This window comes from Sorex fumeus, unplaced genomic scaffold (assembly GCF_029834395.1).
Source record: "Sorex fumeus unplaced genomic scaffold, SorFum_2.1 ptg000008l, whole genome shotgun sequence".
Classification (NCBI taxonomy): domain Eukaryota; kingdom Metazoa; phylum Chordata; class Mammalia; order Eulipotyphla; family Soricidae; genus Sorex; species Sorex fumeus.
Window position 1 is genome coordinate 62,030,575 of NW_026606065.1, and position 132,415 is coordinate 62,162,989.

Below are 132,415 nucleotides of genomic sequence, written 5' to 3' on the forward strand. Positions count from 1 at the left end.
CTGGTGGATGATGGTTGAGCTTCCGGTGTTATTGTTTTTACTCAATTTGCTTGATTGACTTCTATGCAACTTTCCTATCAGATTTTCTGTTTTCCTACTAAGCTGTTTGTAGTTTGAAATTTGGAGGTGACGCACAACCATAGGTGAGGAAATATTTTACAGAATCTGTGGATTGGGGATGATATTTTTGGCTTGGTGGCATGAAGAAATTCAGTTGTGGAGCTGGGTCATTCATATGCCAGAGGGTGTTGGGTGTCTGTAGTTGCTACTGGGCCCCTGTCAGGGAGGGGCATCTGCCTGACCCCGTTACAGAAGGACATGGAGTTCTCTGCCCAGAGATGGATCTACCTGGGAGGATTCAGCAATTCGGCATATTTTTGACATGCAAATTTTAAATACCAGCTGTTATTTTGATGTATGAAATATAAAATAGATATAGCACTGTATAGCACTGTCCTTCCTTCTTCATTGATTTGCTTGAGTGGGCACAAGTAACGTCTCCATTGTGAGACTTGTTACTGTTTTTGGCATATTGAATATGTCACGGTTAGCTTGCCAGGATTTTTCGCGAGCGCAATACTCTCGGTAGCTTGCCGGACTCTCCAAGAGAGGCAGAGGAGTCAAACCAGGGTCGGCTGCATGCAAGGCAAGCACCTTGCCACTGTGCTATCGCTCGAAAGGAAATTTATAGTTTTAAGTATTATCGTCTTTGAACACATGTCAAATATATCACCTTTTTTTTAATTATACTTTTGATTAAGGTCTTGAATACACCTTAAAAACTCAAAACAGGAAAAAAATTTAAAAAAGAAACACTCAAAACAGGGCTGGAGCGATAGCACAGCAGGTAGGGCATTTGTCTTGCACGCAACTAACCCAGGTTCAATTTCCAGCATCCCATTTGATCCCCCAAGCACCTCCAGGAGTAATTACTGAGTGCAGAGCCAGGAGTACCTCTGTGCATTTCTGGGTGTGACCCAAAAAGCAAAAAAACCCCAAAAAACTCAAAACAGTGTCAGATATATATATATATATATATATATATATATTAGGATATAAACAAAGATCTATATAGTTACATATATAGACATACACACTGTTAAACACATACATTCAATATTTTCTTATTTTTTAATGAATAGCATTTATTTTTTGTTTTTGATATTTTCAGTGCACAAATTTGGACTCTTGGTGAAATTAAGCATATTTTATTCTGTTTGGTGCTAAGAAATCTAGCAGTAATAACACAGAGTAGTTTGCTATCAAAAACAATTTTATGAAAGCCAATTCAATAATTTTGCATATTATATCCATATGGATGGATGTGGATTGGATTTGGATCCATTTGCAATACAACTGGGTGGTTACAAATTATTTTAATCCTGGCAATAAAATTCCATTCTCTTTCATTCCACTTTTTAAAATCTTTGCATATGGATACTATACATATGGTTGGCAGAATTTCTTATTGTTCTGCTCTACTGCCAACATTAATCAGGGACTACCATATTCAGGAATATCTGTACAAAGGATAACATAATAACTTGGTGAGAATCCTTGGCATAAATAAGCTTTTTTATTTAAAAAAAAAACAATATGAATCTATGTCTACAGGCACAACTAAGTTGTTGAGTACAATTTAGGAAGTGATCCTCTTCTAGTTACTGTTTTATACTATAACTGAAATAGAAAAAAATACAACATAGAATCTTACTCTGTAGCCTAAGATCAGAGTGACTCAGTTTTTGATAGACTAGATAAAATGAAATTAGAAGGGATATCTGGAAAGACAGTAGAGCAGATAAGATAACTGACTTTCATTCAGCTGACTCAAGTTCTCCCTCTGCACTGCCTATAGTTTTCCTAAATCCTTCTAGGAGTGATTCCTGAATATATCCAGAGATTAACCTTGAGCACAGCCATTTGTGAACCAAAAGCTAATACAAAAACAAAATTATAAATGTGAGGGGACTGAGAAATAATATAGGGTGCTAAGTTGTTTGCCTTGCGTTTACTTGACCGTCTTTTGAATCTTGGCACCACATACTGTTCCCAGAGCACTAAGCACCATTGGGATTAAGCACAAAATCAGGAAGAAGCCCTGAGCATTACCAGGTCAGGTCCAAAAGCCAACAAACCAAAAGAGAAGAGAGATAAAAATTATTGTAATCATTGTTTTCAAGTAGAAACATTTATATTTGTTTATTCTACTATGATGTAAATCTATATACATGAAAACATTATTCTATCACAACTATTTTTTGATTCCAAGAAAAACATATACCATAATCAAAGTCAATATATTTCAGGATTCTCAATTATATTGAGATAATAATATTAATGGTCTTCAGAATGATATTGATTAGTGCTTTAAAGTGCTTTAAAGCTCTGCATGCTGTATCCATGCTTGTATAAATGTTTCTCTTGAAAATCATATAAGGATTGAGACTTAAAATATTTTTGGAAAATTATATTCTATGCTAATGTTATCATTATTGCTCTGAAAATGATTGACTTTAAACTGGGCTTTACTATAACAGAGATATACCATCATTTTCTTTAAAATACGTGTACTTTTTAAAAAGATTTTCAACAATGATTTGGACATTTTCAACTGATCCTTGAAAATTAATTTATTCCACAAAACAAAGAGTACAAAATTATTTGAAATTTCCATAATATGTTACAGTATAATTTAATGAATGTTTAGGATACTTGGTTTGAAAGTTTCCTCATTGTCTAGTTTGGTTTATTATATAGTATTTGGTGATATATTTATCGGAATTGCTTTCTATAAGGAATGAAACATAAATTTTGTTTTGTTATTTTATTTTACTTTGAGTAAGAAAAATAATGTTTAGTGTTTAGTTCGTGATATCATAGGATATTTGCAGATGAAAGAAGCAGATGGAGAAAAAAATCATCTAGAGTATATAGCTATTACTATTGTTTTTCCTTCAGAAATGCTTCACTAAAATAGCAAAAAATAAATTGCAAGGATTCCAAGAATTCCCTATAAATGCTTATTGCAACAGCTAGTAAATCCATTGAAACTCTTTCCCTCTTGACACAGAAGTAATATTAATTTGAAACAACATAAATTTGAAAATATTTCAACAATTTATCCTGTCATATTGATAAATCACATATAAATTCCTGTTGCTATGCCTTATTTTTCTGTTTTATACATTGTGTTTATTAATAGTCACATCTTTATATCCACCTTGAAAAAGAAGTTATTAATGTAATATTTAATATAGAATGATACACTCTTGTTAAAAGCATATATTTTTAAGGTAAATGTGAAGAGAGTATTTGATCACTATTTCTGATCAAGTTAAAAAATAACATAAGTAGATGCATACTTATATTGCTTATATTGTATACTTAAGACATATATATGTACAGGCATGTATATGTACAGGCAATTTTATTGCCATATAGGTAAGCTAAAATGTAACTGGAACAATTAAAATACATTTAAAATAGAATGGCATATGACAAAATATAAAGAAAAGACAATGATTAAAATACCAATCTAATAATAAGCTTCATGTTGGTATTTTACAGATTTGAATATTGGCCAATCATTTTCAAATGGTAAGTAATCAGAAGTACTACCCACAATTACAAAAGCAAATAATATAAAAGAAAATCAATGAGAATAGCAAAGATAACATGATGCTAAAGATATATATTAAAACATTATTTGAGTATAAAAACACTTATTTCATCTTATTAAGTAACCATATTCTAAAGTTTCCTATGGGAATATGTAATTTGCAAAAATTTAGGTATATAAGCATTTTCAATAATTTTAAATAAATTATATAATAAAATACTAATTCAAATAAATTTAGCAACCTATAATTATATTTTAATTAATTTTATTAAAACAACTTGATTTACAAAGTTGTTCACTACCAGTGTGACCTTCATTCTGACAGTATCCCCAGTTTCCCTCTCAATCCCAACCTGCGTCCTTAAGTGTATAAAAAAATTTTCATATTGAAGTTATCTGTAATGTTATTTACATTCACTATCATTATTTTTTCTCAATTGAATTTTTTTCAAATTTAGTATTTATTTTATGAGATATTTGGAATTATAAATGAATATGTGTGTGATTTAAAATGTATGCATTATTTCTGCTTTTAATAATATCTATAAACTTCAAATTATTTTTATATATTTACCAGTGTTCCAAATCAGAAAATTTTAATCATTGTGACTTACAACTCTTTTCAGAAAAAAAAATTACTAACCCTACTGTCTCCTGTATATCTTCAAGTTCATTTAAAAAAAATTGTGGCACACCTCTAACTTCAGAATGCTTGGCAATGTTTACAGTTTACTCCTTGTTCTGTGTTGAAGGGTTACTCTTGGCAGGCTCAGTCCTAAGCTATTCAAGATACCAACAGGCATGCCAGGAATTGAACCTCCAGGTACAGACAAAGCTATCCTTAACTATCCTCACCTTCAACATTTGAGAACCCCTCCAGGAAACAGCCTCCTCCACTTTGGGAAACAAAGAAAGATTATTGGAATTTGATTTTAAATTATGGTATAAATATTTTCACTATTTTAAGGAAATATTTTCAAAGGAAAATTGTTTCAACATTTCCTAGGTTAGTGTTTGATTTCATGCAACATATTTTCTTTCACTCATTGAATGGTGCATGCTTACTGAACTAGGAAAAATGTTAGTATTTGAGAAGTAGTAAAATTGGCATTTTAAAAAACTCATTTTAAAATGAAAAAACACTTCATTTTGAACTGTTTTAATTTTTATTAAAATATTTTAAGTGTTGAAACAAAATATTAATTTGTGTCTAGGTTAAGTCAAAATGTCCGTGAATTTATCTGTTCCTATTTATGCAACTTTTGGAAAATGGGATTAAAATAATTACACAGAAAAGAATGCGTATTTTTAAATTTTCATTTCTTGTGTGATTGAAGCTGTTACTATAGTTACAAAGTGTTTTGTTTTCCACATAAGTTTAGCTTTGACCTTAAGGTTAACCTAAGATTCTGACATTATCCGGGTGCACTAAAGAGCATCATCCCATTTTTTTTCCTCATTTTGAATGAAGAGAGGCTGCTCTTAAAGATAACATGCATATATGAAGAATATATGGTGCTGCTTTTTTTGACATTTTTCATAAACCTAAAAGTTAAAAACTATGCATATAAAGTATATTTTTGACCATAAGACTACTTGCTTTCATAGAATTTATTTCTTGAAATAATTTATCTTACAGAAAAACTTCTAGAATAATTATATGTTTTCAGAATATGCAGTTGTAATCCTCCACTTAAATTTTTCCTAGTCTGGATGAATTTCACTGTATAACACTGTATCAATGATAATTCAGTTCTGCTTTTATGTAGGACACAATTTGTTATGGTGTGAAACTTTTGCTTTGGTAAGTCTCTTATAATTTGGTTATAATTTCTTATTATAAGGTAAAGGTAAAGGTAAAGGCCCTCCCGTTGATCATTGATTTGCTCGAGCGGGCCCAGTAACGTCTCCATTGGAGACTTTGTTGTTACTGTGTCTGGCATATCGAATACTCTCGGTAGCTTGCCGGGCTCTCCGAGAGGGGCGGAGGAATCGAACTCGGGTCGGCCATGTTGGCTGCGTGCAAGGCAAATGCCCTACCCTCTGTGCTATCGCTCCAGCCCAACTCACAGAAAAATGGCACTCAGACAATTAATTTTTATAATTCAATTATGTTTATGCATATATTTATATATATTTGCATACATTAATATATATTTTTTGATGCACACTCAATAATGCTGAGCGCTTACTCCTGCCTCTGTGCTCAGGGATTACTTATTGGTGTAGCTTTGCAGCAATCATATGTGGTGCTGGAGACTACATGAAGGTACATTGAATGCAAGGACAGCAAATTAAACCTTGTACTGTTTTAGGATATAATTTTGATATTTTAATATTTCTTTGTTGCATAATATACAACTGCTCTGAAATAAGAAGTGGTATTGATTAGAATAAAATGAGAAAAAAATTTAAGCAATGTTACTGAGGTTGGGTATAGTATTAGAAAATTTTAAACAGTTATGCCAGGTAATGTTTGAATTTATATTCATGTTATATAAAATCAGTGACAAAAATCATGATAAAATCATGGAAAAAAATCATGATAACATATTTTTAGAGACTAACATAAATTTTGTTCCTCAGACTAGAGCAATAGTACAGGTGGCAGGCCACTTGCCTTAGTCATCGCACACCCAGGTTAGATCCCCAGCACTACCTACGGTCCCCAGGGCCTCACCAGAAGTAATCTCTGAGCTCAAACCCAGGGCCTCAGTGACTCTTCCCTCCAAAAATAAAAAGATATTTCTACTGTCGTATTGGGATTTTTTTTGTATAAAACTCTATTTATTAAATTGAAAAGTGAAAGAAAAAATGATGGCAAATATAAGGATAAATACATAAGATATTTCATAAATATCTATTCATCAATAAATTGTTGAGACAGCTTAATTGTTGTAGGATTGTTATAATTTAGAAGTGAAACATGTGAGTAAGAACACAAAAGGCAACAGTGGACAAAAAACAATAAACACTTGCCAAACATTAGCATTATTTAGGGTATAATTATTTGAAAAAGAATGATTTAAATATTTTCTATAGCAATAGCTAACATATAATGAGACAAAATATCTGATAAATTAATGTTATATTAATTAAGATAGTTAAAAATAATTGTTTCACTGGAAAGTAAAATAGGAATTAAAAACAGAGAATCATTAACCAATAGGGACAAATAATGGGAAGGCAGATTTTAAACTGACTCATCGTTACCAAGCACTAAATAATGAAAAAGAAGAAACTGAAGTTAAAGAAAACAACTTTTAAAATCATATGCTATTTCCAAAGATTTAACTATTAAGAGAAACAAATGGGAAATAGGAATAATGCATAACATTGTGGAACCTACCTTACGTCAGACTCCGTGTTTCTAAAGTGAAATGTTGAGATTTCTATAGGAAAGACAACTCAATAGCATTCTAGCCTGATTCCCTACTTGAAACTACAAAAATTGTCACTCAGAGATATTCATATGTTCATTCATTTTATTTTCCGGCTACTCCCGGTGGTGCTCAGTGCTTACTCTGACTCTGTGCTCAGGAATCACTTCTGGATGGCTTGGGAGATCCTACCTTGTGCTCAAGTTCAAACACAGGCTGGCCACTTGAAGGGCAAATGTCCTCTGGGCTGTACAATTATTCTTGCCTGAGTGATTTCTCTTTATTGATGGCTGCAGAAGTAGAAGATTTTCTCTTTGATATTTAGGAAAATTGCAGGAAGTCATCTGCTGGTAGTTATAAAAGATTATCGGTCTGAAGTTTCTTTCAACCAATTTTACTTTTTCTTCTGGATATCCCTATTTTCCATAGAAAAGGTAAAAGTACTGTACCTCGTGGTGTTTCACTAATAAAAAAAAAGTAGTATTTCCATATTTGAATTGTATTTTTGGCTTTATTTACCAACTGGCTGCTATGAATTACATGTATTATTAAAATTTGTTCTTTTTTTAAGTATTGACCTTATTCTGTCAGTATAGATAAATCTAATTCAGAGCCCAGCAAGCTACCAAGAGTATCTCGCCCGCAAGGCAAAGGCTGGCAAGCTCCTTGCGACGTATTCAATATGCCAAACACAGTAGCAACAAGTCTCAAAACAGAGACGTTACTAGGCCCGCTCAAGCAAATCGATGAACAACGGGAGGTGTTCATGTGTTTGTGTGTTTTAATATACCGCAGCCCCCAATATAGTCTTAAATAAATAACTCCGAATATTCTGATATTACTTGACCTAGTCATTTGTTTGTACCTTATCTGATATTTCTACTATGATAAAGTAAAATAGACCTCTATATCTTTTCTCATTTTACTGTTTTTTACATTGTCTATTGTTTATAGAAATAATATCAATTGCTATATTTGTTTTGATATATAGGACAAACTGTTCTTTTGGTATGCATTCACCAACTAATAACCAATATGCTTCATAATAAAACTTTGGTTTGTTCACTGCTATTTTTTTAAAAGTCACAAGCACCCATTTACTTTTGTAGGGATACAATAAAACAGCAAAATATGAGCGGATTTAAACAACTTCCAAATATTTTAAAATCAAACATTGATATCACATGATGTTCTTCTCATTTAAGATGACATATTCAGTTCAAATTGAAAGTAAGGGAATATCAATGAATTGAGTCATATATATATATATATATATATATATATATATACAAAATTAAAATCAGATACTTTCTCCTGTTTGATTTGCTATAATTTATAGTGATCACCTCTATAAACTTTTGCAAGACAATGGACTTAGGTATGTATTCAAGATCTTATTAAATAACATACAAAAGCTCAATTAATGATGTATCTTAAAGTTTTAATTTTTGCTTTGGGGTGTATAGTAGAGATGTACTCAGTGCTTACTCCTGGCTCAATGTTCAAGGTCCACTCCTGATGGGGTCTGGAAGACCAAATGGGTTTCTGGGGATTGAACACTGGTCAGAAGGAAAAATTGTATGAAGAGACATTTTAAATATACACAAGAGTATATGGAATAATACCAAGATTAGTAATTCAGTGTAATAGTAAATAGTTTTGCTTCAGCAGGGTTATCACTGTTGCACAGATGAGTATGCCCAAAACAGGAAAAAAGAGAGATAGACTGGTTACAGTGGATAGCAGAAGTCAAGAGATTCAGGTGCATCAGACGGGTAAAGGAGGGATATGGCTAAATATTCAATCCACAGACAACAATAAGGAACACACCAGATCTGAACATTAACAACCAAACTTAAAAAATTTGCTTGTCAAGGTGGCAGGCTTGGGTGCGGGTGGGGTAAGTTTAGGTAGATAGTATCTGGGAAACCTGATGGAGGAAGTTTAATACTGGGGTAAGGTTGGTGCTGGACATTGTATGTCTGAACTCCAACTATGAATCACTTTGTAAATCATGTTACTTTAATAAAATAAAAATTGTTTAAAAGTATTCATGGAAATTTAAATGTGATTTTTCATATTTCATTGAAAAATTATACATTATTCTATTCCCATGTCTTCCTTTTAAATTTCAGATCTTTTATTTTCACTTAATGACTTCCAGTTGATGAAGTGTCCTTCTCCAGGGGGTTTTGAATTTTAATCGAGATCAAAGCCTAGAGATAAAAGGATTAACCTGAAAAGTAAAACTTCCTTTGGACTTCTCTAAATTAACATTAAATGTTTATCCATTCTAACTGTGCATAAACCTGATTTCAGATGTGGTACTTAAATGACATTTATTAGTTCTATCAAAAACAAAAACAAAAATATCTATTAATTCAAAACAGAATAAAGTGCAATACATAAATGTGTAAAACTGATTTGTCTTTTAGGTATGCAACACTAATATAATTCAGATATATTGTGAACAATTAACCACTCTTACTGTGCAAACAGACTTTTCAATTTCTTTTATATTATCTAAGATAGCATGATTTTTTGCATATAAGATGCATTAGTTAGGGAGATAAAAGATATGTCAGTGGTATTGTTTTGTTTTGTAAATTCTTCCAGAGATTTAAGTAGATTAGAAGATTAATATTCCAGTATTTGAATTTTTAAATTTTACCAAATATTTATGCAAATTTTATAAAATTTAAGAAAGTAAAATTTAAGAGTTATTTATCAAAACTAGTTTATAAATAAAACTATAATAAAATTTTAAAGAGAATTTAGAGATAATTCATGAAGTGTAACATGATGCCCACAGATGTCATTACCAATCTCTATATACAACACAAAGTAAATGGAGTAAATTAATAATTTTCTAAAACATGTAAGTGAACATGACAGATGTTTATTTTTGCTCCACTTGGACCATATATACACACATCTTTTTTCACAGGCTACACAAATAAATTTCTACTTTTTAGCTTTCTTAATCCAATACACTTCCTATATTTATCACATTAGCAGATATCCTATTATATGTATATATGTATGTATAAATATAATGTACATATTTGCAATATTGTAGACGGACATTTGGGAGATTTAACTCACCTAAAACATTTTATAAAATATAAATGACTATCAATTTCATAAAATACTTTCAAGTAAATGATAATAGAATGTGGGATAAATTATATGGTCTTATGGATAGATGAGAAAGGTAAAGATAATGTTCATTCAAATGGACTGAATAATATATCATAAAATTTCAGAATTGATTTTATGAAAGACTCTTGACAGAACTTTTATTTAAAATTTATGCATGTCAAGCGGTACTACATGGAAAGTATAATGTTAAGCGAAATGAGTCAGAAAGGGAGGGATAAACATAGAAAGATTGCAATCATCTGGGGAACATAAAGTAACAAAACAGGAGACTAACACCCAAGAGTGGCCGAGATTAGTACCAGGAGTTTTGCTCCATGGCTTGGAGTCCAGTCACATACGCTAGGGGAAATGGGAGCTCAGATAGAGAAGGGAGCACCAAAGAAAAGGTGTTGGGAGGATCCTCCCAGGATGGGAGAAGTGTGCTTAGAGTAGTGCCGAACATGATTGCCAATCAATGTCTCTTTTGGAAACAACAACACCCAAAAGGAGAGCGAGAACAAAAGGGAATGACCTGCCACAGAGGCAGAGTGGGATGGTGGGGAATGGGGGGGATGGGGGAGCATGGGATTTGTGGTGGTGGAAAATGGGCACTGGTGGAGGGATGGGTACTTGATCATTGTATAATTGAAACCCAAGCACAAAAATTTGTAAGTCTGCAACTGTACTTCATGGTGTTTCACTAATAAAAATTAAATAAAAAAAAAAAAGCATGAGATAAATTCAACTTTCAATTGTGGAAAACTAAAAAAAAAACAAATGGTCCCATTTAATCCCATTTAATATTTGAAAAAAATCAGTAACAAATATATTTTGATTGTTGTCTACAAAATAAAATACATTTATGAAAATAAATAAAATTTATGTATGTATCCGATTAAGCAATTACTATTTTATTTTCTTTTTACCTTTTTCATTTGACATATACTAATTCTAATTTTAAAAAGCATCTTTTTCAAGGCCCTAGTGCTAGTATAGCGGGTAGATTGTTTGCCAGCATCTGGCTGACCTGCATTGAATCCCTAGCACCTCATCTGGCTCCCTGAGCACCATGAGGAGTGATCCCTAAGTACAGAGTCAGTGTAAGACCTTATCACTTCTGGTGTGGCCTAGAAACCAAACAGAAGAAAATAAAACAAACATCATTGTTTCTTTTTAAAAAGCTGTTTATTTTTAATCCTGACGAAACTTTTCTGGAAATATTGACAGGTAAAACTTGTATGACCATGGCTTGTAATATAGCTTATTGATGAGTGCATGTGTCACATATGGAAAGCCCTGGGTTCATATGTCACCTTTAAGAAACAAAACTGTACCACTGTTGCACTGTCCTCCCGTTGTTCAGTGATTTGCTTGAGCGGGCACCAGTAACATCTCACAACAAATTGTGAAGTTGTTGTTACTGTTTTTGGAATATTGAATACGCCATGGGGAGTTTCCCAGGCTTTGCCATGCGGGCAAGATTCTCTCGGTAGCTTGCCGGGCTCTCCGAGAGGGTGGAGGAATTGAACCCAGGTCGGCCGCGTGCAAGGCAAATTCCTTACCCGCTGTGCTATCACTCCAGCCCATAAACACAAGTAAAGCAAACATTTCAGATTTTGAAAACTCACTAATAATGGTAATCTAGGGAAAGAGGAAAAGTTCATCCAACCACAGTTACTAAAAACAAATCTTACATAAAAATAAGATGTTTTATGTTTCATTAAAGGTAAAGGTAAAGGCCCTCCCGTTGATCATCGATTTGCTCGAGCGGGCCCAGTAACGTCTCCATTGGAGACTTTGTTGTTACTGTGTCTGGCATATCGAATACTCTCAGTAGCTTGCCGGGCTCTCCAAGAGGGGCGGAGGAATCGAACTCGGGTCGGCCATGTTGGCCGCGTGTAAGGCGAACGCCCTACCGCTGTGCTATCACCCGGGAGTGATAGCACAGCGGGTAGGGCATTCGCCTTACAAGCGGCCAACATGGCTGACCCGAGTTCGATATGTTTCATTAAAATGAAATATTCTTTTTAAAATAATACCTAGATATTATGGCTTACAGAAATATCCTTCAATGTAATGCCCCATGTATTTTATATAAAATATAATTTAAATATAATATATATGCATATATACATACACAAAACAGCTCATTTTATTCTACAAATGACTATTTTATAATATGTTCTACCTGTTTCAGAAATCTTAAAATCTTTACCATTAATACAGATTTTCTCTTATAGATTATTGAATTAGCTATTTTCTTTGCTGGGGTCACATTCAGAGATGCTCAGTTTTACTCCTGGCTTTGAGTTCAGGTATCACTTCTTGAAGTGCTCTGGGGAACATAAGTGGTGTCTGGAAGTATTCAAAGTGGGCAAGGGAAGTATGTTGACCCAAATATGATCTTTTTTTCCATGGGGTTACTATTTTTATTATAAATCAAATAATCTAATATGTTTTTATTGGTTTGTAAGAGGGTGAAAAGTTTACATGAGCAACAGTATCAAGTGGACTCCTGTTTTAGTGTATTTCAGTGAAAGAGCCAAGAGCATCTCCTAGTTCTGAAAAGGTAACATTTTGAAGAATGGGAGTAATCAAAGAACAATGAGTAAATCATTAAAAAAGCATCTGTCACAAAATATATATTTAAATAATGTGTAGGGCTAAGCATTGTATATTACGGAATCATATCAAAGTCCCAAATGTCTATTCAAATGTTGCTACATATATTTTAATAAATAGAAATTTACATAATTATTTTCAGTATTTGGTATTTTGGCTATACTCAGAAATGCTCATGTCTTACTCCTAACCTTGAAATTAGTGATCACTCTTGGCAAGGGATTTTTGAGTGTTGCCAGGAATCAAAACATGGTTGGCCATGTGCAAGACAAATTCTCCAGCACCTGACAGTTAAATATCTCTAACAATTACGTTCTTAGCTAAAGAGTAACACCAAATATAGAATAACATATATATGTTGTGTGTGTTTCAGTGTTTATAATTATTGAAAATATTAAGAGTATTATTTTAAAACTTGAGCAACACATAATGTGTTTAGAGAAGCATCATTAAAGTATGCCTCAAAACAATTAAAAATGTAACTCACGCATAGTTCTGTTGAGTTTGGAAAAAGCCAGGCAAAAGGGCAAACTTACCATGTTATATTTCTCAGTCAAGGATTTGCAATACAGATTTTAAGTGGCAGTGTTACAAATGACAAGATGCTAAATTATATTCTCTGTCAAGCTTTGCATTATATGTTGTTTTGAGATTGTAAGCATTACTTAATTTATAATAGGACATTTTTTGAAAATGGCAATATGAAAAGAAAACTGTAATCACACTGAAAATAACTATTGTTTCTCTATATTTTCCTGTATATTTTTTCTGAGTGTCTATAGTAACTCCCCCATTCCTTGGTGGAGGGGTGGAACTAGTTTTAAATGTGCACTATTGTACTTAGATTTGATGAAATGTCATTCTCTGTAAACTTAGAAATAAGATGGTTCTTGACATTGGAGTTTGTCATTGATTAAATTGTCATAGCCTATTTGAAACCTAAATGCTGCCTTTGGTCATTGTTCTTTTTCTTCTTTTAGAAAGTGACCTTTGTGAATAATTGCATGCCCTAAATGTGTCAAAATGAAGAGAAAGCAGCATTTCTAACTATGTCCATTTTATAAACTATTTCTCTCCACTCTCTAAGCAGTTTTATGAAATAAACTGTTTTAAATTTATATAGCAGTCAAAACGTTTTAACATTCTTATGTATGAAGCTAATTTAGTGTAAATATCTAGAATAATTGTATTCCTCATTCTTTCATCAACATGCTTTCCTTATACAACAATGCAAAGAAAAATATATCACTTTGCTCGAAACATATAGACATTATGGATTCTATAATGTAAATAGTTAAACATACATTTATTTTAACCAGATTTTCATTCACCATTAAAATCTTAAACTGAACAAAAATTGCCCTGTTTTTCTTAAAGAGTCTGTATTAATTTTTTTAGTGCATTATATTGCATATCATGTTAAAATGTTATTTATTTGATGATCAAGTTAAGAATATAAAATATGAAGCATAAATAAGATATTTTCAAGCAAAATATTCATGGTACAAGATGTAAAGAAGGTAAAAATATAATTATGTAGGACAACATGAAGAAGAGTTTTAATAGAGATATTGGAGATTAACTGAATTATGTAGGGATCGACTGGGAGCAAAAAGTTTTAAATTTTGAATCCAGTTTATTGACACACTTATTTAGAGAGTAAAATGAGTAAGTTCTAATGTTGCTAAGAAAGTAGAAAATTATTTTTAAAATGAGGCAAATTTTTTAACTTGTCATAGAAGTTTGGTCCAGGAAAGGTGAGAGAGAGAAAGACAGACAGAGACAGAGACACACACACACAGAGAGAGAGAGAGAGAGAGAGAGAGAGAGAAAATAGTACATATTATAAGTTACGGTGTATACGTGTGTTTATATGAATGATAAAAAATACCTTTGGAGATTAAGATTGGCAATTGTTGATAAGTGGAAGTAGAATGGATATAGTAACCGAGTTGGAAATATTTAGTTATTTAATAGTGAATTGAGGAATTGGAGTGAGTTATGGGGGGAAAAAATGTAGAAAAATTCTGAAAGATATTGTGAAAAATATACTAAAACAACATGTGAAATATTGAAAAAGAAAGAATGTTTATTTCAAGATAAATTCAGACCAGTGTTTTGTTTGTTTTAGCTCCACAACCAGCAGTTCTCAGGGTTTACTCCTGACTTTGCACTGGAAAAACCACTGGCAGAGTCGGGGAACTTTATAGGGAGCAGGAAATTGGAGATAGGTCAGTCTACTATACTGTCTGGCCCTGACTTCAGATTTGTGGGTTATGAAAATATAAGTAAAAGGAAAAGAAAAATATGTAAAAAAGAACAGATTTTTAAAGAATGCTTATTGTTTTGCCTGAAAAGGAGAAGTCTTTGATCTAAAGCATGCCATGTTTTATGTGTAGTAAGTTTGGATGTGGTTATAACAGATCAAAATTGAGTATGTGTTTTCAGTATAAATGTAACAGTATACAAGCCTGGGCTGGAGCAATATCACAGCTGGTAGAGCGTTTGCCTTGCACGCAGCCAACATGGCCGACCCAAGTTCGATTCCTCTGCCCCTCTCAGAGAGCCCAGCAAGCTACTGAGAGTATCTCGCCCGCATGGCAAAGCCTGGCAAGTTAGCCATGCCGTATTCGATATGCCAAACACAGTAACAACAAAGTCTCACAACGGAGACGTTTCTGGGCCTGCTCGAGCAAATTGATGAACAACAGGAGGACTGTAACAGTGATACAAGCCTGGGTAATTTTATTGAGGCTAACAAAGTAGGAAGGAAGAGAAAAATAAAGGCTGTATGTAGGACTAAGCAACAGGTTAAAATTGATATATAGCTCTGAGTGGTAAAAAAGAAAAAGAAAATTTCCAGGGGGACTAAGAGAACAGTAGCACTGTCCTCCCATTGTTCATCCATATGCTTGAGTGGGCATCAGTAACATCTCCATTGTGAGACTTGTTACTGTTTTGGGCTTATCAAATATGCCACGGGGAGCTTGCCAGTTTCTGCCATGCAGGTGGGATGCTCTCGGTAGCTTGCCAGATTCTCAGAGAGGGACAGAGGAGGAATCGAACCTGGGTCGGCCACGTGCAAGGCAGCCACCCTACCTGCTGTGCTCCAGCCCAAGACATAGAACAGTAAAGGAACACAAATGTAGGACACTGTAATTAAGGCAACAAAAAGTTCAATATTAAAAAAAAATCTTGAGCACAATTTATTTTCTACAGATTGATTACAATAGATTATATAATCATATTACTTAGGTATGCACATCTAAATATGATCTTAAGTAGAAGTCAAATGAAGTCATAAGCGTTCACTAACTGGGACATACTCCTCTTCTTGGAGCTCTGTGACTGATAAATCTACTGCTATGCAGGTACACAACTTAAAAGGTTAAGCAAGAAATCAAGAACTATACTCCTTTTCTCGAACAAATAGAAAAGTACAGAAGAAAACACAGAAATCAATATTCTTTTTAGAGATTGTGATATGTTATTAACACATTCCAAAGTTTTAACCAATACGATACACTGATCTGGTAAAGACACTTTAATCAGGGAAAAATATGGATATCTTCCATTAACTGAGATCTGAAAATTCAAAAAAGGACAAGTTGTTAAAGAAGTCATTTTATAGTTAGTGGTCATTAGGAATGCAATGCGCTAGAGGAGGATAACTAATATACAAAAACCTAATGGAAACAGATGATACTAAATCATAGAAAAATGGAGGAGATAAAAATAGTATAAGATCTTTACCTATCTCAGGCTCAGACCCAGAGAAGGCTTGACACCGCTATGAGAAAACCTCCAGCAAGTACAAAGGCAGGTGGGGCTGGAGCAATAGCACAGCAGGTAAGGCTTTGCACGCAGCCCACCCAGGTTCGATTCCCAGCCCTCCCATATGGTCCCCCAAGCACCGCCAGGAGTGATTCCTGAGTGCATGAACCAGGAATAACTCCTGTGCATCGCCAGTTGTGATCCAAAAAAGCAAAAAAAAAAAAGGGGGGGGGCAGGAAAGTAATATCAAAGAAGATCATGAATTACTCCCAACTCTACCCCTTGGCAACTTCCCTAGCTTGGATTTTACCTAGGAAGAAAACCCCACAAGGGGCAGCTTGGGAGACTTATGTAAACCAGCTTGAGCAAGGTAAGTGCATCCATATGCTTCCTGGGCCCATGGGCTGCCTGTAACACATGTTGCTGTCAAACACATGTGCTGTCTAGACACTTGTGTCACCCACACCCCCCTCTTGAGATATCTACTTTAATACTTTCACATCTAATGATGGGATGTGTACTGGTCGCCCAAAGTGTGTGTGTTTTCTTTTGAGTTTGTTTCTTCACCACCACCACCTCTCTCTCTCTCTCTCTCTCTCTCTCTCTCTCTCTCTCTCTCTCTCTCTCTCTCTCTCTCTCTCTCTCTCTCTCTCTCTCTCTCTCTCTCCCCCCATGTGTCTCTCTTTCTCTCTGCCCACTCCTAGTTCTTTTCTCAGAACCTCCAGATAAAACCTGATTTCACTTTAAAACAAAGTATAAATTTAATTTTCAGAGAAGCAGACATGTAACATGGGAACAAAAGAAATGACCAGTTATTTCATTCTTATATAAAGGTAATGGGTAGCTTAAGTTACATTGAATAATTTAAAATAGAAAGAATGCGTTCTCTTTGAAATACCATTCTGACTATAATGCAGATCAATCTTTGGACATTACAAAAATGGAAGCAGGATAGTAGTTAAAGGTAACTTATTGATTGTGTAGGATATACTTGGCTAACTTGGTGTCAGTGGGTATTTACAATGTATTTTTAAGTTGATACCAAGGATAGTATGAAGGGTAAGGTCAGCTACATAAAATTAACTGGAAATTTTTTGCATTTTATGCATAATATAAAATAAAAAGCATTATTCTACAAGTATGTGTCTTTATCTATCTATTAATATTTTTACACAGATATTCACAATTATCTGCTATTTACTTTTCTGTTTAGGAAAGAAACAACTATAGTAACTTTCTTATTAAGCAGACATTCCTATGTATTACAAACTTGTAATATTTCTCACTGCCCTATGTTTATGATTATCTAAGTCCAAACAAATAAACTTCTTTTACTCTCATGAAAAGAATTTCTGAGCAGAGAAACCATTCAAAAAAGTTTTCTTTTATATTTCCCAGAGAAGCAAAAATGTAGTCGAAGTGACATCTGCACTTGTTTGTTCATTGCAGCACTCTTTAAAATAGCCAGAATCTGGAAGAACCTGAGTGCCCGAGAACAGATGACTGGTTAAAGAAACGGTGGCACATTTACATAATAGAGTACTATATAGCAGTTAGAAAAGATGAAGTCATGAAATTTACATACAAGTGGTACTACATGGAAAGTATCATGCTAAGCGAAATGACTCAGAAAGAGAGGGATGGACATAGAAAGATTGCATTCATCTGGGGCACATAAAGTAACAAAATAGGAGACTAACACCCAAAATAGCAGAGATAAGTACCAGGAAATTCACTCCATGGCTTGGAGGCCAGGCACACATGCTAGGGGAAAAGGCAGCTCAGATAGAGATCACGAACACAACCATCTTGTTGTTCATCGATTGCCTCAAGCAGGCCCCAGTAACGTCTCCTTCATCCTAGCCCTGAGATTTTTTTTAAAGTGCCATAGTCAAGACTCTTTCAGGGTTAGGAGACTGAGACCCATCATTGTTACTAGTATTTGGCATATTGGGTACACCACGGGGAGTTTGCCAGACTCTGCTGTGTGGGCAGGTTACATTCGGTAGCCTGCCAGTTTGTCCAAAGTAGGAATGAAATAATAAGATAAGATGTTGCGGCCACGCGCTTCCGGGAGCTGGGTTTTGTAGTCTCTGAGTCTTGGCCGCTGATGGGATTACACGGCGCCGGGGGGCCAGTTGGTGGTTGTGACCCCTGCCTACTGGAATTTGGAGGATCTGGGTGAAGGATGCTCAGCCCCGATCCGAGCAGGCTTGGAGATCTCATCCCCGGGACCCGCATGCATTTGTTCCTCTGCCAGTACCTCCATATGTGTGGAGAGTGGTCTCAGCATGATGGTGGCTGGTTCTGGAGGTCTTCGGCTGCCAGAGCCCTGGTCGTGGTGGGGAGGGAAACCCAACCCGCTCCCCTCCAAGGGGCCCCGACGAGGACAGCCAGGCGCTGGGGCAGGAGACTCTGTGCTGTTCTCTTCCGGGAGCTGGGTTTTATATACTTACGTTGCAGGGAAGACACCATGATCAGATAGAGAAGAGAGAACCAAATAAAGTGTGTTGGGAGGATCCTCCCAGGATGGGAGAAGCACGCTGAAAGTAGACTATAGACCAAACATGACTGCCACTCAATGCCTCTTTTTCAAGCCACAAGACACAAAAGTAGAGAGAGAACAGAGGGGAATGCCTTGCCATAGAGGCAGGGGTGGGATGGGGGGTGGTAGGGATACTGGGATCAGTGGTGGTGGAAAATGGACACTGGGGGAGGGATGGGTATTTGATCATTGTATAATTGAAACCCAAGCACAAAATTTGTAAGTCTACAACTGTACCTCATGGTGTCTCACTAATAAAAATTTTTAAAAAAAGTTTTCTTTGTGGATTAAAATAGGGAGAATTTGATTATTCCTATGAGAAGTATTCTAGTCAGTTGTTGTGTTATTAAATGAGTAGTTTTAGCATATATCGTGGATTAATGAAGAGATTGATAGATTTATATTTTGATCATATTTTACCATAATCTTACAGGGACAAATATCCATGCAAGGAATACACCTGCAGAAATGTGTGTCTATTTCATATTATCTTGTGATTGTTGGGAAGGCCTAAAAAGGAATGAGAACAGAAATGTGTTTATGGTACAAGTAATTGTTAACAAAATTTAATTTTTTTACTTGAAAGAGGAGCCGAAGCCATAGCACAGAGGGTAGAGCGTTTGCTTTGCATGCAGCCGACCCGGGTTCGATTCCACCATCCCTCTTGGAGAGCCTGGCAAGCTACTGAAAGTATCCCGCCTGCAAGGCAGAGCCTGGCAAGCTCCCTGTGGCATATTAGATATGCCAAACACAGTAAGAACAAGCTCACAATGGAGACGTTACTGGTGCCCACTTGATAAAATTGATGAACAATGGGAGGACAGTGCTACAGTGCTACTTTAAAGAGAGAAGATTTACATCGCAAATTATTGGTGTATCTTGCTCTGATTACCACAGTTATCTTCCTTATTCTGATCATTAATTTTACAGGAGGAAAATCTATGAGATAAGCTTGAAGATATTATTTAAAATCCATAGTAGGTGTATAATAAATATTTCAGTGATTTAGCAACTTGAAATCATGTAGTCATTTTTACAAAGATAGTTATGCCTTTTCAAGTGGTAAACTAATCTTGAAATATGTAAAATATAAAATCAAACTCTATAATAATGCAAATCATGTCTTAAAATGTTAGTTTAAGTATAAAGTTAATACTAAATTAAGTTACAGGTAATTTTTGTTTTGTCCTCATTTTTTATGTGTTTTTCTTCTTAACCTCAAGTATGTATAAAATAGCATTTAGTCCTTTTTTTTTTTCAATTCCAACACTACAACTTTCTTCTGGTGGGGAAAAAAAAATCACAAAAGCCAAATTGTGAAAAATTCTGATGATTTTAGAGGTTCATGCCAAAAGCTAATCATTTTAGATTAAAAGAGAAAAGGCAGCCAAGTGGTAAAATTTTCTTGAGTTATCAGAGAATGCTAACAAAAGGTCACTCAGTCTAATTCAACTATGATCTATATAATCTAATTATGCTCATTTCTAAAGTAAATGTGTTATTTGCTCTGCATTGGTATGCAGATTACAAAGTGTTATTATAGGATTATAAATGGAATGCTGGTTTGCACTTTGTATGAAAAAGACCTGTAAATACTATTTAGCTCTACTTTTATGCAGCAAGGATTTAGGGCACACTAAAAGGCTTAGCTGGTATAATATTAGAGCTCCAGATAGTGAAGTCAGCTAACTGTGCAACAACCCTAAATAAGAAGCTGGGTTAGTGCAGTTTCAGCCTCATCTCTTCATTTATTATATTCCCTATCATTCATCACAGATATGAAGTTAATAAATCCCACTTTTTCCCTCTAAAATCAAAAAAAGAACTTTTGTTTTTACCATTATAATGTGAATTATTTTATAAAACATTTTTGTTACTAAGAGACTTTTTTGCCTCCTATATTTTCATGTTATATTTACACATGAGTTTGTGACTCTGATGTCTTTAAGATTCTTTAAGTTATTGTGTAAAACATAGTTCAGGGACTCTGGCATGTTGAAAAATATTTTTCTCTGCAGTTAGTACCATTGCGGGTTAGCAGCTGCATTAACAAAGTTGCTTTGAAATGATATTCAAGTAATTCATTACTTCCTTTTCTCATGCATTAAATTTAATATTGCTTGCAGGTTCTAATTCATCTTCATGCATACTAATAAATAGAGCACTGAAAATAAATTCCACATTAGTTTTAAAGTAATTTCACTTCATCTATATATCAAATAAGATGTTATTGGTTGGTTTGTGTGAACTGCAAGCATGTCCAGAAAGATGTTACCTATGAGGTTACCAGATCAATGTCTATAATCACCCAACTTTATGGAGATAAAATACAGCTTCTTAGAGTATTTTGAAAGAAAGATTGTGTGTGTGTTTACCTTCGAAGGTGGTAAAACTCCTGAGAGCACCACTCCAGAATAGGAACAAATCTAATGAAAACTTATTAAAATTCATCTGCTTTACCACAATTATTCTCTCCTCCATATATAGACATATATATAGATATATATAGAGAGAGATAGATATAGATATAGATATAGATATAGATATAGATATAGATATAGATATAGATATAGATATAGATATAGATGGGCTTTATAACTAGAACTGCACTGGAAAGTAAATCTTCTGTCCTCTCAGTCCTCTATAGTTGCAAATTTTTTGAGTACCAGCAATTTTTGTAGCTACTGAGTGATGTTGTTACTTAAGCCTCCCTCCCTCCCTCCCTCCCTCCCTCCCTCCCTCCCTCCCTCCCTTCCTCCCTTCCTTCCTTCCTTCCTTCCTTCCTTCCTTCCTTCCTTCCTTCCTTCCTTCCTTCTCTTTCTCATCTTTTGGTCAACAAGTGATGATTCTCAGGACCTATTCCTAGCTTGATCTTCAAGATGATATTGCTCCTGCCAGTACTTTGAGAATCATGTCATAATAGAGATCAAATCAAGTCCTCCAGAATGCAAAATAATGCTCCTATTATTGGCACCTAATTCCCAATATTTTTAAAGTGGGAATATTTACCAACAAGTATCTTAGGAACTTCTAATCACACGCTATATTATTTTGATCTATAATTACAATGCTATGTATAGATACCCTTTACCTATTTTATTTTTTCTTTCAAGTTAATATCTTTAACATGTTAAATTCCCCAAAATTCTATGAATTGCAAAATGCTATTCTATCATACTATAGAGTTCTTTACAGATCACTGTATCACTGTATCACTGTTATCCCGTTGTTCATCAAGTTCCTCGAGCAGGCACCAGGAACGTCTCCATTTGTCCTAGCCCTGAGATTTTAGCAAGTGCCACATTGGAGTCTCTTTCAGGGTTAGAGGAATGAGACCCATCATTGTTACTGGGTTTTGGCATATCGAATACGCCATGGGGAGTTTGCTAGACTCTACTGTGCGGGCAGAATATTCTCAGTAACCTGTTGGGTTCTCGGAGAGTGAGAACTAGACAAGAGGTCACACGGCTGTGAATGCAGTCGTGTTTCCTGGAGCTTGGTTTTATAGTCTCTGGGTGTTGGTGGTTGATGGGATTACATGGCACCAGGGGCAGTTGGTGGGCATAATGCCTAGCTAATGGAAGATGGGGGATCTGGGTGGAGGAGGCCCAGTCCCGATCCCAATCTGAACAGCTTGGAGATCTCAACCTCGGGTCCTGTGCACCTAGGTTCCTCTGCCGGTTCCTTCATGCATGAGGCTTGTCTGAGCGTGTGGAGAGTGGTCTTAAGCATGGCTATGGCTGGTTCCAGAGGTCTTCAGTTGCTGGGGTTCTGCGTGGGGCTGGGAGGGAAACTTAACCTTGCAGATACCATATATATTCCTTAAATATACATATAACGTATATAACATATATATTCTTTACAGACACCATATATAATTGAAGAAGTCATGCAGTATTTGTCTTCTGCCAGACTTAATTAACAGAGTGTCCTAAGAATATTGCATAGTATTACAAATGGAATGATTTTTCTTTCTCTTGTGTAAGAAGTCTTCTGTATGTGTGAAAATAAACGTGCATGTGCATTTATCTGTATGGGCATCTATCCATATATGTGTTTTGATATAAAATATCCATACACTTAATGACACCACATATTATTTTTCCATTCACTTTTGAGGGGTCTATACTTGTGGTACACAAAGTTTATTCCTGAGTTTGTGCTCAGGGATAATTCCTGACAAGGCAGAGGAACCATAGAAGATGATGGAGGAATTGAACATGAGTCTTTTGCATGCACGGAAAGAACCTCTCTCCTGTATTATTTCCCTAGCCCTTACGCAATTACTTCTATTTAGTATTTAAGCTACTTTCACAATTAGCTGTGGAATATAGTATTATAATAAACAGGAGTACAGATTTCTTCTGTTCATCCTATTTTGTTTTCCATTATATACACTTTCAGAGGTAGATGACAGATAATTGTAATTTTAGGTTTTTGAGAGCTGGATCTGTTGATAACCATAATTTCATTCAAAATGAAATCTAAAATGTGTGTTTTTTAATGTAATTTGCAATTAGCCGTCATCGTTATAATTTACAATCATATTTAAATTGAGTAATTAGGAAAAACAATTATTTTCCCGTGATATCACACTTCATCCTTTGCATCTGTCTGTTTATCTCACATGGAATGACCATGTAGCCAGAGTCCTGATCTATTCCCCTGTGAGGTTTCTGAGGAAGATTTTAGACATAACTGTTTTAAATGAAAATTTGGCAGAATTTCTTCTGATGAAACCTTTCTACTCAAAGTGTGGTCTATAAAGCAACAGCATTAACATCTCCTGGGAGTTTGCTAGAAATGCAGAATAACATCAGCCTTACTCTAAATATCTACTGAATGCAATTCTGCATGTAAGCAAGGTTCCAGTTTCAAGTTTGAAAACACTTTTCAGCAGCAACAAAATAGACTAAGCAAAGAAGACAGTTTGAATAAAACAAAAAACTGGTGGAGGGATGGGCACTTGATCATTGTATAACTGAAACCCAAGCACAAAATTTGTAAGCCTATAACTGTACCTCATGGTTTTTCACTAATAAAAAAATAAAATAAAATAAAATAAAATGACAAAAAACAAAACTCAGGTAGCATTCAAGTGAATTTTGTATATATGTGTATTTGTATGTGTGTATAATCACTCATTTTCTCGTAGAATTAATAAAGCACTAAACTATCTGTACCTTCTCTACCTACACATTATTAGCTGTATTTTTGAGCTAGGAATAGTAAAATGTATTAGTGATGGGGACAATCCTGTGTATCTAGAGAAGTTCGTGTTTTATGGGAAATAGGCAACGAAATTAAAGTTTGAATAGGGCATATACTTATGAAATATTTGTATAAACACATTGCTTCACCAATTTTAATAATATACCTTTAGAAATAGATAATAAATGTACACATTATAGTCTGTTTCCTGACTTTGTACAAAGAAATGACTCATTTAACATGAAGTTGTTTCAGTGTTTCTTAGCTAACTAAACTAAATGAATTTTTTGTAATCAAAATACAATAATTTTAAGACAGCATACCTTATGGATATATATGTACTTATAAAAAGCACATATATATTCATTATTAATGAAGAAAAGTATCAGGAATCTTACTCTTAATATGAATCTCTAATTTATATCTAAGTCATGTATGTCTAATTATTAGCTTTTAGTGAAAGTACTCAATTATCATAGAACAAGTTTCTTGAAAGCACTTAATTAAAAGCATAACACTAGATTGAGGGCATAATGCACATTATATATGATGATTTATTTTGGAGGATTTCTTTATTAATAGTGTCTATGTGGAGGTAGTAGCACTATAGCACTGTCCTCCCATTGTTAATTGATTTTCTTGAGCAGGAACCAGTAGCATCTCCATTGTGGAGCTTGTTGTAATTTTTTTTTTGGCATAGCAAATCTGCCACGGGGAGCTTGTCAGGCTCTGCCATGTGGGCAGAATACTGTCAGTAGCTTACCATTCTCTCTGAGAGGGACAGAGGAATCAAAACCTGGTCAGCCGCATGCAAGGCAAACGCCCTACCTGCTGTGCTATCTCTCCAGCACATTGGAGGTAGTAGGATATTACTTAGTGAAAAACTGTGTTATTTACATTTGACTAATAAAGATCAAGAGATATGAATAGCAAGATGATAGATAAATATAAAATATCCAGTGTGTACACACACAGACACGCACACATACACATTTTTATAAACATGTATATATTTTAACTGATGCTTAGTTCAATTTGAATTCAACTATTAACTCTTTATTTTCAGTTGAACTCTAGACTTTATCAGATCATATAAAATCATCAGGTTTTTATACCCGTATAACTGACATACGATAAAACTTGAGGTGTTTATCTAGAAATTCTATTCAGTATAAAAGAATAGTGGGAAAGTTATTTAAAATGATGAATATAAATTATCACTACATCAACTGAGAAATGTAATTTCAGAAGCTAACCTACTCTGTTAAGTAGAATTTTTTATCAAAACCTTCATGGTTTAAAATCCAGATAACCAGTGAATAAAAGCAGCACCCTATTTTCAAGGAAAATATTTTGTTGCTCTAGCTTGCTGAAAAGTATATATCATTACATGTTTCAGTACAATGACTTTTAACATATTTGTAGAAGTGGAGACAAATTTGTTTTATTTTGAGCCTTACAGTGTTATTATCTCAAAGACAACTAGTTCAAAAGTCCCTTTCAAATATTCAGAAACACATTTTGTTAAAAAAATATATAGCAATGTAGAAATTGAGATTCATATAAATCTATCTCTCAAATCAATAAAACAAAGCTTCTCAAAATTGAATGTGTATGTAGTTCCTAAGGAAATCATGCTATAAATCTGAAAAAGACTCTAGCACACTCCTAAGAAACGTTACAATGGCTTCATTACAAGCCACATTTTTAGTACCCAGACTCTAGAGAACATGTTCAGTTTCCTGAATAATGAGAAAAAGCAATAGTTCTTACTGCCTTGTATTTTTTTTTTATGTAGGAGTACTGCTATTTATTCAGCCACTGATTAGGCTTATTGAATTGGGCATGAACTCCACCTTACTTTTTTTTTCATTTTTTATAATTTTATTTATTGAATCACCATGAAAACAGTTACAAAGTTTTCGGGTTTAAGTCCCAGTCATACGATGAAACACCTGTACCTACACCAGTGCCCATTCTCCACCACCAAAAACCCCAGCATACTCCCATCCCACACCCTCCCCCTACCTGTGGGGCAGATGATTTCCACATTACTCTCTCTCTACTTTGATTACATTCAACATTTCTACACCAGACCCACCATTATTATTTGGTATTTTACCCCAACACCTTTCCCTCCCTGGGGTGGTCCGGTGTTGCTAGTCCATTGGGGGACCAGACGCATCTCTGGCAAAAGTTGCTGGTTTTTGAGATTTGTTTCAGAGTCTCTGGGATCATGGCCATTAAGCAGTTCAATCAGGAACCAGAGAGGCGTGTCTCCCATTATATAGCTGAGCCTGAAGTGGTTTGTGGGTGTGTCTCCCACATACCTAACTTTTGACCATTTACTTTCTTGGTAAACTTTGCCCCAAGTTGTGGTCTGCCCAAAGGCACAGCAGCAATTTTGGGGTATCTGCAAGTCTGAAGGCGCCATCAGGCTGCTGATGCACTCGCCTCACAGGTATAGATTGACCTGCTGGCAGCACCATACCCCTAACCACCTTGGAATTTTAATCTGAAAGTGGAAAAATTATTGTCGTGATGATAATACCTTCATATATGTTTCATATGTGCCTTACTATAAACAGAAATATCTATTTGTTACATTAAATTGATCACTGAAAGTTTAATTATTCCACACAAGTAAGCTCTTTTGTCCACTTCTCCCTAAAACTCCCCATGCATTTTATAATCATTATCGGATATATCAGGTTTTTGTAATTACTAGCATATAACTTCATTGTTTTCTTGTAACTTTAAAACTCTAACATTACGAACATGTGAATCAGGGTTCAAAGTTTCTTTTCCCTGTGCTTGGATTGTTTCTGAGCTCTTCAAGACACACCCTTTTAGGCTTTTACTCAGATTTTGTTTCTCTTTAGGAAGAACCCAGTATCCTATTCTGACTATAGCGTTTATACACTTTTTTTTACTTATTATTAAAAAATTCATATGTACCATACATAACATATTTCATTTGTTTTGAGTGATCCTTATATTTTACAGTTTAAATTTATTTTTGTCTCAGTTAAAACATACATGTTGGAGTCCTAATCCACAGCACATTAGAATGATTTTGCAAAATGAAGATGTAACAGGAGATGAAGCAATGCTTAAATGGTGTGACCATTAATTCCAGTTTGTCAGTATTATTATGACAAGATGATCTTACAAAGACAGAAATGCCAAAGAGAACACTGTGTAATAAGAAAGCCAGAGAATGGAATAATGCAACTGAAAGTTAAAGAGTGTTGGAAGAATGCAGAAATTAGGAGACAAGGCTTTGTAGGCAAGAAAAGAATGCCACACATGCCCTTACTCCATAAATACCAGATAAACTCATTCTATTTCCAAGATACTGTGTTTTCCTCTTTAAAACTTATACGCTTTTGATTTTATTTATATCAAAGTAATGAAAGTTTTATTCTAAAATATTTGAGTACCTGTGGGAAAGTACAACAGGTAAGGCACTTCTCTCACACAACTACTAACCCAGGTAAGAACACCAAGACTATATTTAATCTCTAAGTACAGCCACGAGTGACCCCTGAGCACAGAACTGGTACAATGTTCTGAGAACATCTAGGTATTGTCCCCCAAACAAAAACTGATATTTTTCACTTGGGATTCCACCAGATATGTTGTTTTTCCCCTTCTTTTTTGTATGATAAACTATGAATTTTCTCAATTGTGAAAGAAATCTAAAAAACTGAAAAGACATAAGATAAAGTAGAAAATTTTTATTTTTGAAAAATAAAAGGAAATATATTAATAAATTTAATATTTTCTATGACAACACAAAGCAAATGACAGTCATTTTAACATGAAGCAAGTGTCTATTGCAAATATCTAGAGATATTAAGTAATTTACATTAACCATAAATATATTTAATTTACTAAATGCCAAATGTTGTAAAAACAAATTATAATCTTTCAGTACATGACATATTTGAAAGGTACTTCTCATTGTGAAGCTGGAGTTGTTTGTCATTGTGACTGAAGTTGTGTAATTCATTTTGAATCATAAATTTATGTTGCAAAAGTTTTGGTGCTTTATATATTGGCAGAATGGATCAAAACTACATCTAAATAATTACTTCCATTTAATCCAAGTGCACAGATTATCTCAGCAGGCCACAAAATAAGATATGAGAACCACAAGAATGTATGATACAAGTATCATTTAAAAATAATTCAATGTCATTTTACTACACCTACTCTACAAGTCGAGTGATTTATTTTTGTTGCAACTTAAAATAATTGCTCTTAGATGGAAACTTAAAAAATGGAATTTATAATTTTAACAAAAAATTAAACCATTAATTTAGAAATTGAAAACTATTCTTACATAAAAGTCTCTGGTTAATTATAAATTATCTGTACATAATATTAAATTATGTGAACTTATGAAAAATATCATATATTCATTTCTGGGCCATAACTGGAGCTTATTGTTGGCTCTGTGTTTAGGGATTGTTCCTGGTGCTGCTTGTGACAATATGTGATATTCGGGATAAAACCTAGGTTGGTCATTAACAAGGCAAGAACTCTATCCACCCTACTACATCTTTGACCCTCATATGTATTATTTATTAACAATACCACTTAATGTATTTTTTATCAGTAAAGAGAGTTTGTGGACAGATAAACCTTTAAAACCAGAATTCATCTAATTTTTCAATATGATAATTATTATGTATTACTAATAAAATAGAATATTTCTAATAAAGTAGTCTATGAAAATAACAGTAATAAATATAGTGTAATAATTTTTATTTATATATTTGCATGGGCTGGAGTGATAGCCCAGCAGTAGAGCGTTTACCTTGCACGCAGCCAGCCTGGCCAAGCCAGGTTCAATTCCTCTGCCCCTCTCGGAGAGCCCGGCAAGCTACCGAGAGTATCTCGCCCGCACGGCAGAGCCTGGCAAGCTCCCTGTGACGTATTTGTTACGCCACACAGTAACAAGTCTCACGATGGAGACATTACTGGGACCGCTTGAGCAAAATCAATGAACAACGGGAGGACATATTTGCATTTATCTAATACTGGAGCGATAGCACAGCGGGTAGGGCGTTCGCCTTACACGCGGCCAACATGGCCGACCCGAGTTCGATTCCTCCGCCCCTCTCGGAGAGCCCGGCAAGCTACCGAGAGTATTCGATATGCGAGACACAGTAACAACAAAGTCTCCAATGGAGACGTTACTGGGCCCGCTCGAGCAAATCGACGATCAACGGGAGGGCCTTTACCTTTAATACTGTATTGAATCTGAAAACTCAAAACCTCTTATTTATATTAATTTACTTCAGAAAAATAATGTATTCCTGTATTCAAGCAGTAGTCGAATGTTCAAAAGAAATGGTAGACTTCTTACTCATGCTCACTGTGATCACTGAAATACTTTTGTAATTGAATCTTTTTAATGAAGGCAAAAGTTATTCTTTAGAGTCTTTTGACTTGACTTACATTCTTAAAGAAATCATCTAAGTTCATCACCTTCATTATTTTTAATATATCCATGAAATGTAATGTTTAGGGAATAAATCATCATCACTGTCATCCCAGTGATTGTCGAATTACTCGAGCGGACACCAGTAACATCTCTATTCCTCTCAGCCCTGAGTTTTTAGCAGCCTCTTCTTACTCGTCTTTTCCCAATGATTGGAGGCTCTTTTGGGCTCAGGGGAATGAGACCTGTTGTCATTACTGTATTTGGCATATTGAGTACGCCAGGGGGAGCTTGCCAGACTCTGCCCATGCGGGCAGGATACACTTGGTAGCTTGCCAAGCTCTCCGAGAGGCATATAATTTATATATTTTCTTCTATTATTTATTGCCTACTGTCTGAACCCCATCAGATAAGCTGTAATAATAGTAGAAAATGGGTAGGAAGTGTGGTGAGGTTCTGAAAGAGGCCTGGAGAGTGGAGGTGGTTGGGTAGTGGAGGTCAGCTGCTGAGACTGAGTCCCTTGGGGCGGGGAGGGCTCTCACCACCCCACAGCCTGGCGTGGAGTCTGGCCGCATGGTTCTGAGAGCCTCATTTTATACTCCCATCTTGGAGGAGCATTGTGAGTTCTGAAGGGTGGCCAATGAGGAGATTATCTGGTGACAGCAGGGTTGGCTTATGGGTGTGATCCCTGAGTCACCAGAGGCAGAGGAATAAATATGTTATATATTATATGCGAATACATTCTGGATAATATGAAAATATAAAATTTGAACTCTAAGTTTAAAAAATGTAGAGTAAAATAAAAATACTCTACTATTAGCAAAACATTGTAGTTTCAATGTAACCCTATACCTCCCTTGCTTTCAAAACAGTCTAGTATAGATATAGATACAGGCATAGATATAGATATATATATATTTGGGAGGTCATACTTGGTGGAGCTCAGGGTTTACTCCTGGCTCTGTGTTCAGGTATTATTTCTTCTAGGGCTATGGGCATCAGGTATGGTACCAGGGGCTGAATCCCAGTGAGCTACATGCAAGACAAATACGCTACCCAATATACCATCTCTCTGACCCCTAAATCAAAAAATGTTTATAATTAAATCATGTTTGAGTGCTTTTCATTTTGATTTTAATCTTTTGAAAATATGTATCCTATCCAAAATAAACTGCATTAAGTGTGTTCCTCTCTAGAGTAACCTGCATTGCTAGATGTGCAGTATCACTTCCTTTCTTTCTAGGGTTCTCTTTTTGTCACTCTCACTGACAAATCAACATTCTCTTTGGAATTCATATTCTCCCTCAGTTAAGCTATCTACTTCACAAAAACAAAAATAAATAAATTATATAATTTGTACCATAGGGGCTGGAGCAGTAGCACAGCGGGTAGGGTGTTTGCCTTGTATGTGCCTCACCCGGGTTCGATTTCTAGAATCCCATATGTTACCCTGAGCACCTCCAGGAGTAATCCCTGAGTGCATGAGCCAGGAGTAACCCCTGTGTATCTCCAGGTGTGACCCAAAAGTTAAATTAAAAAAGAAATAATTTGTACCATAAATATGCTAGAATAACTATCAAAGACAATTAAAAATTAAGCTATTTACTTTAATCATATTTTTTAAATATGATTTTATGTTTCCTTAACAACTCAAAAATTCATATGTTTTAAGTGTCAGAGAGATAGCACAGTGGTTAAGTACTTTTTTCGAATATGGGAAATTCTATTTACATCCCTGACATCAAGACATCATGTTCACACCCCTAAAACTGCCAGAAGTAATCCTGGTGCAAAGAAGAGGAGTACGCCTTGACCACTGTCAATTATGTCCCCCAAAACAAAATTTTAAAAAAGTATCTATTATAAACATGTAACACATAATATAGATATCATCATGTTCTTTGAAACAAAATGCAGAACTTGCACTGTGGTTCAGAAGGCTCAGAAATTTTAGAGTATAAAATTTCAGGGAGGATCATTTTAAAACTTTCTTCAATTCTAGACTATACTTATAAATTGTCTATGAAAGAAAAATACTTTCTGAAGTTGTTTTAAGATTGAACTATCCACTTTGCAGTTTTTTAAAGGTTTCCAACAATTGTTATAGAATTTTGCCCACTTTAAATATACTTGGATAATGACTCAAACTCAAAAGGAATAGAATTGCTTGAGACAATGAGATCTCGTTTGATCAACAGGCTGGTAGATGTCACAGATAACGCCACTGAATATTTTCATAATTCTAATAACATATATTTCTAGGAAGCTTTCCCAACTGAATAGTAAATGTTAAAAAGTCTCTTTCTAATAGACTATTTTGATAGTTTTAATATAGTGAAAAATTCTTGTTCTCAGTCGCAGTTGTTTGTAGAACAATATATGTGGTTTGGCTGGAGCGATAGCACAGCGGTAGGGCATTTGCCTTGTGCACAGCCAGCCCGGCCGAGCTGGGTTCTATTCCTCCACCCCTCTTGGAGAGCCCGGCAAGCTACAGAGAGTAGCTTGCTGGCAGGGCAAAGCCTGGCAAGCTACCCATGATGTATTCAATTTACCAAATACAGTAACAACAAGTCTCAAAATGGAGATGTTATTGGGTCTGCTCAAGCAAATTGATGAACAATGGGAGGACAGTGATACAGTGATATGTGGTTCATTGATAGTCTTTATGGAGTAAACTAGAATTATGAAAGAATGTCAGGTTTCATATTTTATTTCACAAGAGTATTAGAATTTAGCCTATAATTTGTAAAGCTTAAATTTCTGCAGGATTTGCTTAATTTATATATATGTACATATACATATATAATTGCACTATATTTTATGTAATAGGCATGATAACAATTATTCTCTCCTATGTCTTCCACACTGCAATAAAACTCAGTTGAGAATGAATGATGCTTTCTAAGATAAAAATTATGTTCAGATAGTGATGAAAATAACTTCTTAAGCAAATATGACTGATATTCATGATGTACAAATAATTAGTAGACTATAAGAAACAAAAAGCATAACCGTAACTTTTCTTATTATATATCATTTTTTGTAGAGATATAGTGTACCTATAACAATATTATTCTCTTTTTTATTGGAATGTTTAATTTACCATGAATTTTAACTTTATTTAATTTTATTTTTAAATCTTTTTTGCTTTTTAATTTCTTGATTTCAAATTAGTAATCTGTGATTTACAAAGCTGTTCAAAATAGAATTGTTTAGGCATACAATGTTGTAACACCCTTCCCTCCATCAGTGTCCTTCCAGTCCCTGCCATCACCTAACTGCCCCCTTAGCAAGAATATAACTAATTTATTTCTTATTGCTTACCTCAACAAAACTTAAAGAAACAGGAAACTAAATTATCTGAAGATAAATCAACAAAAGTCAATTTTAGTGATTAATTATTATATGATTTTAGCCTAAGTAAATAATGAAACTCAAATCATTTAATATTGCTTATTTTCAATTACATAACTAATTTTCAACTCTGGCAACTGAAACATAGTGAACTAATTTTTTTAATTTGAACCTTATTGAGGTAATTATCATATATTTTTCATGTCATAGATGAGGCTTCTCACCCCCATCCCCCTTGGCAGGCATATAGAAATTTATTTCATATACTTGGTGCAAAATCTTAAAATATTGACAAATAGAATCATTAGAAAATAAAACAATAAAACTCAATTTGTGATAATTAATTGCTATATAATTGTAACATTTTCTAATCTAGTAGAGGAAAAACATATAAAATATTAATGTGTTCCATCTTCAATACCACATTGGAAGTTTCTCCTATCCTTTAAAGGAGCACTTTTAACCCTTCTTGCAAAACTGATTTAAGTCTCTGAATTCCCTGAGCTGTTGTGTATCTGTTCTTTCATTGATTGCCTCGACCAGGCCCCAGTAACGTCTCCTTCATTCTGCGCTGAGATTTTTAAGAAAGTGCTATATTCAAGACTCTTTCAGGGTTAGGAGAACGAGACCCATCATTGTTACTGGTATTTGGCATATTGGGCACGCCACGGGGAGTTTGCCAGACTCTGCCATGTGGGCAGGTTACATTCAGTAGCCTGCCAGGTTGTCCAAAGTAAGAACGAGATAATAAGATGCCACACAGGCGCACTTCCAGGAGCTGGGTTTTATAGTTTCTGGGTCTTGGCCGTTGATGGGATTGCATGGTGCCAGGTGACAAGTTGGTGGGTGTGACCCCTACCTACTGGAATTTGGAGGATCTGACTGGAGGATGCTCAGCCCCAATCCGAGCAGGCTTGGAGATCTCAGCCCCAGGACCCGCATGCCTTTGTTCCTCTGCCAGTACCTTCATGCATGTGGAGAGTGGTCTCAGCATGGTGGTGGCTGGTTCTTGAGGTCTTCGGCTGCCAGAGTATATCTGTGTATCTGTTAAGTGCTGTATATGTCCTTCAAATTTATTTATTTATTTAATTTATTTTTTAAATTTTTATTAGTGAAACACCTTGAGGTACAGTTGTAGACTTACAAATTTTTGTGTTTGGGTTTCAATTATACAATGATCAAGTACCCCTCCCTTCACTAATGCCCATTTTCCACCATCACTGATTCCAGTACCCCTCCCACCTAACATCCCTCCCATGTCACACTGCCTTTGTGGCAGGGCATTTGTTTTTCTTCTTTCTCTCTCCTTTTGGGTGCTATGGTTTGCAAAAGAGGGATTGAGTGGCAAACATGTTCAGCCTATAGTCTGCTTTCAGCATGCATCTCCCATACTGGGAGTATCCTCCAAGTACCCTTTATTTGGTGCTTCCTTCTCTATATGAGCTGCCTTTTCCCCTAGCATGTGTGCCTGGCCTCCAAGTCATGGAGTGAACTACCTGATACTTATCTCGGCTATTCATGGGTGTTAGTCTCCTATTTTTTTACTTTATGTACCCCAGATGAATGCAATCTTTCTATGTCTATCCCTTTCTTTCTGAGTCATTTCGCTTAACATGATACTTTCCATGTAGTACCACTGGTATGTAAATTTCATGACTTCATCTTTTCTAACAGCTACATAGTACTCCATTGTACAGATGTACCAAAGTTTCTTTAACCAGTTATCTGTTCTCAGGCACTCAGGTTTTTTCCAAATTCTGGCTATTGTAAAGAGTGCTGAAATGAACAAACAAGTCTAGATGTCAATTTGACTATACATTTTTGCCTCCCTGAGTTATATTCCTAGGAGTGGTATTGCTGGGTTAAACAGGAACCCAATTTCTAATTTTTTTGAGAAATGTGCATACTGTTTTCCAAAAGTGGTGAACCAGTCAGCATTCCACCAGCAGTGAAAGAGGGTCCCTTTCTTGCCACTACTGCACCAACAATGGCTACTTTTGTTCTTTTGGATGTGGGCCAGTCTCTGTAGTGTGAAATGATACCTCACTGTTGTTTTGATCTGCATCTCCCTGATTATTAATGATGTAGAGAATTTTCTCTTGTGCCTTTTTTCCATTTGGGTTTCTTCTTTGAGAAAGTGTCTGTTCATTTTGTTGCCCCATTTTTTGATAGGGTTGAATGTTTTCTTCTTGTGGCATTCTACCAGTACTTTTTATATCCTTGATATCAACCACTTGTCGGACGGGTATTGGGTGAATATCCTTTCCCATTGGGTAGATTGCCTTTGTATTTTGGTCACTGTTTCTTTGGAGGTGCAGCAGCTTCTTAGTTTAAGATAGTCCCATTTGTCTATCTATGTTTTCACTTGCTCGGTCAGTGCTGTGACATCTTTGAAGATACCATTAGCTTCAATGTCATGGAGGGTTTTGCCAACTTTGTTTTCAATGTACCTTATGGATTCTGGTCTGATGTTGATGTCTCTAACCCATTTTGATCTTACTTTTGTATGTGGTGTTAGGCAGAGATCTGAGCCCAGTTTTTTGCACATAGCTGTCCAGTTTTTCCAGCACAATATGAAAAGAGGCTTTCCTTGCTCCACTTCACATTTCTTGCTGACTTATCAAAGATTAGATGATCATATGCTTGTGCGGAGATGTCAGTATATTCAACCCTGTTACATTCGTCTGTAGCTCTGCCTTAGTTCCAGTACCATGCTGCTCTAATTATCACTGCTTTGTTGTAGAGTTTGAAGTTAGGGAGGTTGATCCCTCCTATATTTTCCCCAATAATTGCTTTAGCTGTTTGTGGAGGCTTTTTGTTCCATATGAATTTTGCTCCATTTCATTGAAGAATGTCATGGGTACCGTTATAGGGATCACATTGAATTTGTACAATACTTTGTGAAGTATTGCGATTTTGACAACATTAATTCTCCCGATCCATGAGGTGGAATATATTTCCATTTTTTTCGTGTCTTCTATTATTTCCTGAAGTAGCATTTTGTAGCTTTTTTTGTACAGGTCCTTTACTTTTTTAGTTAAGCTGATTGGTAGGTACTTGATTTTATGGGGCAAAATAGTGAACGGGATTTTTTTTTCATGTCACTTTCTTCTCTCTCACTATTTGCTTATAGGAAAGCCATGGACTTTTGGGTATTGATTTTACAGCCTACAACTTTACTACACGATTCTATTGTTTCTAGGAGTTTCTTGGTAGAGGTTTTATTGTACTCTAAGTATAGTATCACATCATCTGCGAATAGTGAGAGCTTGATTTCTTCCTTTAATACATGAATGCCCTTAATATCTTTTTTCTTGCCTAACCGCTATTGCAAGTACTTCAAGTACTATATTGAACAGCAGTTGAGAGAGTGGTCATTCTTGTCTCGTCCATGGTCTTATAGGGAAGCCTCTCAGTTTTTCCCCCTTGAGGATGATGCTTGCTGAAGGTTTGTGGTAGATGGCTTTAACTATATTGAGGAAAGTTCCCTCTATACCCATTTTGATGAGGGTTTTCATCATGATCTTGTCAAATGCTTTCTATCCGTATGATCATATGGTTTTTATCTTTTATTTTGTTGATATTATGGATTATGTTGATTGATTTACAAATGATAAAGCAACTTTGCACCCCCGGGATGAATGCCATTTGGTCATGGTGTATGATCTTTTTGATGAGGTATTGAATTCTATTTGCTAGTATTTTGTTGAGATTCTTTTTATTTGTGTTCATCAGGGACATCAGTCAGTAGATTTATTTTCATGTGTTTTTGTTTCCTTTTGGTATTAGAGAGATATGCGCTTCATAGAAACTGTTTGGGAGAGTTTCTGTTTCTTCAATTTCCTGGAAAAGCTTGAGAAGAATTGGCAATAGGTCCCATTTAAATGTTTTAAAAATTCGCTAGTGAGTCCATATAGACCTGGGCTTTTGTTTTTGGGAAGATTTTTGATTACAGTTTCAATTTTCTTAATATTAATAGGTCTATTCAGGTATTCCAGATATTCTTGGTTCAACTTTAGGAGATTATAGGAATCCAGGAATTCATCCATTTCTTCTAGGTTCTCTTGTTTTGTGGCACACAGACTTTCAAAGTAGTCTCTGATGATCTTCTGAATTTCTTTGTTTTCGGTTGTGATATCCCCCTTCTCATTTCTGATTTTATTTTTTAGGGTTCTCTCTCTCTCTTTCTTTGTGAGTCTTGCGAGTGGTTTATATATCTTGTCTATTTTCTCAAAGAACCAGCTCTTGGTTTCATTGATCTCTCAAATTTTTGTTTTGTTTTGTTTTCCATGTCCTTGATTTCTGCTCTATGGTTTATGATCTCTTTCCTTCTGCCTTGTTTGGGCTCCTTTTGTTGGTCCTTTTCTAAGATCTTGAGCTGTGAGGTCAAGTTGTTTATGTGGGCCCTTTCTTCCTTCGTAAGAAATGCTTGCAGAACAATAAATCCTCCCATTAACATAGCTTTAGCTGCATCCCAAGTTTCTTGTAGCTTGCGTCTTCATTCTCATTTGTTTCAAGGTATCTTTTGATTTTGTCCTTGACTTCCTTCCTGACCCATTCATCGTTCAATATTGAATTGTTTAATTTCCTGGTGTTTTATTTGGTTCTCCATGTCTGTGTGTGATTCACTTCTATTTTCAGTGTATCATGGTCTGTAAAGATTGTTGATACTATTTCTATCTTCCTGATTCTATTGAGGTATGAGTTGTGGCCTAGCACATGGTCTATTTTGAATAATGTTCCGTGTTCACTAGAGAAGAATGTGCATTCTTTCTTTTTGAGGTGTAAAGCCCTGTATAGGTCTATACACCCTCGCTCTTGTTTTTCCTTCAAAGCCAATGTTTCCTTGCTGAGTTTTGTTGTTGTTGATCTATCCAAAGTTGATAAGGCGATGTTGAAGTCTTCGGCTACTATTGTGTTCCTAGCAACGTTCTCCTTAAAATCTGTTAGCAGTTGTCTTAAATATTTAGCTGTTTCCTCATTAGGTGCATATACATTTAAGTGTGTGATTTCTTTCTGTTGTGCATATCCCTTGATGAATAGAAAATGCCCTGCGCTGTTCCTTCTAATCTTTTTCAACCTGAAATTGATGTTGTTGGATACTAGTATGGCAACCCCAGCTTATTTGAAGGAGCTGTTTACTTGCAGGATTGTTTTTCATCATTTAACATTGAGTCTGTGTTTTTCTGACTGTTCAGATGAGTTTCTTGTAGGCAGCAGAATGTTGCATTCTGTCTCTGAATTCATTTTGCCACTCTGTGTCTCTTAATTGGTGAATTTAGACTGTTGACTGTAGAAAATATTGTTATCCATCATTCTAACCATGATATGTCTTGGAGTGTTTTTGTTATGGTCTCTTTGAGCTCGCACCCTTCGAGCCCCTTGAATCTGAATGGATGCACTGTCCACCTCTGGAAATTTTTCAGCAATGATTTGTTTAATCGTGGCTTTTTCATTAGGATTGTTTCCCTGACGTTCTGGTAGTCCAATGATTCTAATGCTGTTCCTCTAGGAATCATCTCCTAGGCTCTGATTCACTCTCGAGCTATTTTGAGGTCTCCTGCCATTGTTTGTTGTTACCTGTTAGCTTTGTGCAGCTGATCTTCCAGTTCACTGATTCTGTCTACTTCTGTGGGCATTATACTGTTGAGGGCACAGACTGAGTTTTTTTTATTTTATCTATGAAATCTTTTATTTGTGACATATCTGTGTTTAGCTTTCCAATTTCTGCTCTCATTTCCTCCCATAATTTCTCCATTGTTTCTGCCATGTTGCTGGATATCTGTCTGACTGTTTCATTGAGTTCATTGAACAATTGCTTTACTTCATATATGAATTCTTTCTCAGAGAGGTCTTTTAGGTTAGTAGCACCTACTGAGGCTTCTGGACTCTTTAAAATGTCCTCCTCACGTGGTGGAATTTGCATTGTTTCTTCATGTTGGTGTGGAGGTATGGGGACTGAAATAATACACTAGATTTCTTGGTATGACTAAACTACCTGTGGATGAGTGAGCGATTGCCTACCTAAACTTAGGCCATGCTCACTCCTACCAAAGCCCCGCCCACTTCTGAAGTGGCCATGTCCCCACAGGTACCTAGTGGGGGATACCAGCTGGAAGAGGAAGAAGACTGATGCAGCATTGGGGACAAACAGGAAGAGGCTCAGGACTGGTGGGTGACCCAGAGTTCTAGAGGATGCCCAGGACACTTGCACGAAGAAAGCCAATACCCAGGTTTGAGTATTGGCAGTTTAACTGACCTGAGAGGGGATGCAGACCAGCATTTAAATTTGAACCTCCTTCAAATTTAAATGATAAGATAGTTGAATATAGTAATCTTGGTAAGATGTTCATTCCATTGAGTTTCTGTACTAAATCTTTCCATATTCTTCTGGCTTCTAGAATCTCTTTTGATAGAGCTGTTGTACATCTTATGGGCTTTCCTTTTTAGGTAAATTTTTTTATTGATCTTGCTCTTTTGAATATTTTGTCTTAATATGTAGATTTTGTCATTTTGAGTATAATGTCTCTTGCAGTTCCCATAATTGCATCTATTTTCACTAAAACCCTTATTTCACTTGGATATTGGTGCCGCAGAATCTTCAACTTTTCTATGGGAATTTCGTCTCAAAGGTTTCTTTAACTTCACATTTACATTCCTGTTCTTCAGGGACTGTAATGATTCTTATAGTGTTTGCCATTAACTAATTCCATAGTTCTCTTGTATGCTTTTGTTTCTTTTTCACTTTATACTGTTTCCTAAGGGTTTCCTCCTTCTCATCTTAGAGCTCTTTAATATTTTGCTCAGCTTCGGTTATTCTGCTATCCACAGCTTCTGTTGACTTTATTTTATATTACCTATCATGTTCTTCATTTCTGTTATTTCTGAATGCAATGACTTTTTTGTTTTGATTTCATTTCATATTTTCTTATGCTTTGCTTATTTCCTGTGCTATCACTTCTTTGAAATAATTGAACTTCCTCATCATAACACTGTAGCACTGTTCTTCTATTGTTCATCAATTTGCTCAGGCAGTCACTAGTAATGTCTCCATTGTGAGACTTGTTGTAACTGTTTTTGGCATATTGGATGTGCCACAGTAGCTTGCCAGGCTCTGCCATGCAGACGTTATACTCTCGGTAGTTTGCTGGGCTCTCTGAGAGACACCAAGGAATCAAAACCAGGTCTGCCACATACAAGGCAAAATGCGCAACCCACTGTGCTATCACTCCAGTCCTTCCTCATCATAGTATCATTAAAAACACTGTTTAAGATTTACTGGTGTTTATGTCTTCAGTGGTATTGTTTTCAGTGATTTTGGGTTTTCTACACATTTTCCCCACTATTGTTCTATTGTTCCTGTTGGTCTGAGGGTTTGTTTTTCTATATAACCCTCTAGGAAGGTGATGAGGGATTTGCCAGTGGTTGCTCTCTGCCTTCCCTCCTTGTCTTCACAGAATGACAGGTAAAAATAATTATGAGAACATTTCATTTCTTGACTAGATCTATTAAGGGGCCACTTGTGTGCTTCAGGATCCGTGGCATGGTGCCTTAATATGACATAAGTCATAGTAGTGTGTGGAGGCTGTGAATGTTCACTCGGAAGGAGGGGCTCTTCCTCCACTGGAGCTTTTCTTCCATTTTGGAATGGGTTCAGTGACATCAGATATGATAGCCAGAGGGATCTCACCTAAGCTGGTGGAGCAGCAGCATAAAGTTTGTTTTATTTCTCTCTTTTCAACCTCAAATCTTCTGTTGAGCATATTGATCCTTTTTTTTTTTCCTTTTTGGGTCAAAGCCGGCAATGCACAGGTGTTACTCCTGGATTATGCACTCAGAAATTACTCCTGATGGTGCTCAGCGAACCATATGGGATGATGGGAATCGAACCTGGGTCAGCTGCATGGAAGGCAAATGCCCTACTTGCTGTGCTATAGCTTCAGCACCAAGCATATTGATTCATAACATAATTTTAGTAGACACATAGAGACATGATTTAATGAACGGTATGGTATTTTTACCATATGTCTGGTTCTTTTACCACTGTAATAAAAGTACATCAAATCATGATAGGCAATTTGACATTTCAAGCCATTTTTATAGGGCCAGAGTGCAAGTAAAATGATTGAAGTATTTCTCTCAAAAGCACCTTATTCGGTTTTGCTTCTCAGCAGCATAGAAGGTCCCAGGAGTACTAAAAGAGTGATCCCCCGCCCGCCCTGTGCAAAGACAGGAGTAAGCACTGATCACCACTCAGTGTGCACCCCACCCAAAAATCTATTATTACTATTATTACCATCATGTACTTTGCTTGTCTTATAATAAACCCCAGTGGTGAATATAATGATTGGAATTGTTGAAATTCCCATCTCTTTTCAAAAATTAACTAGAATCACATTATGGAGAATAAGTAGATATTACCTTCTCAAATATTGTTGTAACAAGTGAGTCAGCTACATCTTTTAATTTGGCAGAGACTCAACTTTAGGAATGTGAACAACCTTGTTACAAATGAGTGTCATTAAGCGTGCTTTGGTTGGAGGGTATTGACATGAAGGTGCTAAATTAAGACAAAGAAACCAGGCACTTTATGTGTTAGTTTGGGAAATATGTTTGACTTTATCTGCTTTGTACTGTGTTAAAGTAAAGGCAAATAAAAGGGCAATTGGTAGGTTGTTATCAGATCTGATTTTGTTTGGCCAATTGTTTCAAAGGTTAAATTTAGTGCTCAGAAAACTCTGCTGAATGCTGTGGGTGAGACTTTTATTCTCATATATAGTCTAACCAGTATCCTTTAATGTACTCCTTCTCACAACTTGTTCTTTAGTACAGCATAAATATTTCTCAAAATTTTTGAGGGGCCTTGTACCCAGCCAGTGCATGTTCAATCCCCAGAACCATATATGTTTTCTGGGTACTGCCAGGAATACACAGAGTCAGGGATAAACACTGAGCACAGCTACGTATGGCATAATATATAAAAATGTGAGTGGCAAATTTTTACATTAGTTCAATTAAGTATATTTTTAATTCATCCTCAGTTCTAAATAATACTATCAATATCTATATCTATATCTATCTCTCTCTCTATATATATCTATTGCATGTTTTGTTTTAATGTATCTGTGGGAGGGGGCAGTTTTCAGGCCACAACTATCTATGAGCAGATTTTGAGTGAATTAGTAGCTTCTGGCAATGCTCAGTGAATCATGGAGTTTCCAAGTAAACCAGAAAAATAAAAAATATGTTTATAAATATTATATTTTTTAGAATATATTTCCTTCCTCTCATAAATAGCTGATTATTTAGAATAGATTGTTGATATTTCATCTTTTCGGTAGATGATCGTTAATGAGTGTATGAAATGTTGGTCTCTCATTAGGTTATATTAATATTTTATAACATTTATTAAACTTAAAAATTATATTCAAGTTGTTTTCTCTTCATATTTTTATGAATTTAGCTACTTTATTCTTATTGTTTTTATTAACATATCGATAGCTATGATAAGAAGATTTTTGCAGTTATTATAATCTTATGTTCCTGTATCTTACTTGGAGGGGATGTGTCATCTATATAAACTTTCATACCAAAAGCAACAGAAAAATATGAGTTTCAAATTAAAAGAATGTATTATTTTTGTAGCAAACAAATCTTATATTTAAATTAGTCTATCAGAAATTTGAGAAAGTTACAAAGAAATTTGGGGAATAAAAGATAATAATTTATTGAATACAATATATTATAGGCTAGAATAATTTCATATATTAACTATTTCAAGAGCATCAACATTTTTATTATGAGATGTTAGGAGAATTTTTAAATGTGTATAAGTAATTGACATCTTGGTATTTGCAGACACAGATCCAGTATAAATACACACAAAGTGGCAGCTGAGATAAGATGCATTCATTCAAAAAAGTCACTTTTCTTTCCCCAAGTAGGGCATGAAGAGAAAGACATAAAAAATAAGTCACCTTACAAAAGAGTTGTAATAGATCACCTCTTGTCAGTTTCAGCACAAGCAAAAGCTTTAGAAAATAAGAATGCTTTATACTTTGAGAAGACATAACAAAAATAGTCCAAGTCTTTTTTACCCTTGAGGAATGTCTCTTAGCCGACTTTATAGTTCTGGATACCTCATTTTAAGGTGGATATCTACAAACAAATTGAATCTAGACACTACAAAAATAGGGAATAAAGTTGTCATGAGAAATGATGCAATGAAGAAGAGAACTTTAGCTTTAAAAAGTTATTAAAAATATCCAACTATGTGGGCGGAGTGACAGTGCAGAAGATGGGGCATTTTCCTTGCACACAACTGACCTGTATTGAATCCTCAGTACCATATATGGTCCCCTAGTATTGTATATGTTCCCCTAGGTGAACCCTGAGCAGAAAAACAGGAGTAAGTCCTGGGTATCATGAGGTGTGGCACCCAAACAAACAAAAATATCAAACTGTACCCAAACATATGCACATATAACAAGTATGTTATTTCATAAAATGGAAATTGGGGGCTTGAGAGATAGTATGAATATAGTGTTAAGGCTTTTTGTCTTGCAAAATTGCAACTCCTGTACGCAGTCCCTTAAGCACTTCCAGGAGACATCTCTAGTCATATGATGAAGACAAAACATGTTTCCTCAAAAACCCTGAGAACTGTCAGGCAGGGTCTGAAAAACAAAAAGAAAAAGCAGACAAAAATTGCAAATTTGACACATAACATCATTACAGAATCCTTAAATGTAATCTACAGAAAAATGTGCTTTAAATAAAATGTTTTCAAAAACAGGGAAAAATATGAGAACATATTGTCAAATGAGAAAGATTAATAATAAAATGAATTAATTTGATAAGGTAGTAAGAAGACTAAGAAGTTTCATATATTCAAATATACAATGGAGGGCTGGAGGGATTACGCAGTGGTAAGGTTCTTGCGTTGCACAGAGCTGACCCAGATTTGATCTCTGACATCACATATGGGCCCGTGAGAACCTCCAGGAGTGATACCTGTGATCTTAGACAGATGATGCCAGGAGCAGAGCTGTGTGGCCCAAACCACAAAAAGATCAAAAGAAAAAATAATTGCCTTCCAAGAAATGAAAATGAGTGTACATAAAATAATTTGTTTGTATTTCAATGATTAGATTTTCCACTATAAGAAGAAATTCCTTATTTACTAGTCATTATAAGACATTGATGACTCCTTTAAATGTAATTGGTGATTTTGGAAAGGCAAAAAATAATAATAGTAATAGCATAATCTTGAACAGAAAATTTTTGTTCACAAATTCCTATATATAAAAACAAATCATTACTGTCCTATTCATTAATTCCACAGATTTTAGCTATTCCAATCTCAAATTTCTTTTTGGTTCAGAGAAAAAAATGATCAAAATGTATTTGTTTTCCACAATGCTGGTTAGAATCATTCTTCATTCTCTTTTTGTTTTAGGATATTGTTTGTATAGGATAAAACCATGAGGCACAATGCAAAGGGCAATGACAATCTTGGGAAAAAAGGCATATCATAAACCCAATGGAGAAAAGTTAGAATTTCTTGAATTACAGGAAAAAATTATCTTTGACAAATAAGAGGGTAGCAGATTTAGACTTTTTGAAACTGAAGAAAAATAGTGGTAAGGATAATGATGTTTTAAAGAATGATCTGAATATGAAAGAATTGAGAGAGTTTCCTAGGAAAACTTGATGAAGACATAACATGTTTCCTCAAAAAATGACCTTCTTACTGACCTCTGAAATAATCACAGAGTAAGTTTTTACTAAATTTTAGCCAAAACAAGAAACTCATATTAATTCAAATGTGGTAATTAGCCCAGTGCATTATCCAATATTTAGAGAATTGTACACAATTCCCGAAAATCGATTTCATTTATAAAGAAAATATTTTTTCTAAGTACACTATTTAGATAAAACAGGAATACATCTTTCTTTAGCCACTTAAGACAATCTTTTGATTAATTTATAGCTAGTTTTCTTAAAACATATTGTTTATATAATAGTGACCTCATGTTTATCTTTCAGCAAGTCTTACAGGATGTCACTTTTATGCTTAAAGCATATGAGTACTAAAATAATTTGTGAGTTAAAAGTGGTTGAAAAAGACTGTCACTATTTTTAAAAGCTATTTCATCAGTAATGTATGATCACTATAAATTATAGTAGAGAGATAGCCACACAACATCTATATCATTTTTAGAAACTTTAACAATATTCCACTTATATTGCCAACATTATACATTTCCAGAAAATACTGATTTTACATAAAATATTAATTTGGAAAAATATTGAAATGACACATTCTTCTTAAAAGGGATTTTAGAACTGGTATCACACATAGATAAAAATAAATTGACATAATATCCTTTGGGTAAACCTTCGGTCATTTAAGAACTGGCGAAAAAATTGTAAATATAACTTACAGAGGGAAAAAGTAATTAACATTGAGTCACTGTGTTTGGCAAGATTATATTCTGCATGTATTAGGATTTGTGCATCTGTGACACAGCAGGTTGTTAAATTGCTCAGCTATCAGATATAGCATCTGCCATTTGTTCAAATGAGGTAGCTTGTTCAAAACTACATGAAGCTCTGCAAAAAGAGATTATCAATATTTGTGCTTTAAACTTTTATCTTGAATGTGTAATAATTATTAATAACTATTTATTTCAACATATAAAGGGCTATGCAATTTTGAAGGTATTTCTCATACTTTATAAACTCGTTAGTTTATAATTCTTTTTAATTATACATGGGCATGTATAATTTTTGTGTTATTTGAATTAGTTGTTTGTTATATTTTTGTTTTTTATATTGTTTGAATTGTTATTTGAGGGCTGGAGCGATGGCACAGTGGTAGGGTGTTTACCTTGTGCGCAGCCAGCCCAGCCGAGCCGGGTTTGATTCCTCCACCCTCTCGGAGAGCCCGGCAAGCTACCAAGAGTATCTTCCCCACATGGCAAAGCCTGGCAAGCTACCCATTGACTTATTCAATATGCCAAACACAGTAACAACAAGTCTCAAAATGGAGACATTACTGAGCCCGCTCGAGCAAAGCGATGAACAACACGAGGACAGTGTTTGTTTGCTTGTTATTTGAATCCCCTCATATTATTTCATATTTAGAAAAAGCACGCATACACACAAATTAAAGGTTTATATAATGGATTTTATGTGCATGGGAAGGGATATATTTCAATTCTTATTCACTGTCACTGTCACTGTCCTGTCCTGTTGTTCATCGATTTGCTTGAGCGGGCCCAGTAACGTTCTAACCTGAGGTTTTCTGGTTTCTGGATCAAATCTTAGTAAAACTAGAAAAAGGGATGTATCTCAACTGAAAGAGCTCATTCCTTGAATGTTCAAGGAACTGGGTTAAATCTCTAACTAGATGATTCCCATGTGAGTATCACTATATATAGCTGTCACTGTCACTGTCCTCCCGTTGTTCATCGATTTGCTCGAGCGGGCCCAGTAACGTCTCCATTGGAGACTTTGTTGTGACTGTATTTGGCATATCGAATACATCACGGGGAGCTTGCCAGGCTCTGCCGTGTGGGCGAGATACTCTCGGTAGCTTGCCGGGCTCTCAGAGAGGGGCGGAGGAATCGAACTCAGGTTGACCATGTTGGCTGCGTGCAAGGCAAAAGCCCTACCCGCAGTGCTATCGCTCCAGCCCTCAAATGACAATTCAAACAATATAAAAAACAAAAATATACCAAACAAATAATTCAAATAACACAAAAATTATGCATGTCCATGTATAACTAAATGTTCCAGCCAAATGTTCCAAGTCAGTGGAGAGTAGTGAGGCTGATATTGAGCCCGTGGTGGACGATGAGGACACATTTCCACCGTACTTGCTGAGGCCAGACGGACCCCAGGTCACCATCAACATGGCCATCGGACACATCAATAGATACTGTGCGAGGTTACCCAGCGACCCGTTTACTCATCTAGCTCCAAAATGTAGAACCCAGAATTTGCCCAATGGTACATTTTATTCAACTCTTTACCTGCCAGTTAACTCGCCTTTTCGAGAGTCCATTGTTGGCCTGCCCATAGATTGTGTCCGACGGGTTGAGAGAGCCGTGGCACTCATCTGCTGTGAAAAACTGCACAAAATCAGCGAACTGGATGACCAATTCTTATTATTGGTTAAAAATTTTAAGGGGCTGAAATTTTCAGAAAGTGAACTTAATTATTGTATTTTATTCATTTATTAATGATCGGCTTTTACTAGCCTGTAATGTCTCTCTCTTTCTCTTTCTCACACAAACTTTACCCATGTAACTTTTTATTTATTTATTTATTTTGAAAAGTTCTATGGCACTAAATCCATTATAACCTGGGCTTTAAGATAAACAATTTGAGTTAGCAACCAAGACCCTGTGGTGATTCCCAGAGTCAGGTGACCATACTCTCCCAATTTGGAGGTGTATGGTCTCCTGAGCTCTGTGCAAATTCATGAACCGAAGTTCTACACTGGGAACTCTGAAGACCGTCACTGCACAGTTGAAAGCAATGGGAATAGGGCAAATAAAAACATCTCAAAGCTTTTATACTATTATTAAGTTGTCCAGGTTTCTCTTGATTCAGCATATAGCTTTCTTGGTATAACCTTTTAAATTCCCCATACCTCAGACAAATTTGATGATAAATTCTACTAGTATTTCAATTTCATTATAAAAGAACAAAACTTGGAACTGCAAATATGCTATTTTTGCTGATACCTTAATGGGTATTTTTCTAAACATAGAAAGTTAACTGTTTATTACCTAAATATATTTAAGTTATTATGACCGCTTTATGTTTATAAATTTTGTTTTTTGTTGTTAATTCTATAATAAACATAAAGAACAAAACAGAATGGCAAATGGTGTGTTATAAACAATCTATTTATTATGGAAAGCAGCTAGATTTGTTTCAAAACTCTTTAGAAACATCCAAATATTTCTTTGTCTAACACTGAAAGTAGAATAATGGCCAAATTTATATCATTGTTTTTCCCAAAAATGTTGAATATGTGGGAATATTTGATAGAACAGGGCATACAAATATATTTGTTAGGATTCAGATTAAATAGGGCAATTAGTTGAATACAAGTTAAAATACTTTTCAGTCGTGGTCACCCTACAATATCATCATGGAGTACCTCGATGTTTATTCTTAGCTGCAGTTATTCTGTTGCCTAGATACTCTATTGAGTTTTTTGTTTGTTTGTTTCACTAACCATAATATTCATTTCTGTCATTTTTACTGTATTTTTCTCATTTTGATTCCTACTTTCTTTCTTGTGCTTTGTTGGCTACCTCTGCCATAGTTTCTTTGAGCTCATTAAACATCCTCACCTTGGTGTCACAGAAGTCATTCTCTGAGAATTTACAGAGCTGTTTGGTGCTGCTTGAGTCTTTCATGTTATGGTTTTCACTCATTGAAAATGGTGGGTTTTTCTGGTTCTTCCTCATTGGGTTTGCTTTGTTCTTGCGGTATTGAGAGTAATCCTTAACAGTTAGTCCCCAATAAGACTAAGTAATTAGTTTTCAGATTTCTTTTTTTTTCCCTGCTAGTCTTCAACTAGTATCAGGAAATATCAACATATAACCATGAGCAATGTGAAACTTGATGAATAGAGCTGTCATTTTAGGAAATGTGGTTCTGGTCCATTTATATGGTGGAAGTCAGTCTTGGAGGCTGCTGTGATCTTGCTGAAAAGAAGGGAACCCTGTATCATTTCAAAAAAAAGCCTCAGTGATGTCAGCAGGGAGATTATTCTCTGAAGGAATGGTGGGATCTAAAGCAGAGGGTCATAAGATATGGAGCAGTTGATAGGGAGGAAGTCAGGTGTCAAGGCTGCCAGGCTCGCGCAATATTTCTTAAAAGTTAACAGTTTCTTTATGATATAGTATTTTTTTCCAGTTTATGGAATTTAATTAGTAAGTTTATGCTGTGATAGTAGTAGTTATCACCGATGTAAAAATCAGAGTATGTCCATTTATGGCGAGGGGTGTATATACACCCTTTTGGGTGAATTGGTGTGTATAGCATACTAAGGGATGATAAGAGAAATCAGTGAATTTTTGACATTTCTCTTCTTTCCTCAGCGTTAGAAAAGAACTATGACATATTTTATACATTGCATTTCATAACAATAAAAGAGAGGGATTACAGGAATAATTAACAAAAACAAAAGTAAATTTGAAGCTAGAAGTAGACAACTTGTTTTGATTCCTAAAAACCATTTTGTTTTATTTCCTTGATTCAAACATGCAGGATATTTTTTGTTTTCTTTTTCATTTGTCCTCATTTTTTCTTCACTTAAGGAACATGATAAGTAGAACATAAGCTGTTGAGTAGTTTAAATTAATCTTGAAAACTGCATTTCTTCATTTCTACACATTCAATTTACATTTTATATTAACTAGAGTAATCAATGTGTATCCTTAAACTAGAGTTTTTCTATTATACTTGATTTCCTTTTATTTCCTTATCTCTATTTGTGTAATATTTAATTCTGAACTACTCCTAAATAATATTTATGCAAGTGAAAAGTACAATCTTGACACACTCCAGAAAAAACTAAGATAAATTTAACTTCCATAGATAACACAAAGAATAAATTCAGTTCATAATAGTTCAGTATTTGCAATACTTGGAAGAGTGATGCTTAATTTATTGTAATTCTACAGATACATTGTTACTTGGCAGGTGGTCCTTTTAATAGTCCGAAGAATTATAGTGAAAAATTGAATTGAACTACTTAGAGGCAAGGGTATTGCTGCTGCACAGAGAAGAGGGAATAAAAGTTTCGCCAACTCCAAATACATAATGAGCATCTATATGTGCAAGACACTGTAAAGAGGGAAGATCATTTTATTTCCTTGGAGTTTAGTTTGGTGCCAGAAAAGGAATTTTATGTGCTGAGTTGACTAGTACTATCTTTCAGGTATGGTACTTTCTGCATGCTATAGAAAACAACAGACTATTTATTTTCAGGAAGACTTCCAATTGCTGCAGCATTAGCAAAGATTGAACAAGGGACAGTGTGATCTTAAGTAAATCTTCCATCTCTCTAAAGATGTTTGAGTTGAAAGAAATTGTCTTTGAAACTGTTTGCTTGGAAATATTCTGGCACAATTATTAGACAAAGTGGCACTGCACACTTGCTAAAACATAAAAACTGCTAAAAGCTAACAGTGAAGACAGATTGTTGAGGTGACTGCTTAATTGTTATCAGAAAACTTATGAGCTTATGTTAGGAGTATTATGTAATTTGACATGATTATCTATTCTGACAACATGCATTATGATAGAAAAATACTAAGTAATTTAACAAGGAAGAAAAACATAAAAAATAAGATAAATAAGATAGCCCCTATGGAAGGCTTAAGATATTTTAGATGATAATTTTAAAGCACTCTTATTGATGCAAAAGAAAAGTGCATTCAGGTCTTTATTGTTTTAGGGCTGTAAAAAGTACGTTTTCCCTCTTATGTACTTAGCTTACTAATGAATAAAGTTAGAGGCAGCTATGTTCTGTTATTAAAAATTCAGACTTTAATTTGGAACTTTGGAGCTCTTGGCATATTTTAATTAGTTAGAAGAGGAACATAGTAAAAGAACGAATGACCTGAGGTTATTTTCTATTTAGTATAAGTACCTTAATGACATGACATTGTTTTTATAGTAGTTAGTGCTATTGGATCTAATTAATATTAAATATGGAAAACAAACAAAATTCATGTCAGACCCTCCTAAATGAAGGATATTTTTCATTTTGTCAACTAATAAGTGAATTTATTAGTTTATTTTTTAAATTATAATGCCAAGATTATAGTTTGAGAAAGTAATTAAGACAAAAACTCAGTCAAAATACTTATTAAAGGTCAATCAGTAAAATTGTGAGTGACAGAATTTAGAATAAAAACGAGCAGTCGAACTTGTAGCAAGCAATTAATTTTTAAATATCCAGAACAAAACCATTCATCATTATTACATGTATTATTTGCCAGTTTCTATATAAAAGTTTCAGTGAACAGAAGCATTTTTTAGTTCACCTGGCACAGTTACTATTTTGGAAAATTGCAACTCTGTTTTTCTTGTTCTAATTAGTGTTCTTGTATGAGTCATTCAGCAAAAATTTTAATAACCTGTTCTCTGAATATTTAAACACAGTTATCCACAAAATGGAAAACTATCATTAAAGCACAATTAGAGAAGGAGAATAAGGTTTAGCGAAGCCACTGTCTGATATGTTTTAGCAGCCTTTCTTTTTCTTTAGACAGATAAAATTATGTGATTAGCAAAACAATGCTAGAGAAACAATACTAGCTTTATGAGAATTCTGTAAAATAAGAAACTTTTAAGATTGGCTACTTATATTAGGTTATTAGTACTAGTCTAAGGCTTTGTAGAGATGCTGGAAAATAATTTGCATAAGACAGGAGACATGTATTCTTTCACATGAAGAAATATTAAACATAAGAAATCTGATCAAATTTTTGTTTGCAAGTAACCTACTGCAACCTTTTCATAGTATACTTTCCATTAGTCTAAACTCGAGATTCTTTTCTTTCCTTTTTCTTAAAATTAATTTTTATTAGTGAAACAGCATGAGGTACAGTTGTAGACTTACAAATTTTTGTGCTTGGGTTTCGATTATACAATGATCAAATACCCATCCCTCCACCAGTGCCCATTTTCCACCACCATGGATCCCAGTATCCCTCCCACCCCCATTCCCCCCATCCCACCCTGCCTGTGTGGCAGGGCATTCACTTTTGTTCTCTCTCTCCTTTTGTGGTCCGCAAAATAGGCATTGAGTGGCAATCATGTTCGGTCCATAGTCTACTTTTAACATGCATGTCCCATCCTGGGAGGATCCTCCAAACACCCTTTATTTGGTGCTCCCTTCTCTATCTGAGCTGCCCTTTCCCCTGGAATGCCCGGCTGGCCTCTAAGCCATGGAGTAATCCTCCTGGTATTGATCACGGCTATTCTTGGGTATTAATCTCCTGTTTTGTTACTTTATGTCCCCCAGATGAATTCAATCTTTTTATGTCTATCCCTCTCTGACTCATTTCGCTTAGCATGATACTTTCCATGTAGTACCACTTGTATGTAAATTTCATGACTTCATCTTTTCTAATAGCTACATAGTACTCCATTGTGTAAATGTACCAAAGTTTCTTTAACCAGTCATCTGTTCTCGGGCACTCAGGTTTTTTCCAGATTCTGGCTATTGTAAAGAGTGCTGCAATGAACAAACTAATACAGATGTCACTTCGACTATACATTTTTGCCTCTCTGGGATATATTCCCAGGAGTGGTAATGCTGGGTCAAATGGGAGCTCAATTTCTAATTTTTTAAGAATCATCCATACTGTTTTCCAAAAGGAAAACTGAACCAGTCTGCATTCCCACCAACAGTGAAGGAGTGTCCCTTTCTCACCACATCCGTGCCAGCATTGGTTGCTTCTGTTCTTTTGGATGTGGGCCAGTCTCTGAGGTGTGAGATGGTATCTCATTGTGGTTTTGACCTGCATCTCCCTGATGATTAATGATGTGGAACATTTTCTCATGTGCTTTTTTGCCATTCGGATTTCTTCTTTGAGAAAGTTTCTGTTCATTTCATTACCCCATTTTTTATGGGGTTGGATGTTTTCTTCTTGTGGAGTTCAACCAGTACTTTATATATCCTTGATATCAACCCCTTGTCAGATGTGTATTCGGGGAATATCCTTTCCCATTCTGTAGACTATCTTTGTATTTTGGTCACTGTTTCTTTGGAGGTGCAGAAGCTTCTTAGTTTAAGATAGTTCCATTTATCTATCTCTGTTTTCACTTGCTTGCCAGTGGCGTGACATCTTTGAAGATACCATTAGCTTCAATGTCATGGAGGGTTTGCCAACTTTGTCTTCAATGTACCTTATGGTTTCCGGTCTGATCTTGAGGTCTTTAATCCATTTTGATCTTACTTTTGTACATGGTGTTAGGCAGAGTCCATTTTCTTTGCATGTATCCGTCCAGTTTTGCCAGCACAATTCGTTAAAGAGCCTTTCCTTACTCCACTTCACATTTCTTGCACCTTTATCAAAGATTAGATGATCATATGATTGAGGGGAGATGTCAGTGTATTCAATCCTGTTCCATTGGTCTGAAGCTCTGCCTTTGTTCCAGTACCATGCTGTTTTAATTATTACTGCTTTGTAGTAGAGTTTGAAGTTAGGGAGGTTTATTCCTCCGATTTTCTTTTTGCCCAAAAATTGCTTTAGCTATTCGTGGGGGCTTATTATTCCATATAAATTTCAGGAGTGTTTGCTCCATTTCTTTGAAGAATGTCATGGGTATCCTTATAGGGATTGCATTGAATTTATACAATACTTTTGGTAGTATTGCCATTTTGCAATGTTAAGTCTCCCAACCCATGAGCAGGGAATATCTTTCCATTTCCTCATGTCCTCTTTTATTTCCTGAAGTAGCGTTTTGTAGTTTTCTTTGTAAAGATCCTTTACTTCCTTAGTTAAGCTGATTTTTAGGTACTTGATTTTCTGGGACCCAATTGTGAATGGGATTATTTTTTTTTTTAATGTCACTTTCTTCTCTCTCACTGTTTCCATATAGGAAAGCCATGGACCTTTGGGTATCGATTTTATAGCCTGAAACTTTACTATACAAGTCTCTTGTTTCTAGGAGTTTCTTGTTGGAGGTTATAGGGTTCTCTAAGTATAGTATCATATCATCTGCGAATAGTGAGAGCTTGATTTTTTCCTTTCCTACCTGAATGCCCTTAATATCTTTTTCTTGCCTAATTGCTATTGCAAGTACTTCTGGTACTATATTAAACTCCAGACTCTTTTCTATCACAACTATGCTATTTAGAATTTCTGGATGCCAGTAAAAGTGTGAATGGTAGTGTGTGTTAGTTTCAGCTAATGGGCATATCATGGTGTAATAACTTCTCTCTCTAAAAATGAATTTAGTTTCAGAGATTATCTATGATGGTTTAATGGAGGAGTACTAATTATTCACCTTCATTTTTAAAATATTATTTTGAATTCTGGCTTTCAAGTGCAAAATTAAAATCCTTTCTCAAAGAATTCTCCAAATATTGAAAGTGCTGCATCCAAGTTCTGAATGTTCTAACTCATGAAATTATAATAATACAAACAATTTCTCCTGTACTTACAGTACTAAGAATGAGCATATTTTCTATTTTATTTGATATTTGTTATCTTTCTTGTCAATTCTAATGATCATTATTTTGCAGTAGGAGATCATTATACATCAAATTGTACAGGTACAGGCAGCTGTGTTACCCTGAAATTCATGCTGTGATAACAAAGAGAAGATCAGGTTAGCAAAATTATTTACAATATCACACAATTGTTGTTGCACGGGATATAGCACAGGGGGAAAACCTTGATTTCATCCCTAACACCACGTGGTCACTTTTCACAAGCATTGTGGAGAGGGGCGGAGAAATTAAACCCAGGTCAGCCGGGTCGGCTGTGTGCAAGGCAAATGCCCTACTGCTGTGCTATCGCTCCAGTCCACCATATTACTAAAACATGTTATTTGTAGGATGACTTCCATTTTGCCAACTTTCCACTTAATTTGAAGTATTGTGTGTATAGTGTGAACAAGATCAAGTATCAGGATTTGTTTTTTATTGTTATTGTTTAAATAATGTCATTACAATAGTACTAACTTTTGTGGTTTTGATGTACAGTTACTGTACCTTGTCCCTCGTCCCCACCGAAGAGACTACAATCCTCCACCATTGCCTTCATTTCTTCTAGTCTACCTCTTCTTTCTCTACCCTACTTCCCTCACTAGGTGTTAACCTGTTTTTTTTAATCTAAAATTTAGAAGTCTGCCATCCTTCAGTACTTTTCCCCTTGTTCTTTTACTGTAAATACTGAAGGAGGAGTGAGATCATCTATTATTTGCAATTTTCCCTCTTACTTTTATTTGCTTAAAAACGATACACTTCAATTTCAACCAACTTTAACTTCAGGTTCAACTCATCAGTAAACTGTGTGATTTTATCTTTTTCTTATACCTGTATAGTATTCCATTGTCTGCATAAACAACAACTTCTTTATCCTGTTTTTGTTAGGTAGGGACTCTGATTTTCTCATAGCATTTTAAGCAATGTAATAAGTTTCTATATTTTTAACTCAGCAACTTGAGTATTCTCTTCTATGATGTCCAAACCATGTAAGAGTGGACTTAATCACTTAATCACTTAACTTCCCGTTAGTCGTCGATTTGCTCGAGCAGGCGCCAGTAACGTCTCCATTTGTCCCTGTCGCGTGCTAGTGTAGCCCAATGGCATCTCTTCGCTCCGGGAACATGGAGGGCCTCAAACCGATCGTTCATGACCTTGACAAAGAAGTCTGACCATCTGGTAGGTGGGCGGCCACACGGTCTCTTGACATCCCGTGGAATCCAATCAGTAACAGCTCTAGTCCAACGGTCGTCTTTAAATCTCATTATGTGACCAGCCCATCTGATTTTCGACACCTTGGCAAATGAGACAGCGTCCCTGATCCTTGATCGTCGACGGATGTCAGAACTCCGGATTCGTTCTCTCATTTGAGTGAAACGTGATATTCCAAGCATAGCTCTTTCTATTCTTCTTTGGGAGACCTGAATGGCGTTCTCATCTTGTTTGCGTAGGGCCCAGGTCTCTGAGGCATACGTTAATGCAGGAAGAACAGTGGAATCAAAGAGATGTGCCCGGAGCCGGAGGTTCTTCGTCCTCTTAGCTATTTCTTCGACGTTCTTGAAGGCGTTCCAAGCCGCTCTCTTCCTCCTGCGCAGCTCGGGTGCCAGGTCATTTGTCATGTTGACCTCTCGACCTAGGTAGACATAGCTGTTGCATTCGGAGATGGTCGTTCCATTGAGAGCGAATGGGGCGTCAGGAACAAGGCTGTTTCTCATAAACATTGTCTTCGTAAGATTCAGCTGTAGTCCTACCTTTCCACACTCACGGTCAAAGTCGGCCAGCATTTGTGCCGCTTGGCTGATGTTTGGTGTTATTAAAACAATGTCATCAGCAAAGCGGAGGTGGTGTAGTTGCCAACCAAGAGTGGACTTAGCTCCATATAATATTACAATTTCCTTCAGAATTTGCTGATCACAAAAAATGATTTAAATTTTCTTTCAGTAATTTATGAAAACTTGAATTATTCAATATACTTATACTATTAGATTTCTAAATGTTTTGGTGGGGGGTGGTGTACCATATCTGGTGGTCCTCAGACCTTAATCCTGGCTCTGCAATGAGGGATCACTTATCTTGGGTCTCACATGATCATATGGGGTACTAGGAATCTAATTCAGATCAGGCATCAGTAAGGCAAGCACCTTAATCTCTGATGGATCACTTCAGACTCTCTCTGAAGTGTTTATTGTCTCTAAAAAAATTAATCTGAATCCCAATTTAAATTTGTTTTCCACTATTACTTGTTATTAATATTTTACAAACCATGAATAAAAAACAAATAATATATAAATTAATGAAAATATTTAATAATAGTATTGAAATAGTTGAACTGGAGAGATAGCACAGCAGGTAGGATATTTGCCTTGCACACAGCTGACCTGGGTTCGGTTCCTCCATCCCTCTTGGAAAACCCGGCAAGCTATGGAGAGTATCACGCCTGCATGGCAGAGCCTGACAAGCTCCTTGTGGTTTATTTGATATGCAAAAATAGTAACAAGAAGTCTCATAATGGAGACATTACTGGTGCCCACTTGAGCAAATCAATAAACAATGGGACTACAGTGCTAGAGTACTACAGTGTATTGAACTTGTTTCTGGTAAAGAAATACAAGAGTTGTAGTTCATATGTATTATAATAATACAATAATGCTAGTAGATTCTATTCATCTTAAACTCAGGCAACTTTTCTGAGTTTGTCTTTGTTGTATTCTTTCTAATTAAAAATAGTATGCAAACACTATACTTTCAGGGATCATTTCTATAGTGTGTTACTAGAGAAGTTTCTCTGATCGTGTAGAGCACCGGGAACCTTGAAGAGGAGGCAGAGCATCCTTCCCCGAGTGTGAAGCCAGGTTCTAGTGTTGCTTCTGCAACTGCCTTTTACCATTCATGATCAAGTTCTTCTCCTCCCTCGGAAGAGTGAGAGGCTGAGGAGGGCAGCCTGAGTTGCTAAAAAAAAATCAGTATATAGCATTGATTAAAATTTATAAATATAAATATGCACAGACCGTAAAAAAATTCATAGTGAATTCAATGGAAAAACAATTTATAATAACTTTAGGAGAACTCTCATAAAGAATGATATTTTTCCATTTCCATTCCATAAATGGTATTCATATCAGAACAATGACAAAAATATTTATTCTGTGTTTAGTTAGCAAATCTTATACAGAATTTAAATTTTCTATGATTTCTGACTGTGCACACTTTCTAGAGCACAAAGCTGGTTCCTAGAGCACAAACCCACAAAAAATTTAGCAGTTATGTGTTTAGTTTTTAATTTATTGTCTTGTGCTTAATTTTTAATTTTAATTTATTGTTGTTTCTATTATTATTATTATTATTATTATTATTATTGTGGTTGTTGTTGTTGCTATTCAAGGACTGGAGCGATAGCATAGTGGGTAGTGTGTTTGCTTTGCATGCAGCCAACATGGCTGACCCGAGTTCGATTCTTCTGCCCCTCTTAGAGAGCTGAGCAAGCTACCAAGATTATCTTGCCCACACAGCAGAGCCTGGCAAGCTACCTGTGTCATATTCAATATACCAAACACAGTAACAGCAAGTCTCACAATGTTACCGGGGCCTCTCAAGCAAATTGATGAACAACAGGAGAACAGTGACAGTGACGGTTACTATTCAAGCAACATCTTATGGTTCTAGGAACCACTAGTTTTGTGCATGGCATGACTGAGTATCTATACAGTTCTGAGTAATGAACTCAGAGTTTCATATATGCAGATAATGTGGTTTTAACTCTATCTATCTCCCTGGCCTCTAGTTTGTCTCTCTTTAAATCAAAAGAAAATATACAAATATATACTCATAAAAGAAATGAACTTCACAGCACAGCGAAATATCCTTCACAAAATATCCTCAGATTGCTAAAAAGTTTTGCTACCTCCTGTAAGTCAGCACTAATGCTCAGATTTTATGTTTCTAGTAAATATTTATGTTGTTCATTGGATACCGAAATATTCAGATTCTTCTTTAAAGACTTCACACTTCATATCCCTGGTTGTTAAAAAGTTCTCAGCTGAATTCCTCTCTAATAGTGACCATTTACTGAATAAAACTCATCTCACCCAAATTTGTCTCATCTGAGGACACTCTATATAAATACCTATTTTATGTAAAAGTATAAAATTGTTGTGATTTTGCCGCATTTGGAATGCCTTTAAAGCACATTCCTAAAATATATCTGGGATTTGTCTAAACTTTCTCTCAAAACTGCTACGGTTTAATTTATTCCTCTGCCAATTCTGTTGCACTTACTCACATACATTGAACTTGAAGACTTCTTTTTTAAAAAACAAAATTTATTCTCTAAAATTCTATTTCTGGGATTGGAGAGATAGTACAGCAGATAGGGTACTTTTCTTTCATAAAGTCAATCTGGATTGGATTCTGGCATTCTACATGGTTTGCCAAGCCTTGCCAAGAGTTATACCTGAGCACAAGGTCAGGAGTAAACCCTAAGCACAGTTTAGAATGCCCTGAAAACAAAATATTAAAAAAATAATGAAATATAATAAGAATTGACTTCTGTGTTTCCAAAGGAAAAACATCTGGATAGACATAAGTCTACCTCCCCACAAAAAAGAAAGCAAACATTTACAAATTATTTTGTGAATTATTACAAAATTTTACTATAATGAATTTAAAAAAAGCAGAAATATAAAATAGAAATTGACAACAAATCATGTACAGATTAACTGGTAATCCGTCTCATATTATTTAATTCTGAAATTATCATTTGCAGAGAAATGGAATAGAGGTGGTTTGCTGTTGAACATAAAAACTCTATCATCTAAGCAGTATAATAAAAATGCAGGAGATTATGAGATTTTTTTAATTTAAAATAAAAATCAGAGAACAAAAATAATATTAAGGGCTGTTAGTTTCCAATTAAAAGCTGCGATTGAATTTGACAAAACATTTCTGTTTGTAAAGAATAATTTTTCATTTCCTCTAGTCTGACAGTTGGAGGAAGATTATTGTACATAGGAATCGCATAATTACATAACTCTAAAAAGCTTTAACTTTTCTCTTCCCATGTTCTTTCTTCTGAGCTTTCTAATCACTGAGGTATTACTTTAAATTTTCAATTGTCATTCTTTCAATCTCTCTTCTGATTTACAAAGGTCAGGAGGATGTTAACTTGTCAGTTGGAATGTTAGCCACTCTTTGTGAAGACATCAAGACAGAAACTTTCAAATGGGAAATCCTCTCTAACACTATCCTCTCAGTTTGACATCCTTCTAAAATATGTGTTTTTTTTAAATAATCCAGTGGTTATGGTTGCATTAAGGTAGGTTTTGTTTATACTTTTTACAATTTATGGTTACTCCAGGAGTGCTTATGCAATTTAAACTTATTCAGTATCACACAGATCACAGTCCTCCCGTTGTTCATCGATTTGCTCAAGCGGTCCCAGTAACATCTCCATTGGAGACTTTGTTGTTACTGTGTGTGGCATATCGAATACGTCACGGGTAGCTTGCCAGGCTTTGCCGTGCAGGCTAGATACTCTCGGTAGCTTGCCGGGCTCTCTGAGAGGGGTGGAGGAATCAAACTCGGGTCAGCCATATTGGCTGCATGCAAGGCAAACGCCCTACCACTGTGCTATAGCTCCAGCTCCAGTGCATGTGTATATATATATATATATATTAGATTTGCCTCTAAGATTGGTCGCCTCCTACTTTGAACCCCATCAAATGTGGTGCCTGACTCTTGGAGTATGAGTGGTTGAGGTATGAGATATCCAGGAATAGGTTCACTTGTGGGTGAGGCTCAGCATCAGTGTGTGGAGAGCTGCGGAAAGCATGGCACCAGTTCAGTTCTGGAGGTTTTCGGCTGCTGGGGCTGGGTCCCTTGGGGTGGGGAGAGGACTCACCCACCCCCTCCCAGGCACCCTGAGTGAAACAGTCTGGCCTGGGGTCCAGCAGCATGGTTATGGTCAGCGGCATAATATGCTCCTTTCTGGGAGAGAAGGACATGTCGTCTCCCATCCGTTTTATTGGGGGAATTATCATGCCTTATATTTATAATTCCAACTTTTTATAGAATTTATTGTTTGTTACATAAAAGTATCATTATATATGGTAAAGATAAAAATATAAAAAAGGTCTTTAAAATGTTTGTTTCTCATTTCTTCCATGTGATTTTTATCTACTGATGGATTTTTATAATTTTATATATTTTCTCATTATTAACTGAAAATGAGACAAGCTCTAATAGTAGCTTAGATATAGCATGCATTGTATTTTTTCACAATAACAAAAGTTTTTATAAATATTAAATTAAAATGCTTTTTTATCTATAACATTTAAACTTTTTGCGTCTATTTATTTGTTTATTTATTTATTTTGGGGGGGATCGAGACTCTGCCATGCTCAGGGTTTAATCTTGAATCTGTGTTCAGGGATCACTCCTGGTATATTTAAAGACACTATATTTAGTACAAGGAATTGAATCTAGTCCACTATCTCTCCATTCTCAATCATGCTGTTTCTCAATAAAATATGCAATGGGTGTTGAAGTTTACAAAATGATTTTTCAATATCTATTGAAATTATTGAAAGTGTTTCCTTTAAATCCATTATCTCTTTTTTACAATAGGTTTCCAGTGAAAAACCAACTTTATTGGGCACCAGTAATGTCTCCATTGTGAGACTTGATGTTTTTTACATATTGAACACACCCCGATAGCTTGCCATAAACACATTCATTATTTATTTCATTATATTGCTATATTTAAAACCTTCATGTTACAACTTATAATAAGGCTCAGTGGTAGAACAGATGCATATAATGTGTGAGAGTCTGGTCAATTTTTGGCACAAAATTATATATAATTACAAGTGAGCTAGTTTTGAGAGTACACATTTTAATGAGTATGTTATTATATGTTATTTTGGTTTGAGTTCATTAATCTCAGAAATATACTTATTATTATTATTTTGCTCTAATAGAACATTTTTGCCCTATGATCTGATATTGAGTGGGTGGGATTCCACTGGCCTTGTACTCAGGGATTATTCCTGTCTCTGTACTCAGGGGTCACTCTTGGTGATGTTCAAGGGACCACAAGTGGTATTGTGAATTGAACTGGGGCCAGCTACCTAGAAAGACAAATATCTCAACCTCCACACTTTCTAATCCATTCCAATGTGTTTATTTCATCTTTTTAAGTTTGAATGAAGCATTCCTAAAACTGAAAAGGAGAAACCTAATGAGATCCCATTATATTTAGAAAGAAAGTGACCAGAGATACTCCGGATTACTCTGCGAAGAGGTTGAATTAAGTGTTTAGTCATTTTATATATTACTTAACATTGCATAGAATTACCAAGATAGCCATTATATAGATTCATTTGTCAGTTCATTTTCATTTACAGAGAACGTTCATTTGTTCACTATGGCCTTTAAAAACATATATAATAAGGATCTCAAGTGAATTCTAGAAGAATAGATCTTTTTCTTGCTGAAAATATCCCTCCTCGCAAAAAAAAAATAAAATGGAGGAAAAAGCTGAACAGACACTTTCTCAATAAGACAGATGAGTAATGGGTATATGAAAAAAGTGACTTTCATAACTTTGTAATCAGAGAAATTCAAATTAAAGCAACAATGTAATATAATACCACCTGAGTGAGATTGACTTGCATCAAAGAACCAGTACTAATGGGAATGTGAGAAAAAAAAAGGAACTTTCATGTGCTAAGTTTTATTGATGAAAATGTCTTCTGGTTCAATCTTTATGGAAAATTGTATGTAGATTAGTAAAAAAGTAAGAATTGACCTACTATATGACCTAGCAATCCCACCCCTTGGCATCTACACCAAGTTGTAGTGTATTAAATTTATTCTGTGGTGTATATAAATATCAAAGTGATATTTGAACTCCAGTGCTCACTGTATCACTGTGCACTATGGCCAAGATCTAGAAACAAAATTCCCCAAAGCAGATTATTGGATAAAAAAATTGTAACACACATATCTATCTACCTATCTATCTATCTATCCATCCATCTATCTATGTGTATATTTATTTATATACATACATATATATATAGGGTGGATGGCAATGGGAAGGACATTGGTGGAGGGATGCTGAAAGCCGGTTGTAAGTAATCTAGTGTTGAAATATTGCATATCCAAAACTTTATTATTAGCAAAATATTGAATATTATTTCAATATAAACACATTTAAAACATATTTACACATATTTAAAATAAACATATAGAGATCAAATAATAATATTTAAATTATGGTATCTAGATAAAGACTGAAAAAGAAGTGAAAAATTCATTCAATGTTTATTCTTAAAACAAAAAGAAGAGAGTTATCTATTTCTGCAAGTTCCCCAAAGTAACCCTGAGATATAATTATGAAGGATTAAAACTTGGAAATTAGTCTGCATGTAGGTTTTTGTTTTGTTTTGTTTTATCATTTTTATGATTATAATGTTGTTCACAATAATTTTAGAATTATTAGAATTCAATATTCTAACATCAATCCCACCACCATTATACCTTACAACGACATTTTTTTTCTAAATTTCCCACCACCACCCAAGCCTGCCCCAATGGCAGATCCTAAATAATTTATTTTGTATTGTTTGTTGAATAATCTGCTAAAAAATGTTCCATAAAGCTGTCCTTAGGGGAAAGTGTATGAAGATCACCTTGGAGTCATTAAGTCCTTGTATAAAGGAATACTAAAATGCTGTTATACATTGAGTCTTTTGCACATATGTATATATATTTGATGGAGATCAGTTGCCTTCTATTTTACACACACTCATATGTGGTGTGCACTCTTGGTACACCAGTGGTGTAGAATATGAGATGCTCCAGGAATTCTAAAATTTTAGATAGACGGAGACAGCTGGAGTTAGATTTTTAAACTGTATGACTTTGAGGTCTGGAGGCATCTTTGCAGCTTGTTATTCTTTTTCAGATTTATGTATTTATTTGTGAGATTCTGTATCATTGTTATTAATGAGCTTCTATGGTGCCCAGAGGCAGTTTGTGGGAGTAATTGTCAGGATCCCAGTAGAACAGGGAGATGAGTCTTGGGGTGGGGTAGGGGTGGGGGTGCAGGGATCAGCATTCCCTACTCCATGCAAGCCTGGAGATTTCTTTCACTAAACCTGAGTTTTTCAGCTGATTCATTCTCATGCGTGAGTGTATTTAGTTTTGTGCACATAAAATACTAAAACTCAAAAGATGCTTTTTGTGCTGTGTCCATCTCTTCAGAGTGGCATACTTTCTTAAGACTTCATGTACCCAAGCTATGAAGATATTGCCATAATCTCTGCCTACAAGATAATATGTTCTGTATTTAAATGTCTAAGAATAAAAAGCATTTTTTTACAACTGCTCAGTAATTTGGCCTATAAAGATTAAAAGTATTTTCTTTAGAACTTAAAATGTGACCATTATTTATATCCATCATTTTCTAGAAATTCAAAGACTGATTACGTATTCTGTATTGTGCATTTTTTATTAACTCACTCCCATCCCAAATTTTCAAGACTAATTTTAGTTTAATTTTCAAAGATTTCATTCATTTTAAGGTAGGAACTTCATCTTTAAAAACATCTTTTTTGTTCTTGTTTTATTTTCCTCTCTATTTTCACTTGTACTAATGGCTGTTATGTAGTCTAACTAGTTGCTATAGTTGTCATTTTATTTCTGATTTTCAATTTATTGTGTTTCTGATCTGTGTTCTATGAAATAGTGCCAAAGTTAATATCTAACACAGAAACTGAATTAAATTATATCTTAACGTTTGAAACATTCTCAAGAGAAATTTGTTATTCTGTTAGTCCCTAGCAGTTTGACAGAGGTAAATTTGTTTTTCATATTTGGATTTTTTTATGTTTTTATTTCTGAGTTTTGCTATATGATCTATTTCAGTGTGTAATTCTTTAATTGAATGCTTTTATTGATATGCAGATTAAATTTTAAATTTATTTTTGTTTTTAATGAATATTTGGCTTTCAACTATTTTAACAAAATGATGAAGAATTATTGAAATACGTGTATGCCTGAAATGTTTTTGGATTTAACTATAAAACTCATTTTTAAATTTGATTTCAATCACTGAGGCTTGATATGGTTGTAAGGATTTCTGCACACAATGTTTCAACATCACACCCTTTATCAGAGTGTCTACCTCCTTGCACCAATGTCTCAGGTTCTCCTCTCAACCCACTGCTTTGTTGTCTCTTTGCCATGGCAAGGTCAGTTCTGTAGATGACTTCTTAGTTGTTTTTTGTTTTTTCCTTTGTCCACTGTTATTCCCTTACTAACCTACATCATAATCCATATAGAGAAAGATAGATCTTTTTCTATCTCATTCTCTTCTTCTGACTATCTTCACTCAGCATAATGTTCTTTAATTCTGTCCATCACTGTATCACTGTCACTGTCATCCTGTTGGTCGTTGAATTACTCGAGTGGGTGCCATAATGTCTCTAATTCATTCCAGCCTTGATATTTTAGCAGCCTCTTCTTACTCGTCTTTTTCCAATGATTGGAGGCTCTTTCAGGGTCAGGGGACTGAGACCTATTGTCATTACTGTATTTGGCTTGTCAAATCTCCATGGGGAGCTTGCCAGGCTCTGCCCATGCAGGAGGGATACTCTAGGTAGCTTGCTGGACTCTCCAAGAGGCATAAGTGGGTAGGAAATGTCTTGTAATGTGTCGTGCAGTCACAAAGGTCTGTCCATATAGTACCAAATTGCATGATTTTGTCTTTAAGTTAAGTAGTAGTCCATTATGTATATGTACTACAGGTTCTTTGGCTCAAGGAACAGATGCCCAGAGTTGGAATTGCTTGGTCAATTTTTCATTTCGTGAGAAGTGTCTTCAGTGCTTTCCAAGTTTGCATCAGTTAACCAGCAGTGGGTGACAGTTATCTTTTCTCCTTCATCCATGATAACATTCACTGCTTTTGTTCATTTTAATGTACATTTGTCTCACTGGTTAAAAGTGATATCTCATTTTTTAAATTCATTATTCTTATATGTGATGTAGAGCATTATTTTCCTTCATATAACTATTAGCTCTTGTGTATGTCTTCTTTGAGACAATTTCTTTACATAATCTCTTCTTTCCCAACCTGCTGCCCACCCCCGCCTCCACCTTTTTTTGTTTGTTTTAGTTTGTTTTAGAGACAGAGCTGGCTGTGCTTAAGAATTACTCCTGGCTCTGCACCCAATCATCATACCTGCTGCGCTTGGGAGATCTTATAGATATTCTCGGAATGAACTGGGGTCAGTTGCATGCAAGGCAAGCACCTTACCCTTTCAACTATCTCTTCTGCATTCTCCCAATTTTTTCATAGGGTTTATAATTGTTGTTGCCTTGTTAAGTTTTATTAGTGCCTCACAATCTTGGATATTAACCTATATTATTATTCAAGATTTTATAGTTTCTGTATCTTGGCCATTGATGGGGTTACACGGCAGTTGGTGGGTGTAAGTGTCTAGCTACTATAAGATGGGGGATCTGGGTGGAGGAGGCCCAGTCCCAATCCGAGCAGGCTTGGAGATCTCAGCCCCAGATCCCTCAAACCTGGGTTCCTCTGTCAGTTCCTTCACACGTGAGGCTCATCCTAGCATGTGGAGAGTTGTCTCAGCATGGCTGTGGCTGGGTCCCAGAGGTCTTCAGCTGCCGGGGTTCTGATCAGGGTGGAGAGGGAAACTCAACCTGCCCCCCTCCAAGGGGCCCTGGTGAGGACAGCCAGGCGTGGGGGCAGGAGACTATGTTGTTCTTTTCCGGGAGCTTGGTTTTATAGTCTCTGGATCTTGGCCATTGATGGGGTTAAATGGCAATTGGTGAGTGTAACTGTCTAGCTACTCGAATATGGGTGATCTGGGTGAAGGAGGCCCAGTCCCAATCTGAGCAAGCTTGGAGATCTCAGCCCCGGGTCCTGCACACCTGGGTTCCTCTGCCAGTTCCTTCATGCGTGAGGCTCATCCTAGCATGTGGAGAGTACTCTCAGCATGGCTATGGCTGGATCCCAGAAGTCTTCAGCCTCTAGTGCTTTGCTCAGGGCACAGAGGGAAACTCAACCCACCTCCCTCCAAGGGACCCTGGTGAGGACAGTGACCTCTTATTGTCTAATTCTCGCTCTCAGAGAACGTGGCAAGCTACCCAGAGTATCTTGCCTGCATATATGCCTGACTGGGAAAACCTGTAAAGGTGATTAGAGGCTGCCCTAAAAGACTCCATCCCTCTTGGAGAGCCTGGTAAGCTACCGAGAGTATCCTGCCCAAAAGGCAGAACCTGGCAAGCTACCTGTGGCGTACTCGATATGCCAAAAACAGTAAGAATGATTTGGTCCTTGTTCCCCTGACCCTGAAAGAGCCTCCAATATGCCATCGGGCTGCACTAGCACATGACAGGAATGAATGGAGATGTTACTGGTGCCCTCTCGAGCAAATCAATGAACAACGAGCTGATATTTATAGTGATACTGACTATTCAAAATATTTTTCCCGTAAGGGCAATATTCCTTCCTAATCTGTGAGGTGTATTTTTTAAATATATTTATTTATATTTGGGTTTTGGTCTGCACCTAGAGATGATAAGGGGTAACTCCTGGCTCTGCACCCAGGAATCACTTCTACCAATATTTGGGAGGCCATATGGAATGTCAGGAGTCAAACCTGAATTTTCAGCATGCAAGGCAAGTGCCTTGTCCTCTATTCTATCTCTCTCACCCAGAGGTCAGCTTTGATTCTGGTTATCCTTTATTTTATAGTTCAGAAGTTCTCCATTTGATTTAATTTGGCCTCATTTGATTTTCAAAGATAAACTAGTTGTTTATCTTTGCTTCCATTTGCTTGGCCAATGGCATTGGATCATTGAAGATGCCTCTAGAATATTTTTCTAGTACACTATAATCTTTGAACAAACTGAAATAAACTTTTAATATCTAAGAATAAATCTATGAAAAATAAAACTTCTGTAGGACATCTCTTATAGAAGAAAAAAATTTAATGTGTGAAAATCCTCATTGATATAGTATAAAATTGAGAAAATTACAATTGTTTAAGTACTCTACAATAAAATATCAGTAATCATCTTTTATTTTCAATTTTTGCGTTTATTACCATTAGGGAAAAATGCATACAATTAATAAATTTTATAACTCCACATATATTTGCGCTTACTAAAATGTTGCATTTTATTTATATAATTAATCTTGTGACCTCATAAACAAGATTTAAATAAATTTAATTTTTTATAATTTTTGCTTTTGATCACAACTCTAATTGTTTCTGGCTTACTCCTTCCTTTGCTCTCAATGATCATTCCTGAAGAGTTCAGGAAACCATATGGAGTGCCAAAGATTATACTTATGTAGACTGCATAAAAAGTAAGCTTCTTACCTATTATATTATCTTCCAAACCCATAAATATATTATAAAATTTATAAACACTTTCAAATGACTTACAGAACTTAATTCAAATAAACAAATTAAAATTTAAATGAATGTCAGAAAATATATCTACTAAGCACAGACTAAGATTAGATTGCATATGTTAAAATAATATTTAATATTTATCGTTTATTATTTCAACAAGCTGTAGAGTAAGGAAATTTAGAATTATTGAAAAATTGGCTGAGAGTTCTATTTAATATACTTAGTAGGTCATATTCCATTACTAATTAAGGGGATATTTATGTAAGCACTAGAGAAGACCATCACTAATACTATAGAAATATATGTGAAATAAATACATGCATATGTATGTAATGTTTTTCAATTTGTATTCTTAATGTATTTTTTATTACTCACTTTTCCTAAATTAATAAAGCAGTGCACACAATCTCACTTCTTGCTGCAATATTAGCAAATTGCAGGGCAAGGAAAACTAAAAATGAAGGTACATGCCAAAATCAGTGCATTAATGTATCTTACTCAAATTTAGAAAACTAGTCCTCTGTGAATAATTCAGTTTTAATATAATTTTATGCATATTTGCTAAACATGCTTACTATTAAAACCATCTATTGAATGCTGTTCATAGTCACTAATGTGGTACAATTTTATTGAACATTACACACATTTTTCTAATAGTGCTTAGATGTGGAAAATCTGTAAATTTAATCTCAGGAAAGGCAAAAAAGAAAAAATAACAAAAAATTCTATTCTCATATATTTAGACAGTGTTCTTTAAAGAGGTGAAAAAAATCATCTACTGACTTTTTTTAGTTCCACTTGTACTGTACGACTTTATTAATATTTATAAGTTGGATTAGTTCTCTTTTTCTAATAAAACAGTGAAAGAGCTCTGAAAACCTATATTGAACCCAGTGTTTCACAATAAATCTTTCTAAGGCTAGGCAAAGTTAGTGATAGTTTTTTATGCAAATACTTAAATGAATTGTATATTTTGTTTCATAAGATATTTTCTTGTAATTCATAGAATCAAATGAAAATACAAAAAAAGGTGCATGTTACTTCAAAAAGCTATATCATCTATTTTGTTATTAGATGAAGATCTGTAATTTTTATTTTCACTGAAAAATGCTTTAAAATGTTAACATGAGTCTTAGGAAAGTGAACATGATACAATATTTTTGTTGTGTATGTACAATTAAATTCAATGTGTACTAAAATGTTTAGATCAATAGTTATATATGTACAGGAATGGATAAAAAGAATGATAATTCCAATTTAATGTAAATAAATAATAAAATACGATAAACCTATACCTGTATTATACATCTCTTTTACAGAGAATAGACAAACTTTCTGATACAAGTCATACCATGATAGCCAGACAAGAATGCTAGAATGAAGGAGCAATACCACAGAGGGTAGGGGGTTTGCCTTGCATGTGGCTGACCCGGGTTTGATTTCCTCTGCCCCTCTCGAAGAACCAGGCAAGGTACAGAGAGTATCCCACCTGCACAGCAGAGCCTGACAAGCTCCTCATGGCGTATTCTATATGCCAAAAACAGTAACAAGTCTCACAGTGGAGATGTTACTTGTGCCCGCTCTAGCAAATCGATGAACAAAGGAAGCACAGTGCTACAGTGCTATATTTACATTTGGCTGTCATGGCTATTATTCCTGGATCCACATAGATCCCCTGAGTACTGCAAGGAATGATCCCTGAGCACAGAACCAGGAGTTAGTCCTGAGTACCAATAGGTATGGACCAAGTCTGGTACAACTCCCTTCTCCCACACCCACCTACATAAAAAATAATGTTACTTTCAAACTTCTCTGTGGGGCTTCTTAAGTTCACAATGAAAAAACCTAGTTTTACAAACAAAACCTCCTTGTAACAAAATAGTTCAAATAGCTCAACGTTAAATAAATATCATTAAAAACTAAAAAAATCTAAATTAGCCAAGGAATTATGTTGGATGCACTAATCAGAACTTATAATACCTTACAATATATATAGAAAAAAGTAAAGTTTTTAAAAATGATCTTATTCATAAATTGCATAGTATATCATACATTAAAACAATCATGGAATAGCTAATTATCCTTCATGAAATTCTAGCATTAAATACTTTTGATCCTTCATGAAACTCTAGTGTTAAACACTTCTGATTCCCTTAAGTTGAATAAATGCATTTTGGATAGATAGATAAAAGATAGATAAGTACAAATGCACATTGAAAAGTTAAGAAGTAAATGGTTAGCCTTGTAGTATGCTTACATTATACCATTAATTTTCCTAACTTGATCAAAATACTTTAAAATTTGAGCTGAAAATGAAAAAACACGTTTTTCATAAATTACAGATAAATGATTTCTTCTTGACAGAAACTGCCTAGCTATTTATTTTATCTGACAATATCTGTGATAATTATCTAAGAATTGAGTTAGAGTAGTATTCATCATAGGAATACCCAAAATTATGTCAAAACATATTTTAAATATATAATCAATTTAGTAACTACAAAATTAAATTCAAGAACAGATCACTAAGGAAGATGTAATGTTTTCAATTCTATTACTGAACATTTTAATCTAGAGATGATTCACTTTATTTATGTCTTTAGAAAATGTATGGTCAATACTTCAGTAACATTTTATATATATCTTTTTTGAATTTCATAAGAACTAAAAATTGTCAGAGGAAATTTTTGCATTCTACTTATCTCTTTTTAATTGAGAATATAATGTAAAAATATGCCATTTCATAATAACTTGAATTAACTTTACTAATTATTACATGTATTAATATTGCCTACAAAAATGTTCTTTTTTTATTATTCTAAGGTAAAGGTAAAGGTAAAGGCCCTCCCGTTGATCGTCGATTTGCTCGAGCGGGCCCAGTAACGTCTCCATTGGAGACTTTTGTTGTTACTGTGTCTGGCATATCCAATACTCTCGGTAGCTTGCCAGGCTCTCCGAGAGGGGCGGAGGAATCGAACTCGAGTCGGCCATGTTGGCCGCTTGTAAGGCGAACGCCCTACCCACTGTGCTATCACTCCAGCCCTTTATTATTCTAGAACATCATTATCTCTTCTATAAATTTTGTTAAAGTTTTTTGAAAGATGGTCATGAAAACACTTCCAATATTGGATGAGTCTTATTTTGTTTAATTTTATGTTTTGTAGACACTAAACTATATGTTTTAAACTATGATTCTCACAGTTGCAAGTCATATGCTGTACCACTGAGCCACAATAAAAGGAGATATAATGATTTTATACCACTGACTAAAAGAAAGTCAAAGTTCTTTTCCTTTTTCACACAAGAAAATAGTCTTAAGTAATTGAGGCATATTTACATAATATGCTCTATCATTTAACAAGAGTATGATTCATTTTCATTTGTTATGCTAAATATAGAAAATATAGTGAACTTTTACCAAATTGAGATAGTGTTACATATTAACTACACATCAAATCTAAATTACCTAACTTTTATTGAGTTTTAAAGTTCATAAGAAAGCTTCAGATAGCAACTCTTTTTCTTTACTGGGGAAACAAAATTAACAAAAAGAAAAGAAAATTGATTTGCTATTTTATGCTGTCATATTTAATATTTTGGAAACTGCTTAGTAACCCTTCAATTCTGACAAAATTACTGGTTCAGTTGGCAGTATGCTTCATAAAATAATAAAATGTAGATGGAGTAATATTTAAGTATCTGTGTCTATTATGGGAAATTGCCTTCTGGAGTCATGCATTATTAAAAGTTTCTAACAAGTTATAATGGATCTAAGATAATAGAATATCATGTATAATGAGTGATTTAAAAGATCATCTTACTGTGCTTGTCAATGGTTTAAAATTTAGATAATAGAGAAGTATAAAATATATTCAGTGAAAGTTTCTCATATCCCTAAGATATTATTTTTCCCTCAAGTATCTTTTCAAAAGATGATATTTTAAAAATAATTAATAAGTATTTTACATATTTTATATCACTGAGAAAATCACCACGCTATCCCTATAATTTACTTTTTTATATTTAGTATATAAATTTAATAAACATATGAAGGTATATATGAATTAAATATAATATTTACAGACAAATAAACATACAAATGAAAAGATGTCCAATTATGTAATGTAAGTTACAGTGACCACGTTGCTTTATAATGCTTCAAAATAAATGTTATGTTCTTAGACAATCTGATACTCCTAGTGAAAAGGTGTATTTATATAGACACTAATAATTTTAGGAAAAATGCTGGCAACTGATTAAATTTTTAGTTCTTGTAATTTGTCATGCATAAGATAACCACACTCCAAATGTAGAAGTGAATTTATACCATACCTTTCCAACAAACTTTATGCTTCATACCATCATAGAGTGACCAGCTTACTCTAAATCACCTATCACAGTGATCTCAATTGTATTTGACATTGTCTATCTTTATAATAATACCAATTCTACTATGAAGAACTTTCAAGATTTCTTTTCTTGTACTCTACCTCTCCCACTGATTGAATCTTTGCCTTTATTCTAGACTAGGCATGAAGCTAGTTATTTATTTCTTTGCCAAGAAAGAACTTTACCTGCTTTTCTTCAATATAAAATTCATATTTTAAAAGATCTGACCCTCACTCTAATGGAAAGGTTTCAGCAATGGTTTAATCCAATCACATTTATCCAAAGCATGATGTTATTGGAGGGTATCCCCAGAACAAAACACACACACACAGACACACAGACACACACACACACACACACACACACACACACACACACACTTCAACTACTGTAAAAAAGATGAAAGTATCATTCATGAAGCTGCTAGCCTTTGGTTTTTGTGGATGGCATGTAAAATTATCATGGAATACGCCAGTTGTCTTTAGTGTTTTAGCTCTTATTTAGCAGCTTTTTTATTTCACAGCTCACAGGGGCATCTCTTTGTGCTTCAGCAACACCAGAAGTAGGAACCTTCACATCCTAGACAGCAAACTCCAAGCCTCTTTTCATTTCTTGTTGCGCCCAGCTCTTTGGTGCTTGGTTCTCCCTCATTCTCTCTACTCTCCCCAGACTCCTCTGTCTGCCGATGCACACCATTTCCATGGTCTGCTCTTCCTCTCAATTGTCTCTGTAGACTATTAATCTGAGCTGTTTTCTTTTTTCATGGGGCTTTGTTGTCTCCCTGCCTAACACGTACACATGTTTTGTTTTGTTTTTTCCCAATATGCTCTCTTATGGCCTGAACTTATAACTATTTTATATACCTCCACCTGAGCAGTTGCTACTATAGCATTGACTACACCACATGTAAGTTCAGTTTCAAAATGACTAATCACATTGTCTAGATTATCTGATCACCTCTTCTCTTCACCCACCACAGAAGGATATAAACTACTTGGTCCTTATCAGAAAACTGATATGTAGATGGGCAGCCTTGATCCAGAGAATCCCTAACATTGTTTGTAGTTGTCAGGGACTTTGCCCAGAGTGAAAGTCACAGTACTTTCTGCTAAATCCTGGAAAATGCAATCAGAAGCGTGATTATAGAATCCAGATGTGATTTTCAAATATAGGTGCTACTTTTGTACCAATAATCATTCCATATTATTGGAACTGCTTATTAATTTAGGTGGGGACTCTTGGCACAGTCACATTTTTAACGTGTTCTTTTCCTTTTTACCAATCTCCCTAGAAACATGTGGCTGTGCCATTTTAACATTTATAAGTAACTATCTCAATTGTTCCCAACTTCCAACAAAGCAGTCTCTCTCTTTCTCTTTCTTCTCTCTCTCTCCCACCCCCTTCTTTCTCTCTCTTACACACACACATACACACAATCTCAGATTTATTCTTTTTCTGCAAAAAACTGTGTAAAAGTAAGCCAAAGTAAAGGGCTACCATTATGCTTAGTCCAGGTTTTTGGCCTGTCAGTATAAGCTAGGTGCACAAAAAGGAGCCTCAGATGGCCCAGATTCTCTTGTCTGGAATAAATTTCCAAAATGTGGAGCTGTGGGAATGGGAAGAGCTGGCTTCTTTCCATGTTTGCAGAGATAAATCAACTCTTGTTTGGTATTTAGGGCAAGAGAGAGCATTGTGTTCATGAATGTTCCTCTATAGGACTGCAGTCTGCATTATAATGAGATGATAGGAGAAGTGAGTGGACTGTAGTTCAGATGTTTTACATATTTTCTAGTCTTAGTGAGATTTAAGAGATTTCATTGAATGAAAGATTATTCTTTTTCCATATTGTTAGCAAAGTTCCTAGAGATCTTAAGTGTTAGTAATTTTTTTAACAACATATATAACATTTTGAACTGGTAAGCTAGTTGGCTGTAGAGAATATATATCACTCCTAATACCACTATTATGATACACTTTTCCTCTTGTTATAATGTTGTTCTTCTTTACATTTTCTCCAGGATTTATGATTATTGACTGTTTTCTCATGCTTAATTCCTCCCACTTTGACTGAAATGCAATTTATAGCCAACTATGTAAGAATTGTCACAATTTTCCCACTAAATCAACAAGCAATGCCTCACAGATGCAAATGTTCAGCAACATGAAATATTTGCCTAGTGGATGCACTTAATCTAACATATTTGACTCATCTTTCAACTTTAAATGGTTTAACCACTTTAAAAATATTATTATTACCAGATTCTCATAACTTACAATCAGTTCTCTCTATTTGGGATCGTTTTTCTTTTTTTTTAATCTAACTTTTGAAAAATATACTCAATGAACGTAGTCTTCTTAGTCTACGTTTTTCTATTTTAAATATTTTTCCTAGTAAGATATCACCTAAAATTTAAGAAAGAAAGAAGAAGAAAATTATTTCTTTCCTGGATTCTCCATTTTTGAGGGTCTGGGAAGTGCCTCAGATTGAAACTGGTCAGTTGTCTGTCTACAAGAAAAGTGTCTTACCACATACTCTCTCTCTCTCTCTCTCTGCCCTTTCTTTCTCTCTCTTTCTCTGACTTCCTCCTCCAAATTCTCTTAACAACCAATGTAAATATGTCCAACTCTAATTTAATATTATGTTTAAATGATAATATATATTTGCTTATAAATGAGAACAAAGTGTGGTTTTATGTTTGGAGGAAACTGAGAAAAGTATATGCAATAGCATGTGAGATATTTTTAAAATATATTTGTATAAGATGAGAATTATTTTCATTTTATGCTTAAGATAATAGAAATTCATAAAATTGCACCCTATACTTTTTAGTCAGATATAAGGTGAACGTACAATGTCTAATGCATTAGTGCAGCATATCAGGAATAATTGCATCCCCAGAAATGCCTTCTAGATAGTTTTCCTACATAGCTCAGAAGTGTACAACAATCTTCATTTTTTTATATTTTAAATTTTCTTCTATAATTTTATAAAATAAGTCTATAAAGATTAAGAAAGAGAATAAATAAAAAGCAACAGAAAAAATTAAGATGAGAACATTTATCAGAAGTAAAAAGGTAAAAAGGTAAAGGGCTAGAGCGATAGCACAGCGGTAGGGCGTTTGCCTTGCACGCAGCCAACATGGCCGACCCGAGTTCGATTCCTCCGCCCCTCTCGGAGAGCCCAGCAAGCTACTGAGAGTATCTCGCCCACACGGCAGAGCCTGGCAAGCCACCTTTGATGTATTCGATATGCCAAACACAGTAACAACAAAATCTCCAATGGAGACGTTATAAGAAGTATAACATAAATTTTTTCACTATTCTTAGCACTCAAGTACTTCAAGTAATTTTCCTAATTTGTTTAAAATGTACTGATCCGGGGGTATGGTGCCGCCAGCAGGTCAATCTATACCTGTGAGGGAAGTGCATCAGCAGCCTGATGGCACCTTCAGACTTCTAGATATCCCAAAATTGCTGCTGTGCCTTTCGCCAGACCCCAACAACTTGGGACAAAGTTTACCAAGAAAGTAAATGACCAAAAGTTAGGTATGTGGGAGACACACCCACAAACCACCTCTGTCTCAGCTATATAATTGGAGGCATGGTCTCTCTGGTTCCTAATTGCAGTCCTTAACGGCCATGATCCCAGAGACTCAGAAACAAATCTCGAAACCCAACAACTTTTGGCAGAGATGCTTCTAGTCCCTGCAATGGTTTACCGGCATCAGACCACCCTGGAGGGAAAAGGTCTTGTCCCTCTGCCTGCTCCCCCTTGGTGGCTCAGTGGCCACCATCCTCCAGAGGCCACTGGACAGTCAGGTTTGGGCCTGCAGTGATGAGGCACATGGGGCCTCATGGGGTGTGATTAGAGTGGGACCTTTCCTCCCCGCCCCAATGAGACCTCGAGTCGCCGACGAAATGGCCTCTCTGGCTCCTGATCAAGCAGCTTAATGGCCATGATCCCAGAGGCTCAGAAACAGATCTCAAAACCCAGCGTCTTTTGGCAGAAATGCATCTGGTCTCTGCAGTAGGTTACCAGCAGCAGGCCACCCTAGGTGGGAATATGTTTCGTGCCTTGACATGTTTTCCTGGTGGGCCGTTGGCCACCATCCTCCAGAGGCCACTGGGAAGTCAGGTTTGAGTCCTCAGTGATGAGACACGCAGGGCCTCATGGGATGGGGATGGAGCCTGCCCTTTCCTCCCTGCCCCAATGAGACCCTGAGTCGCCACCCATGAACATCCTCTCTGGCTCCTGATCAAGCTGCTTAACTATCATGATTCAAGAGACTCAGGAACAGATCTTCGAACCCAGCAGGTTTTGGCAGAAATCCCTCCAGATTTCATTTTTAAAATTTCGGAATTTCAAAATCTTGCGGCCCCTACTGCATTGGCACTTCAACATAAGCTATTTATAACCACCAATAGAAAACAAATTTTCTACTGTTGCCTTTTCAGCAGATCTGAGTTTTAAGGTAAAATCCCAAATAATAATGGTGAGTCTGGTGTCGAAATATTGAATGTGATCAAAGTAGAGAGGGAGTATGTGGAAATCATTCGCCCCACACTTAGGGGGAGGGTGTGAGATGGGAGTATACTGGGGTTTTCGATGGTGGAGAATGGGCACTGGTGAAGGTATGGGTGTTTCATTATATGACTGAGACTTAAACCCGAAAGCTTTGTAACTACTCTCACAGTGATTTAATAAATAAAATTATAAAAATTGAAAAATAAATAGTAAGGTGGAGTTACGCCCAATTCAATTAGCCTAATCAGTGGCTGAATAAATAGCAGTACTCCTACATTAAAAAAGTGCTCTTTCTTGAATAAATTTTTATAATAATTGAACATATGGCCTAAATAATTTATTTAAATTGCTAATACCAGTTTGGAAAGTCTCCATTGTATGGGTATATTAAATTTGTTGTTCTTAGACTGTAGCACTATAGCACTGTCCTCCCGTTGTTCATCTATTTTCTTGAACGGGCACCAGTAATGTCTCCACTGTGAGACTTGTTTTTACTGTTTTTTTCATATCGAACATTTCATGGGTAGCTTGCCAGGCTTTGCCATGTGGGTGGAATACTCTCGGTAGCTTGCCGGGATCTCCGAAAGGGGCAGAAGAATAGAACCCAGGTCAGCCGTGTGCAAGGCAGACACCTTACCCACTATGCTATCACTCTGTCCAGTTCTTAGACTGGACAGAAATATAAAATAATAACTAAAGTCACTTTTTTTCTAATAAAATTTTTAATTGTTGCAGTTATACTTTTGCTTTAAAGCACATTTTCTTATAAAATTATTTTGTAAATTTAAAAGTATATACAACATAAAAATCATTCAGAACATCAAAAACAAATTAGAAGCGGTCAAGAGATGATAGTACATAGGGTAAGGTACTTGCTTTGCATACAAGCAACTGGGTTTAAAAAACTGTTTGACTCTCAGAACCCCGTCAGGAGTGATTTCAGAGACTATAGCCATGAGTTACCCCTGAGAACTGTTGAGTATGTCACCAAAATATAAATAAGGTCCTCCCGTTGATTGTAAATTTGCTCGAGCGGGCCTAGTAACGTCTCCATTGGAGACTTTGTTGTTACTGTGTCTGGCATATCGAATACTCTCGGTAGCTTGCCAGGCTCTCCGAGAGGGGCGGAGGAATCGAACTTGGGTCGGCCATGTTGGCTGCGTGCAAGGCAGACGCCCTACCCGCTGTGCTATCGCTCATATGCCTGTCTTGTGTGTTTGTAAACCTAAAGGTGCATATCAGAGAAAATAAATTATTTAGTTGAAGTTTAAGCATAAGTAAATTTAACTGAAAATATCCACATGGTGTTACTGGGGTTTGTTTTTGCTTATAAGTAAAAAGAGCTTTACAGTATAATGGCATGCATTGATTTTTTTAAGACAATGGTTCTAAATAATTAGCAAACTATATCACCTTTCAAAATAAACAAAATTTTAACTCCTGTGATCACATAAAATTAGTCAATTAATAATTAGAATCTTAAAATAAATGTGCTCTAAAGTTCACATGTTATTATTGGAAGATAATTTTTCTAAACATAAGAACTACATTTTTAGTGTTTATTGCATTTTAACAATGGCATTTTATTTTTTTTAGTGGGGCCTAAGCCTGGAGGTACTGGCCTAGTGAACTAGGGCCTGACATTTTAGGCTTGACAATTTGATGTGTAGGCTCAGAAGTACTGAATACCACCAGTTCAAATTGTGGCGATGTTCAGACGCCATGATGATTTCAACATCAAAATCAAGATTTAGACATATTGACCACCCTAAGCCTCTGTTTAGCTCCAGTGATGGTTTTATAGATAAAGATAATACTTCTACATTATGTTTATTGATTATGTCAAAAAGGTTCTCTTCAAAAGCAATAGAAAAGCACATTCCATGGCAAATGTTCTAGCAAATTAAAACTTATTAAAATAGTTTCAACTTACAATATCTTACGCTATTTGTCAGATTAAAACTTGTATATTAAAATGGTGTGTGTGTGTGTGTGTGTGTGTGTGTGTGTGTGTGTGTGTGTGTGTTTGATTATACCTGCACGTCCTTAGAGCAATCCTGACTCTGTCTCAGAGATCACTCCAGACAGTGCTAAGAAAATACATATGGTGCCAGGGATCAAAGGATTAATCTGGTCTTGGGTACATATGTTTTAAGTAACTTAATTCCTATAGTATGTCTACAGTCAAGTTCCATAAATGAAAATATCCTTAAATGGGTATAACAGAAATCATAACAGTTGTCAGAAGCATTTACCTTGCATCTAGAAATATTGACAGTATTCAGGAAATAAAGAGTTCCCATGAGGTTTGTATATTCCCATGAGGCTAGTATTTCCATATAATATAGGAATTCTTATTGAAAGAAATCAAACTTCAAAGTCAACTACAAACATTCTATGGTATCTCATAATATCTTAAATATTTATTTGTACGTTATCTATACAACTCCACCAACACCTGTACTTGATATGTGCTTTATTTCTGTCTTAACAAAATTATTTATAATTCTATGATGTGTAGAATTAAATTTTAAAAATCTGATTTACTGCTCAATGCAATTGAACAGTAATTAGATTTCCTAAAACACTAATATCTAACACTTGTTTTGGGGCAAGGGTAATACATTCAAATTCCCTAGAGAAACAGAACATGTAGGAATTTCCCCTTTGCAATTACCCTTCTCACACTCTCTCCCTCTCATCTCTCTTTATTATACCCACATGCCTTAAGAGGTTGTGGAGTCTGAGAAACTCCATGACCAGCTGTCTGTCAGCTGGAAGCTCAGAAAAGTGGATGATGTAATTCTAAAACCTGACACTCAGAGAGTCAATGTCACAGATTCTAATCCAAGTCTGAAGAGTTAAGAACCAGGACTGCCTAGGTCAAGAAAAGATTGATGTTCCAGCTCAGCAGCCAGACAGAGCAAATAAAATTCCCTAAACCTTTTTGTTCTGTTCAGGCCCAATGAGGCTTATATAATGCTGCTCCACATTGTGAAGGTTCATCTACCTTTCTCAGTTCACCAATTCAATGCCAATCTCTCACAGACACTTAGAAATAATGTTAAACCAGAGTATTTGAGTATACTGGGACCCAGACAACTTGACATATAAAATTAAACAATCACAGAAATAAAGAATAGGGAGCATTTCAAAGGCATTAATAGCTGCAGATTTTCTTCAGATATGTAGTTTAGACCAACACCACTCAGATAATTTTGAGTCTATTGTCTAGCCTGAGTGTTTTCTTTATCACTATTTTTAAAATTTAAGTTCCAGCTATGTTTTTCCATATGCTAAGGACACAAAACTGGTGTCTTAGACATTGGTAGATCTTCAGGAATTTCTTAACTGAACAGAGAAGATACATATGTATACATATTTACACACAATATACACACATTCAGAGAAATGAAGCGTCATTAATCTCCATACAAATATTTCATAATTACAATTACATATGCCTGTGTGCTTTATAAACAAGCCACTGGTTTGTTTTTAGTAAAATATATTTGCTTATTTTTAGTTCCCAAATTCCTGGGTTACGAAGTGAATTACTTAAAAACATATATATCTGTGGAGGGTAGGGACACTCCTGTACTTAGAGTTTCCTTCTGGCTTTATGCTCTGGGGTTGCTCCTGGCTGTGCTCAGGAGACCCTATGTTGTGCTGTAGAATAAATCTGCATCAGTTATCTCAAGACAAATACCTTACAGTATTTTCTGTCTAGATAGAGTGAAGTAAACTACTAATGTGACCTGTTATTGTCACAGGTGACTGGGATACCCTGGTGTATTCAGGACTGATGACCGTGTATCCCCCCCGTCCCCGCCACCATGGCTAATGGATTAAGGAATGGAACCACGGGCATATATTTAGTGCATATTCAGTGGAAATTTATTCAAATCAATCAGGATTGTTATAGAGAAATCATTAAGAGTTAAGGGGACAGCAATTACACATAGGTGTGGTTGAGCATTAATATAAAAAATGAACAGATATAAAGCCCCTCTTCAGGGCAAATTCTTCTAGGAGATCCACCCATGGACAGACCGTCTAGGGACTTCAGCACTCTAGATTATTTCTAGGAGGTCTGCCCACGGGGTGAATTTCATCTAAGAGCATATTCTTTTCTCCTTTCCTTTAATGGTAATTAATTTAAACAATCATATGAAATTTACTTCTGAATAATATTTCTGCTCATTTTTTATGAACATAGTAAGAAATATAGACTTTTATCTTTACTCTAGAATACATCGAATTGTTCTTTCTGGACCCATGGTAAAGGATTTTTTTTACGGGGTCATCTTGCTACATTTTCAAAACTATAGTGTTCAGGCCAAGTTAGTTTTTCCTAATTACAACATAGTCCTTATTCAATTACTTCTTTTTGGATCTTGACGGAATTTGTTCCATGACCCTGCTCTTTAATTATTATACTTCTTATGGAACTCAGGCTATCCCATGTTGAAGTCAAGGTAGCTAATGGCTTGCCCTGGGTCCATTCAAGTTCCTTGGTGTGATACAACTTTTGGGCGGTTAGGAATTATGGTCAATCTAAGGGTAATCAAGGCATAAGTCAAGTAAATATGATGGATATCCAGGAGTAAATATTATTTGGAGTAAAATAACTCCCATATTATCATGGGAATTTGGCATAATCTTCTCTATTGCTCTTCTGGAATATGTGATAGATCCATCAGGATGTCGGAGGGCAGTCATCTTGGTCTTGGAGTTGGTGAAGGACAGGTGGGCCTTGCGAATGCTTTTCCTGGCTCCTGCCGCATCTGCCAGCACTGCTACTCTTCTCTCTTTGAGGTCTTCCTTTATCGTTTCTCTGCATTGTGAGCTTGGGTGTTTGCTTGGAGTTGCCTGAGGCTTGTGCTTCAACCTCAAATTATGAATTAATACAAAAATTTTCTGCGGGCTTCACCTTAGATTGTCTGTATTATTCAGTTCTAACATATATTCACAAAAATCACATGTATCTTAACCTTGGACCAAAATTAATTTAATAGTAAACTCTTGGGTTCTTGACACACCCAGAAATGTTCAGGGCTTATTCCTATCTGTTCTCAGCTCTTACCCCTAAGCTTGCTTGACAGACTCTCTGCATAGAAATAGAACCAGGACAGGCTGTGTCAAAGGCATGAATCTCAACCAAGAGTTATAAACAATTTTAAGTAACACCAGAAAAAATTGTTTTGAAAACTTTTACATAATGGATAATTTGCCCATTTTAACAAAAGCTTGACACTAGCATGATCACGATCATCCTGTTTTTCGTTGATTTCCTCGAACAGGCACCAGTAACGTCTCCTTCATTCTAGTACTGAGATTTTAAAAAGTGCCATATTCAAGCCTCTTTCAGGGTTAGGAGAATGAGACCCATCATTTTTACTGGTATTTGGCATATTGGGTATGCCACAGGGAGTTTTCCAGACTCTACCATGAGGGCAGGTTACATTCGGTAGCCTGCCAGGATGTCCAAAGTAAGAATGAGATAATAAATGAGATAATAAGATGTTTTCCCGGCAGCTGGGTTTTATAGTCTCTGGGTCTTGGCTGTTGATGGTATTACACAGTGCCAGGGGGCCAGTTGGTGGGTGTGACCCCTGCCTACTGGAAGATGGAGGATCTGGGTGGAGGATACTCAGCCCCAATCCAAGCAGGCTTGGAGATCTCAGTCCCGGGACCTGCATGCCTTTGTTCCTCTGCTGGTATCTTCATGCATGTTTGTTCCTCTACTGGTTCCTTCATGCGTGAGGCTCGTCCGAGTGAGGATATGAAACCAATTCAAATGTCCAATGACACTAGCAAAAATGTGAAAATGATTTGTGGCAATTATGCTGAGAAATCACGGTACTCCCGTTGTTCATCAATTTGCTTGAGCGGGCCCAGTAACATTGTAAGATTTGTTACTGTGTTTGGCATATAGAATACATCACGCGGAGCTTGACAGGCTTTGCTGTACAAGTGAGATACTCTCAGTAGCTCGCCGGGCTCTCCGAGAGGGGTGAAGGAATCAAACTCAGGACAGCCATGTTAGCTGCGTGTAAGGTAAACGCCTTACCCGCTGTGCTATTGCTCCAGCCCATGCTGAGAAATATAGTATTTTATATCTATTCAGAAAATTCTGAATAAACATTATGGAATTTATACATAGATAAAGCTAATTTATAAAACTAATTCCTTTTGATTTTATTTGAGGGATGTATCTAAGAGTGTTCAGGAATATTTCTGGCTCCTTTCTCTGAAGTGGCCCCTTGAAGTGCTCAGGTGACCATGCATGGTGGTGGAACTCAAACCAGGATTCTGCTAAACTACAGAAAATATCTATTTTTTATTTTAGGTGGGGCTTTTTCGGTCAAATCTGGTGATGTTCAGGTGTTATTCCTGACTCTGTACTCAGGAATCATTCCTGACAGTGTTCGGGGGACCATATTGGATGCTGAGGACTAAATGTGTAAATTTATATTGTTTATATTCTGTATAAAATAAATGAATATGATATTACCAGAAACTTGGTTCAAAGAATGTGATTGTAATAAATGCTACATTTTAACTTCAAAGAATATGTTGAAACAGTATTGAAATTATGTTGAAATAGTATAGAAACAAATAAGAAAACTGGAAAATATTGTTACTGAGAAAAAAAGATATATGACCAGTACTAATTTGTTAAATCCTAATTAGTATTGAGAATATCTGTCCCAAAGCAACACTTAGTACAATGGTAAAGATCACTATCACTATCACTATCACCCCATTGTTCATTGATTTGCTTGAGTGGGCTCCAGTAACCTCTCCATTCGTCCCTGTCATGTGCCCAATGGCTTATCAGGGGCTCTTTCAGGGTCAAGGGAATAAAGACCATCATTGTTACTGTTTTTGGCATATCGAGTATGTCCCGGGTAGCTTTGCAGGCTCTGCTGTGAGGGTGGGATACTCTCTGTAGCTTGCAGAGCTCTCCGGGAGCTTGGTTTTTGTAGTCTCTGGATCATGTCCATTGATAGAGTTACACAGCAGTTAGTGGGTGTAACTGTCTTGCTACTGGAAGATGAGAGATCTGGGTGGAGGAGGCCCCTGAACTGAATAGGCTTGGAGATCTCAGCGCTGGGTCCCGCACACCTGGGTTCCTCTGTCGGTTCATTCATGCATGAGGCTCAATGGAGTGAGGATATGGAACCAATTCAAAGGTCCAATGACAGATGACTAGATAAAGAATTTTCAATATACATACTGAAGTTCTATGCAGTTTTGAGAAAAGATGAAATTTTTCAAATTATGCTGTTCACTGAAAAGTAGAGTGAATTGGATTGCATCACACTGAGCTAAGTAAACAGGAGGAGGAATAGCCAGTAAATGATTCGATATATATGTACCTCAAAAATTAGAGAGAATAAGGAATATCAATTAAACTAAATTTCTATAAAAATAAAAATTTAGAGTATCAGATTAGGAAGCAAGTAGACAGAGTGGAAATGACTAAGGTGCTTCAGTGGGGAGTAAGAGATAATTTGGTGGTTGTGAGGTAAGGTAACTGTGTATATCAGGACCATAACTGTCAGCATTATGCAGACATATTACCAAAACTGTAATTCAACTCAAACAAAAAATGAAAGATCACAGCTGGAAAGATAATACAAGTGGTAAGGTACTTACATGCAATTGGCAGACAAAATTTAATCCCTGGAATCACAGGATCATCACCAGAATGAGTCCTGAGCACAGAGGAGGGAATAAATCATGCTGGAACAAAAGAAAGGAAGATGGAAATACAGAGATAAAACTATGCTACTATCAGAATTACGTTTCGCTTAATTAGACAATTTAGCAAAAAAAAATCAGCAGAAATAGTTTCCAAGTGTATTTAGATCTCTTTTTTATATAATTTTTAATTTTATTTATTTTTTATTTTTATTAGTGAAACACCATGAGGTACAGTTGTAGATTTACAAATTTTTGTGCTTGGGCTTCAGTTATACAATGATCGAACACCCATCCCTCCACCAGTGCCCATTCTCCACCACCACTGATACCAGTATTCCTCCCACCCCCCATCAAAAATTCACAGGTCAGAGTGATACAACTGAGCTGATTGGGTTCATATTCTGGTACCCATGTGGAATAATTACTGAATGCAGAAGCAAGATTAAGCCCTGAGTTCTAGATGTCATCCTATTACCAGAAATTAGTAAACTAATTTAAACTAAAATAACATTTGTTCTTTTCTACTATGTGGCCATTATGGTAGGCATTAATCCCAATATCTGAAAAAATATACATTTTTGTATGTTTTCTTTAATAACTTTCTTTTTCTCTTCCACATATTTTATTTGATATAACTCACTGCCACCATCACTTTAACTTACTTAGCTTGTTACTATTATAAAGTTTGATTTATATTTTTTATTAATTTGTCCGTTTCATACTATAGAATATAAGGAATTTATTGCATTCTGTTCAGTAACCATTATGCTACTTTACTTTCTGTATATCAATTGTATTTTGTCATGTTTGAGAATAGAAGTCAGAGTCCACACATGAAAGGCATGCACAATGCTATATATCCTTCTCCCATGTGTAGGTCAGTTAAATATATTCTCTATTAATTACCATAACATAAAATGTTGAATAATTTCAAAAATTAACAAAAAGAATTATACTTACTTTTATTATTTTAATTTTTTAAATTAAATTACATGTCCAGTGGTTTTATTTATTTATTTATTTATTTATTTATTATATATTTTTAAATTTTTATTAGTGAGACACCATAAGGTATAGTTGTAGACGTACAAATTTTTGTGCTTGGGTTTCACTTATACAATGACCGAGTACCCATCCATCCACCAGTGCCAATTTTCCACCACCAATGATCCCAGTATCCCTCCCATCCCCTCCATCTCCCTTCCCATCCCACCCTGCCTCTGTGGCAAGGCATTCCTCTTTCGTTCTCTCTCTCCTTTTTGATACTGATGTTTGCAAAAGAGGCATTGAATGGCAATCATGTTCAGTCAATAGTCTACTTTCAGCATGAATCCCCAATCCTGGGAGGATCCTTCCAACACCCTTTACTTGGTACTCCCTTCTTTATCTGAGCTGCCTTTTCCCCTAGCATGTGCAGCTGGTCCATGAGCCATGGAGTGAACCTCCTGGTACTGATCTCAGCTATTCGTGGGTGTTAGTCTCTTATTATGTTACTTTATATTCCCCAGATGAATGCAATTTTTCTATGCCCGTCCCTCTCTTTCTGACTCATTTCACTTAACATGATACTTTCCATGTAGTATCACTTGTATGTAAATTTCATGACTTCATCTTTTCTAACAGCTACATGATACTCCATTGTGTAAATGTACCAAAGTTTCTAAAACCAGTCATCTTTTCTAGGGCATTCGGGTGTTTTCCAGATTTTGGCTATTGTGAAGAGTGCAGCAATGAACATAGAAGGACAGATGTCATTTCGACTGTACTTTTTTGATTCTCCGGAATATATTCCCAGGAGTGGTATTGCTGTGTCAGATGGGAGCTCAATTTCTAATTTTTGGGGAACTGTCCATACTGTTTTCCAAAGGGGCTGAAGCAGTCGGCATTCCCACTAGCAGAGAAGGAGGTTTACTTTCTTGCCACATCCGCATCAACACTGGTTGCTTTTGTTCTTTTGGGTGTGGGCCAGCCTCTGTGGTGTGAGATGATATATCATTGTTGTGTTGCTTTGATCTGCATCTCCCTGATGATTAATGATGTAGAGCATTTTCTCATGTGCCTTTTGCCATTCGAATTTCTTCTTGCAGAACTATAAATCCTCCCCTTAACACAGCTTTCGCTGCATCCTATAGTTTCTGTAGGTTGTGTCTTCATTCTCATTTGTTTCAAGGTATCTTTTGATTTTGTCCTTGACTTACTTCCTGACCCACTCATTGTTCAATATTGAGTTGGTTAACTTCCAGGTGTTTGATTTGGTTCTCTGTGTCTGTGTGTAATTCACTGCTATCTTCAGTGTATCATGCTCTGAAAATATTGTTGATAGTATTTCTATCTTCCTGAATCTATTGAGGTATGTTTTGTGGCCTAGAACATGGTCTATTTTGAAAAATGTTCCATGTGCACTGTAGAAGAATGTGTATTATTTCTTTTTGAGGTGTAAAGCCCTGTATAGGTCTCTACACCATCTCTCTTCTTTTTCCTTCAAAGCCAATGTTTCCTTGCTGAGTATTGTTCTTGTTGATCTATACAGAGGTGATAAGGCGATGTTGAAGTCTTCGGCTACTATTGTGTTGGTAGCAATGTCCTCCTTAAAATCTGTTAGCATTTGTTTTAAATACTTAGCTCTTCCCTCATTAGGTGTGTGTATACATTTAAGCTTGTGATTTCTTCCTGTGGTACGTATCCCTTGGTGAATAGAAAATGGCCTTAGCTATCCCTGCTAATCTTTTTCTACCTGAAATTTATGTTGTCGGATACTAGTATGGCCACCCCAGCCTTTTTGAGGGAGTTGTTTACTTGCAGGATTGTTTTCCATCCTTTAACTTTGAGTCTGTGTTTGCTCAGACTGTTCAGATGAGTTTCTTTTAGGCAGCAGAATGTTGCATTCTGTCTCTGAATCCATTTTGCCACTCTGTGTCTCTTAATTGGTAAATTTGACCATTGACGTTGATAGAGATTATTGTTATGGGGTTTTGCATCATGTTCTTTCAGGGTCTGTTGTACTTGTAGGGTTTGTCTTGTCTTATGTAGCCCCTTTAGCCCTACTTTTAGGTTTGGTCTTTAGTCTATGAAGTTCCTTAGCTGCTGTTTATCCAGAAAATAGAGTACCATTCCTTCGAGTTTGAGTGAGAGTTTAGCCAGATAGAGTATTCTTGGTGAAGCGTTCATTTCATTGAGTTTTTTCACTATATCCTACAACTGCCTTCGGGCTTGGAGGGTTTCTTCTTATAGGTCTGCTGTGAGTCTAAGGGGTACTCCTTTGTATGTGATTTCCTTCTTGATCTTGCTGTTTGCAGTATTGTGTTTCTCTCAGCGGCATCCATCATTCTAACTATGGTATGTCTTGGAGTGTTTTTGTTAGGGTATCTCTTAGCTGGCACCCTTTGGGTTCCTTGAATCTGAACTGCTACATTGTCCAGCTCTGGCAACTTTTCAGCTATGATTTGTTTAACTGGGCCTTTTTCATTGGGATTGTTTCCCTGACCTTCTGGTAGTCCAATGATTCTAACGTTGTTCCTCTTGGAATCATCTCCTATGACCCTGATTCGCTCTAGAACTATTTTGAGATCTCTTGACTTTGTTTGTTTTTGCCTGTAAGCTTTGTGCCACTGATCTTCCAGTTCACTGATTCTGTTTTCAGCTGTGGCCATTGTACTGTTGAGGGCACAGACTGAGTTTTTTATTTCATCTATCGAATCATTTATTCGTGACATTTCTGTGCTTAGCTTTCCAATTTCTGCTCTCATTTCCTCCCGATTTTCTCAATTGTGTCTTTCATGTCCTCCTTTAATTTACCAAATATCTGTCTGACTGTTTCATTGAGTTCATTGAACATATTAGTTACTTCATATCTGAATTCTTTCTCAGAGAGGTCCCTTAGGTGAGTAGAACTTGCTGAGGCTTCTGGTCTCTTTTCATCATCCTCCCCTTGTGGTGGGGATTTGCGTTGTTTCTTCATGTTGCTGTGGAGGTATGGAGACTGAGATGTTACACAAGATTGCTTGGTATGAGTAAACAACTTCAGCCCAAAATTAGGCCATGCCCACTTCTACAGAGGCCATGCCTACTTCTGAAGAGGTCATGCCACCTATGAGTACCTGGTGTGTGTATGGGTACAATCTGGGGTAGGAAGAAGACAGGGCACTGTGTTAGGGATTAAGAGAAAGAGGCTCAGGGATGGTGAGCATCCCAGCGTCCTAGAGGACTCCTGGGACACATATGACAAGAAAGACAAATCCTGGTTTTGTGCACTGACTGACCTGGGGGAGGAAGACCGAGCACCATGTTGGGGATGAACAGGAAGAGGCCCAGTGACGGTGAGCATCACAGGGTCCTTTAGGACTCCTAGGGCTCATATTCAGAGAAAGTCTATCCTGGGTTCAAGCTCTGACTGACCTGAGGGAGGAAGAAGCCATTTCCAGTGGTTTAAAAACAAATTCCTTTACGGATGATAAACTACTATGTAGGAGAAGTGAAATATTTATGACATATGCAAATCTATTGGTAAGTTACTGTTAGATTATAGTTCCAAGAATTTTAGGATTAATATTGTGTTGGCCATTCTCCTTCAGCAGAGAATTTAGGTTACACCCACCACAGTACTCCTGAGGCACACCTAATTCCATCAGGGCACACCAAATCTTCTGTGTTTATCTTTGAACTATCCTTTTGTGCTCTTCTTCCCCTATCTGCTAGTCACAAATATCTGCAAATCAGATATGGTAACTTGTAAATTAAACCTACTGTAGTTTGTATGTGTAAATGAAGTATTGCGTTCCTCTTTTATTTTTGTTCTTGCATTTTTTTTTAGAACAATGCACTATTTTGAACAGACACGGGAAGACAGTTAACGTTATGACTTCATAATCACTTGTATCATTGTCATCCTATTGCTGATCGATTTGCCTGAGCGGGCACCAGTAACATTTGCATTAGTCCCTGTCACCACGGGAAGACAGTTAACGTTATGACTTCATAATCACTTGTATCATTGTCATCCTATTGCTGATTGATTTGCCTGAGCAGGCACCAGTAACATTTGCATTAGTCCCTGTCATGTGCTAGTGTAGTCCAATGCCATCTGCTCACTCCGGTAACACAAAGAGCCTCAAACCGTTCGTTCAGGGTCTTGACGAAGAAGCCTGACCATCTTGTAGGTTGGCAGCCATGTGTTCTTTTGATGTCCTGTGGAATCCAGTCAGTAACAACTCTATTTTAGCAGTCGTCTCTAAATTGCATTATGTGTCCAGCCCATCTGATTTTTGACATCTTGGCAAATGAGACAGTCCCTGATTTTTGATCGTCGATGGAGGTCGGAACTCAGGATTCCTTCTCTCACTTGAGTGAAGCGTGATACTCCAAGCATAGCTCTTTAGATTCCTCTTTGGGATATCTGAATATTGTTCTCATCCTGTTTTCGTAGGGCTCAGGTCTCTGAGGCATGTGTTAGTGCATACTCCATGACTGCTACTCGGATCTCTTCGATAGCCATGTTCACCTGTCCACATACCAAATTCCGGAGGATGGATATGTCATTTCAAACGTGCACCCTTTCAAAATCGGACACACCATTTCATCAGTAAAGAAGCAAACAGCACCTGGCACAGACAAGCTCAGACCTGAACACATGAAGAATCTGCCATTGGTACTCATCAATACAATGGCTCGGCTATTCACACTTTACCTGTCTGAATGCAAAGTTCTGTCCCAAGGGAAAACCAGCAGGACTGTACTACTGTACAAGAAGGGAGACACCCACAACAATGGCAACTATTGCCCGTTCTGCCTTTTGTCTCCTGTCCACTAGCTGTTCACTCGAGTCATCCTGAACAGGATTCACAGAACACTTGATGAAGGACAACCACAAGAGCAAGCCAGTTCCGCAAAGGATTCAGCACCATTGTCCATATCCACACAATAACCAAGCTCACTGAGGTTTCTCAGGAGTTCAAGATGCTGCTCTGTCTAATGTTCATTGAATTAAAGAAGACCTTTGATTCTGTTGAGATTGAAGCAGTCATCAAAGCCCTAGCCAAACAGGGCATTCAAACTCAATACATCAGGATCCTCTGTATGCTGTATTTCGGATTCACTACTAGGATCTCACCATTTACAAGGAAGTAATCATCGATGTGAAGAGAGAGGTTCGGTAGGGTACTACCATTTCACCGAAATTCTTCAGTGTCATCCTTGAGAACGTCATGTGATGACTGGAATGGGAAGGAATGGGAGTGAAGATAGAAGGTCGGCAATTTCACCAACTCACTTCACTGATGACATCCTTCTAATAATACCAAATATCAGCCAAGTGGCACAAATGCTGGCCAAATTCAACCGTGAGTGTGAAAAGGTTGGACTACAGCTGAATATCACAAAGACAATGTTTATGAGAAACAGTCTTGTTCCTGACATTACATTCACTCTCAATGGAACAAATATCTTTGAATGCAACAGTTATGTGTCCCTAGGTTGAGAAGTTAACATGATGAATGACCTGGCACCTGAGTTGCACAGAAGTAAAAGAGTGGATCGGAATGCCTTCAAGAGCTTTGAAGAAATATCTAAGAGGATGAAGAACCTCTGGCTCCAGGCACATCTCTTCAATCCCACTCTTTTTTTCTGAATTAACATACACCTCAAAGACCTGGACCCTACAAAACAGGATGAGAACTCTATTCGGGTCTCCGAAAGAGGAATCGAAATAGCTATGCTTGAAGTATCATGCTTTACTCAATTCAGAGAAAGAATCCAGAGTTCTGACCTCCATTGATGATCAAGAATCAGGGATGCTGTTTCATTTGCCAAGGCATCGAAAATCAGACGGGTTGGACATGTAACGCAATTTGGAGACGACTAGAGCAGTTACCGACTGAATTCCACGAGACGTCAAATGCTTGCATGACTGCCCACCTACGAGTTGGTCACACTTCATTTAGACACTGAAAGATCGATTTGATGCTCTTTGTGTTCCTGAAGCAAGCAGAGGCCATTGGGCTACACTCGAATGTGACAGGGCCTAATGGAGGCATTATTGGCACCCACTCATGCAAATTGATCAGTAATGGGATGTCAAGCGATTGATATATTGATCAATTCGTAATCATTAAGATAAGTTCCATATTTGAATGTACATTTCGTAGCTGAACTGCTTAGGTTAGCTAGAATGGAAATATGGTTTATTTTACCATATTTTGTGACTTACTCATGATATTTCACTTTTCCACTAACTCCCTTTGACCCTTTGCCACATTCACTGGATTCAGTGAAAATACAGATGGCACTGTTGTAGTCTAAGTTATCCATGACAGTTGACGTGTTGAGAATGGGTCTTCATTGAGAATTCTAGACTGGAGGCTCATGTTTGTGGGAAAACAAATGAACTAATAAGTAAGATACTGCTCTCTTTACCTTTGGCAGAATGTATGGTGTTCCCAAGTCATGCTCGGTAGACCTGAGTCCCTACCTGCAATTCTTAGCCAAGTGGTCCATCAGTTCATATCAAGAGCCAAAGGATGTGATGTTACTCTAGCCCAGATGTTCTGGGGATACTGAATTACCCTAATGATACTCAGGGGCCTCCAGGAATTTAAATGTTCATGGAGTTTGTGGTGATGGAATCAAACTCTGTTGGGCTATACATTTTCTCAGCTCCTATATTTGCCTTCTAGTTGGAGGAATTAATGAGGATGCCATGAAATGTTTAGTGATGAAAAGTTATGGAGCAAATTTTAGAATGAAAAAGCAAGTTGTGGTGATTATATGGTAATTAAGGTTAATAAATAATACAGAAAGAAACCACCAATTCCTTTTGTTTTATGAGCTTTTTAAAATTTAATAGTCATAAGATACACAATTACAAATTTGTTTATAATTGGGCTTCAATCACACAATGTTCCATAGTCTGTCCCTCACAATTTTGTGTTTCCCACCACCAGTATCCCTAGTTACTTTTCTGCCATCCCCTGCACCCCAGCCTGCCTCTATGGTAAACACTTTTCTCTCTCTCACTCTCTCTATTTTACTTTTGGGCAATAAGAGTTGTTAGATATCAACCCTAAGTGTTTTAGGCTTCACCAGTGAATTGCCCCTTTCCTCCTCCCAGAGAAGCTTACCATACCCTTGCTAACATCCCTAATTTGGCTAAATTCTATCTTCAACATTTCCTTTGTGTTGGATATTGACCCTAAGTTCTTTAGGCTTCATCAGTGAATTGCCCCTTTCTTCCTTTCAGAGAAGTTTAACATGCTCTTGCTAGCATCCTTTACTTAGTTAAAGTCTATCTTTAACCTTTGCCTTCTATTTTACCTCTCTTTTTCATAGTTCCCCACGTCAGTCTTGATTACTTGTAAGCCAAAACTTTCCGATAATTCTGAACTTGTATTTGTACTGGTTTGTATTTGAAGTGCTGTATATTTGTACCTGGTTTTCTATTTCCCTTTAACTTAAGAGACAAGACCCCCATCAGGAAGGACAAGCTGAATTGGCCTGAAGACTTAGTCTGGGATTTCTGGTAAAAGCCTTGCTTGCTCTCAAAGCCCAGAGAACTAAGTATTGCATTTTTTGTCTCTTACTGTGTTTATCCAAACAACTCCAAGTATTGATAACTTATACAACTAGAAGGAAAGACAAAAGCAATTAGATGCACTGGGAGACAGAGTGTCTTCTTGAGTTGATCTCCCCAAGAGAATTTCTGCTGTCAAATGTTTATCTATGTAAATGACCAATCACACCTATGTTCTAACCCCCACCCCCTTCAGATGTTCTATAAGTATGCTAACAGCTTTGCATTAAATGGGCCATTTTCACCATCAGCCCGTGGTCCCCATCTGTCTTCCCATCTCACCTCTCTGTCTTTTTGTTGGGGAGCCTGGGGAGGTAGGGAGGTGGGGAGAAAGCTCTGGGCCACCAAGAATGCACATACTTGTAGCAGCAGAAGCCACTGCAGTTTACTTTGTGAACTCACAATGATCATCCACGAATTTCTTAATTTATTATCACGGTCACGGTCCTCCTGTTGTTCACCGAATTGGTTGAGTGGGCCCAGTAACGTCTCCATTGTGAAACTTCTTGTTACTGTGTTTGGCATATTAAATACATCACGAGTAAGTTGCCAGGCTTTGCCATGTGGGCGAGATACTCTCGGTAGCTTTCCAGGCTCTCATAGAGGTGGAGGAATTGAATCCTGCTTGGCCGGGCCGGATGCATGCAAGGCAAATGCCCTACCGCTGTGCTATCACTCCAGCCCTTTTATCATTAATAAAATAATTAATTTTATTATAAATTTATTAAAATATTTATCTTGTTAATAATTAGTAGCATATTGTTACTACACATCAATGCTACTATACTAAATTTTCCCATATTTAAAGTCTGAGTAAAATCAGAAATCCCAAGCTCAATGTCTGTGGAAGATATTCATTTAGGTTGTAGAGAATAATATCTAAACCAAGTAAAATACATTTTGCACTTGATCAATGACACATTTAATTATTCAATCAAGGACAATTCTCACCTGTGTAAATGAGTATATATGCCTGTATTTAACATCTTCCAAATGTTTCATTTTACAATTAAAATAGCATATGTTTTATCTATGAACATACAAGACACCAATTATCACCATTGTTTTATAAAATTAAGAAATTATAGGTCATAGAGAATGTTTAAGGTCACATCCGTAATAATTGTCAAAAATAAAATAGGAAATCATTTATTTTGATTTCTACTCTAGTGAGTCACTAGCTATGCTATGATAAAAAAGGGACTGATGAAAAATTCATCATTTCTTTACAATCACACAGCAGTAGAGCAAGAAAGAAGCTTAAATTCACATGAAATTTGAAAGTTAAGAGGAACTATTGCTGTGAAAAGAAAACTGCATCTCAGGTATCTATTCTTGTATATATTTTAAATGATTTCTACTCCTGTATAATCATGTCTTTTAAAAGAAATATGCTGCAGAAAAGTGTTAAGACCCCAAAAACCAAACAGTGAGAACCACTGAGTCGGTGGTTAACATAAAATAGCTCATATAAAGTATGAAGTTTTTGGTACCCAGAGGCAAGGTCAAATCTACTGTAGTACACTTAACTGAAGAAGTTCTCAGCTTGCAGCTTCATGCCATGACTGCTTCTCTGTCGGATTCTCATTGGACCCCAATGCTCCTGCTGATAGATTTGTCTGTAAGATGACCTCTGGTTATTATGGAATGTTGTTTTCAGAGCAGATAACAGTGTGCGCTCATTTTAGGTTTTCTGCTATAGGGATGTATTAGATGGAAACTGTCATATACTGGCTTCTAATCAAAGCTCACAAATCCTCTCATGAGGCCTGCTGTTTTTTACAATGTACAGATTTTAAAATATCTAAGAGCAATTCAATCTAAAATGTGACAACATGGCTGGACATTATAATTCAATTTCTAGTTTTTATAACAATATCTTAATTTTCTTACAATAGCATATGGTATTCAGATATTAGTATTAAAAACTCATTGGACATTTTGACACATAGAATATCATCAGTAAATATTATGTACTTATGTTAAATAGCATTAGTTTTCACTAGTTTCATTAACTTTTACCAATGATTAGTAAAAATTAGTAAAAATGCAAATAAAGAGGCTCAAATAAAAAAATCCGTATTTTAAATAATTTACTTAAGTCATTTGATAGTTGCAAACATACATTTTTCCAACAACAAAAAACTTTATAATTTCATAGTGAGTAATAAAAATTTTAATAAATAAAAATATCAAATGTCTATGAAAAAATACTATTTAGGTGTCTGCGTTGGAGAATTGTAATAAAATATCTATGGATTTGAAAAAACATATTTTATCTGATCAAATATATAAGACTGAATATAAATGAAATATATTTAGTTCCTTAACAGGATAGGAGTAAACAAACCTTTCTTAATCTATTAGGGGGCAATCATAAGCACCATGAGTTAATCCCATATTCATTGTTAAGTGGTGAGGAGTTTGTCTTGTCTTTTATTTATTTTAATTTAATTTAATTAATTAATTTATTTTTTATTTGTGAATCACCGCAGGGTACATTTACAAACTTACGAACATTCATGTTTGTATTATAGTCATACAATGATAGTTCACCCATTCCTCCAAACATACATTTTTATAAAATAATACAAGTAATTCAGGATAAAATTTTAAACCAAAGTCTTTTACAAAAAATTAAATAGAAAAAAAACACCAGATATCACTACTGCATTTTTCACTATCACAAATACAAGGGTTTCACAGAAATAATAAGGATTAAAGCATAATTATTTTCATTATGCATAATCAAATAAGTTAAGATTTAAAGTCAGAGCTTTTCAAAATGCTGCTATTTCAACAAATTGACAAATTTGACAATTTGTAAAATTATGCTTGATCTAAGTATCCAATCATAATTTATTTTATCATATTTACTTAATATTATAATGTGTACTTCACTGACAATTTTTACTAGCTGCAATGTAAATTTGAGTATACAAAAAGAAGGAAATAATATATCACATATGTGATATATATTTTTCATTAAGTATTAGAAGTGACTATGAAATGTGAGATACGGTAGTTTTGAATCCGTGGACTGGGTACAGTTTCCTCATAAACATGAGCAAATAATTTCTTACATAACAAATTTATACTTATATTCTATACAATTTTATAGTAATGTCTATTCTACATTTTTTTCTATTCTACATTTATTTAACAGTGCAAGTAAAGGTAAAAATAAAAATTAAACAACGCATATTAAAGTATTTTATAAACTTTAAATTACTATGCAAATATAAGAGAATTAAAACCTCCAGTTCACATAACTAGAATTTCTATAACAGCTTCAAATAAAAAAGAGATTAGATTTGCTAATGTGTTAACCTCAAAGGACTATTGATTCCTTTGAGGTTAATGCATTAATAACATAACAAGGTGAGTTCAAGAATTGCCTGAAGGGATTTTTTTCCCCTGCATTGTTCTTTTGTCCTTCTCAGTTTCTTTTACTTTGGCTTGAAGTACTAATGGTAAACAACCTGAAAAATAGACTCTCCCCTTACTCCCAAGCATAATACAGAGAGACAAAATAAAAAGACAAGACATAGACTTGAGCGAAAGATCATCACACAAGAATTATTAATGTAAATGTCTAAGGTATTTTTATCTCGATCTGCCTAAGTAAATTAAAAAAATCTTCACTTTTTTATATTTTACAATGTTGCCTTTAAAGGCAGGCAGGCAAACCCGGCTGACCAGGGTTTGATTCCTCCGCCCCTCTTCAGCAAGGTACCGAGAGTATTTCCCACCTGTGCCACATTTGGTATAAAAAGGGCTGGAGCGATAGCACAGCGGTAGGGCATTTGCCTTGCACACAGCCAACATGGCCGACCCAAGTTCGATTCCTCCGCCCCTCTCGGAGAGCCCGGCAAGCTACCGAGAGGATCTTGCCCGCAAGGCAGAGCCTGGCAAACTCCCCGTGTCGTATTCGATATCCCAAACACAGTAACAACAAAGTCTCCAATGGAGGCGTTACTGGGCCCGCTCAAGCAAATCGATGATCAATGGGAGGGCCACAATGTTGCCATTTTTTCAGGGGATTAGGAGTGCTCATAAGAGCACTATAAACTTTTCTTGGGGGAAAAAAAAGGGTAATTTTAGTGCTGAAACCTAAAGCACTTAGGGTTAACATTCCAATAGCAGAGCATATGTGGTGCCAAGGATTGGACCATGAATGACTGTGGGCAAGGCAAGCATCATTTCCACTGTATACTTTCAGGCTCCAATTATTTTTGTCCTTGTCAAAGAGTATCCCTAATTTTAAAACCAATTGCATAGGGCTGGAGCAATAGCAGAGCTGGCAGGGCGATTGCCTTGTACATGGCCAACCCAGGTTCGATTCCCAGCATCCCATATGGTCCCCCGAGCACCACCAGGGGTAAATGTTGAGTGCATGAGCCAGGAGTAACCTCTATGCATCGCCAGGTGACCCAAAAAGCAAAAATAAATAATTAATTAAATTAAATTAAATTAATAAAAGCAATCACATTAAGTTACAGAGTTACCAACTCTCCTCTTTGGACAGTGGCCACATACAGCTCTATGCTCATTTCTGGCTGGGCTCAGGGGACTGTACTGGGTGCCAGGGATTGAATGCAGGGGTGCAAGACAATTGTTCTAACTGCACTAATGTTCTCCCTCCCCCTTTTTCTGGATCTTGTTATATGCTCATTAATATTTTTTATAAGTTTTCAGTTAATTAGCACTATTTCATTTGCTCAACAGAATATGTACAATAAAACATTTTTATTATAAGTTTTCTGGTAAATGACTTTGGTTTTTCAGATCCTGAGGAAAAATATGTGAAAAAAAATCTGTATTTTACTGACCTTAAAGATAGTGGTGAACATTTGCCTTGAGTTTATTTAAACTTATAGAGCTCATATTTAGCATTTTCTGGGTATGCTTGATTAGACTGCTCACCAATTTTTTTAGATTTTAGAGAATTGTCCATTTTTTCATACTTTTAGCTATATTCATAAAAAATTTATAAAAAAGTTCCTAAAAGTAAATGAAAGGAATCTCAAATAAAAGCATATGAATAGAGGGATTTAAACTAATTGTGTTTTCTATAATTAAATACCAGAAGTCAGAAAAAAAGCATGGCACAATTAATATAATCTTAATTTCGAGCGTAAACATCAAAAATTTTACTTTATCTTGTTTATCACTTACTTCACCAACCACTCTGATAGTTTTTTAAATATCCACATTCACATAACTCCACACAAACATCATGTGTGAGTTATTATTATTTATTAATTTAAAATTATACATGCACTAATAAAGAAAAGTGAAGTCAAGATGATTCGTTTTTTCCTTGGGTCATATTGGAAATTACTTCAAGCATGATATATAATATGCTTTTGCTATGAAAAAAGGTTAAAGGAAGTTGTTTACATCTAATAAGAACTAAGAAAAAACATTAGCATTAATTCCACTTTTTTAATCCTTACTTTCACTTACCTGTCTGGTTTTGTTTTTTGTTTTCTAGACCACAGCAGGTGATGATGGACTACTTCAAGCTCAGGGCTTACCCTTCAGTGCTCAGGAGACCACTAATGTCAGGATCAAACCCAGGCCTCCCAATATGCACTCAGTCCACTGAGCTCTATCTCCAGCCACTACTTACCTGTCTTAAGGAAAGTGTCTGAAGGTGGCTGGCCCACCAATATCCCAATATATAGATGTGGATCCTGGGTTACCACAGAAGCTGTACTACAACTCTTCCCTGGAAGAAGGGGCTTAACCCCCAAATCTACTTCTGCCCTTAAGCAACTCCAGCGTAGTTTCCAGTGAAACTTAATTATTCTTTCTGTTTGCTTTCTGTACATTTTCCAAATTTCATTTTTTGGCTATATATTATTGCATGAAAAAATCCTTAAAATTAGGGATTTAAAACATTTTCTCCTTTGTTCATGTAACTACATTTTGAACAAGGCTTGTATGGTGGGGACAGCTTGTGATTTTTAGCATGCAGCCAACCTGGGATCAATTCCTTCATCCCTTTCGGAGAGTCCAGCAAGCTACTGAGATTATCCCGCCCATACAGCAAAGCCTGGCAAGCTTCCCATGGCATATTCTATATTCCAAAAACAGTAAGAACAAGTCTCACAATGGAGACGTTACTGGTGCCCCTCGAGCAAATCAATGAACATCAGGAGGACAGTGCTACATATTGGAAATCAGAGTACAGTTAGTGTACAGAACATAATTATACTTTGTAAAATTTTAAACACTATACAGTAAAATAAAGGGTAAACTACTTTCTAAAAAAATATTAAAATGCCTTAAACAATCAAAGTCACTTTTCCTCTATAATAAAGATGTTAGTCCAGAGGTCTTTCTAAAGCATTGGTGCACATTTTTCTTTAATACTCAAAATAATGTTTGCAGGAAATGGTTTCCCATAGGAGATTCAAATTTTGAAGACAGTTAAAACAATTCTTTGGTATTAATTCTTTGTTGTCAATGAAGGTAGAGAAACATGCCACTTAAGCCAGTAAAATATTAATCTCTTAGATACTTTTCTCTATGAAACAAACAAACAAAAATCTTAGATCAAAATATGTGCTGGCATATAACTCCTTGGGGATTTACTTGATTTTAATTCCTTGTAATGCTACAAACTTAAGTCATAATTTTCAGGTCAAAATCATTTTGTAGAAACATAGAACCATGTTCTTTCAACTTAAGAATCTGAGTAAAGTTTAAAAAAAAGGGAAAGAAGAAGAAAGGCACAGTTTAGAATGCAATGATAGACTAATAGGACATATATGATTGAATACTACATGAAATATAATTTTATGTTTTGCTACACATCAAAGAGTTCATAAAAATTCTCTTAAATTATAGGTCAAATATTTGCAATAATAGATGATCTGATACAATAGACATGTATGTTGTAAAATTTAGAGAAGTCAAACACATGTTGATATTTTGCAATATTATTTGGTGAAGTATCTATTCTATTCTATTCTGTTCTTCAGTAAAATGTAATTTTTCATAAAGAAAACATTTGTTTTTAAAATGGATTATACATTTATTGACTACTTTATGCTTGCTTCAGATAAAGATTAAGTAAAATCTAAAACATTCTGAAATGTTTAACCTTATCTATCAAATATACATTAAAATATTTATTGATAGGACCAGACAGAGAATACAGAGGCAACACCACTTGCCTTTATTTTGACAGCCCTGAAAATACTAATAATTATTTTCACATGAATTTTCCACAGTTAAACAATTCAATGTCACTGGGTAAACAAGTAGTAGAGTAGGTAAGTTGCCTGTTTTGCACTTAGTCAATTTTTCATGTTCTATCCCTGGTACAGCATTTGGTCCCCTGAGCACTCCAAATAGTGATCATGAGCACAGAGTTAGGAATAAGTCCTGAGTACCACTTAGTGTGGCCCAAGAAACAGAACCAATATTAAACAAAAATACTATTTAGTGATTATATTATCTCATCAGACACCATTAGCTTTCAGCTTCTTGCATTTGAAATTGCATTTTTAAAATATTGCATGTAAGGATTCATGGAAAGTCTTTATTTAAGTTGTTATAAAATAAAGAATATTTAAAATATTGTGATATAATATTCAATTAATGCCATTGGTGTTTATAAATTTCCCTTGAGGTAAATGAAAAGCAATGATGAATAATGAATAACATTTTTTTTGACTTTTCATATGTGTATTTTTGGTGTTTTTTGTGTGGATGGAGGGGCACAGTGTCAGTGGTCAGTACTCCCTTATGCTCAGGGATCAATCCTGGAAGGGATAGGTATTAACATACGTGGTACTGGGGATAAAATCCAGCACCCACAGTTCTAACACTGGTCCCATGAATAACAATTTTAAAGCAGCAAAGAAAAACTTTGATGCATTTATATCTCTTTCCTTGAAGAACTTATCTCTGGAAGACACTGCTATAGAATCAATGTTTGGGTCTTCAGCTGGAAAATTCATACATTAAAACCTAACCCCTTGGAGGTGTGCTACGGCTGCTGAATGAACATTGAAGGCAAAACTCTCTTGAATGGGAATAGTTAGCTTATCAGAAACTCCTGAGAATGGCTTACCCTTTCTGCCATGTGAGAATTCTATCAAAAGTTGTCAATTTACTATTCAGTGGCTTCATCAGAATCGGATAACACTGGTAAATGGTGCTTGATCTCCCAGTCTCCAGAACTGTGAGATACACATTTCTGTAGGTTTTTGTGTGTTTGTTTGTTTGCCTGTTTATTTTAATATAGAAGCTATCCACAGTGGTGTTTGGGCTGCAGGAGCCACTCCAGCCAAATTCTGGCAGTATAGACCTTTGGCTCAGAACTCAGGCCTGGTGCACTGAATTTTTGGATTTGGCAGTACTCGGTGGGTCACCAGGTGGTGTTTTGGGTGTCATGTGATTTCAGCAATCAAACTCAGGGACTGACATATGCCAGGTATGTACATTACCCTTTAAGCCATAATCCAGCTTCTAAAATTTTGTTGTTTCTGTCCCAGTAACACTAGTTTAGTAAAGCAGCTCCATAATGACTCTGAGACAAATATTAGAACAAACATTAGAAAACATTAAAACTTCCATAAAATGCTGCACAAATTTCTAATAAGGTGGTAGATTTATAAAGCAGGTTCATTTGTACTCTCACTTCCTAAACTAAAAATTACTACTACTACTACTACTACTAATAATAATAATAATAATGATAACAATAATAATAAATGTACCAATTTTCCTTTGGCCTTTGAAACTCATTTTTTTTACTAAAAGCCTACAATATGTTCATTACTTAGGTTTTTCTGAAAATACAGGTAATAAGTAAAAAGAAAAAAATAGCACTTCCTAATGCACTACAATGAAGGACTCTGTACCATTTTTGTCTATCAGCATGACTTACTTCCACCTTTTTATCTCAGCTCATTGAGCTAAATTTACTCATAACACATTTTATAAGAAGTCAGCAAATAGTTCCTTGGTTTCAAGGAATGAGAAACACTTCTTTTACTCCACTGAAATGGAGAATAATTCTTGAGTGTGTCATAAAATTACATAGTCCCCTATCTTGCATGACAGTGGAACCTCATTATAGTTCTTTCTTAAATTTTAAGGCAAGGATGTTTTAGACATTGCAGAATAATTTCCTAGGCATTGCTCCCTTCTTTTTTTAGTACAGATTAAAGAGAAACAAATGACTGCTCACGAGCAGGAAATTAGAAAAATCATATATTTTAGAATAGAAGAGAGAAAGAATGTGAGGGAGAGAAAGAAATACATGACAATCTACAAAAATTTTGAAAAAAATATTACGACTTTTCAGGAAAGGAGTAATGGGAAATAAAATCGGTAAACTCTCCATTTAAGGAGTGAAGTTTGATACTAATTCTACTTAAGTCAGAATGATTGAACATAATATGGTGTGGTCAACTTCTTATGGGGACATTATCATTTTTGAACATATCAAAGATTGTAACATATTCAAACATGAGAATAATAAATTTATTTACTTTGGCAATAATTCACAAGTTTTCTCATTTTATACTTTATGTTTATTAAACACTATCATACATATTATAGATGGCCATATAGAATTGACTGAGCACCATCTACTGCTCAGTAAATTTCATTAAAATAATAAAATAAAAGCTGTGTAAAACACAAAACATAATTGAATACCATTCTATACAAAGTTGATAGATATGTTGGTCTCATGAAAAGCAAAAATTATTTCAGAATTTTTGTTGGCAGTGATAATCATTATCCACTTGCACACTGTCTATTTAATTTTCATTAGAAATTCACTCATACAGGACAATCCCCTCAGTATTGGATGATGGTAAAATGCATATGAGAAAACTCATTTAAATAGTTCACTAGAAACAAACAAAATAAAACTATAACCAGTGTTTGTTTCATGATTTGTTGGTTTTTAACACATCACAGTTTTCAAAGAAATTTTAAATTGAAAAAAATCAGAATAAATATAATTTGTGCCATGAATTTGTTAATTTCTTATTTTTAGACTTAACATATGAAATTCAGCTGGGTTTCTTTTTGTTCTGTTCTTATTATTTTCCAGAATGAGATTTCACAATCTTAAGTCTTATAATAGATCAATGTTGATCTATTTTTTATTCCAGTGTATTACAAGTTGGTGGAAGCAGACAGGGGAGGGTAGGGTGGGACTTCTGGTTTTAATCCCTCGGTTGCCAGAGAATGGTGGATCTCTGTTCCTGGGTCTTTTGAGCCTGAAGTCCAAGGTCACAGAGTTCTGTTTACTTGGTTCTGTGGGGCTTCACTAGTGCATGAGTCTCGGGCCCAGTGTCTGGAAAAAAGCATCCTGGAGCGTGGCAGCAGCTGGGTAGTGGAGGTAGTGGCAACCTAGAGATTATGCCGCCACAGATGAATCCATCGCGGACCTGATGGTACAAGCAAGCATGAAAGATCAAGTATGACATCATTGTTCTGACCGAGACAAGACGGCATCAATCACATCACACCATTTTCGACACTGGAGAAGATCTGTTCCTTGGAACATGTGGAAAAAGTAGCACTGGAGGCGTTGGTGTCCTTCTCAGCACGAACATGGACATAAGCATTGATTCATCTGAATGCCTAACAGCCCGAATCGGATTATTACATTTGAATAGATGTGGCTCACTGCCGGCAGTTTCTATCTTCGTTGTTTATGCACCGACATCCAATTATGATGAAGGAGAAATTGAAAAGTTCTACATGGAGCTGGAGAAGCTCTTTAAAGAAGACCACATCTTCTATAAGATCCTTGTCGGTGATTTTAATGACAAGATAGGACCAAGAAGATCAGCCAAAGAACTCCACATCAGGACCCATGGCCTAGAATGGAAAAAAAACAGGGTGACAGAATGTCTGAGTCCATCATGTCAAGCAAGACCATCCCTGGTAACTCACAATTCCAAAAGGTCAAATCTAAAGTTGGAGATAAGAGTCTTCCGGTGGACAGTTCCACAACGAAATTGACCACATCATAATTCAATTGATGGTTTTGCCTGACCGATGTCGCTATTGTCCCAAACTTCTAAACAGAATATGACCACTGTCTCCTTCATGCAAAATTCTACTTCACAGAGCAGGGAATATAGGGTTGCAAAGTTTAAGAAAAGAACTCCCAGAATGACCACCAACTGGGAGATCTTTGGCACTATTGTGGAACCATGGGAAGATCTGCCATTGACAACATTGATGAGGAATACAGTCAACTGCTTCAGCACCTCCATGATTGTGCGAGAAATGCCAAGAGAGAGATAGCCAGAAAAAGATGCCTGTTTTCGAGCTCATTCTCCAACGTGGCTTGATGCAAGCCTCAGAGAACCTAAAGTCAACATCCAAGCTCTCAAAGCAGTGCAGAGAAGTGATAAAGGAAGACCTCGAAGAGAGAAGATGAGCAGTGCCGACAGATACGGCAAGAGTTGGGAAAAGCATTTGCAATGCCTGCCTGTCATTCGCCAACTACAAGACCAAGATGACTACCTTCCAACATCCTGATGGTTCTATCACATCTTCCAGAAGGGCAATGTAGAAGATTATCCATGACTTCTACTTGGATCTCTTTGATAGCCATGTCCACCTACCCACATACCAAATTCCACAGGATGGATATGTCATTCCCAATGTTCTCACATCAGAAATCCGACATGCCATTTGGTGGGTAAAGAAACAAACAGCACCCGGACGAGACAAGCTCAGACCTGAACACCTGAAGAATCTGCTGCCAGTACTCGTCAGAAGACTCAGCTCTTCACATGCTACTTCTCTGAATGCAAGTTTCTGTCCCAGTGGAAAACCAGCAGGACTGTATTATTCTACAAGAAGGGAGACATCCACGACATTGGCAACTATTGCTCTACCTGCCTGTTGTCTGTCGTCTAGAAGCTGTTCACTTGAGTCATCCTGAATAGGATTGGCAGAACACTAGATGAAGTACAACCATGTGAGCAAGCCAAGTCCTGAAAAGGATTAAGCACGATTGGCCATATCCACACAAAAACCAAGTTCATTGAGGTTTCTTGGGAGTTCAAGATGCTGCTCTATCTAGTGTTCATTGATTTAAAGAAGGCCTTTGATTCTTTTGAGACAGAAGCAGTCATCGAAGCCCTAGCCAAAGAGGACATTCAAACTCAATACATCAGAATCTTCCATGAGCTGTATTATGGATTCAAAACCAGGATCTCACCATTCTACAAGGAAGTAATCACCTATGTCAAGTGAGGGGTTTGGCGGGGTGAAACCATTTCACCGAAACTCTTCAGTGCCACCCTCGAGAATGTCATGCGATGACTGGAATGGGAAAGGATGGGAGTGAAGATAGATGGTCAGCAACTACACCACCTCTGCTTTGCCAATGACTTCATACTAATAACACCAAACATTTGCCAAGCGGCACAAATGCTTGCCGACTTCGACCATGAGTTGAAGAACAGACTAAAGCTGAATCTTTGAAGACAATGTTTATGAGAAACGGTATCGTTTCTGACATTCCATTTGCTCAACAGAACAAACATCTCCAAATACAACAGTTATGTCTACCTAGGTTGAGAAATCAACATGATGAATGATCTGGAACCTGAGTTTCACAGGAAGAAGAGAGCAGCTTGGAATGCCTTCAAGAGCATCGAAGAAATAGGTAAGAGGATGAAGAAACTCTGGCTCTGGACACATCTTTTCGATTCCACCATTTTTCCTTGTATTAACATAAGTCTCAGAGACCTGGGCCATACGAATACAGGATGAGAACACTATTTGTGTCTCCCAAAGTGGAATCAAAGGAGCTATGCTTGAAGTATCACGCTTCACTTAAATGAGAGAAATAATCTGGAGTTCCGACCTCCATGGATAATCAAGAGTCAGGAACGCTGTCTCATTTGCCAAGGCATCGAAAATCAGATGGGTGGACATGTAATGGGATTTGGAGATGACTGCTGGACTAGAGCCATTACCGACTGGATTCCATGGGATGTCAAAAGATTGCATGGCTCCCCACCTATGAGATAGTCAGACTTCTTCGTCAAGACCCTGAATGATGGGTTTGAGGCTCTTTTTCTAGAACGAGCAGACGCTATTGGTCCACACTAGCATGGGACAGGGACAAATGGAGACTGGTGCCTGCTCAAGCAAATCGATGAGTAACGGGATGTCAAGTGATCAAGTGATCAAGTTTTATTAGTAGTAGAAAATATTTAGTGCATCCTTAAAGTGAAAAAATATGTTTTATAACAAAAATATGTTTTATAACAAAATTATATGTGAAAGGGAACGAATATTGACATTTTCACAAGTTTTCTGATACTGCACAGAATAACCGTCCCCCCAACCCCATAAATGAAACATACTTACAAACTGGAGTCCCAGTGTCTTTTGTAGTTCAGGACTTTAAAAAATGTATTTTACTTTGTATGCAGTTGCAGTTCTTCAATTAAAAGAGTGTAAATGTTTTCCTTCTCTCCTTAAGTATGCAATCCTAAATGCTTTATCTTTTAGAATACATCTCATATGTAAGGGAGAAATGCATACACTTATTATATTTATAATATGTGGTTTTTATACTTGTAAAATAATTGGCCAAGACCTGACAAAAAGTAGCAACACATCGGGATATGTGTACATTTGAACTAATAAATCAATAATGAAAACATGTAAGTTGGCTAGTTGTTTCTTAAGCTTAAGTACTATAAAACTAGACTTTAGACCTGGTGAAGACAGTGTTTTTTCTGGTCTCCTAAACTACTTTATGTGCACAGATCCTAAACTCCAATTCAGCACAGAATTAGGACTTCTAAGCTTTTGTTAAAAGATATAGAAAATATTCTTCCTATGAAAACTAACATAAAATTATTGAAATTTCTGACATTTAGTACTATTTCATTGAACACTTCCAAAAGTTGTTCTGTCTTTCCCTTCCTCTAAAATTTCAGTGAGTTGTGTGAAACTTGCAAATGAAAAAAAGTGTATAAAATTATTTTATTTCAGGCTTCAACGTCAATATATGGATTTGCCCTTTCTGACATTCTAGTAATGAGGGCTTTTATAATTTAAATTATGTTTCCGTGTCAGAATAAACGTATTAGCAACTGTTCTATGTTGTGAAATTTTAACTTGCAAGAGTAACTATTGCTCATAAAGCACAAAGTAAAAATGTAGAAAATTAGATGATAGATGTACCTCAGTTACACTGATGCAATGACAGTAATGGCATTGAAAAATGTGACAGTGTGTTAGGTAGGGCACTTTTCTTGTACGAATATAACCTGGTTTTAATCCCCAGCCCCCATATGGTCCCCTGAGAACACTTGGAGTGATCCTTGAATATAGAGCCAGGAGTGCCGGGAGCCGGGAGCACCACCAGGTGTGGCCCTTCTGCCAAGCAAATAGACAAAAAAAGGCAAATAAATAACATAAAAAATGGGAGAATTTTATTCCATAAATGAAAGTTTCGTATAAGGAAAGTGCCGTACCTACTGCACTATCCCATTTTTCAATGTTATTACTTTCACTACATCAGTGTAAGTGATGTACATCTAAAACATATGTTAGAAATATTTTGATTATCATGTGATATTATGCACAGGAAGTAATGGAAGGTCAGAATAAAAATTGCTATCAATTATGACATTGCAAAGGAGGTGAAATATTACATCAAGTCATTTCTCTATGTATCAAGCCATTTTTATATATTTTTCTAGACTTAATGTTTCTATTTGTGATTTTTGATCATTTAGTCCCCTCAGCGGTAGGGCGTTTGCCTTGCATGCGGCCAACATGGCCAACCCAAGTTCGATTCCTCCACCCCTCTCGGAGAGCCCGGCAAGCTACAGAGAATATCTCGCCCGCATGGCAGAGCCTGGCAAGCTCCCCGTGATGTATTCAATATGCCAGACACAGTAACAACAAAGTCTCCAATGGAGACGTTACTGGGCCCGCTCGAGCAAATCGATGATCAATGGGAGGGCCTTTACTTTACTTTACTTTAGTCCCCTCAGCATAAACATATTTCTTGTGTTTCCCTATTGATTAATTTTTGCCTGAAAAAAAATTGAATATATATGTATACCTTGGATCATCACTATCACTGTCACTGCCCTCCCGTTGTTCATCAATTTACTCGAGCGGGCCCAGTAGCGTCACCATTGTGAGACTTGTCACTGTGTTTGGCATATTGAATATGTCCAGGGTAGCTTGGCAAGCTTTGCCGTGCAAGTGAGATACTCTCAGTAGCTTGCTGGGATCTCCGAGAGGCGCGGAGGAATTAAACCTAGGTCTGTTGGGTTGGCCATGTGCAACGATCATAGTAGAATCAAAATTACATTTTACTAAAAAATGCCATTTTATTTTTAATAATTTCTATTGCCATAAAATGAGTGCCAAAGTGTGCCCCTATACTGTATCATTTTTTATTTGCTTGATTCACACAAATTCATCATTCTTCCTGAAAAGCCAACAGAAAAGACCATCAGTTGCAAAATAGACATCTGTCTTAGTACAAAAATGGCTGATTGTTGAAGGTTTCACTGTTATTGCTCAAGTCCCACTGATTTCTATAATATGTATTGACAGAGGATAATTGTGTTTCCTCTCTCTGGGCTAAACTTCCAGTGTCAAAAGACAAAATAGATTTAGATTGGCCATAAGATGTTGTCAGAGGTCCTCTAATATATGAGTGGCAGTAATTCTAATTGCATTCTAAGTGATCCATAATGAACATTTAACTGCTTTTCCTCAACATTTGAAAGTCATCTTACCTATAAGTCTGAAAATCACCTACACAGTTGAACATACTGGTAGAAAGAATCTGAACACATTAATTGTATTTATATACCATAAGATGAGGGATAAAACTTCAATTTTTGTGACAATTGATATCTTTACCACACCTATTTTAATTTTGGAAATTGATTCTAATAAATAGTGAATAAAATGAAAATATAAGAGGAAAAGTTAGGTATCTGTAAGGATTTCATTACATTCTCATGGCTACTCTGTGCTTCACATAATTCCCTTTTAAAGTTTTTTTAAAAAAAAATAGGTAAAATAATAATACTTCTATAAGAAATATAGTGCTCATGTATTGTTTACTGTTTCTTCGTGTTTGTTCTTTAGTTTATTGTTACATGATCTACCATTATCTTTCTTCCAAACAATGTAAATGTAGTTCCCCTTGGCTCAGTGTCACTCTAATTTGCAGCAGTTCAGGAGTCTCTAATGTGTTTTATATATACATGAATAATATATATAATAATAATAATAATACCTTCCATGGTAACTCACAATTCCAAAAGGCTGAATCTAAACGTTGGACATGGGAGTCTCCCGATGGACGGTTCCACAATGAAATAGACCACATCATATTCAATCGGCGGTTTTGTCTAACCGATGTTGCTGTTGTCCCAAAATTCCAAACGGGATCAGACCACCGTCTTCTTCGTGCAAAATTCTACCTCACAGAACGAGGAGAAAAGAATGCAAGGTTTAAGAAGAAGACTCCCAGAACAACCACCAACTGGGAACTCTTTGGCTCTGTTGCAGCAACACGGGAAGATGCCGTCATTGACAACATTGATGAGGAATACGATCGAATGATTCAGCACCTCCATGATTGTGCAAGGAATGCCAAGAGAGAGATAACCACAAAAAACCGTCTTTCTTCGAACACTCTTGAACTTATTCGCCAACGTGGCGTGGCACGTGCCTCAGGCAACCACAAGCAAACGTCCGAACTGGCAAAACAGTGCAGAAAAGCCATCAAGGATGACCTCAAAAACAGGAGAGCAGCAGTACTGGTAGATGCAGCAGAAGCTGTGAAAAACATTCGTAATGCCCGCCTGTCCTTCACCAACTACAAAACCAAGATGACTGCCCTCCGACATCATGATGGATCTATCACATCTTCCAGAAGGGCAATGGAGAAGATTATTCATGAATTCTACTCAGATCTCTTTAATAGCCACATCCACTTGCCCACATACCACATACCACATGATGGATATGTCGTTCCCAATGTTCTCCCTTCCGAAATCCAACATGCCATCTCGTCGGTAAAGAAACAAAAAGCACCTGGCCCAGACAAGATCAGACCTGAACACCTGAAGAACTTACCATCAGTACTCATCAATACATTAGCTCGACTCTTCACATGCTACCTGTCTGAATGCAAGGTTCCATCCCAATGGAAAACCAGCAAGACTGTACTACTATACAAGAAAGGAGACATCCACGACATCGGCAACTATCGCCCAATCTGCCTATTGTCTGTCATCTACAAACTATTCACTCGAGTCATCCTGAATAGGATTAGCAGAACACTAGATGAAGGACAACCATGTGAACAAGCTGGATTCCGAAAAGGATTCAGTACCATCGACCATATCCACACAATAACCAAGCTCATTGAGGTATCTCGGGAGTTCAAGATGCCGCTCTGTCTAACGTTCACTGATTTAAAGAAGCCCTTTGATTCTGTTGAGACGGAAGCGGTCATGGAAGCCCTAGTCAATCAGGGTGTACAAACTCAATACATCAGGATCCTTCGTGAGCTCTATTGCGGATTCACTACCAAGATCTCACCATTCTACAAAGAAGTAATCATCCATATCAAGAGAGGGGTTCGGCAGGGTGATACCATTTCACCAAAACTCTTCAGTGCCACCCTCGAGAACATCATGCGACGACTAGAATGGGAAAACATGGGAGTGAAGATAGATGGTCGGCAACTACACCACCTCCGCTTTGCTGATGACATCGTTCTAATAACACCAAACATCAGCCAAGCGGCACAAATGCTTGCGGACTTTGACCGTGAGTGTGGAAAGGTTGGACTACAGCTGAATCTTACGAAGACAATGTTTATGAGAAACAGCCTTGTTCCTGACGCTCCATTCGCTCTCAACGGAACCACCATCTCCGAATGCAACAGTTATATATACTTAGGTCGAGAAATCAACATGATGAATGACCTGGCACCTGAGTTACGCAGGAGGAAGAGAGCGGCTTGGAATGCCTTCAAGAGCATTGAAGAAATAACTAAAAGGACAAAGAACCTCCAACTACGAGCACATCTCTTTGATTCCACTATTCTTCCTGCATTAACATATGCCTCAGAGACCTGGACCCTACGAAAACAGGATGAGAACACTATTCGGGTCTCTCAAAGAGGAATCGAAAGAACTATGCTTGGAATATCACGATTCACTCAAATGAGAGATAGAATCCGGAGTTCTGATCTTCGTCAACGCTCAAGAATCAGAGACGCTGTCTCATTTGCCAAGACATCAAAAATCAGATGGGCTGGACATGTAATGAGGTTTACAGACAACCGCTGGACTAGAGCCATTACTGATTGGATTCCACGAGACATCAAAAGATCACGTGGACGCCCACCTATAAGATGGTCAGACTTCTTCGTCAAGACCCTAAATGATCGGTTTGAGGCTCTACATGTTCCTAAAACGAACAGATACCATTGGGCTACGCTAGCACGCAACCGGGATGAATGGAGACGTTACTGGCACCCGCTCGAATAAATCGATGAATAACGGGGATTAAGTGATTAAGTGATTAAGTGATATTTAATATACACACATACTTTTATAGAATCTATAAATGCTTAATTGCCCTAATATATATCCTTTCTAATAATAATTCTATACATTTCACTTAATTCACCATTCTTATGATTCCTAATTCTGTATCATACTTATATATGTGGTAGCACAGGGGGTAGTGCGTTTGCCTTGCACACGGCTGACCCAGGTTTGATTCCTCCATCCCTCTCAGAGAGCCTGGCAAGCTACCGAGAGTATCCTGAATGCATGGCAGAGCCTGGCAAGTTCCCCGTGGTGTATTTGATATGCCAAACACAGTAACAGTAAGTCTCACAATGGAGACATTACTGGTGCCATCTCGAGCAAATCAATGAACAATGGGAGGACAGTGCTACAGTGCTACTTATATATGTATGATTGATATATAAATATACACACATATGTAGGCACTGTCATGTATATTCATATGTAAGTACAGTTGTGCTAAATATTTTTAAATTTGTTTTTTTTTCTCTGTTATGCGGGGTATGAGGGGCCCTAGAATAAAACCTGAGATTTTATAGAGGCTTTACCATGACCCTTTAGTTTTTAAAAAATGGAATTGGAGTCAGGCTATAAAAATTCTAGTCTTTGTAATTTTCACTTATTATTTAATTTTTCCATAGTAGCACTATCAGTGAATTAGAAAAAGCATGCAGCATTTATAGTTTACAGATTGGTACACTCTAACATGAATGATAGGAGTTCATAAGTAATCCACATGGGCAAAAGTATACCCAGGGGAAATTGTAAGATTATTTTTGTATATATGCTAAAAAGAACACAAATTTTAGGGGAGCATGGGATTTGTGTTTCTCTGAAAAGAAGCTGGTAATCTAAATTAGATTGGAAGCTTTTGTTTCAAATACTAGACCATGCTAAAGTATACATATACAAGTATATCTGTATAGACATATATACACACAAGCACATATATTCATGCACATATAAACTCATTTAATAACAATATAGCAATATGAAGCATATTTTATAGGTGTATATACATATTATTCCATAGATTGTTTTATTAGCCACAAAACATTTAATTTAAAAAATTAAGGAATAAGGATGGCGTGGAGCGATAGCACAGTAGATAAGGCGTTTGCCTTGCAAGCGGCCAACCGAGTTCAATTCCTCTGCCCCTCTTGAAGAGACTGACAAGCTACTGAGAGTATCTCACCGCCCGCCGCCCACATGGGAAAGCCTGGCAAGCTACCCATGACGTATTCGATTTGCCAAATACATAAACAAGTGTCACTATGGAGACGTTACTGAGCCTGCTCCAGCAAATTGATGAACAACGGGAGGACAGTGACAGTGGAGGAATAAGGATTATTATACACTAGATCCTATTAGCACAAGAATTTAAGTAACTTGTCCCAGATAGCTGGCTGAGCATTTATTCTAGTAATCTTTTTAAGAAAAATTGTTATTTAAACATTATACCATACATCCTTTGGACTAAAAGGTCATCTTTAATCTTTTAGTAACTGTCAGTCATTGAAGGAAGCAATGCTTCATGATGAATTTGACTTTTTTATTTGATGAATCTTTAGTGATTATTCTCTAGACTCAGATTTAAATGTATTCTTATTCTACAGTATTTAGAATAGTTGAAATACAAATAGTTGAAATACAAAAATTAAATGACAATTACTAGCAGCTACTTTATGTCAGTTATCAAATCTAAAATAGAATTGTTTCTTTTGGAAAGCTTATGGAATTCACATGGTTATCTATATACTAAAGTCCATAATGCTAAGATTATAAGAGAGAGATATTATAGTAAAGCCAAATATCTAATATGTACAAGAGATGAGATACGCATTTATTTTGAACTGATTTAAAATAATTTATTATTAGACTTTACATGATAAATGCTATCATAGAAAAGTGGGGTTTTCTATGATAGCAAGAACAGCCTTCTTTAGAACTTCTGAAACATGAAGACATAGTTTAAAAAGAATAACCACAGACCTTAATTGTAAAAACACAACAGTATTTTTTGTAGCAAAGGAAAAACAGAATCAAAGTTTATTTAAAATCAAGTGTAGATTATTCAAGGTCAAGAACAATTTGATATCTGTGATGTCATCATATGATGGGCCTTTCTTTTTGTAGTAATGCTTTATAGCTTTGTAGATGTATAGCCTCTGTTTTGGTGTACTTTATGCTAATTGCAACTGTGAACTTTAATTTTCCTGAATATGCTTTAACTTATTTTCTTATTTGCCACTATATACTCTGACAACACCAGTAAGGCACAATAAAGCATTATTTATGTACATAAGTAATTAGCTCATGGCTCAAAAAGAAATTTCTCACTCTCGTGATATTTTTCAATTCATTTAATTTTCATATGTTTTTCTTTTATTTGCATTGTTTATGTCTTTTGTTATGTTGAAATATCTCTACATTCAATTACAAGTATCATATATGACTAAAATCCTTCTCTATCATCATTCACAAGTTCATATCAGTGTCATTTGGTAGAAATATACATTCTTCATTGCAGATTTTGCATTAGCAAATACACATTGAATAATGTGAAATTGCTTATTTTAATTGGAAAAAATTGGGGGGGTGAAGGCCAGACACCTGGCAGTACTCAGGGTTTATTTCTGGTTCTGTGTTCAGTGATCACTTCTGGCAGACTCAGAGGAACCTCTGTGTTGTAGGAAATTGACATGGTCAGCCACGAGCAAGTCAACTTACCTACTTGCTATAATATTGACGTGACTCATTCATTGAAATATTAAATAACGTGTTTAGTTTCACTTGTAGTTCATTTGTTAATATTCTACATTAATTGGTGAGGTCTTGAAACAGGATTTCTTATTTTTTCTTAAATTTTATTAATGAAACACCATGAAGTACAGTTGTAGACGTACAAATTTTTGTGCTTGGGTTTCAGTTATACAATTATTGAGTACCTATCCCACCACAAGTGCCCATTCTCCAGCTCCAATGCTCCCAGTATCACTCCCAACCCCCCACCGCCCCATTCGACCCCACTCCCATGGCAGGGCATTCTCTTTTGTTTTCTCTCTCCTTTTGGATGCTGTGGCTTGCAAAAGAGGCATTGAGTGGCATCATGTTCAGTCTATAGTTTACTTTCAGCATGAATCTCTCATCCTGGGAGGATCCTCCCAACTCCTTTTACTTGGAGCTTCCTTCTCTATCTGAGTTGCCTTTTCCCCTAGCATCTGCGGCTAGCCTCCAAGCCACAGAGTGAATCTCCTGGTACTTATCTCTGGTATTCTTGGGAGTTAGTCTCCTATATTGTTACTTTATATTACCCAGGTGAATGCAATTTTTCTATGCCTGTCCTTCTCTTTCTCATACATTTCACTTAGAATGATACTTTCCATGTAGTACCACATGTATGTAACTTTCATGACTTCATCTCTTCTTATAGCTGCATAGTACTCCATTGTGTAGATGTACCAAAGTTTCTTCAACCAGTCATCTGTTCTGGGACACTTGGTATTTTCCAGATTTTGGCTATTGTGAATAGTACAGCAATGAACATAGAAGTACAAATGTCATTGAGACTGTACTTTTTTGCCTCTCTGGGATATATTTCCAGGAGCGGTTTTGCTGGTTCAGATGGAAGCTTAATTTCTAATCTTTTGAGAATCGTCCATACTGTTTTTCAAAAGGGTTGAAACAGTAAGCATTACCACCAGCAGTGAAGGAGGATCCCTTTCTAGCAACATCTGTGCCAACACCGGTTGCTTTTGTTCTTTTGGATGTGGGCCAGTCTCTGTGGTGTGAGATGATATCTCATTGTTGTTTTGAGCTGCATCTCCCTGATGATTAGTGATGTAGAGCATTTCCTTTTGTGGCTTTTAACCATTCTGATTTCTTCTTTGGAAAAGTTTCTGTTTATTTGATCACCCAATTTTTTGATGGGGTTAGATGTTTTCTTCTTGTAGAGTTTAACCAGTACTTTGTATATCCTTGATATCAACCCCTTGTCAGATGGGGATTGGGTAAATATCCTTACCCATTCTGAAGATTGTCTTTGTATTTGGTCACTGCATCTTTTGAGGTGCAGAAACTTCTTAATTTAATATAATCCCATTTGTTTATCTCTGTTTACACTTGGTTGGTCAGTGGAGTGTCGTCTTTGAAGATACTGTTAGCCTCAATATCATGGAGGGTTTTGCCAATCTTATCTTAAATGTACCTTATGGATTTCGGCCTGATGTTGAGGTCTTTAATTCATTTTGATCTGACTTTTGTGCATGATGTTAAGTCGAGGTCTAAATCCATTTTTTGCATGTGGTTGTCCAGCTATGCCAGCACCATTTGTTAAAGAGGCTTTCCTTGCTCCACTTCACATTTCTTGCTCCCTAATCAAAGATTAGATTTTCATACATTTGGGATGGTGTGTACGGATATTCCACCCTGTTCCATTGGTCTGGAGCCCTGGCTTTGCTCCAGTACCATGCTGTTTTAATTATTACCACTTTGTAGTAGAGTTTGAGGTTGAGGAGGATGATGCCTCCCCACATTTTAGCTTTTCCTAAGAAATGCTTTAGCTATTCATGGGCATTTGTTGTTCCATATGAATTACAGCAGTGATTGATCTATTTCTTTGAAGAATTTCATGGGAATCCTTATAGGATTGTGTTTAATCTGTATAATACTTTCAGGAATATTGCTATTTTGATGATGTTGATTCTTCCTATCCATGAGTATCGAATATCTTTCCATTTCCTCGTGTGCTCTTTTATTTCATGGAGTATTTTTTGTAGTTTTCACTGTAGAGATCCTTTATCTCTTTAGTTAGGCTGATTCCGAGGTACTTAATTTTCTGGGACAGGATTATGAACAGGATTATTTTTTTCATGTCACTTTCCTCTGTCTCATCATTTGCGTATAGAAAATCCATGGATTTTTGGGCATTGATTTTATAGCCTGCGACTTCACTGTACAAGACTATTGTTTCTAGGAGTTTCTTGGTAGAGGATTTAGGATTCTTGATATATAGTATCATATCATCTGCAAATAGTGAGAGCTTGATTTCTTCCTTTCCTATCTGGATACCTTTAATGTCTTTTTCTTGACTAATCTGAATTGCAAGTATCTCCAGTACTATGTTCATCAGAAGTTGTGATAGTGGGCATCCTTGTTTTGTCCCTGATCTTAGAGGAAAGGACCTTAGTTTTTCCCCATTGAGGATTATGCTTGCTATGGGTTTGTTGTAGAAGTCTTTGACTATCTTTAGGAAAGTTACTTCAAAACCATTTCGGCGAGAGTTTTCATCATATACGGGTGCTGAATATTTTCAAAGGCTTTCTCTGCATCAATTGTTATGATCATATGGTTTTTATCTTTAATTTTTTTGATATGATAGATTATGTTGTTTGATTTCTGAATGTAAAACCATCCTTGCATCCCTGGGATGAATCCAACTTGGTTGTGGTGTATGATCTTTTTGATTAGTTTTTGGATTCTATTTGCTAACATTTTGTTGAGGATCTTCGTATCCATGTTCATTAAGGATATTGGCCTATAGTTTTCTTTTTTGGTGGTGCCTCTGTTTGTTTTAGGTATTAGGGAGTTATGTGCCTCATAGAAGCTGTTTGGGAGAGTTCCTGTTTTTTTTTCAATTTCCTGGAAAAGCTTGAGGATAAGTAGCAAAAGGTTTTCTTTAAATGTTTGGAAGAATTCACTAGTGAATTTCCACAGAATTAGGTTATGAAGGCTGGGATGAAAGTTAAGAGTGCTGGGAGTAGGAAATGTAACTGCGGCCAGCTAGGAGAAGGCCATACCCACTTTCAAGGAGGCCATGCCCCGTACAGTGGTGGCCATGTCCCCAGCCTGTACAGATGCTAGTCCACAGACCTGTTGGGGTAAGGCGTGGACTAGTTGGGCTGGCGCTCTCTGCAGAAGTGGAGGCAGGTGCCCCAGGCTGGGGTCCCAGTGGTGGCTGGCTTTCGGGGTCCCAACTTTGGGTAGAGAATAGGCACCAAGCGGGTACACAGACCTATTGAGGAGGGCTGGCAACTAGTTTGGCTGGTGCTCTCTGCAGAAGTGGAGGCAGGTGCCCCAGGATGGGGTCCCGGTGGCAGCTGGTTTTTGGGGTCCCGACTTTGGGTTGGGAGTGGGTATCAAGCCTTGACACAGGATATTTAAACCTACCTCTTTGTTGCTTCTGAAATACCTATCATTCATTGAAACATAATTAAACCTCAATATTTATCAATAGAATGAGAGAAATTAATTACATCATAGATTTTTTTTTATCATTTTTACTTAGGTAATTTGAAGGGCCTATATAAATACTAAACTAATGTACTACTTCTGTGACACTCAGATATTTAATATCTTGAATTATTTATACAAGGAAAATGTATTTCTTTGTATTGAAATTCTAAGTATGGAAGAATTCTTAGAGAATTCTAAGTATGGAATTCTCATACTTATTTACTTATAAAATAAAAATAATACATAATATAATAATGTATAGCACCTCTCTTGTTAATTTTTCCATATCTTCAATGAAGTTGTGTTTACATTACATTCATGGTCATGGTCACGGTCCTCCGGTCCTCCTTTTGTTCATCGATTTTCTTGAGTGGGCCCAGTAACGTCTCCATCATGAGACTTGTTGTTACTGTGTTTGGCATATCGGATACCTCACGTGTAGCTTGCCAGGCATTAAAATATTTGATGAATTACATATTATTCTAAGACGTTTATCTAACTTATTCAATCTACTGTTTTCTTCTGTTGACTTAAGAATCTTAGTCTACTATTAATAACCTATAAATAGGGGCTGGAGCGATAACACAGTGGGTAGGAAGTTTACCTTGTACGCCGCCAACCTTGGTTTAATTCCCAGCATCCCATATGGTCCCCCAAGTACCACCAGGAGTAATTCCTGACCACAGAGCCAGGAGTAACTCCTGTGCATTTCCAGGTGTTACCCAAAAAACAAAAACAGAAAAACACACACAAAGAAAAAAATAATAACTACTAAATTTCAGAGTTCTTTTAAAAAGCATAAATTTTCCAGAGGAAAAAATATTCTGACCTGACTTTGAACTATCCTCTAGAACAGAAGATATCTTTGTGCATATGCGTTTAGGTGTGTGGGATAAATATGAAGCTCTTCTGAAGAGAGGAAGAAAAATAATTGGCAATTATTCATGTTCAAAATGTTAACATAAAAAGCAAGACTAACTTCAGAATGCCTTTTTTTCCTGAAGCAACTTTAACTTTGACTTATTAAAATTGCCAATGTATATTTTCTTATACATAGTCTTACACACACACAGTTTCTTAGGTAATAAAAATAGACCAATTTATTTCAAATTACATGATAAGCTCCTCTAAAAATGAATAAATTAAAATATTTTTTAATATTGCTGTCTTATTCTATTATTTAAATCGAAATACGCATTTTCATACAAAATGAGATAATAATAAAAACAAAGGACTTCAGAAATTGGAGAGTCATATAGCAGTTTTGGTGATTGCTTGGCACATCACTACCCTGTTTTGACACTGGCACCACATATATACGCTATGTTGCACACCAAAGATTTCTTTACAAAGATCCAGGATTAGTCCTGAACACCACAGTAGGTATGGTCCTCACCCCCATCCACACCCACAAAATATTTTAAAATTATCATAATATGAAGAGCATTTGTTTATTATTTGCCACAATATTCGACCTTTCATAGAAACATTTGTAAATACCATTCTAAATTTACCTGCTTCCCCTTACCATCTAGATTCCTTTAAAAACAATCTAAAGGTCCTGGGCTCAGGTTAGAGATTGTGATTAAACAGATTAAGGTAATAGCCCATAGTAAATGAATAGAACAAATAGTGTTGTGCAGTTTTCTGATTCAAGTGGAAGACAGATTCTTATTTGGAGACATTGATGATTTTATATGAGAGTTCATGAGTAAATATTGAAAAAAGTGTTTGATAGAGAAAATGCTTACCATAGGGAATCTTTGTTCACTCATAAGTTGGAGTTATTTATATAACCGCAAATAACCTAACCAATTGCATTCACTGTTCCTCCTATGCACATGCACAGTGAATAATCATAATCATATCAGGCTAGAACATATATGCTCTAAAGTATATGCATTTATACACGTATCTGCAGTTTTTTTCCTTTTTCAGAAGAAATATATTTGAGCATTTGAAGTGGATATCTGGAATTATAGAAAATTCTGGATGCTCACTATATACAGTATTTTCCTATGTATAAAAACTTAGAATAAAGTGTAATTCATAAGTTTTACACAGCAAGAATTTATTGATAACAGCAAATAATAAAATACACAATTAGAGCAGGGCTGGGTAACATATAGTCTGTTGACCATATTAGTTGTGTGGAATCAAGGAAACCAAATAACTTTGATAATAAAATATTTAAGTAATTTTATTACTAAAATTGTCAATACTTAAACAGAATAATGAACAGAAATCATGAAATGTCTTTATCTTAAATGCTTAAAATATAACAACATACAGGTCCTTAATGTATATATGTATATGTTAATTGTATTGATTTGAAGCATTATATCATTGCAAGACAATAACTTTGGCTTGATAAGTTGATAATATTAAATGCGGTAAATATTTTGATGAAAGGGTTATTTATCTGCTTCAATTTACCATTTGGTATATTCAGGAGAGGCAACCTATAAAAATACTGTAACAGGCTGTATGACTACAATAAAAATATAAATGAATAACTTAAATGTCAGCCCCAAACCTATATGAAAATCTTACAATATGAGTTTTGATCTCAAAATTCCTCATATTTATAGGTGGAAAAAATATAATCGATTTTACTGCCTTATATATACTTTGTGAGTTCAATCATATTCTCATTTACCATATACAGTGAAAATCAAATATATTTATGATTAAGTGTACTAACAAAAATATCCATGGTCATTGAAATTAAGCTAAAATTATTAGAAATGGGATTAATAATTTCCCTAACATTCTGACAAAGATCATAACTTAGAGAAAAAATGTGTTCCTCAAATCCTAAACTGAGAGTCATCAAAAATAGATGTGATTACTTACAACAGCATTATGAAATCTCAAGTCTATAGAGTAGGTCTATGAGATAATCATTACTTCAGCAATGCCTATCAGTTTGTAGAGTGCTTCAACTAAATTAACATTTTATATTTCTGTTACTTAGACTAGCAGTATTTTAAGGTGATATTATTTAACCAAGAATACTTCTCCTGTGTTTAATATATCATTTATTAATTATATTTTGTATATATGCAGGTATATTAACAGTATGCATGCATATATAGACTAGCAATATTTTCTGTAATTTGTTTTTTATAATTATTTACTTATAAAATATACATACAAAAACACTGAAATGCTGATTTAATGTCCATCATGACTTATGAAAAATATTTCTACCAAGCAACATATTAGAGAAAGTCATTATTATTCTTCTTTTTATTGTAAATGAGTCTTTTATACAATAGAGTAGCAATAGCTTATAGAGAATGAAACAAGTACCAATGAAGAAAATAAATCAGTGAATAGTAGTTACCTTTTAATTTGATCACTTGATCACTTGATATTCCGTTAGTCATTGATTTGCTCAAGCACGTGCTAGTAACACCTCCATTTGTCCCTGTCACATGCTAGCCCAGTGGCGTCTACTTGCTCCAAAAACACAAAGAGCCTCAAACCATTTGTTCACAGTCTTGAAGAAGATCTCTGAACATCTCGTAGGTGGGCGGCCATACGTTCTTTTGACAACACATGGAAACCAGTTGGTAACAGCTCTAGTACAGGGGAAATCTTCAAATCACATTATGTATCCAGTCCATCTAATTTTCAATGCCTTGGAAAACTAGACAGCATCCCTGATTCTCCATTGCCAATGCAGGTTGGAATTCCGGATTCTTTCTCTCAATTGAGTGAAGCGTGATACTCCAAGCATAGCACTTTTGATTCTTCTTTGGGTAACCCAAATAGCATTCTCATCCTATTTTCATAGGGCCCAGGTCTCTGAGGCATATGTTAGTGCAGGGAGAATGATGGAGTCAAAGAGATGTGCCCGAACCCTAGGTTGTTCGTCCTCTTAGCTATTTCTTTGATGCTCTTGAAGGTGTTCCAGGATGCTCTCTTCCTTCTGCGGAGTTCAGGTGCCAATTCATTCATCATATTGAGTTCTCGACCTAGGTACAAATAACTACTGCATTTGGAGATGTTCGTTCCGTTGAGAACAAATGGAGTGTCAGGAACTAGTCTATTTTTCATAAATTTTGTCTTCGTGAGATTCAACTATAGTGTGATCTTTTCACACTCATGGTCGAAGTTGGCCAGCATTTGTGTCACTTAGCTAAAGTTTGGTGTTACTAGAATGATGTCATCAGCGAAGTGGAGGCAGTGTAGTTGCTGACCATCTATCTTCACTCCAATTCCTTCCCATTCCAGTTATAAGCATGGCATTCTCTAAGGGTGGCACTGAAGAGTTTCAGTGAAATGGTATCGCGCTGCTGACCACCTCTCTTTACAATGATGATCACTTCCTTGTAGAATGGTGAGATCCTGGTGGTGAATCCACAATAGAGTTCACGGAGTATCCTGATTTATTGAGTTTGAATGCCCTGTTTGACTAGGGCTTCGACGACCACTTCAGTCTAAACAGAATCAAAGGACTTCTTTAAGTCAACGAACGTTAGAGAGAGAGGCATCTTGAACTCCTGAGAATCCTCAATGAGCTTGGACAGTGTGAATATGGTCAATTGTGCTGAATCCTTTTCAGAACCCAGCTTGCTCACAAGGTTGTCCTTCATTTAGTGTTCTGCCAATCCTATTCAAAAGGATTCAGTTTCACAGCTTGTAAACAAAGGAAAACAGGAAGATCGAGTGATAAATGCCAATTTCGTGGATGTCTCTTTTCTTGTACAATAGAATGGTCCTGCTGGTTTTCCATTGGGATGGAACCTTGCGTTCAGACAAGTAGCATGTGAAGAGCCAAGCCAGTGTACTGACGAGTACTAGCAGCAGATTCCTCAGATGTTCAGGTCTGACCTTGTCTGGGCCAGGTTCTGTTCGCTCCTTTACCGATGAAATGGTGTGTCAGATTTCAGAAGGGAGAATATTGGGAATGACATATTCATCCTACAGAATTTGGTATGTGGGCAGGTGGATGTGGCTATTGAAGAGATCCAAGTAGATGTCATGGATAATCTTCTCCATTGTTCTTCTGGAAGATGTGATAGATCCATCAGGATGTTGGAGGGCAGTCATCTTGGTCTTGTAGTTGGCGAAGGACAGGCTGGTGTTGCAAATACTTTTCCCGGCTTTGGCCACATCTGCCAGCACTGTGTCTCTTCTCTCTTTGAGGTCTTCCCTTATCGCTTCTCTTCACTGTTTTGCAAGCTCGGACGTTGACTTTTGGTTGCCTGAGGCTTGCGCCAAGCCACATTGGCAAATGAGCTCAAGAGTTTCTGAAGACAGGCATCTTTTTGTGGCTTTCGCTCTCTCAGCATTGTCCTCAATGATGGTTTCTTTCCATGTTGACACAATAGTGCCAAAGAGCTCCCAGTTGGTGGTCATTCTGGGAGTTCTCTTGTTAAACTCTGCAGCATTTTCTTTCTGCTTCATGAAGTAGATTTTGCATGAAGGAGATGGTGGTCCAATCTTGTTTGGAATTTTGGGACAACAGAGGCATCGGTCAGGTAAAATCATTGATTGAATATGATGTTGTGAATTTCATTGTGGAATTGTCCACAGGAGACTCCCATGTCCAACGTTTAGATTCGGCCTTCTGGAACTGTGAGTTACCATAGATGGTTTTGGTTGACATGATGAACTCAGTCTCTCACCCTGTTCGTTCCATTCTAGGCCATGGGTCCTGTGTGGAGTTCTTTGGGCAATCTTCTCAGTCCTATCTTGGCATTAAAATGACCGAAAATGATCTTGTCGAAGGGGTGGTATTCTTTATAGATCTTTTCCAGCTCCATGTAGAATTTCTCAATTTCTTCTTCATCGTTGGATGTTGGTGCATAGACAATGAAGATAGAAATTGCCGACAGTGAGCCACGTCTATACAAGCATAAGCGTCCAATTTGGGTTGTTAGGCATTCAAATAAATCAATACTCATGGTCAAGTTCATGTTGATGAGGACACCGACACCATCAATGCCTCTTCTGTCACTTGTTCCGAGGAAAATTTCTTCTCCTGTGTCAAAGGTAACAAGGTGTGGTCGATGCCTTCTACTCTCAGTCAGACCAAGGATGTGCACTTGATCTTCTGTTCTTGCACCATCAGGTCCTGGATGAATGCTTCTGATACCAGCATACATGACATGAAAGTACAGATAGTCATTTTAGTCCTTCTTTATTTTGGCAGCCTACTTCTGCCATGAGGTTTTATCAGCCTCTCCTTACTCATCCTTCTTGATGCTGCCATATTGGGGGCTCTTTCAGGGTCAGGGGAATGAGGCCCATTGTTTTTACTGTTTTTGGCATATCAAATACGCCACAGATATCTTGCCAGGCTCTGCCGTGTGGGCAGGATATTTTCGGTAGCTTGCCGGGCTCTCAGAGAGGGATGGAGGCTTTTACGGCAGCCTCTAATCACCCTTATAGGTGTTTACATGTTACAGCATATTTGAACCCCATCAAATATAGGGTAAATGGGTATTAAGTGTCTTATGATGAGTCGCACAGTCGCTTTGTGGCCACACAGTCAAAAAGCTGCCTGGAGCTTGACGGCGGCTGGCTAGTGAACATAGTGGAGATAGTGGAGGTCGGTTAATGAGGTATTTATTTGTCACCAGCAGGGTTAGGTTCCTGGGTGTGATCCCTGGGTCACAGGGGATTGGTGGAAGCAGGCAGGGCAGGCAGGGTGGGGTTTCTGGGTGTGATATCTGGGCCATTAAAGATTGGCAGAAGCAGGCAGAGGATCTCTGTCCCCGGGTCCCATTGAGCCTGGAGACTATGGTCGCAAAGTTCCACTTACCGGTTCTTTGGGGCTTCTCTCATGTGTGAGGCTCAGTATGACCATCCGGAAAGTGGCCTGGAGCATGGCGGCAGCTGGGTAATAGAGGTAGTGGAGGTAATTACTACCTTTTAGCAGGATAAATAATCTTACTTAGGTTTTGAACCATTACACTTTGTCAATAAAAAGTTCCTGAGTAATTTTATCAATAGTATATTTGTGAAGTTGAATAAGTGTAAAATAGGATTTTTATAGCTAAAAAATTTTAGTATTCACCATAAAATTATGATTAATGAGGTTTTTCATAGTCTTTTTTTATAACACTGAAATGGATATGCAGCAAAAATTATTGAGTAAATTTGGGATCGGATGTGGGTATAATATTCTTAATAATATTATCTAGATATATCTGCGTTTACCAATAGATTTGACCTTTTGTTTAAAATCCACTAAAGTAAGACATCACACTAAGTCATCTAATATATTTCCATAATCGTAAAGCTCAGTGAGAATGATTATGCTTTTAATTCACAGAAGCAGTTTAATCAATGTTATAATAGAATGTAATTATCATTATCTCTCACATTAACCATTGTATCTTTGGTCCTTGGATATCAATTAAAAATTTGCTCTCTTCTTTAAGTAAGTGTCACTGACTAATATATTAGTAATCTATTATCAGAAAAGTTATAAACCTAAGTTCATTATTTTAAGAAAAATTAATAAGAAAATAGAAAAACAGAAATTCATGAACTTAGTGTGAACCTTTTGTGGTAGGTAAATATATTTATTAAGGTAAAGAAATGACCTTTATTCTACTGAATATATTCAATGGCATTTAGATGCCTCATTATGACCTAACATATGTAAAATGCTTAAGAAACATCAAGTGTCCAATAATTGATAATTAGAAAAATCTCTTATGTTAACATTTTTACAACATTGTAGAGTTAGAGAGTGAGTTCATTAGTGAATTAAAAAAATTTTTAAAACTACAAAAACATGTTAAAAGAACTAGTTTAAATAGCAAAGAATTCGCTATTTAAAAAAACACTGATTTCATTATTAGGGATTGGGAGATGTTTAGTGGGCTCCAGCACTGCCTTGCATAAGGGCCAAGCTGACAACGATCCAATAAGAAATAACAACAACAACAGAACTATTTGTTTTCTTGAAAAGATGTGAATTATATCACTGAACCATATACAATTCTTGTAAACAAGTTTTACCTTATTAAAATAAGTTTCAATGGTCCAGAAGTATAAAATGGGGATTAACACATATGATTTGCATGCATCAGACCCATGTTTTATACTTGACCCCAAGAAATGGTCCCTGAGCACAGAGTCAGGCATAATCCCTGAGTACCACCTGCCAAGTGTGATTCAAAAGCCAAAAAATAATTAAAGCTTTAAAGTAAGAAAATGTCTTGTAGTGAAAAAATTATTTAATATTAAGAATCTATTTGTAGTTTTTCAAATCAAGTTTTTGAATTTTCTGCACTGTAGTTTTCTACATATACAATCACAGTGAATAATTAACTTATTGTCACATATATGCATTTGTGTATGCAATAACAGATAATATTTTCAAAGTTCTTAGCATAAAACAGATCTTAATTTTTTTCAAAAAGGCACATAGGAGATTATAAACATAACCAGCTGTAGTACATATAAAAATCAAACTTTTTAAGATTAGAGTACTACTTTAAATGAGAGTGCTGGAATGGTGACAGAATTTTTTTTTCTAGGTAAAGCTGAAACAACAAAAAACACAATGAAAATAAAGATATGGTGGTCAGTGTTTTCTGAGAAATGAAAATCTGTTTACCTCTGTTTGTCCCTTTTAAGCAGTATGTTTTCAAGTGATCTTATTTTGACTTTCACTGTTCAACAGTCAAAAGAATTGACTTGTAGAATATTGAAATGTTTCTTTTTGTCTCATTATAATACCTAGTTATAGGTGATGGGCTGGAGCAACAGCACAGCGGGTAGGGTGTTTGCCTTGCACTCGGCCAACACGGCCGACCTGAGCTCGATTCCTTTTCCCCTCTCGGAGAGCCTGGCAAGCTACAGAGAGTGTTTCGCCTGCAAGGCAAAGCATGGCAAGCTACCTGTGTCGTATTTGATATGCCAAACACAGTAACAAGTGTCACAATGTTACTGGGCCCGCTCGAGCAAATCGATGAACAACGGGAGGACAGTGACAGTGACAGTTATAGGTGATAAGCACCTTGATGTTTGTACTTCTAAGAAATAGAATGAAGTTTAATGCATATGTATTTCAATTCACATGTTTTGATCATTTTTCTGACTAAGCATGGAACATAATATAAATCAGTAAAATAATATTTGCAATTATTAGTATCAGAAACTAAAATGTAAGGGTTCTGTACTTCATTTCAGATAATGCAATTCTATTCTTTTGTATATAATAAGAATTTTAATTATTTACATTTAACAAATTAGAAAAATTAGGCAATGTTCAGTTATTAGTTTTTCACATAGTTAGCGAATATAATAAAATGAAACTGCAGGCATTGACATAAGGCCAGTCTGAATCATAAATATCTGTGCTTATGCATTAACATGTTTAGTATGTGATATTTAAATGATTTTAGTTTTTAAACTTCCTAAAATAATGTATATGCTTTTAAATTCTACAACATTGTGTAATTGTGCTTGCTGTTTTACTAAACAAAACCCTTCACAAAAAGTAAGCGAGTGCTTTGCAAAGGATAGAGGTAAACTATGTGTGCATGTTTATGACTCATTTATTTGATAAAGAAATAAAATAGAATAAATAAGATGTCAACATATTAAGAAAAATCTATCTGCTTAAAACATCCTTTTTTGCCTATGTGTTTGCTATTGAGATAAAAGGGGCATATTACACTCGTTTTGAATGTTATAAGAAAATTTTCCATAATAATTTATTTAAACAACACATGCTTTATTTCTAAGATTTTACTTGTCTGTACATATTTTAAAAGGCTTATTATTAAAAATGGTTAGTCACACAAAAGAAATAAACTAGACAGTATCTGTTTAATACCATATGCAAAATTAATCCAAAGGTAAAGGCCTTATCCAAAATAAGTTAAAATTAATCTAAAACATGGAAGCATAAGTAAAAAAAAATGTCATGCTCCTTAGTGATTAGTTTAAAGATTTTGCTCCAGCAGCATAGGAAACATTAATAAAAATAAATAAATGGTACTATATTAAAGTACCACCACTACTGGCAGCAAAAACATTTCCTCCAAGAAAACATAATGATGGGCAGCTGGGCATGCAAAAAATGGTTCATCATCACCAATTATCAGGGAAACAGAAATCAAAATGATAGTGAGGTATCACTTGACAATAAAAGGATGGTCTTTATAAAAAGAAGCCAGAAAATGTAAATGCTGGTGAGGATGTGATATAATAATGATATCGTCACTCATTCTCTGATAGTTTGACCACTCTAGAAAACAGTTTAGAGACTTCTATAAATTTTATGAATAGAATTTGATTCAAAGATTCTTCTCCTGAACATCTAAATAAAGAACACAGAATCATGAATCTAAAAAGGCCTATGCCCACACATGCTCATTATAGCACTTGGCTATTTGTAATAGCCAAGATATGGAAACAGCCAAGTGCACACCATACATGAGTATAAAAAAAAAAACACTGTACAACACTGTCCTCTCATTGTTCATTGATTTGCTCAAGCGGGCCCAGTAACATCTCCGTCGTGAGACTTGTTGTTACTGTTTATGGCATATCGAATACGTCATGGATAGCTTGCCAGGCTTTGCCATGAGGGCGAGATACTCTCGGTAGCTTGCTGGACTCTCCAAGAGGGGTGGAGGAATCGAACCCAGATTGGCCGGGCTGGCTATGCGCAAGGCAAACGCCCTACCACTGTGCTATCGCTCTAGCCCAGATAAAGCAACTTTTATTTATATATACTATTCATCTATCAGAAAATATGAAAGGTTCATTATGATGTGAAAGAAATTGGAGGCTGTTATGCTAAGTGAAGTGAGTCAGTAAATACACAATGACTGATAAATAAAGGTGTGACACATATATGGTAATAAGTACTATTCAACCATGCAAAGCTAATAGTGATTTGCAACACCATGTAGATAAACCTAGATAATATTATGGCTATGGAAATGAATCAGAAGATGAAACACAAATAAACAAATATGATATGGCTTTACTTGGATGCAGTATATTTATAAAAACCAATAAATCAGAAAAAGTTGTTCCTAACTGTAGCACTGTCCTCTCGTTGTTTGATTTGCTCAAGCAGGCCCAGTAACGTCTCCATTGTGAGACTTGTTGTTACTGTGTTTGGCATATCAAATACGTCATGGTAGCTTGCCAGACTTTGTCGTGGGGGTGTGATACTCTCAGTAGCTTTCCAGGCTCTTGAGAGGGGCGGAGGAAATGAAACTGGGTCGGCCGCATGCAAGGCAAATTCGCTAATGCTGTGCTATCTCTCCAGCCCGGTTATAAACTAAAGCTCAAATTATGACTTCAAGAAAGGGAAAAGAATTAGTCCCTGGCGCTGGGCGCCGGGCAGTACCTGTTTGAATGAGGAGAGAATGCCTGGGGCACTACATCATTAATCATCAGGGAGATGCAGATCAAAACCACAACAAGATACCAGCTCACACCTCAGAGACTGGCCCACATCTAAAAGAACAAAAGCAACTGATGCTGGCACGGATGTGTCGAGAAAGGGACACTCCTTCACTGTTGGTGGGAATACCGACTGGTTCAGCCCTTTTGGAAAACAGTATGGACGATTCTCAAAAAATTAGAAATAGAGACCCCATTTGACCCAGCAATACCACTCCTGGGAATATATCCCAGAGAGGCAAAAAAGTATAGTCGAAGTGACATCTGCACTTGTTTGTTCATTGCAGCACTCTGTACAATAGCCAGAATCTGGGAAAAACCTAAGTGCCCGAGAACAGATGACTGGTTACAGAAACTTTGGTACATCTACACAATGGAGTACTATGTAGCTGTTAGAAAAGATGAAGTCATGAAATTTACATACAAGTTGTACTACATGGAAAGTATCATGTTAAGTGAAATGAGTCAGAAAGAGCAGGATAGACACAGAAAGATTGCATTCATCTGGGGAACATAAAGCAACAAAATGGGAGACTAACACCCAGGAGTGGCCGAGATTTGTACCGGGAATTTTGCTCCATGACTTGGAGACCAGCTACACGTGCTACGGGAAGGGGAAGCTCAGATAGAGAAGGGAGCACCAAATAAAGGGTGTTTGGAGGATCCTCCCAGGATGGGAGATGCATGTTGAAAGTAGACTATGGACCGAACATGATTGCCACTCAATGCCTTTTTTACAGACCACAACACCCAGAAGGATAGAGAGAACAAAAGGGAATGCCATCCCACAGAGGCAGGGTGGGATGGGGGGGATGGGGTGGGAGAGATACTGGAATCCATAGTGGTAGAAAATGGGCACTGGTGGAGGGATGAGTATTTGAGCATTGTATAATCGAAACCCAATTCTACAACTGTACCTCATGGTGTTTCACTAATATAAATTAAAAAAGGGGGGAAAGAATTGATAAAATTGGTTCATTCTAGAATTTAATTTAATTTTTTAAAAATAACTTTATTAGATCATTATTTTAGTTTCAGACATTAAATATTCCAACACCAATCCCACCACTAGTGGACCTTTCCACGACCATTATTTTCAATATTTCCAACCACTCCATAGCCTGCCCTCATACCAGGCGTCAATAGTTTATTTTATATTTTGTTGTTATAATTTGCTAAAAAATTATGATAAAAATGTTTCTTTAGAAGAAAGTTAGTGAATATTGCTGTACCTCAAAGTGGAGACCTTATACCCTTGTATTGCCAAAAAATTGTAGAAGGCTAAACCATCTGTGGTTACATTTGGTTGATTGAAATTGATTGCCTTCTACACTGCATCCCATCCAATCTGTTGTGATTCTCTTGGTTTATCAGTTTTGTAGAGTTTGAGATATTGCACAGCCAAAATTACAACTATGCACTCCAGAGTGTCCAACATTTCTAATGCGGTAATACAGCTGAAGTTAAATTTTGGACAGACCAGCGGCTTTGCACCAGTGGACATGTGCATGACTGCCTGGGCCTCTGAAATACAGGGATATGGGGGAAGGTAGCCCATCACTGACAACCTGAAAATAGGAAATTTCAGTCACAAATCCTCATATCTGAGTGTTTTAACAGATGAATTTCTGCATGAGGTTCAACTGAGCAGTGGGTTCCAGCTGGAAGCATGGCAACGGTTGTGGATTGTGGGATTTTTCAACTGCTGGGGCTCTATTTTCGCTTGTGTAGGGGCTCACCGCCCCACTCTGGATTCCCTTGGAATGACTCAGACTTGTGCAGGATCTAGAGAAATTCTTTCAATTGTAGATATCTTTCAGGATTTATTTCTGAATCTCTGGATCATGACCAGTGAAAGAGCATAGATGTTCCCAGAGTTGCCCCATTCACTCTAACATTAAAATTTCTACCCATATTCAAATATAAAACTCATCAGAATTTTGCATTTATTTTTACATTTTTGAAAGAAAATCTGAATCAATAATTCCTGACAATTCCACAAGAAAAAACTTCTCCTCCTCTTCCTCATCTTCCCCATCCTTGGCATCACAGTCCACTCTGCCGCAGACATCACTGGCTTGATGACTTGGCCATAATCTATTTTTTTAAATTTAATTTTATTTATTTTTTTATTTTAATGAATCATCATGAGATACAGTTACAGACTTACAGACTTTTATGATTCCATTTTATACCCATCCCTGCACCACTGCCCATTCTCCACTACCAATGTTCCCAGTATCCGTCCTCCAACCCCAACCCATTCCCACTCCTGCCTCCCTGGTAGGCACATTCTCTCTTACTTTTTCTGTACTTTTGGATGTAATGGTTTGCAATACAGGTGTCAAGTGTCCATCATGTTTAGTCCATAGTCTTCTCTCAGGAACCATATAATATTCCTAGTGATCCCTCCAACCATAATTTACTTAATGCTCCTTTCTCTAACCCAGCTACCTTTCTCCCCAGAATATGAGATCAGCTGCCAAGCTGTGGGGCAATCCTCCTGACCCTTATTTCTAATGTCCTTAGGTAGTAGTCTCATATTATGTTACCTTATATTCCACAAATGAGTGCAGTCCTCCTATGTCTGTCCCTCTCTTGCTGACTCATTCCACTTAGCATGATACTCTCCACGTTGATTCACTTATACGCAAATTTCATGATCTCATTTTTTCTAACACCTGTATAGGTTTTCATTGTGTAGATAAACCAAAGTTTTTTTAGCCAGTCATCTGTTCTCAGGCATTTTTTTCCCAGATTCTGGCTATTGTAAGTAGTACTGGGTAAACATACAACTGCAGATGTTATTTCTACTGTACTTTTTAGCATATATATATATATATTCCTTTGATATATAATCCTAGAAGTGGTATTGCTGGGTCAAATGGAAGCTCGATTTCTCATTTTCTGAGAAACGCCCATATTGTTTTTTAAAAAAGGCTGAACCAGTTGACATTCCTACCAGCAGTGAAGGAGAGTTCCTTTCTCCCTGCATCCATGCCAACACCGGTTGTTTTTGTACTTTAGGATGTGTGCCAGTCTCTGTGAACAAATAATATCCCACAGTTGTCTTGATCTGCATTTCCCTGATGATTAGTGATGGAGAGCATTTTTTCATGTGCCTTTTGGCCCTTAAGATTTCGTCTTTGAGAAAGTTTCTGTTCATTTCATCACCCCATTCTCTGAT

General features: G+C 36.2%; 1 non-coding gene and 1 pseudogene across 1 annotated transcript; both read left to right on the forward strand.

The window, feature by feature from the left end:
- The first annotated feature begins 16,797 nt into the window (after positions 1 to 16,797).
- Positions 16,798 to 113,225, forward strand: LOC130018083 (uncharacterized; annotated as a pseudogene).
- LOC130019577 (small nucleolar RNA U3) lies at positions 57,091 to 57,307 on the forward strand. Its single transcript, XR_008791871.1, has one exon. It is a non-coding gene; the product is annotated as a small nucleolar RNA U3 (small nucleolar RNA).
- Positions 113,226 to 132,415: the final 19,190 nt, after the last annotated feature.